This window comes from Contarinia nasturtii, unplaced genomic scaffold (assembly GCF_009176525.2).
Source record: "Contarinia nasturtii isolate CC-2019 unplaced genomic scaffold, AAFC_CNas_1.1 Cnas_scaffold_810, whole genome shotgun sequence".
Classification (NCBI taxonomy): domain Eukaryota; kingdom Metazoa; phylum Arthropoda; class Insecta; order Diptera; family Cecidomyiidae; genus Contarinia; species Contarinia nasturtii.
In genome coordinates this window covers 2888295-3029329 of record NW_022198157.1, presented here as the reverse complement: position 1 = coordinate 3029329, position 141035 = coordinate 2888295, and the positions used below count along the sequence as shown (strand labels likewise).

Here is a 141035-nt window from a genome sequence, read left to right as displayed (position 1 = left end):
CGATTATTTGAATTTAGTAAGGTTATTTTTTTTCTTCTGCATCGGAATCGCTTGACAAAGTTTCTAATGAAATTCACAAGAAGATACATTTGATTCCATTCATCGCTTCGCTTGACTTTTTTTTATCTATTGTTCTTTCTTGACGGAAGCTGAGCAACGATTTATTCAAATGTAATTGCAATTTCAACTTCATTGTAGTCATGCTCACTGGTACGCCCGCGCTCACATAAACTTTGTCCAGTTGTTTTCTAGCGTGAACGTGAAATTTGAATAAAACATTCATTTGCAAAAATGAAGCGTTTAACGAAAAACATGCAAATATTTCGTCAAAATGCACAATTCACTTGGTCGTCGTGATTTCTTTTTTCTTCGTTCGCCTTTGAAATGGAAACTTTGCCACATCCTGTGAACATATTTACATAGAAATTGATGCATTTTACTTGGTTCCGAGCTTTTTTATTCGCCAGCAAGTCAGCAAACAACACATAGAGCACGACTGAACAAGAGCAAATGGCAACGAAACAGAGAGAGCAAAGAAAAAGCAAGAAAAGCAAATCCAGCGAAGCAAGCAACAGAGTAACAATGGAAATCATCAAAAGTGATTCGTCGTGAATAAAAAGTGTCCCCATTGCACATCAATAAAAAAGAATAAACGGGTAAGAATCGAAAGAAAAGTTAAACTGAAATAAAAAGTTATAAAACGCAAGAGATTCGCTGCCAAAAAGTTTGTTGTTTTTGCTTGATGCGCTCGCACAAAGAAAACAAAAAAAAAAACACAAACACTAACGACAATATTTCGTTAAATGGCTATCAATAGTGGCATTGAGTATTCAAGCAACCATGGAAGAAAATTAAGGCGGTCGCTAGTTGCGTTCAAGGCAACTCGGCCATTTGTGATCACAACATTCAAGTATACGATTGCAGCTTCTTGAGAAATTATGCAAAGTTTTGATCGAATAAAAACGAACTACTATCGCCGAATGTACGATATCGCCTTGTGTGCACATCAAATGAAACTTTGTTCGTCCGTTGTGCCAATTTATGAGCTGTTTTCATTCTCCATTATGGAGAAAAATAGATAAAAAGAGGTTGTCTATTCGAAGAAAGTTAAATGCTTTCACAGCATGTGTTCGATGTTCGGCTAAGATATACATAGTTATGGAATCATAATATATATGTGTCCGTATTGTAAACATAAGCGCGAGAAATATTTTCCGGCATTTGAAAGTTTCTAAACGATGTGCGGCACTTCTTCGTATTTTATTTTCACCATTTTGCAGCGCAAAATTGAACTACATCGCCCGCACGATCCATTTAAAATACAAATCTATTTTTATTCGTTTCGTTCCACAATCCACAGAGATCTTTTTTTGTTCGTTGTCTGTTCCGCATCGATGATGTGCTGCCACGTTTTCAATTTTGACATCGTAATCGTTGCGTGTATGTGTTATGTCTTCTTAGATGTTCTTTTAGTTAATTTGTTTATTGCTTCGCTGGAAATGCGATCGTCCGTAGAAACGTTCATTCAATAAGACCATTGGGATAGATTTAAAATGTGTGTACGCGCCGATATTGATGTGTTCTCTCGCACAGATACAAAAACGACAGCGAAAACAACACCAGTCAACCGAGCAACACACTCATAGCAAACATGTTTTTTATGGCCACCGAATCGCATCATTTGCCGAATATATACTAACGATCTGACTAAAATGTAATGAAACGCCGATTAAATGTGTTTCCATGAGCAAATTGTGGCGATATTTTAATGAGAATGTGCCATCATAAAAATATGTATCACAGTTGTGTGCAATAAACATTTATAAAAACGTTTCTTTTTTCTCTCGCTCGCTTCTTTTCTTCTTGTGTTATCGCTAGAATCGGCACTAACAAGGACTTTTAAAATCAATTCAAGCGCAAATACAAACGAAACGAAGATAAAAAAAATACCACTTCATTTATAAAAATGTAGGACGCTTTTTTCTCCTTCTCTATGCGTCCGTCTGTGTTATTCTTATTACAGAAATTATAATGACTAATACAAAAGAGGACAAAAAGGAATTTGTTTGTGCGAATAAATATGGTATGAACACTACGTGTTCGAGTGCACGATTTGAATCTCAAAGAAAATTGTCCAGTCATAATAATCATCTTTGTGATCAAAGAATATATATATATAATATCTGTAAAACGTCGCTCACATTTACATGAATGTAATTTGTGAAATTGCGTTGCTCGGTCGCTTTTGCTTGTCATGTGTCGCACGTAAGGAATTATAATAAATCCATTCGTGGCTCTGAAAATAGAGAAAACCAAATGGACAGACTGCGAATGGCATTGTGATTGTGTGTGTATGTCGGGGACTCGGTGTTTAACATAAATAACAACACTGAAATGATTCGCATGTTACACACCCGTGATTTAAAGACGGCGAGAGACAAACAAAGAGACAATCCAGAGGTCGAGCCGGCCGTCATCAAAATAAAAACATCGCTCACACTCTCGTCGCGCTGTACTTTTCTTCTCTCATCGTGTCTGTATTTTTGACTGAATTCTATTGTTGGATTATTAAGCGCATTATATGAAATTATTATCATATTAAAAATGCATACACTGAAATGTGTACGCAGAATGGATGTGTATCCAAAATTAAGATTGAGAAGAGGATATCAAGCCCAGAGCAATACACAATTTTTTTTATCTTGATTCCATCGTCATTATTCGCATATCGTTTACAAATACACTGAACGAAAAAAACGAATGAGAAATACGTTCGGAATGAATGTGGAAAAGAGGTGGAAACGAAAAGGAAAGATCGAAAATGACTGTGACTATGATTATTGCTCACATCGATACAGACGACGATAGACAGAAGAGGAGAGAAAATGGAATTATTTCGGCACGCATGTGATATGGATTGACTTTATAGCTGTCGCTTTGCGACAACAAAGGTAAAGCAACATAATAAAATTAAATGAAATATCATTTCGACGAGACGGACAAACAAAGAGAAAAACCATGTTCGAATATTCAACGGTACAATAAAATGATATAAAATAATGATTATTGAGGTTATTTTCATCGAGTCTCCCATAATATAGACCGCAAAAAATACACACAAAATGTGTAAAATTACCGCAAATAAATAATAAACAACACACTTTCAACAGAAAATAAACAAATGACACAACAGTAAAACGAACTTTTCTGCATCGTGACCTCACATGGGTAATTCACATTTTCAGCCATTGAATTCCATTAGGACAACTCGAAAATACCGTTGCTCTCGAGTTTCTAGGCTGAAAACATATAGAAAATACATTTGCTCCGAGTATTTTTTTTTTGTTCATCGTAACCCCTGAATCGTGCCGAAACCAATACCTTTCCTGCTGAAAAGCAAAAGAAAAAACAACCAATTCTCAGATAATTACATTTTGAATTTTCAAGATATGAAAACGACCGACAATTTTTGTTCCCATTAAAACCTATTTTCTATGAAAAACTTTGAGTGGAGAACATTTGTCGGTCATTGAAAGGAAAAAAAATGAAAAAAAAAACAACCATGAATGTATATATGAAACGAAGAAATGCATTTACTAAATGGATTTGCATTTCGAGATTTGATCTTGATTTAATTTGATTGGATTTCTAATGGGAATCGTCATTATACATATAAATACAATGGCTGTCCAGATGTATTTTTGGCGAATGTCTCAAAAAGGTCACTCAAGCGAATATCAAGAGCATTTTTCGCTTGAGTACACCCTCTCTCTCCATCGAAATCATTTTGTCTACCAACAATGGAAGCATAGAACCGAAGAACAATGTCATTGAATCAATTAAAATAACTTTCCAATGGGGTGGAATGAGAAAGAGAAAGACAGATACAACGACCACAAGATTGCAGTGTCAAAATTATTCAAAGAATGCCAAATGTTCATTGCTTAATTGCATTTGCATGTGCATAATGCACAGCCATTCTGTGAATACGACGACAAAGGTACAGCATACACGTACACATGCTCGTGCAAATAAATGGCATTTATAATCACCAATTTATCCGTATAGTGAGGCTTAATAGCGTTTAGAATTTGCATGTTAGCAAAGGATTATTTATTATTTATTCTTATTTGTATGGCCGGCAATTTTCATAAGTTTCATATCAATTGCTGACATTGCAAAATGTTCACAACAACACCGAATGCTATATATACCTGTACTCAGTTTATTGCGCGATGACTGCGTCATAGAGATCGCTCGCTGTGTCAACATTATGAAATTGCTCATGCAGCAAACAAAACTTGGAAAATTATTTAACGGATTTTGAGTGGAAAATCGTAAACTTTCCAAATGTTCGAACTCACGCCATTCACACACACACAATAAATATGTGTATAAAAAGCTCTCCAAATCCAAATTATACGAAACCTGTGCCCTACCATTCCCTACCCCTTTCATCCTATTCTCTCAATGGTATCCATGGTTAAGATGAACCTCAAACAATTTCCTCAACTGAATGAACATGCACACCGAAATAATCCAAATAACAATTGCAAACTGCAAATAAAACTTGCATTTCTCTTTTAGATATTTATGTATGAAATGGATTTCTGCATTTTCGGCAACTGCACTATTTCCCACTTCAAACGTCATATTCCGCTACATTTAGGTTTATGTGTCAAAAATGTTCAGCAAACGTTTAATAACAATCGAAAACAAGCTCACTCACTTTGCTCGGCTCTCATTTGTTATGCACATTTCAAAAGTTTGTTCGCTTTGTTGATCTATTTTCTGGAAAATGTTTCTTCTCGGAGATTTTCACTTTTGAACTCTCTGACATTTTTCATTGGATTCGCTCTCAACCTCTCGCCCTCTGTCTCTCTCTCTCTCTCTTCGTACTGTTCAAACAAATAATTAAGAATTTCCCAAATCGCATTTGCTTCGAATGCAAGCTTCAAATAAATGCGTTTCTCCCCTGCTGTACAGCTTTTGCCATATTTATTTATCATTCGTCTTGAAAACTTTTTGATACAACTTTATTGCGTTTCTGTATAAATTTTGCGTTGAAGTTTATGACGCACATTCACTCCTGCTGATTTGTGCACCTATTTGTATAAATTTATTTTTGTAACTTGCCTGCCTAAATGCAAGTTATGAACGAATAAAAATAGCTGTCAATTTATTTCAACTCAAACAGAAGAAAATAAACTTATTTAAATTTTTATTTATAAAATTTTTCCATTTACCGTTAACCGCTAAAATTAGTCATATAAAATGTGCAACAAAAATTGATTTTATCTAAAGCTGAATAAAATACACAAAAAAAGGAAAACTCAAAGTCAAATAGTTTAAAATAAAAAAAGTGTCAACGATATCGATATCATGACGAGCATAACAGATTTGACTCTTTGATAGTTTTTCCATTGGATTTTTCTGGAAATATTTCTACATCAGAGCTGCTGCTACTGCTGCTGTTATCAATAACGATAATTTCCGGCGTAAGTGAATCGCAGAATGTTTTGAACGAATCGTTTTGGTGTGGATGTTCAACTGAACCGTTTTGTCTAATGGAGTTGTTGGTGGTTGAATTCAATGGAGTAGTGAATGCTTGCACCAGTATGACTGGTTCAATATTTCGGTGTACACTTTCAACTGATGTTTCCGAATTGGAAATTCTAATTGCTGTTGGGGTCGAGTTTACATTTGGAACATTCAATTGGTACAAAGGAATAATTTGGTTAGATCGGTTTTCGGCTACCAAACTAATTTTTACCATCATCCTATCCGTTTCGTTGTGCTGTTGGTTTAATTCAATATTAGCGCCATTCAAACCGTTATTTATTTGATTTCGTAAATGATAGTAGCTGGCATTGTGTGTACAATTGAATGCTGCTCTTTTATAGACAAAACCGCGCTGGCACAATTTGCAAAAATATCGATGTCGGTCAAAGGTATTTGGCGTTAGTCGTTTTTTATGCGAATTGTCGTTGTTTGGTTCTTTGTTTTGTCGATGGCACCGCATCATATGCGAATATAAATTGCGTTTGTGCACAAATTGATGGCTACAACTGTCACATTCATACGGATGCGTGTTGTTGTTGTCGCTACTGGTGTTGTTGTCGTGTTTGCCATTGTGAGTTTCCAAATTGTATTTGGTTCGAAAGGTTCGATTGCATTGTTTGCAGGCAAACGGTTTTGGTGCATCGTGAATTTCGTAAATATGCGAACGAAATTTGGTAGCTGTAGTAAAGGATTCCAAACAAAATTGGCATTGCCATGGGGCGATATTTTGATGTTTCAATCGAATGTGATAATTCACCTTGTATCGACTTGAAAAGATATTTTGACAATAGCGGCATTGGTTTTCTGCGCTCGAATGTTTTTGTTGATGCTTTTGTAAGCGATTCGCTGACATAAATATCTTTTGGCATATTTCACACACATAGTTTTGATGCTGATGCAATGCAAGATGTGCTTTGAAATTTGATTTCCATCGAAATTGTTTGCCACATAATGTGCATTCAAAATCAGGCATTTCATTTTTGTGCATACGTTTGTGTGCGCTCAAACTGCTTTTGCTTCGAAATCTTTTCGCACAAAGTCCACATTTAAACGATTTTTCCTCTTTTGCGTGCTGTTCGTCGGTGTGCTTTTTCAATGCGTATTTTGTAGCAAATAGTTTCGTACAAAATTCACAAAAAAATGATCTATTCTCAACGTGAGTTCTTTGATGATTGCGTAACGTCGATAATGCCGTATATGACTTTCCACACGGTACACATTGAAATTGATGATACGAATTCAACACAACTTGCTCGCTTTTATATTCACGAAACTTTTTCACTATACAATATTCACTGTTACAATCCTTGCACAAATCCCCAGTGCTTATCACACTCTCGACTGACGGTATTCGGGTTAAATTCAATGGTTCCATTTGCAACGAATCCATTTTTTTCTCGATATTTTCATTGTTTTTTCTTCCAACTCGTGCTATATCTCATTCGAACAGACGCTCACAACGAGCTAAACACGGCATCATTGACGACGCTACATTTATATAAAAATTCTTCCATCGAATTCATCAAATATTGCAATCGTTTCATCATGAGATAAACACACTTTGCAATTGTTGGCAATACGAATGGCATTGCATGCGCAATTCCGATCACAGAATAAAGAAAAATATATAAAGCCAGAGCTCATATTTATTTGAATGACAATTCTTTTAAAATAATATAACTTGAGTGAATTGTTTAAATGTTGCACAAGAAAACAAAATCGATTTTTTTACAAAATTTTCATATAATTCCATTTATATCTTTGTGTCTGTTTTTCTACTTTGTTTTACGTTATTTAAATTCGTCTGTAAATTGAGCGAAAAAACTGTAATTTTTTTGCTTGCTTCGGTAATGTTGATTCTTATGAAATGAGTCGTTAAGTTCGTTAACTGAGACATTTATTTCTTAAACTCAATGTTTACTGTATCTGCATCATTAAATCGCACCTGCAAAATTTTAATTAAGTTCATTGTATTGCCTTGGCTGCAAATTTCTGCCATTCATTCTGTCGCCCGTTCTCTGTTTCCAACTCAATAAAATTGCTTGATAAATATATTTTCTGGATATCACTTATTTCATTTTTGAAAAAAAAAATTGTTTTGAATTCGTTCAAACTTCGAACGGGGCCAGAGCATTCATTTGAGATTTTCAATTACGAAATATTTCTAACGGTTTAATTTTGAAATGCGATTCGTTTCACGACAGGGATTCAATTCAGCACGAAAGTGCAATACTCGGATGCGTGTGTAATGTGTATTGTTTGTTCTTATTCGGTCGCAATGTGATTTAATGTGTCAAGCTATGTAAACGGATGAAGTTAACTTATTTAATTTGTGCATTGCATAAGATCTCTGTCCCTCTCGCCCTCTCTTCATCCTTTTCTCTCGATCTAGTCGCATTTGTCAAAATAATTCCAGTTTCTTCGTTTTTAATCCAAATGCACACGAATTTCGCTTTGAATGGAGTATGTGTGTGTGCTTTTCGTGTGAATTCTTCAAGATTCTCGTCACATCGTTCAAGACATACGGCACAAGACCAAGCATGAACGTAGAAAGTATTAAATGAGCAATGCTCTGGAGCTACCATATTTTCTTTGAATCCACCACTTTCTCATCTTATTCTTTCCATTTGAATTAATCTGATTACAAAACATCGAGCTCAAAGTATTTTATCTAAATGCAATTTGTGCATATGGTTTTATGCACACACTCATATGTATACACACACTGAGCACTACGCAAACATACATCATATTTCACGCGTACGTTTTTTGTTCGTCTACATTGTAGCTGTGTTATCATTTCTGACATTTTGTTCACAATGTAAACACACATTTGAATCATTTCGTATGTAAATGCATTCATATCGTGTGCAAGATTCATTTTGAGCACTACAAACACAGCAGCACACACACAGAATATTTATGCGAATTCGAGTGGTTTTTATTGCCACAAAGTTTTTTTTATTAAAAAGTTGGTTTTTTATGTCAAATTTACCACGAATGACATTCCTAATTTCAAGTTTACAGTCAAGAATCTGTCAAAATATTCGAATAAGTTTGAAGTTCTCAGTGTATAATTTCAACAATGGAAACATCAACCAGAAAAAAAGTTTTGAGTATTATTTTCCTCACTGTGTGTAATTGAATTGTCAAAAGAATAGCTGCTTATTTGATATGCACTGGTATATAGGTTAACATATCCCCAATCTCTTCGTTCCATACACACAACATACACATAAAGAAACATAAAAGAGTTACACTCTTGCAGATTTCACTCATAGATTTGTGGTTAATTAAATGATTTCAATTTTCTACACAAAACTACTACTTCAACTACTTCGCAGTAGTAAAGTATTCATAATAATTCCATTATGTTTTTACTATTTAAAAGAGTATTCTTATTCTTTTTACTGTCGTCTATCTTTTACGTTTCACATCAAACATTTGCGTTTGTTTGTTTGTTGTTTAAGAGCTTTAAACCTTTGAACAGTATACGTCTTTTGGCTTTTGTATTTTAGAAATGCAAATAAGAGAGAGAAAAAAAACAGACAAAACATTTCCAGCTTGTTACATTTGTGCTCTTGTAAAAGGCGAATTAAAGGGAACGACATCTTTTCAGGTATTGAAATGATTTTATAGCGAAACAAGTGACTTAGAAACAAACACAAATAATCGAATAAAAGGGAAAAACAATTTGAAAACTCTTTTACCAACGAACATTTCAAATGCGTTTTTATTCAGTGCGATTGCTTTGCGGTGAAAGCGATTCTGGAGTGAAATTGGGGCAGCACATTTTCTATGTAAATCGAGTGTCTGTGCACAATTTAGGTATGTTTATTTAAAGGAATTGCTTGATTTAGGTTTATTTTCGTGATTGCTATACATTTTCAACGATGTAAAATTAAAGAGCGAAATTATACAATATTAAAATGAAATTTGATTCTTTTTATAGCAATCAATTTGGATTTTAAACGAGGGATTTTAAATGTTGCCAAAAAAATAATTACGAGAATTGTGTACTATTTATGGAAATTTGACAACATTTACCTCTTTAAATCGATAAATCCAAAATCAGCGACAAAGAAGCATCAACAGATAAATAAACTGCTATTCATTATGCAACCAGAAAAAGAAGAAAGAGTCACGCGTTTGCTGTTTTGAAGCACAGCAACAACAAACAGAAGACCCCTTCGTTCTTTGCTTCTATTGATTTGACGTTTGAACTTCGAAATCAAAATGACAATCAAGTAACACAAACAAAATTGGATATCGATTTCCATCATTCAAATGGAAATCAGAATTGAATGCAATCGCCCACGCATTTGGGCGATATTCCATTCGCAGAAACTCATTTTGATTGACATCATAAACATTACATTTCCGCACTTCGTGCCATTTTATCAAAGCAGAACATCAAATTGCTCAGAAGCCGTCTTCTTCTTTTTTCAAATTGCGACAAAAAGAGAGAAAGATACACCAAATTACAAACGAAGCCTTGTTACAAATGTACGCCGGTTGGTCGTTTTGAATGTGCGCATCGCAGCATAAGCATTTTACTCGGGCGAAATTCAACATGAATTGTGAACATAAGAATTGGAAAAGGCAATGTAAACATTTGACATGAATTTTTTTTCTGCTACGAAATGAATAAAATATTTGAGAATATAGCATGTCATTCAAGTTAATTCAGGCCAAATGCTCAAAAATAGCGAAATCACAATCCAATGACACTTTTCGGTTTGCCAATGGAACAGAAAGGAAGAGGTAGCTAGAGAGGCAGAAAGCTACATAGCCAATGGCATAAACGAACCGACGATTTTCGAATATATTTTTTTAAAGGATTCAAACGTCGACGAAAACGACGACAGTACTGACTGACATTAGCAGATGAATGAGGAGTAAGCATTATCGCAATTTGCCCCCGATTCTTCAGCATGGTCGTTTTTTCACTGTGATTTAGAACAAAAGCGCACGAATCAAATATAATGGTGGTCTTATTCAATGAACAAACAAACAAAGTAAGAGAGAAAAAATTATTGGGTCACAAATTTCTTCGATGTGCATTTTTTTGGGGTGTACGCGGCTGTGGTAACTTCGTGCCTTTCTATTGTTTTATTTGTACGTTGTCATTGTCATCACACAAATTTTCACTCCTTTTTCATTTTCGCCAAAATACCACACATTTTTTTCCCTTTATCTCCTTTTTCATTTAGTCCAAATCGTTCGGTAATTATTTTCCATTTCCGAAATACAATGACGATTAGTACGAATGAATGACTGAGAATGCATAAATCTTGGACCAAACAAAAGAATAAACTTAATGGAAAATAGGAGCAAATTCTATATTGAAAGCGCATATTAATTTTTCACGACAAACATATACATACACACACACGAAAATATGCACACAAGATGTGCACTCTATTTTCAATTTTAAATTGCTTTTTGGCACAGCACAACACAAAATGGAATATTTCATTTATATTGTATTCTATGGCGTTGCAATGCATTTTGCTAATGGTTTTATGCTTAAGTGAAAAAGAAGGAGAGCCGCATTTTCGAAGACTATTGTCGAACCGATTCCGCGACTAAATTATCCTGGAGCCACAAACACAGAGAGAGAGAAAGAGAGAGAAAGAACTAGGGAATGGAACTCTTAAATTGTTCATTTGTTCATAAGGATATTCCAGTTTTGTGTTGTGATATAAATGAAACGTGAACTTTTTCTTCGATGCCGAAATAGAGTTTTACTTCTTTTAAAATGGTAATTTGGTCCGGTAAATATTTGCACATCAGCATATCGAAATATATTTCATCTCAAAACACTAATGTTTTCTTTTCACTTTCGCGCGCTCTCCGTCTGTCTAGCCCTCGTTTCCTTTCTCCTTCATGGTCTCTCATTTTCCGTAAGAAATGTGGAAAAATTCTTTAAACACAACAATATGATATACATTTGAATGGTGTTTTTTTAGCGATTGTTATGGTCGATTCAAATTACGTTGAGAATGACAATCATAAATGTTCTGGATTTGTTTTGAGTGATTTTCTTCTTTAAAAAAAGTTTGATTGTATTTTCGTTTCGAATTTCATTCACTAAATCGTAAATAAAGTAAAAGAACGAAAAAAAGCATTCTTCTTCCAAATATATGCTGAAAAATCAATGATATAAAAAGAATCCACAATGAGCAAGTTTTTACGATTCAAAACCACGAAGTAGACAATTCAATTTATTTATATTCCTAAAGCAATTTGAAAACACCCGAAAAGAAAGACGAGAACAAATAAATGTACGTCATCAGCAAATTCGAAGGGAATTGCAATATTCGAAACAACAAAAAAAGAAGAAGAAGTTGAAAAATAAACGGCAGCAAAGAAAAAACTACGCAAAAGATTCGGAGAAGAATAAACGTAAACGAGGCTAAATTCGAGTTGGAAAAACATAGTACATACATATAGAATATCGTACAATATTCGTATGTAGTTTTCAAGCAAATCCCACTGTTGAAAATTGAAATAATCGAAATATGTGCATCGTATTTGAGAACTGACCTAATTTCCGACATTTTATTCGCCACATATATGCTGCTTTTTATAGTTTCTCTTCATAACGATAACTAATGTATTTACTCGGTCTCTCTTTTGCTTTTTTCCCCATCTTTGTCTCCATCCTCCTCCACTCTCTTTCATTCATTTATATTTCTCTCTCTCTCTCTCGTCGCCTCTCTTCCTTTTGTGCGACATCCGATTGTATATGCGAATAAAATAGTAAATGCCACAATGCACGAGTGCTACCGAAGTCTTTATGGGGGAGTAAATATGGAATAATAGCAGTGAGCATAAAAATGTTAGTAAAAACGCGTAATGAAAAAGCATCACAACCGGAACAAAAACAAAATATTGTAGTACTGCGAATTGTGAATGAGGATGAAGTGGGAGAATGAAAGCAAAAATGAAATTACACACAAATGAATGAAGAACAGTAAGATGAAAAACTGTGGATAAAATGCCATTTTGTAGTAAGATGTGGAAGAATTTTTCTCAATGTATGGCCGGAATCAGAATACTTGCAAGTGGAACGCTTATTTAACGAACGCTTAAACAGACCATAGCGAATTGGCAAGTGTATTGGTTCAGAGCTCTCTATTTTGAATCAACAATCAATTTTATGTATTTGATTGTAAGAGTTGAAATTTCCAGCCCAATTTATTTGATTTGAAATTTAACTTAAACATATTTCAGTTCAGACTAAGATTTCAAATCATTTTCTGGTCCTGAAATACAAAATTCAGAGATGCATTCAGTATTATGCCGAGAGTCTCGCTGCGAGATAAACATCCTATACATTGTGACGTCATAAATTTAGTACAGTACCGTCTCTGACAGTTGTTGAGTGAACTACGGGCCATAGTCTACCGGCAATATATGAGCACATGTAACGCCCAAAGTCTATTTAACGAGAAAATGAACTTTTCTGGTCAAAATGTCATTCCAATGCAAAATAGAAAGGTCAAATAAAATGGGCCATAGTTTATAATCAGAGGTCCGAGGGATCCGATTACCCATCAGAATCTTCAACTTCAGAAACTATTCCATTTTTCAGAGAGAGAATTTTCGTATTACACCAAAAAGAAGAATCTACAGAATCTCATCGAAATATACGAAAAAACTCAACACATTTCTAGGATTACGATGTATTATTGGTATGCGCTGGCGAGTATTTGGTATATGGTGTTAAAATTAAATAGCGCAGACGAGTTTGGAATTAACGGTAGAGACTATTGCAAAAGACTGGAGCTGAAAGCTTGAATTTTTGCCTGTGCCATAGCTGAATATAAGCACTACGGCTGCAATACGTTGCAGTGATGTGGGCAGCATGGTGAGGCAGCGTGCGTGCATTGAAAATTCAATCCACTGGCAAATTATATATAGCGTATGCATGTAGAAGTGAGAGAACACACAGGGAGAATAGCAGCACCAACTCTCCGTGTATGTTTACATAAATTTACCCTAGTTTTCATCAAACAAACACACGCTTGCAGGCCATATTGAATGCATCCCATCATAAATATATCGCGAACACTGTTTGTACATAAAACAGTCACATTAGATGTTGCGTTCGACGAAGTGCCTTTAAAATACTCTTATTTCACTACCAAACATACACACATTGCTTGCAAATATTTACCAACCGATATAAATGTTATAGAGAGAGAGAGAACGCGTGGGTGCAAGAGAGAAAAGATAATGAAGAGCAAGATAAGAAAGAGAGCATTCTGATGAGTAGAAGATAGTTCTAGTTTGTTCAGCGGTTTGGTTGAACAAAGTACTTACGGCATATCTTGTTAGCAACCATTTCATGTGAATGTGCAATTATTCACGAATTTTAGAACTTTCATGTAATTATTTGCCACGCATAATGATACACAGTGTGAGCACTTCATGCCATAAATACACGAAAAACATTACATTGTAATCATTTTGGATCTGTTGTGTTTGGGTTTTACATGTACGACGATTTCATTCCATATTTTCATCACCGTTGCCATCACCCCAACATTCCAGCACACACTTGATTTCTCCCACCCCTCTTTCATATCTCTATCTCCGTCCATATGCAATGCACGAAGAAATTTATGCAATTTTTTTTAGATATTTGCATATGAAGTGCCGAACATACATGTGGCAAAATGCTAACGATACTCCATTAAATGGGTAATGTAACGCAGAAATTACATTCAACTAATACTGAATGCATTGTATAATGGTGTGTAAAATATATTTTTTTCTCTTTCCTCAATTATCGAGCAGGATGTTTCATTTTTGCTTCCGTTTTTGTTTCGAAATCAAACGAAAACAAATTTATTGATTTTTTTTCGAATTTCGTTGAACTGAAAATTTATAACTTTTGACCGATTTCCCTACGAGTTGAAATGTTGTTGTTTTAAAAAAAGAGGCATTTTTTATTCTTCCGTTAATTTAGAACAGGAACAAAATTATTATTGAACTCTTTTGATCATCGAATCTGGAACTGTAATCACGGAAGGAAGTTTAAAGAAAGTCGATGATGGATGTGTTTCATTGGCAAAAAAAGCTGCGAAATATAATTATAACTGCAGTATTTCATTGTAAACTTTTCGCTGCATTTAATCAATTCTTTTGCCAACTCAAAGAATGGAAAAAAAAACTTTGACAACTTAAACAACACTTTGTTACATTTTTGTTTTTTTTTTTAGCATTTGCCACTCACTCGCACACACATTTCATTTTTACCAAGAGTTGGCAGACTAACGAGCTAAATGGTTGTAGTACTTTGCTATGAATCATAATAGCTCCCGGAAGTATGGTTATACGATCAAAGTTTTTCCCGACTAGAAATCAAATTAAATTAACATTTAATTCTGTGGATAAAACACTCGAGCGGCTGCGGGAAAATCTAAACTTCATTTAGGCGCATCACTATCATGGATTATCTATGGCTGAAATATCATTTTTGTTAACTAGTGGTACCAACAAAAACAACAACAACAACAATAGCAACAAATATTATTTTTAATTAGCAAATTAGGCGAAAGCGTATTTATGGTTGTTAGTTAATCTTGATTTTCGTCATGGGAATTGGCTAAAGTTCTACGTTCACGTCTAGGCGCATGTAAGTAATTATGTGTTAGAGAGAAAATAGCTGAAAGTAATTTGTAGGTCGGCCGAAAAGTGTACGGTTTTTAAAGAAGAAGACGTCGAAAAAAATGGGAAAACATTATGAGCAATTTTGAATTTAGGGTTTTGATTGGTGTATGATGATTATTACCTATTTTATCTATACTGCTAAATGTATCCGTTTTTACTTTTACGGTTACGGTCTATTTTTGTATCAAGTATATAATAATATTTTCAAGTAAAAAAAAACTGTATCAACTCTATTCGAGCAATGTGCCGACATTTTTGCTAATTATAAGAATGGTGTACACAGTTGTGCGTTATTATGAGTCCGGTGCTTATGGATAATGGTAGAAAAATACGCATAGATTTATGTGCCCGAAGCACCCAAACAATCCGCAATGTTGAACAATTAATGCTCCTTTGGGGTGGCTATTATAATCATTTGGCAAGCAATCAAAATGCTCAAATGTTTCACAATCAACTTGTCGACAAACGAAATCTAAATTCACAGACGTACTCATTCCATCACATCGTCAATTTTTCCCTTCCGTTTGCTTTCATTACCAGTTCTTTTTAATGTTTGTGAGAATTCGGGAAAAAGGCATGTGACAATGAGTAATTCAAATTTATTACCGACAGTCGCTCAAAACCAGGCACTAAAATGATTCATTTTAAAATGTTTTTTTCTTCTGCGGATACGGCAATCGTATTTGATTTAATTGTTTCTCGGGACGTGAATGGGAACGCAGGCAAATAAGAAGAGAGAGAGAAAACACACCCCACATCCATTCACTATGCAAATGATGATTATATTTGATAACGACGTCACGACTAAATTACAAGCACTGCTTAAAATGAGCTTCTATTTACAAACCGAGATGAATTACTAAGTGGTAAGCAAAGTTCGCATTTCTTTCGGCTACGATGAATGCATCAGAAAGTAGTAATTTGAGTATTTGTGTTTTAAATGTGCACGGAACATTGGAACATTTGCCATTTACAAGTGGAACATCTCATATACACAACCTATCGAAACGAAGAAGGAAAATGTAAGTAGCACAAGTTGAATAATGGGCAAAAACTGGATACAGGAAGAAAAATGACGAAAGAAGCACACATTTAAAGCATGTATGTGTAAGACATTCGATCGGATTCTTTAACAAGTTTCTTCATTCACTTCAGAGATGTATGCAAAACTTTAAAAAAGACGAGGAAATTTTTTCATAGCACAAACTTTTAACTGGGAACAATAATTGGTGTGTGTGTGAGTGTATGCTGGTTCAAAACTAACATAACATTTTCAATCAAACCGTTTTTAATATTAAAACTTGTTTCCCGAAGAAACCATTTTTTATGTGATCATTTCAGTTTTTTTTTTTTTAAACATCTTTTATTCGAATCTACTTTAACACTCTCAAACATCTCGAAGCGCTTCTTTTATTTGCAAATAAAAAAAAACTATTAAAAATATGAGTATATGTTGAACACATCACTAATATTTCCCTGCGGCATATGATTTTTCTCCCGATCCAAAAATTGTTCCGTGCATTTTGATTTATATGGGTTTCGAGGTGCTGTATATAGGATATAGGATATGTACGAATCGTTGGAAACGAGAAAGTTTTTTTTGTCGAATAATTTATCAGTTACCTTTCATCTCACTCTCGAGACGTAGACGTTTGACCTACTTATGTCTGACAAAGTTGGAGAATATTGCAAATTTTCGATTTGTTCCATCCCGTTCGATGAACGAGAGAGAATTAGGAAGAGAATATGAGATGAAAGAAGGAGCGTAACATACAATTGCGATAGAAACTATGTGCAAATTCGTAAATCTAGTCAATCACTTCAAGAATTTATCGATACATGAATGTTTTGGGATAAAAACTCGAGTTGTTTTTCAAGTCAACAACAAATGAGCATACTTTGTATGGAACTGTTCCGCTTTTATAGACTCAAAATACAAGTGAAGTTTTAAATCTAACCCATTCACATATCGAATTCGTGTTGGTTATTGCGATTACATTTTACTAGGTTATTGAACAATGCAACAAACAAGCCGTGGTATATCCATGACACTCAGCTCTCGAATGGTATGAAACACATTTATTAACTAAGGGTTATTATTTCAAAGCGTACGTGCATACCTTCATAAAAAAATGTTAATAGTGTTGAATGCAATTCGACAGCGAATCATCGGGGCTAGCGTGCGTTGCGAGAAGGAGTGTGTGACAGAGAGGAGGGGAGGTGGAACTGAGACTTGGTAAAATTGGGTCAGAGATTGGTGTGGATACATAATTCGATGCACGACCGATGCTGTAAAAGCACGTTCCACTATAATTTCGTTGAATGTTCTTTGGCACGCTGTTGATATTCGTACTTTTCCTCAATGCTCACTGTTGCACTTCGGACATTTATGTAAATTTTCATTCTTCATCGAGTTCAAAAGTGTGTGTGTGTGTGCACAGCATAAGCATGGATCCAATATTATTAGTAATTCAGGTACATTCATCGGAATGGGAAATTCTTGTTTGGTTTTTTATAGTTTCGATATTAAATTGAAACGTTATACAGATAATGGGATTGCATGGTAAGACATACACACGAAAAACTTTCATTACTCAATAAAATCTGCTGTAGATTGCATTGTTTTCATATTCATGCTGCACAATAGATTTGTGATCCAATGAGGACGCCCATCTCATGATGATGACAATATTGTTGTGCTTGATTTTGATTTGGTTTGCCATGCTGCACTGTAAACACACCATATTTTATGTATACAAATGTCTAAATATAGAGTTTTATGTCGCACACACACACACACACCTCGCTATCTACGGTCGCTCACCGTGTCACTGCAAAAGGGTGCAAATGAACATTTCTGTAAGAATTTTTGACATTATTTCGAGATTATGACACACAAGCTAAGTCTTTTTTTTCTGCTTATGTCATTGAGTTTCACCCAAAAACTGTCCAAATGATTAATTAGGATTAACTTCACCCATTTTTGGTACGTTCATGTTTATTCGGGAGATTTATTTTGATTAAATAAAGTTACTTAAAAGATTCGAAGCGGTAAAGTTGTGTTGTTTTAATTTCCCGTGAACGTGAGCCAAACGTGCGCTTCCTACTTCGATGTGTGTTGTATATTTTTAATTCGGGTTGTTCCAACTGGACGAAGCTCACATCACCGAGTGTCAATCAAAACAAACCGAGCATAATCCAGCATGATTATTAAAAATATAATAATTAACATTGTCGATTTGTTGTAAACGTTTGCTGCTACAAAAACCTTTGATTGACGACTAAAACTGTGCAACAAAATAACGTAAAAAACTGAATGTTGTTTGCCTTAAACTGACTTCTACATAAAATGATGTGGCAGCATGGGGTCAATCACGAAATTCTAGTGTATCTAGTTTTTAATGAGATTTCACTAGAAAACTAGAAAATTCTAGTGCGTGAAGTTGGCTCTCAGTAATTTTTCATAGAAATTATATGGCCTTTGGTGTGAAGTTGGCTTCATTTATGACGTCATTATTCGCACTAGATTTACTAGTTTTTCTAGTATTTACTAGCGTGATTCGCCCCATGTGTGGCAGAGTGCAGTAAGCGGTAACGAAAAATTGGTTATTTTTTGTCGACGCGCACAGTGCTTTTGAATAACAATTGCGGATGAGCACCTGATGTAAAAACTATCTAACACGTGTCAGATTAACATTTTATGCAAATGAAACCAAGCAAACGATCGCTTTGCTGGGAGAAAATCAAATGTCGCATTGCAATTGAGCCAATTTGACTCTATATACATTTTTTGTGCTCCCTTCAAATACATACGTGTATATGATTAAACTTTTTATGAATACCATTTTTAGTTCACCTGAGCGCACTCTCATTCAATGTATTCTCCATAGTTTTAAACTGAAAATGCAGGAAGTTAAGTTTACACGGTACATCATTTGTCTCTCATAGAAATGGAACACACATTTCGATTTTCCGCCAACACACATGCATATTCTATGGAAAAAAAACTATGGAATGCGTCATTGTCAATTTTTCTTGAAAATTGTGTTACTTTGTCACAACTGAAATCGAATGCAACAGAAGAATCCTTTCTTCCTGTGAAAACAATTCAATTGCTTACTATGCAATATTTTTCAAAACCTATTCGAAAGCACAAAAGTTTCAAATATAAATGTAATTCAATGTGGTTGTTGTTGCCATGTAGTTTGTTATAATGATAAAGAATGTCATATTTATAATAGTTAGTTTTTATGATGATGCGCACAATAACGTCAAAATAAATTTGGTATTTTGGTATGGTGGTAGATGTTTTACCACGGAAATTATAATAGCAACGATATTCCACTGTCAAATTGTTGAATCGCTGCCATTTGCTGTTGTTGTTGCCGTTATACTTGATAAAAGTGTATATTTGCACTGTGAGAGCTTTTCAAACTGAATTATCGAGCATGCTGTCGCACAGCATAAGTCTTTTAATGATTTGACTTTGTATTTAAGTCAACGAAAATTATCGAAATCGAAAGTGGCCGAGCTCAAAAATGAGAAAAAAAAAACACCAATACGAATTCATTTGGCAGCATTATTAAGAAAGAAAAAATTTGAAGTATTCATCATATTTTTTTTTGCTTGATTCACTCAAACCGAAATGGAATTTTTATTCTTTTTTTTCGTCCTCCCCACCACCCAGGGGGGGGGGGACAACAAACACTCATATTGACATCGAATTCTGGTTAGCATAAAATTTATTTGATCATCATCGATTTCGACATCTAATAAATTCTCATTCGTTTAATATTTTTGTTGGCAACTGCGGGGACTATTCTCTCTCTCTCTTGCGTTAATATAAATAGATTCAAATTTATGTACCTCAATCATAATGCCAAAGCATGCTTTTCATCATCATTAGAACATACGGTAACTTTGACATTAGCTGCTTGCATCTAGTATCTAGCACAAAATCGATATTCATTTCTCTGGGATTTTCTCCATATTCAAGATCTTTGCAATCTGAAAGCACTTTATTTTCCATATGTACGGGCCACGGAAAAAAAAAAAAGAAAAAGTAAAATTTGCTCGAAGTATAGCCGTGGATGAAATTGATGTAATTTACATCATTTCATCATCATCAAAAGTTGAAATGAAACAAATTACTTCATTTGTGTATATTTGGCGCATCCATCACAAATCGGCTTCAAGCATCAACGACTTTCGCGCACGTAATTTGATGACCATCAACATTTTAATTTCATTCATCGCCCGAAAACTTTTAAACGAGTTTCATGTCAGTTTTACACAATAACATCCAATGTTTAATTCGATTCTCGAGCACCAATCTATCTTTATCTGGTTTCTTTCGAATGAAAATTAAATGTTGAATGAAATTCTCCTATTATTTTCATCATTTAAAGTTCATATTGTTTTAAAATAATGAATTAGAGAAAGAAACCACATAAATGTTTATCCAATTTTGAATATTCAAGCTTACCATTTTCGCCGAATCCAAATGTCGTTTTGATGTCTAATAATAGATGAACATTTCAAGTTTTAATCAAATTCAATGTTGGTCGGAAGACATATACAACATTCTGGTCTGACATATGTATTCGAATACAATTCCCTGCTCAATTGTACTCCCCATTGAATTTCAACTTATGGCTTGGTGTAAATAAGTATGTTACTTTCTTAATTTCACAAAAAAACACCATTTTAGAAGTCTATTGAATACGAAAAGAATAACAAAAAAAATCTTCATTTGCCACACGAAGTGTAACAAATCCGCTTTAAGTTTTAAATGCTGAAAAGCATATTTCAATACGGTTGACCTCATGTGTTTCGTTCGTTTCTTTTCCCTCCCCTAAATGAAAATAATTTTAGACACATTTTTTACGGAAAGAAGACCTACACGAAAATCGAATTATTCTCCATTTTCCAAATGTGAGAAAAACCGTTTTAACGAAACGGATATTACGTTCACATGTATTTATCTTGATGCTGTAAAATACCAAGCGTTTCGATTAATTTCGCGGTTCTCAAAGAATTTGACCCAATTCCTATTCGGATGCCACAAACATTCTCTCTGAAAACAAAAAAAAAACAATCGAAATAAAGATCACACCGCAAAACAAAAGAAAACATTTTCACGCTACTTTGTCATTGTCTTTCGACGGTTTTTGTAGCAACACAATTAAAATCGGTGCGCATGTACGTGTGTGTGCGTGTTTCAAATGTTTGTTGATAATGAGAAAAGGAAAAACAAACAGGTCCGCCGAATTTGGGGGATGTATTTTCATGAAAATCAAACATATTTGTTTCAAAGTCGATAACAATTCAAATGCAAATCTGGCCAAATTTAAAGTCATTTGAATGTTTTGGCGCTTTGTATTTGGGGGAGTGACTGGCTACATGTGATTTGTGTGGGAGAGAGAGCGAGAGAGATAGAGAAAGAGGAAAAAACAACAACGATCCCATCTCGCATTGTGACAGTCATTTAATTCGGTACACAACCGCATGCTTGATTCGCATCCAGTGAGAGACTGTATTTCTCTCGACATTTAAAGAGAACACATATTTCCGCTGAATAAATTCGAGCAAACGAAGTGTGAGACAGAAAAGGACGCAAAAAATGAGAGTGAGACAGACAACAAACGAGAGGAATAACTACACATGGAGTGAGAGATATAGAATTTGTTGAATATATTCATGCGTTGAATGTCGCAATTTGTTGTTTGTGAAAAATGTTATATGCTTCGAATTGTTTTTATAAATGATGCATCGCACATTTTTTGGTGCTGTTGTTGTGGTTGTTTTTATTGTCATTGTTGCTTGGTGAATATATCGCGAATTTGCCACAAACAATTTCAAGCATTGTAATTCCAATCATGCCGTGGCTGTTGCTATCAAAAAACCACCAATGCCAATGCTGCTCGAATTGAAATTCCGTTGCATAATATTTGACGTTTCGAATGGAATCATCGTTTTTCTATGAGACACTAGATGTATTTTAAAGAAAATCATTTTCGGAATGTTGCACAATAGATAAAAAATTAAATTTGTCAAAATCAAATTTTTGTTGTACATTCTTTTTTTAAGAACTTTTTGGTTGTTTCACATCTATAGCTTATTGGCATTTCTCCTAAGAATTGGTACTCTTTTATATTGGTACTTATATGCTTACTCAAAAATCTGTAAAATAAAGAAACAGTTTTTGTCTAGATTGTGACGCTTCACATAAAATCATGTGATAAGTATTGCTAATTTTTCTTAGTTTTTTTAGTTTTCTAGTTTGTGTCTACCACATGTTTGTTCATTTACTTATCACTTTTTTTATTGTATTTTCTTGTTATGTTTATTCGAATGTGAGTTTTTCATGATGATATTTTCTGTGCTATTCGTATTAAATTCAGCTCTCATTTAATGCTTAATTCTTGTTGTATTTTTTCTGTTCATATTTTCTGAGTTTCTCGAGAGTATCTTCTTTATATAACGGATAACTCTGTAATCCCTAATAATATCCTGGTGATCCATATGTTGAAATTCCTCAATTTAAATATTATGGTTGGCATTGGTTGATTTATTTTTCCAATTTTCACAACTGAATAAAGACCGTCTGTTTACTGTTCCAACGCCGTCATCTTTCGTCATGAATGGGTTGAAATTAAATTTCTTGCCAAACCTCAAACTTAAAAAAAGATACATGCAAAATCATCATTGGGCAAAAAAGTAAAATTTTATGTACCTCCCTGCCATTATATGAGGCTGAATCTTTTCTAATTTCTACATTGTTTGAATCTCCTATGGCATAGAAAAATTGATCAATATTTGCAACTGTATAGTTTTTGCCATTCATGCTCGCTAAAACTTCATGTGATTTCCAAAACATTTCGGTTGGTATCAGCCACACAATTGACGGATGAAATGCCAAGATTATATCCAATTGATAATGCTTGAATTGCGCGAATTGAATTGTCAAAATATTATTTGAGCTGAGATTCTGAATGTTTTTGAATTTTTTTATTTATTCTAAATAATTGCTCATTTAAAATGATTTTTTGTTCAAATCATGTAAATCTAATAAATATTTATAAATAAGATTGGCACCGTTTTTATCGCCGATATAGTTGGAATGCCACAACATGTGAAATCAAACAAAATGAATGTCGTTTCTAAATTCGAATTCCAAATCAACTAACTTTGCCACAAATAATTCCCAGCATTGTTATTTCAATCATGTTGTTGCTATCAAAAAACCACCAATACCAATGTTTTTCGAATCGAAATTCCATTGCATAATACTTGACATTTCGAACGGAATCAGTGCCTCACGATTCGATTGTCGTTTTACTTTTGTTTTGTATTCCATTCACTCTCCGTCTCTCTTTATCTCGTCCTCCTCTTTCTCTCTCCCTCTCACTCTATCTGTGTGAGAGAATCTTCTATACATATAACATGTATAAAGTATAAATATTCAAGTATATAATATAGATGAATAGTTAGCTCACGATGACAAAAGTGCTCTGCACATAATTCTAATAAAATTAATTGGAATTGGAACAAAAGGCAATGCGACGGTCCAAACGCATAAATACCATATTGTGGTTTGGATTTGCAAATAGCATACATTAAGAATGATTGTCAGAAGCTACCGAGCATTCATTTTCATTTCGTCCCATAAGAGAATGGTGGTCGGTTCGATGGAGTGAGTGAATGTGTGAGAGGAGTTGGGTTTGAGTGTGGGTGTTTGGCAAATATTTCGCGTTCCAATTGTTTCGTTCGGTCGCCATCAGACGATCATCGTATCAACATGAGTCGAGTATGTTTGTCGATCCTGTTTGGCAATACAAAGCACAAAGACATGTGAGAACGCAATGGGATAAATAACAAGTGAAGTAACATTCCGAAAACGCATTCCTAGCCTCGAGCACAATTGCTGGATTGTGCAAAAGGACTTGCCAGAAATTGCTGTTTATGTTGTTTCACTCAATGGTTTATGTATGTGTGTTTGCGCTTCTGTTTGTGTTTATGCATGTCTCATTCATTTCACGCTATCACTATAACATACCAATAGTCATTTTTACGAAAAATGGCACACAATGTTCATTGCTTACACATGTCGAACAACAGCGACAGATAGTGTTAAGAGATTTGCACCATACGATTGTGCGTCCGCCTGCTCTCTCTCTCTATCTCTGCCTCATTCAATCTCTCAGCAAAAGCACACTAGATATGAGGATGATTATGAAAGTGCGGTCGAGCTCAGCAGGAGCTCAATGATGATGGCATACTGTTCTGTCACTTGTGTAATAATTGTTTGGGAAATTCCGCGAGCAATGACATTGTATTCACGTATTTTACGGAATCGCAATGAATTGTATCAACATTTTATTGTCGTTAAAATATTATTATTTCTAAACCAGTACCTTTCTGTTTCGTTCATTTGCGCTCAATCCCTGTGTATCAAGATTGGATGCAAAAAACGCGCTCAAAATATCTATTGGTGGTGTCATCATCATGCATGATGTCGGTTGGTATCGGTGCTGGCACTTCAAATTAAATTTTCGATGGCTTTGTGAATTGCGACCGTTTTTTTCTCTTCCTCATCTCCCTTTCTCTTTCGCTCTTGTTTGTCGTTCGTTTTAATGATGGGTGAAGTTAAATGGATAAATTTCAAGTAGATATAGCAGCATAATTGACACAATTTTCTCATGCACATTCACATACATACAAACATGACGAAAATGTGTGCATTGAAAAACAACCGTTCAATTTATGTTCTAATGCTGCCCCCGACTTGTGAGCGTTGCAATTCATTTGAACGTTGCCTGACCTATTTAACATTGGCTATACTGCCAGGCAGAACAGAACAGAGCAACGCAGTTCTGTGCATGGTGCATGCTATTTAAATTTATGTGTAATTAAATATGCGCACATACGGGAACCATACAACTTCGACCGTGCACCTCACGCAGAGAGGGAGACGAAGGATGAGAAAGATGAGAGCAACGAAATGGACAGCCGAGGACAGAGAGTCGCGAGACTGAAACACACGAACGATCGAAAAATGGATCTATACTAACAAAGCAACCCTAAATCGTTTTCTGTTTTCACTGAGCAATTTAATATAAGTCATTAATAATAACATGACTCGCTACTGTATCATAATAATAGTTACATGCAAGCACACAGATTTACTCACTCACTCACTCATACACTTACATACTCACTTACTCACTCTCTCGCTCACTTGTTTGCTCACACACTTGATGTGAGAGAACGAAACAACAATAAATAAGCATAAACGGTGTTAAGAACCGTTATAACAAAATCAACGTACTTTGTGCTTCGTATATTCCCATTTTCATTCTCACCAGCTCAAATGTCAATTGAAACTACCGAAATGATATTTAAGGGCTTTATTCAATTGAAGAAAATAAATTAAAACATTGGTGCAATTAGTTTTGAATAGATTTGGTGACCATACATACTACAAATGCACCGTAGAAATGTCTCCTTTTGTTTCAAAATTTTACAAAAACAATTGAAAATGCAAAAAAAAAATTCGAGAGCAAACAGAAAACTCTAATTCAATGTAAAGACAAATGATAAGGAGTATGGCAGAAAGCAAAAAAAAAAAAAAAATTGGCGCGCATCGCAAGAAATCGATAATGTATAAATATTTTTGATTTGCAATGTGATGAATATTAATAAATGAATACAATAAAAGAATATGAAAAATTTTGAAAAAAATTTGTAGAATACAAACAGAAAAATAAAATTTTATGTTAAAACAAATGATATAAGTACGAAACACTTCTTGATGGCAAAACACGCCAGAACCGGCATATCTATACTACTCAAACCATTCTAAATTGTTCGATATAAATTTTGATTATTTGCATATTTATGGCATTTAGTTATGAGCAACACACAGCACACAACCTCTTCATTTTTTTACCATTATGCGCCCCCAATAAAATGCACATAACCAACATAATGAGCAACTCGTTCAGCATACGGAATGGTAAGTGTTATTATATGCTCTTTTTCTCCCCTCTTCTCGCACATTGAATATCATTGATTTTACTGATTTTTAATTTAATTTTTGGCCGAGTACTTAGTATTGTAATGGGTTAACAACTGGTATTCACTTTAAAAATCAAACTAACATTTATCATTTTCACGAGAAAAGAATGTTATTTGGCAACCAAAGACATCATCATGGCTCTCTATTCAACGTCCCGTTCCATTTTTCGGTACGGAAAATTGATTGTGAAAATAGATTGGTTTTTAAGGAATCAGGGACTTATGAGTGGTAATATCCTTCCAATAAAAAAAGGGAAACTCCACATTTTAATGTCATTCTTGTTTGTAAATTCAATGGCACAAAGTCGATTTGTTATGGAAAAGGCGAAAGCAGCCGACAAAAAGGCACAACCAATCGACAAAAAAATGGGGCTGTTAAAAACATGGATATGGCATTTTGTTAATATTACTACAATTGATGGAATCCGATTGTGTGACAATAAATAAAATTGATAGCTATTCCACACTTTGTTATGCCAAACTCGATGCCATCAATTTTATTTTTGTTTATCTTATGGAATTTCAATTCCAAACATATTTGTATACTGATTGGCATCTGGCTACTGACACGCATGCACACTCTTTCTCGTTCGCTTCACTCATACCACCAATCACAATAATTCGCACATTCATTTTAATGGTGAATTATGTATTCAGACATTTGTTTGTTTTTGTTCTCGCTGGTTCTCGCATAGTAAATAGTATGACACGAGACACGGGAAGACACTATCGCCGGAGATAAATGGGATGTTGACAAAAACACTGCACGACGTTTCTACGCGTGGCTCAAGCAAATTGAGGTGAAATCTTACACTGATACTTCGACCCGAGGCAACAAATCCCCAAATATATTCAGGATTTTCCCGAAACCATTTTTTTTCTTTGTCTTCTTCGTTTTATCGTAACACACATGGGGTGTAGTGATTTAAAAAAAAAACACTATACATTGCTGATTCAGTAGAAAATTGATTTTTTTTTGCTTTTACCAAATGCTAATTACAGCACATTTAAAATGCCATAAATTGGTGGACATTTTTGATTCTAATGGTGTTGGTATGTGTTTCCTAATTGCATAACATAAACAAAAAAAAAGATATGAATTTAATGTGTTATTCATTCGAATGGAAAAGTAATGGAATGTGTTTTTTGTGTGCAGGTATTTTTGTTTGTTAGTTTATGGGAAGCCATTTGGTTATCAGAGCAAAATTCTACCATACATTGGTATGAGAATGACCTCAATAAATTATTTTTTTTTGCGTTTAACAACGGCCCAGAAAAACATAGAAAATAAAAACAAAAACAAACTTCCAAATAAAAAGTAAGCAAATTGCAATTGATCAAAGGGCCTTTGTTTGCATTTTATCGGCTGTTGACACATGTTTTTGGCTTTGTTTCACATTGTCACTTGTTTTGTTGTTAACAAGCATTTGGCAAACAAATTTATAAATCACACCTGAGCATATTGGATTGATAATCAAGGGGAGCACAGCAACTAAAACTAATTCTATTTTATTAGACGCACGCAAACACACACACACATTTTCTAAAAATGAAAATTTATTATTATGGTAAAAGTTATTTTATTTCATTTGGCAATTAATTTTCATTATGACAATTTAGCTCGCATTGAAACAATGAGGGGTTTGCATGTAATAAATCATATTTGTTCCGCCACAAAAATCTCATGTTAACACATTGTTTTGTGGTTAATTTTATCCATGATTCGCCCCTTGTTTGACATTTTCAAGGTAATCATATTCCATACCGTCACTTTTTACGCCGTTCTCTCTCTCTCTCGATGTCGTGTGAAGCACAAATTTTTAGTCGAACATGTAATGATTTATTCAACACATGCTTTTTTCATTGATGAACAAATCATGAGATATATTTGTGCATTGTTTATTGTGAGCATTGTTCATATTGTAAGTGATTGAGAAAGAGAGAGGGAGAGGGAGGGAGATAGAAAAAGATTTGTGCATGCAAGTGAAATTGAACGTTAAAGTGAGCGCTTTTTCTTTTTTAGGTGCAACATGTTGCGAAATCAGAAAGTCAACCTGAATCAAATGCAAATGAATTGATCGACACAATGCCAGACGCACATCCAATGGCATTACGTCGAATACGCAGTGTTGTGCGAATTAATAGCAAACGAAAACGGTCAACAAGTCGCTCAAGAAGTTCCACTAATCGTCGTACCTATATAACAAAAAGAACATCAAGCGCGTTGAAAAAACGCTCGAAAAAATGCTGCTCGAAACGGAAACACTTAAGACAAAAGAAAAAACGACGACGGAGAAGGAGAAGAAAATGTACAACAACAATCGCTTCAACTTTGTCGACATTATTGAGTACGGTAGTAGCTTCATCGAGTGCCTTAGTAACAAGCAGCAGCGGTAGTACATCCGGTAAAGGTTTAATGTTCTATTACTCGAATGCTTGAAGTAAATGCATGCTTTTAAAGGATAAGATGTTGACGTATCGATTGGCAAAAATATCAAGAATGTAGATGATTGTTTGTGTTTTTTTCTCTATTCAACCTCGATGCAATCTTTCGTATGGTTTGAGTTAATGGACAGATTTGCTTAAAATAACCATTTCCAAAGAATCGATTTTTTATTTAATTCGTTGGTTTATTTTTAGTTACTGTTTCGGGCTCTACGGGTTCGGGCTCTACGGGTTCGGGCTCTTCGAACAGTTCTATCAGTGCAGGAGCGAATGGAACGAATAATATTGTTATAAACATTAATAACGATATTTCTATCATAAATAACAACACAAATATTAATATAAATACAGCACCGAGTTCAGGCAGTACAGGCAGTACAGGCAGTACAGGCAGTACAAGCACTACAGGCACAACAGGCAGTACAAGCACTACAGGCACAACAGGCAGTACAAGTGGTACAGAAAGTACAAATGGTGGCGGTGGCGGTGGCGGTGGTAGTGCTACAGCAGAAGGAAATGCGGAAGCTAGCGGTGATAATGCGTCGGCGAATGCTAGTGCAAATGCAACAGTTACTGGGTGATCCACATAAAAGCAACATGATCCCATCGAAAATGGAAAAAAAATATTAACATTTCAAAACGTTAAAAATGCAACCGAAACGAGAAAAAAACAAACAAACATACATTTTACATAACAAGATTTTCACAAAAATAACGCTATCATACTAATGTCATAAAATGTTTACTTCATTTCGCGCGTCCATACACACACACACACATCATACCGTACCATCGTCCAAAAATAAAATACATTCGAAAATTGGCTAATTTGTTTTTTTCTTTATCTCCTGAATCGTCAAATGCCATGAGCAATACGAAAACTTTGTCCGACCTTTTGTGAAACGATCCTTTTTTACGTTTTATCATTAAAAACAGATTTTGTCGGTTTGTTACTGCACACAGTATTTATGCAAGAGAGGGAAGGACAGTTGTAGTAAGCCAGGGCCACTGAATGTAACAGGCGAAATGGGAAATGTTTAAATTTATGCCATTTTTTTGTATGTGTGTGTGTGTGTGTGTTCCGTTTGATATTGTCTTTCTTTTTTTGCCAGCGGAAATTGTGTAATTTGTGTGCCCTAAGTGAAAAGTAAAAAGAGTAGAAAAAACACAAGAGAAAGAGAGACAATTTTATTTAGCATCCACATCACACGCCAAAGATTATCTCCGGTCACAAGTTTTCCTCTTCCGTATATTGTGCATTACGAAAAATGTGTCCTCTTACGAGCGGCACAGGAAAAAAAAACGGCATACAAAAAAGTGTCCAAAATCGCAAATGGATTTTGTTTGCTTTACGGTTGCTTCCCTCTTCATTAAATCCAACACTCTTTCATAGGGTAGAAAGGGTACTTAGGCACAGCAAAAGAGTTTGTACATATTCATAATTAAATATATATTTTTTTTCACCGTCAAAAACAAATGCTTCCGTTGAGTACTTTGTATCAAAGTAAAGGCGAAAAAGAGATGATCATGAATTGCATCAAAGTATAATTGATATCAGCTGATTAAAAAATCATATCAACTTAATGATTGAGAATGTCCTCATTTTTCTCGTTGTCGTGTAAACAACGACACGAAATATCAAAACTGGAAATGTGTTTTTCATTGTCGAAATATAAATTCCGTGTTCGAGCGACCGAGCGTTAATGTTTATTTCGTTTTTGTGTACATATTTATGTTCCCATTGATTCATTTCACGCTATAGAGCAAGAGCATGCTCTAAATTCCGGGCATCGTCTTTAGTTTAATTACGTAGCTTTTGTTTAATATGACTGATATTTATGTATGTTGTTAATGTTGTTGTTTATATTTCGATTTGCCCCGAACTGAATTATTTGATGTTCAAATACACATAAATTACATTTATTTGAATGGAATTAGGTCAAATTATTTTTACGATTTACCCTATTTATCTAATTTTACTACTGGCTCAGTTCCCTCGTTCACACTGACAATGTCTTTATATGCCTTTATTCCAGCGATTCTCATCGAGTCACTCTCTCTCTCTATTTCTCGCTCATACAATTCAACCATTGTTTATTTCATTAAGCAAATAAAGTACCCGTTAGTTGTCGCTGTGTCTGTATTGAATTCGCCTTTTCGCATTCCTAGTGTCATCTAATCTTGATTTATTCACTAGCTACCTGATCTATTTGCAAGTTCATACATTTTAAACTCATTGTTTGAATGAAATGCGCACTAAGTGATAGATAGAGAGAGAGGCACGCAGCGAGTGGCAAACATTTAAACGTCTAATTACATTAACGCCATTTACAATTTATCGAAATAATATATGAGACGCGCGTTGCCGAGACGTTTTCCAAATCAAACGTTTCAATTCGGTAAACGCATTTCGAATCGAAAATTCCAATCCATTTTATTATCATTTTGATTTGAATCTAAATATTACGCCAAAATACACACCATTAAAATAATTTATTAATGAATTTTCTCTTCCGGTCAATCGCATGATAACAATCAAATTATTTCAACGTGATCTATTTAATTTTAGGTAAATAATGACATAGTAAATGAACTTCTTATCAATTTACTGCCACCAAGACTGGCAATAATAGATGTGTATTTGTGTTTTATAGGTACTGTTATATGTTACGGTGTGTGGCATATGATCAAAGTTTTATGCACAAGTTCGACAACTGGCCCCACAAGCAAAAGATAAGACCAACATGTTTTTACTTCCGTATACCATTATAATTATAAATCAATAAAATGCCAAAGTTTTCAATGAAAACATAAAACGCGTAGTGCTCCGGGCCAAACGAAACGCAGAACATAATAAATTATTTCGTCCAAAAGTTCATAATAAATAATTCATTGTGTATATTTATCGTCGGGCTTAAATGGAAAACGCTTATTAAGAATTAGACGCGTAAATACCGCGTGACATGGCTAATCAACGTAAATTCTGAAAAAGAAAATATTATTGTTTTTCACTGTCCACACTTTTATTGTCAAAAAAAATGTCATAAGTGATAAGCTGTAAGTTAGTTTGAGAGAACGTGTTCTCCAACCAAACAGTGATGATAAATGAAGAGGGGATGATTTAACGCGGTGTAGCGTATGGTATGCCCAAGAGACACATGAAACATATTTAGATACTTTGGTGCAGTCATAAAGTAAACAAAAACCACAATGAAATGGCCACATTTTCATTAAAATTTCAAAAATTATTTTCAAAGAGTAATGATTACGACTTTTGAATCTGTTCGCCTTTGAAAAGTCGTCATGCCAAAAATACCACCACCACCACACCACAACGCCAACGACGAATGAGAAACTTTTGCATAAACAACAACAAATGAACAAAGAAATGATATAGCAACAGAAGAAACAAAACTGTTCAACTCAAAGAAGTATTTAGAAACAATTTTGCCATTATGTTGAAAATTTTCAACGTTAAATGCTGTTCGATGTCTTCATTTCGTGGCGCGTGAAATAAAGTCGAAGCCGTATCTGATATTGATTATGCGTACCCTTTCAAAACTCATTTGTTGGTTCATTGAATGAACGCTCAGCTCAACTAACGGAAAATCATTTGATATTACCAAACCATCGGACTCGATATGCTCTTGTCCTATTCGTATATCGAATTTGTTCGCTGGATGAGAAGTTTTAACGCAAACAAAGCCTCAATACACAACAATAATATAATACAGCTGTATATCGACAAAGTGTTAGCAATCAAGGCAGAGGAAGCATCTAATCGAATCAACAAAACATTTCACCATTAGCGTAAGGTTCGATTACAATTTGCTCATAAAATCATCGGCATTCGTTCATTCATACATTTGATTTGATATACGATTCGAAAGCACACCAACTTTCATGTGTGTTCTTTATTACTACTATTACTGCGATGTATCGAAATGGTTTAAGGAACACTTTTGGTGCAAAGCAAGTATTTATATTCGGATTGTGTGCGCTTAAAATAAGCACTAAGCGGCCTGTTTACAAAAGCGTTTAATGTTTCAATGTGAAATGCTGCGTGGGATAATGTTTGTCTACTGTGGTCGACATGAGGAATATCTGGATGAAATCTGACACCCATTCATTTCGGACGTGTATATGTGGGTTGAGTATTGCAGTCGTGTGGTAAACGATTTTACAATTTTCCCATTTGGTCAAGGTGTAAAATCCCTTCAAAATGTCACATTAAACTAATTATACTTTTTATTCAATTGAAGAAGCATTTGAAAAAAAGAACGAATCATAAATTATGTCACATTGTTTTTTCTTTGACTTTTTCTTTGTTGAACAGAATCCCAATACATTTTCGGTGGAAAGTTTAAAAAGTCACCGGCTTTTATCTGGAAGGAAGGAAATGAAACTGGTCGATGCAATGGTAAAACATGCACTCAGCGGGACGAAATGGAAACGAAAACGACTAACTTTTTTGGCACTCTTAAAACTTTTCGAATGAGAAAAAGTAAAAATGTAAAACGTAAAAATAGGTCAACGACTACAATGATGATGATGATGATGATGATTATGGTGTGAATGCTACTCCTGCTTACGATTGCTGCTGCTGTTGCTCCAATTTTATTCGACATGACATTGTGGAGCTTATAGTGGTCAGAGCCTGGCAATGTTTGAAATAAGAATAAAACTGTATCGTTTGAAGTGAAGAACAATGTTTCGGGGATAAAGAACGGAATTTAAGTTTGTTTTTAAATTCAAATTTTTTTTTATTTTCCATCAATTTATCAGATTACTACAGACCCAACACAATTGTTTCCTTCATTCTATAGTGAATAATATAGTTGTTTTTATTATCTATCTCATATTGAAACATGCCTTCCTTTTTGTTTTCCTCTAATAATAATAATAATAACGATGATGCGCATATCTGGTGACCACCTTGAATAAATGGGAGCATTTTATCGCAACTTTGAAATGATTAATTAAAAGTGTACAATTAAAAGTTTGTGCCACATCATGGCTGACAATTTAAACCTAGTTTTGTGTTTGCATTTGGACATTTCTTGTAGTTCTAACTGATGTACGGCTTTCTCTCTCTATACCTCTCATGGCCGTTGAAACAAAGATGAAATAATTACACTTGGATATTGATTCGAATTATTGAGCAACTTCCCTCTTCTCTCTTTCAATTCAGAAAATTGATGAAAACTTGTTTGGCACAAGAGTCTTGCGTTACGAACGAGCAAAGAAATTCTCTCTCATTTCCACAGCTTATTGTGATCTATTATTTACAGACAATATATTGAACTAACTGGTCAGTTGAGCTGACAGTACGTTAGCCAGCTAAATGGACTCAAACAATAGAAGTTATTATTATAATGAACAATCACTTAAACAAGAAAAGTGATTCATCATTAAAACAATGACGTAAAAAGTTAATTCAATATATTGTCTGATTATTTATGACTATGATTATGAATGAAAAAAGACGGTAGTTTTATGAAGTTTTGTTTGAATACATCTAACTGAAATATTGACATTTTTCATATATACTCAACACACGCATCGTAAAACTTTATAGTTCGATATATTTTACGTGTTTGTGTACAATGTATTCAGCTCACAAAACTGTGAATGAAACATACATAAATAATTGCAAAGAATTGGTTTCGTTTACTTTGCCGTTTGAAATGTTCACAACGATGGCAACACCATGGATGGAAAAAGCTGCGCGAAAGATTTCTTAGGTGGAGGAATTTGCATTTCGTTTTGAATGGAGTCACCCGTTGAAAGAACGCTTAACTCAGTAAAGCTTTGGAAAACTGGAAAATGTTAACGTTCAATTTACCATGAAAAAAAAGAAGAAGAAAACATAAGAGAATCCAATAAGTTGTTAGCACTTCGTCTCACTTGTCATTTTGCCGAATGAATAATTTAACAGTGAATCGAATAAGCAAATTTAATTATGAGACCTTTGCCAGATCATCATATCGCTTGGGACTTTACCGAAAAAAACTCTTACCGTCTTCTTCATGGAAACGGCATTCACTTTTGTCGTCTCATTTGCTTTCTTCGCGCGCAAATTAAATGAATGTTGTTGTTATTTCAGGGTAAGTAATAAATAAGGTTGTTTATTTCTAACATTAATTCACATTGTTTAATTTTTCATCTTCATTTACACATTGATTTTTCTTGGACATTCAACATAGTACATGCTATTCTTGTTATTTTTTTTTTTGTATTTTTTTGTCGTAGATTTCTTTTTCTTCATTGTGTTTTTTCTTGAAAATAGTCATATTGACATAACAACAGGCAAAATAAAAATTCATCAACTACACCTAGTCGCTAAAATGTGTGTGTTTTTTGTCACTTTTTATACTTTTTTTTGTGATGGTTCATTTCATCATTTCCATCGATATAATATATACTATTTTGTGTTTGTATTTCGTTCTGGTAAATGCAATTTCTTCATTTCGTTTATAATATCCGCTAGTAAACAAAAAAAAAACTGTTTTATTGTTGAAAAGAGTCCCAGAAACGAGCAGACAGTTGCCGATTTGGCTGCTGCTACAAAATGGCAATGTTAATAAGTTTTACTTTTTTTAATTTCAGGGTTACATCTAATATTGTGATATAATGGCATAATAATTTAGCAACACCGTGTCAACAAAATGTTCAATGGCTCCCATTTCTGAGATAATTTTCTCAAAAACGTTACTAAGGTTGCTAGACAATGTATCTGCGCTTCGGAAAAGCTTTCTAATAAAAACCTTCGCTATAATCAATTATTTTTGTTGTGTGTGTTCTTCATAAATACATTTCTACCGATATTTCGCAAGAAAATGGCGTTATGGCATTTGGGCTGCTATAAATAGTTAATTGTTTTTTTTTTTTATTTCATTTTTTGTTCATCAAATTTCTTTCTTCCATAACTGTTTGTAATAAAACATGTATCTCCTAAGCCGTGCGACGAAACGTTCACACGAACATATCAAAAATCACAGAAGAATTAACAAGTTATATAGATGTAGTTGATGCTTGCAAACATGTAGTTTTACGTTTTCACTCTACGTATTGTGTGTGTGTTTTGTGTTAGTGTTTGTGTGTGTTTATAGATGATAGGCATTAGAAAAAGTTGGTTCTAGTGTGTTTCTTCAGTTTTTTTTTTGGTAACAGTTGTCTATCTCAGGTGGAGTGGATTTTTGTTTCACTATGATATAAGCTCATTGTTCAAAGTGTGTGTTTGTGTTGGGACTTTGTAAATGTTTTTCTTTTGTAGTTTTCTCTGCTGTTTTTACTCTCTATGTGGTACTGTGGCAGCTGCTGCTACTTCGGCTGCTACTACTATAATGATTCCCTTTCAATGGCATTCTCATACTAATATTTGTTTTACTATTTGATTTGTGCAATATGGGCGTTTCGTCGACAACGGCACGATAATGTAGATTCAATGGTTCCGATAGAAATTGAGTTTTATCAAGTTTATTTGATGTTGTTTCTTGTGCCATGTTGCCGGTTGATTTGCTGTATTTGTTATTATTTTCGCTGCTTGTGCTGCTCGATTGAAATAGCTTATTATGTGTTACCGTATCGACCGTCGATCGATTATTATTCTGAGCTTGAGGTCCAATTTCATCAATTTCACAAATTGTTTCCGCATTCAAATCACTGTTATTCAAACCAATAAAACTTGTTTGCATCGCAATCGATATGTTATTTGTGCTAGTCGATGCATCGATTTCGGTGCGTTCAACGCGTGCAACAGTTTTTGCATTCATTTTCCGTGAGCGTATTTTCGTTTCTTTCAATGGTAAAATTTCAGCATTTTGTAGTTCAACATCGGTATCCGTGCTAAATTGATCCATATCATCATCGGTATCAGCGTATGTCTCTTCGAACACCGAATCGGAGACGGGACTACGCAAATCGGAATCCTGATAATCAATCGATGACATTTTCAGCGAACTGATTGAGGCCAATGGAGCGCGACGATTCGATAACAAATTTGTTTGAAATGTATTGTTCAACGTGTACTTAAGCATAGTGTCGTCTAAACATCGAGTTTCTAAGCCTAACTTATTGATTTGCTGTGCTAATACTGTCGTTTCGGCCAATTCTTCTTCCTCGATTTCATCGTAGTAAAATCGACGGCTACGTGAATCCGGATACGTACTTGTCGAATCAAATGATTCCTGATCCATTGAGCGTCTTCTTTGTGCTTTCTTCCAACGGCGTGCACTGCCACTTCCGCCACTGCAACCGCCACCGCCATCGTAGTAGTAATGCTTTTGATCATGGCGTTCACTCGAACACGGTGATACGCGTGGCGTTGGCTGTGTTAATTGAATATCTGGCGGCTGATGAACATAATCCCAAATATTTGTTGTGCTTGGACATCGTGATGATATTGCCGGTAGTGGGCTTAGACCTAAAGTTATTGACGAGCATCTTCGTTCCAAATACGAGCTTTCTGTACTACAGCAAGTTATATTACTGCAGCGACGCGATTCACAGGTCTATAAATAACCGAAAAATTAAAACCAAAATCATTAAATATTTACGATCTCATTAATTTTGTGTTTCAATGATTGAATGACGTCAAAGAACCGAATCAAAAATTACCCCTTGTGGTGTTGAGAGATTGTGTCGTTGCACACGATCGTCCACATCATTGCTGCTTGTTATTTGATCGAATTCGTCATCGGCCTCGTCTCCGTCACTTTCCATATAATAATCAAAGCTTTCATTTATCGGATAGGCACAAAATACACGAGATGATTCAACAGAATTGCTTTTACGATAAGATCCGGCATAAGAAAAACGTCGCTGAGTCGGTGTTAATAAACTGCTGTAACCGCCTGCGAAATGAAATGGCAAAAAACAGCACACAAAATGAGATTGATTTCATGAATATGCCAGACATTATATTGAGATATTTTTAGTCAGCTGAATCAGGAAGCTAACGCCAGGCGCTGAAATGGAGTGAAAACAATAGAAGTGATAGCGATTTCTATAACCATAACAATCACTTCTATTGTTTTTCACTCCGTTTCAGCGCCTGACCTTAGCTTCCTGAGCTGAATATAATGTTTGTCAATAAATTGAAAATTGATACATCTTCGTCATTCATTTGAATGTGAATGAAGACAAGTGGGATGAATACATAAAAAAAATTAATTTACCAATCGATGACAATCGTCCCGTCTGATTTAATGTGGGTGGTGCGCTCACATTTCCAAGTGACATCATTCGATTTCGTGAACGATATTGAAACGAATCCACATAATCATCTGGGTAAATAGACAATCCAGTTGCTTCCATCGCTTCGGCCAGCTCACGATCCTCCTCTTCTTGCATAACAGCTGCTGCAACTGCAGCAATTTTGGGGTCCTTAAAAAACACAATCAATATTATAATACCGTTTTTAAAATGATATGAAATATGATACCTTTAATGCATTCATTGTTTCGATTCGTTCGCCGCGGCTCTTATAAATTACTAAAAACACCATTAAGCCAAAAAATCCACCGAGAGTGGTGGCGATTCGCACGCCAGTCATTGCATCATACGTTGAAAAAAATTCGGTACGAATTCGTTCTCGTTCGGCAGCCATTTGCTCAAGACTTGGTGGTTCAGTTGCATTGACTATGTAGTAATGTTCGGGTGGGATGAATGGAAGGGGCGGAGGGGATCGATGATGCGGATATGTTTGATTTTTGGTTTTCGCATGGTGGCCTTCGTTCCGCGGATTTCTATGGTTTTGTTTTTGTTTGCAGACGGAAAAAAGTGTCATCAAAAAAAGGTTGACGTTTCAGATTTAATGGGTGTTTAATTGTTTGAGTACCTGTTCTTCCGTGATTCGTTTTTAATTGGATTTTTCGCGTAGCGTAAATTCGGTTTTGTCACCAATTTCGATTTCTGGTGATTGGATTGTCGATGCATTTCATCTTGATATGATTGTGGCGAATTATCTTTAGCAAACGACCGACGCTGGTGTTTGGCCATTGCTAACACAACGTCTGAAAATTGTAGAAAAAAAAAGACATTTAACATAAAAGCTTAATCAATCTTCATTTCGAATCTTATGAGGTTAACAGAAGTTTTCGCTGCTATCGTTGTTGTCGAGTTGTAATACATCACTTTAGGCGATGGTTGCAATATGCAGTTAAAATGAAATATCTTTCTTTTTTCGTTGAAATCTAACCTGAATAACAGGCTAGGTCATGTCAAATTCTATCAAACGATTCGCAAATATAGTATTTCTTTCACCATAATTTCACTATACACACACAGACTCTGGCATATTTGGACTATCAGTTCAATATATATACGGGCATAATAATTCTTGTTCACTTTTCATTGGATGGTGATTTTCTCGCTCGCTCTCTTACCATCTCCCATCTATTCAATGCAAAAAAAATATTCTTTTGTTTACGCATACTTTGTGTGCCACGTTCATTTTGCAACATGTACATGGAGAATGAAAATTCATCGACTAGCCCAATTTACTTGAGATGCACAAAGTGGACAGCACGAGCAAGAGTAAATGTATGTATGTATACTAATACACACACCAAACCTATGCTAGTGGAAAAGAAATTAAAATAAAACGGTATTGTTTTCAACATGGCCATTCTATTCATTCTCTATTCGTCGCAGGTAATTTTCAACTATTTTATTTTGCACATGTTAAAACTCCCAAACGACCATACAAAATAATAACGCAAATTTTCTCCTCGATAAAAATACAGATAGAGAGAGAGCGATAGAGACGGAGAGTGAGAGAAATATAGAGAGAGAAAGTAAATCAAATCATTTTCAAGCGTCGCGTGCTGGAAAAGTCACTTTCGATTTCAATCGTATCTCTAATCGAGATCACACACTGTGCACAGACAACACATTTATTTGTATTGATTTTCACGCAAACTAAAGAGCAAAAAAGAGTGACACTTTCAAACATCCAAAGCAATACGTGGTAGATATCTCAACTGGCGTTCATTTTTCACATACTTGTTCTCATTCTCACTCAAGCAACTCAGCTTTTCAAGGCAAACTCACGACACACAATATTCATAACCTTTTTTTCTTTGTTCACTTGATTTTATTCAACCTTCATAGATTTTTCACATAAAATTTATTTGTAAATGATTTACCATTTTTCTTGGACTTAAAAGTTGAATGCAGCAGCACAAAATATATGACCAGAAAAAATATCGAATGTTAATTTTTCCGTCACACTTGGTCGACCAGACACTTTGCAAAACACAAAAAAACTGGAATACAATCGCACACCAGTTGAAGGAAAACTGATGAGTGGAGAGCGTGAGTGAATCCGTTTACACTGAGTACATGTATTACAGTAAATGCGAAAAGCACACACAAAAATGAATGCTTTCATGAGCACACACAATTGGAAAATATACTCGCACACTTGAGAGAGCAAATGATAGAGAAGGCAAATGTCTCGCCAAACGGCACAATGGTAAGAATGAAAAAGATGCACTGTATTTGGCCAAATTGCATGTGTTGTGATTCAATGTAATGTGTACTTGTTCGTCGCAGACGATACCATACATTCCATGTGATTTATTGAACTTTGATGAGTAAAAATTTTTAAATTGTCGCGCAAGCGCCCAATACAATCGATTTCCATGGCAAAGATTGACTGAATTTTGGTTTGATTACTAGATACGGAAATTGATTGACATCAAAAGCCGTCAAATTATTTAAATGGCATTTTTTCTATTCTATTCCATTTAACACATACCCGTTTCAACGACATATTTCAAAAGATATAAGAAAAAAAATCAAAAACGAAAATGATTAAATAAACTCCATGTCTCTATTCAATTCAAATAAATTGTGATACTCTCGCTAGATGTCGTCCTTCACAATTCATTTAACTTGCCAAGGTAAAACCTACCAACGTTCTCTTAAAATCCGAAACGTCAAATGAACACATGTCATGTGCGTTGTGACATTCATTACAACAAAATATAAGACAGCGTGCTTTTTTCTTGTGTTTCTTTTGAATTAAAACTGTAAAATTTAATTAAGTGCCGCACAAAAACTTCCTCACAATGCAAGTGGACGAAAAGCCAAAAGTTTATCTAACCGAATATAAAGTGAAACAAGATGCTCACGATTACGGAATGGCTGACGATCTGTGGAGTTTTGAGAATTTCAAGAAAAAATTCCGTATTGTTGTTGTACGACAAGCATACAATGAACCAGAAACCGAACCATTGATTGAATTCGATTTGATTGGCTGTTTGCCGAGCATTGCGAATGCATTTCGTCGTCTGATGTTGAGTGAAGTGCCCAGCATGGCAATTGAAAAAGTGTACATGTACAACAACACATCAATCATTCAAGACGAGGTGTTGGCCCATCGACTGGGTTTGATTCCATTGAAAGCCGATCCACGACTATTCGAGTATAAATCAGAAGAGGGAAACGATGAGGGCACCGACCAAGATACACTAGAATACAAATTAAAAATCAAATGTACACGACGCAAAGATGCAAAAGACACCGCACTGTCGGACGGCTTGTACGAGAATCAAAATGTCTATTCCAATCACATCAAATGGATACCGAAAGGAAAACAAGGTTCACTGTTTCGTGAGAGTGATGTGGGTCCAGTACATGAGAAGATTTTGATTAGCAAAATGCGACCGGGACACGAGTTTGACATTAAACTATTGGCTGTTAAGGGAGTGGGCAAAGACCACGCCAAATTTTCACCAGTGTCAACGGCCACATATCGTTTATTGCCCGAAATAACAATCAAACGACCGGTTATGGGTGATGATGCCAAAATATTACAGTCATGTTTCAGCCCCGGTGTTATTGACATTGATGGAAATGGAAAGGCATATGTGAAAGATGCGCGGTACGATTCATGCAGTCGCAATGTTTATCGTTATCCACATTTGGCTGATGCTGTTGATATTGCACGCATTCGTGATCATTTCATTTTTTCCGTTGAATCAGTTGGCGCATATCCACCGCACGATATTTTCATCGAAGCTGTTAAAATTCTGAAGAAAAAGTGCCGGCAATTTATCCACGAATTGGATGGAGGCAATCAATAATAAATTTATTTTTAAGTACAAGTTTTTTTATCAAAATCATTTGAATTCAAATAAAATTAAATAAAGACAATTGAAATGATTATTTCGAAGAGAAAATATTTGAAAATAAAATAAAAATTTTTTGTTTGTTTATTTCATTCCTTACAAAAGCCAATGTCTGTGTAGTGAGCTGTCAAAAACGCACATGACATGACAGATGGCGAGCGCATGGTGAACTTAACCTCACAATTGTATACATTGTTTTGAATCGTTCAACGTGATACGAATGCTCCCGTACAAAATAAGCAGAGAATTTTTAGTATTTTTTACGAAATTTTAATAGAATTAAGATATGGGAAAGCGAAAGGTTAACGTCAAAAGTGACGAAGATGATGAAGTAATAGCCAAATTACCGAAAACTACATCAAAAGAAGTTGATAAGCAATTGGGTAAGTGAAAAAAACCGAATTGTTCAATGTGCTTGACATTTCACCAGAGTAAAGTGAAAATAATTTTTTAAAAAATGTTATACCATGTGTGAGACGACATAAATAAATGGTGTAAATTAAAATACTAATGAATTTTACGGAAATTGTGTAAAATTGTAAAAATTTTAATATTTTATTTTTATTTTTCTAATGTTAAACATGTTTTTAGGTTTGGCCGACGATAGTGATCACGAAGAAAGCAACAATATTGAAGAAGAACCAAAAGAAACACCACTTCCCGTCTCCACTAAACCGTTTGTAGTAAAGAAATTCCGTGATGCACTTCGGAAAAGCGATTGCGTCACAGGTAAACATCGGCACATATTCTTTTCTTATACTGTCAAATATCAACAAATCTTTCTTTTCCACCCGCACAGACATTCGAATTTTCCTGCAAAAGGCGGAATCTGATGATACGATAGTTTCGCAATTTCTAAAAGGTGGTGGCAAACCACTGGAAATAGCTCAGGTGTTGAACAAAATTGATAAAAATGAATTATTCCACATTTCATACATATTTAAAGCGTTGCACTTGATTTTAATGGAAAAGATGAATCAGCAAAGTAGATCGAATACAGATGCGGTCGAAACGTGTGCATACGTTTTGAATAATCATCGTGCCAGCATTGAAAAAATGCTCTCATCAAATTATGCCACACATAAAAAGTCCGTGTTGAAATTGCTCACTGATGCTGTGTACTTGGCACCACATTTAGGCCGAGAATTGTTAACCACATTCAATGTTGCATTCAATTCAGAAACACTCAAACGATTCACAGCCCACGATCGAAATGAAAGCAACTTGCCAGACGACGAACGGGTGCGTTCATGTTATATTTACTTCGTTCTATCGTTCATCATCGAAGGGAATGAGGTGCTAATCAAGAACCTGTTAGACCGTAATGAATTATTGCTGGCACTAATATCGGGCATGATTTACGACAGCAAAGACATAGTACTGCTGGTACTTAACTCCTTTTTAAAGTTTGTCTTGGAGTCGGGTATTGTGACAAAAACCAAAAAAATCCAAGTATTTGGAGTGAATGTTGTCAACGAATTGCTTCGACTGTTCGATTGGAAGGGGCCCGGATATTTTGCAGCAATTTCCAATAAAAAGACCAAAGACAAAGCAGCCCAATTCATTAATATCGACGATAGAAACACTGTATGCGAAACGGTGTATTGGTTTTTGTGCGAATTGTTGGCATCGCGTAAAAATGGAATTGCATTCAAGAGCCTGGGACAACGTCATTTGAAATTTAATCGCATTCAAAAGGAGGTATTGGTTAAAATGGACAATTATTTTATGGGCGATAAGCACAAAACCGATTTGGTCATTGAAATATTGAAGGCATGCCCGGAGCTAACGAAAAGATTCATTCAAAAGCACGCCTCATGCTTGGACACGGCCAAAAAGTACAACAATTGGTTGAATGCGGTTGATTTTTTCGCAAAATTAATTAACTCACTCACACCCAACATCATTCAATATCAAATTAAAAAAATGAATTCAAAAGAAACAATTGAATTGATCAAAGACATTTGTATGGCACCCGAAATACTGCAACAACTACGGAACAAAAACACATTGCGCAGCGACAATTTGATGGTCCGTCAGAAATCAACAAATTTACTGTATTTAATGTTCAAACAATGCAATCAGTATTTGTTTAAAATATCCCAATGGAATGTGCACCGAGCCAACGAATTGAAAAAGATAAAATTCGATTTGATAAATCATATTTTGACGTTGTGTCCAACGGTTGAAAATATTTTGTTGTCGCTGCACATGACGCAAGTGGATGGAACGGCTGACAGCGAGAAAATGTTTGAGCATTTGGAGAGTATTTTGGATTTGCTGTTGATAATCACAAAATCGATTCCATCATTCATTGACACAACATCGTCGGTGATCAACTATATCAAAATTTTGGGACCAATTTATGAACTGAATCGTGAGCTTGAAAGCAGTACTCGCATCGAATTCAAAGCGGTCAAACTGATGTTGGCATTAGAACCAAAGGCACTTTCACCGAAAACCAAACTTTTCGGTCAAATCATTCAGTCGTTTTTCAATGTTTATCGATTTGGTACGCCAAACGAACGAAACGAAGCGAAACATTTGTTGCGAACGGTTTTCCTCAATACTGGCTTATTTGAGAATGGTGCACTTGAGATTGACTTATGGTTGGCCGCCATCGATCACATTGACGAAGATTCATTAACATCAATCAGAGAATTTCTTGTGAATCAAATCAATTCGTTTGATGCAAATAATTCTCAAATCACAAAAATCCATGCCAAACTACCATCAACCATGGATAAAAATCTGATCGAAACATTTGAGAATATTGAAAAAGGTACGACATTGAAAGGATTATTGGATGTGGCCACATTGCGACCATTTTTTTCGTATGTTATTCAATCGTATGATGCGCTACCCGATACGAACGACAATGGCGACGAAAATGAAGAGAAAGCGGAAATTTTGGCGTACATTGAAATGGTGGGTTTTTATTTATTCCATTATTTGCCGGTGCCAGAGTCAGTTTATTACGCAACTGAGACGATTTCACATAAATATTCATCGTACATGAAAAAATGGATTGTACAATCAAAATGTGGAAAATTCCCAACGGAATTCCCATCGAGTGCGTTGTGCAAATTCTACGATTCTTTAGTGGAAAATTCGCACGATACAATAGTGAAGATATTCGACGAACAATTGACGGTTGTCATGGAAACATCGGAATCGACGGAAAAGACTAACGATTTGATAGTGCACTTGAATGGAGTTGATTATAAATTGAACGCAACACTGTCAAATGAAACCGAAATTATGGTTTTGATTTACACTTTGATGTTTGTTACAAACCAACGTCACAAAATCAATTCGTTAACTAATGAACAATGCACACAAGCCATTCGATTTTTTGGTGAATTGATGAAAATATTGGATGTGATTGCGACAACAGCTCGTGAATGCGGTGAACATGGTTTTGAGCTTAATGAATCGGACGTAAATCCAACGGTGAAAGCATTAAAGTATGTATTTTCCAATTGTTATTATTTGCTGCAATCGTTTGATATTTGGTCGAAGGACAGTCAAATGACGCGTCTCGTATATGAAATGGTGAAAAATGTCGAGTACACTGAGTCAATGAACGATATTTTGGTGCACTATCGCAAAAAGATTAGTAATCAAATCGTCACCTCAGTTGAGATGGAAAAAACTTCACCGCCACCACAATCCAACGAAAATCTCATTGATTTGCTAATCACGTTTCACTTGGATGCGGATAATTGCTGTGAAATTCTCACAAGTTTATCTCAATTGAAATACGAACACTTTGTGACACCGCAAAATGAAATTTCAACATTTGCCAGCATTCTATCGTATGCATTGCGACGCCTGGCTGAACTGAAGGAACGTGCTGCGGATTCATCAATCATTGCCAGCATCAGTGCGTTGTATGTAAATCTCATTTCGCATGTAAATGTCGAAATTAATTATCAAGTAATTGAAGAAGCTTTGGTCGCTTATCTATCCATTTACTATCATCATTTAAGCGATGTACATGATGATTTGTTCAATGCCATCTTCGATGCAAAGCGATTGAATAAAGTTGCCATCAAATTAGCATGCTTATTGCTTGAACGGAAATCCAATCTTATCGTTCGTTTGCCCAAATTAATCGAGGATAATATGTCGAAGAAGGAATTAATCTATCCACTTTTGAATGTTGTTGCCGTCAAGCACATCGATTTGAGTGGCAAGCTATTGACGCACCTGTACGCAGAATACAAAAATGGTATTATGAAAGCAATTGAGAAACCAGCAAAAGCGGCCGTTATTTACAAAGAGAATGTATTGAGTTCGGTGTTTTTGATTGAAAAATGTATGCCGATCAATGAGTGCACCGATTTCCTGAAGAAAGTGGTTAACTTTGAAGGTGCTGAAATATTCCAGTTACAAATTATCAAATCAATTCATTTGAAAGTGCTCATGCACAGCGACAAAGTCGAAGCCATTCAACAATCGTACGAAAACTTTTTGGCAATTTTTGTTCGTTTATTTGGCACACTGTTGAAACACGAATCGCTCGATGTGAAAAAAGTTGAGAGCTTCATTTATGTAGCGTACGATTGGACAAAGTTAAAACAAAAGCTATTACCAATGGCATTGTCAACAAAGTTGCAATACGACCAAATATGCGGAACACAACTTTGGATACAATTAGGTAAATCATGTTTGAAGCATGGACTCCGCTTACAAAAGAACGAAGCGAACAAAATCAAAGAAGAGGCGGCCACATTGTTGAAAATATTCGCTTATCTGTGCGACGAATTTTATGCGAACGATGGGAAAAGTGATGATGTAAAGTTATTTTTCGAAATGGTCGTGCAACACCCAAGTTTCTTCGACATAATAACAATGCAACATAAAACTCAACTCAAATCAAATTTAGCCTATTTATTGTATGTTTTGGTGCGAAAAGATGCTGAAGTCATGGAATCGAATCACATACCAATTTTGTTGTCCGCTTACCAAGGCAAAATGTCATTCAGCGATCAATACTTGTTGGCCATCTTACAAATGTACGAACGGCACGGGTGTGAAATGCGTAAATATCGTCCGTTCATTTTTGGTGAAAGTGCCTTAAGCTATTATTCATTGAATTCAAATGTGAAACCGACATTATTACAAGAGCCACAAGATCAAGTGATGGCTCTTTTTGATGCTGACATTTCCGAAAATACACTGGTCAATTTTCCGGTTTGGCGTAAATTGAATGTCATCGAGCAAGTGCCAAGCGTTGAATTCATTTGCAATGGAATCATCGGTCAAGAGTATTCAAATCATGTGAGCATTGCAAAGAGTACGGTTGAAAAGTTGGTCGAACGTGGTGATGGTAACATTGATACAACGCTATTGAATGAATCGGCCCGAAGAGATGAAACATTCGAAAATGTATACGATCCAGCATTTTTGATACCATTAATGCAAATGTCATTTGCACCTGAATCATTTACAAAACCATTGCGTCCGGCACAAAATGGTATGTTGGCGATTACATTTGCCAGTCTATCAAGTTCCGATCAGGATATGCGATTGGCAGCCGCAACTGCATTTCAACGTTATCGCAACCATATGGAGAGTGCACGATTTGTCGATAATAAACTGTGGATTCATATTTTCAATGGCATTCGCAATGGCGTACAAAATCTAACGGTCGAAGCACAAAAACGTAATAAAAAGTCACGTCGCATACCACGCATTCCATACGTGGCCGGTGTATTCTTTGCACGAACAATCAACACATTGATGAATCCGTTGAGTGAACTTTATCGTCCGTTGAGTACATTTTTGCTGATAAAAAATGCGTTTGATTTCATGACCGTGCCCGAGTTTAATGTTCTCTTCCATAGTCCCGATGTAAACCATAGTATTCATCGCAGTTTTATTTTAGATGTGCTACGCGATGGTCTAAAAACAAGCAACGATTTTAAAGTGCTCATATCAAATCACATTTTTAAAGCGCTGCTCGGTTATTATGGATGTCCAACAACGACACGCGAACGTAATATACAAATTTTAACGGTCATCAATGCAACCGCAAAAATTCCAAAATCAGCAAAACTCTTAATTGACATTGTTGGCATTTTACCGTGGTTGAGCAACGTTGTCGATAACATTGAATTCTTTCAATTTGACTTTTTGGATATTTTATGCACAATTCTAAATAATTTGTACAATTCGGTTATCATAAACCGTATTGAATACGGAAGTAATACAGTGAATAGCATTGAAATTCAAATGATGAATATTTTGGTGAAAATTTGCCCAAATTTATCGCAACGAATCGCTGAAATTTCATTTGTGCGCTATTTGAACGTATTAAAATCAATCGCATTGAAAGATAATCGATGTAGATTCTTAAGCGAAGAGAATATTACACATTTGATCAAATGTATGGGCGGTTATGTGAGCGCTGATCTGGTGTGGGATTGTAATTTTGTGATGGAAAACACACAGGCGTATCTGCATGCTGAACGCAAACTGGAATACAATCGAAAACTCCGGGAATTTGGCAACCTAAACGAACAATCGATTTTTATTCTGTCGAGCCTTCGTGAAATCATCGTTTGCTGGCAAAACGCTAAACATTTCTAGGGAAAAGAAACCCTAATTAATCATTCGAACTGAATTACAAACGATTACATTTTATTGTACAACTGCAACATTTCCCATTTAAAATAAATGATATGATTTATGTATTTTATACAACGCAAACAAAGCGAAACACATATAAACTCGAGAAAGTAAATAAAAGGAAATAAAATGTTGTGAAATCTTTTCAATCGAAAACAAAAATTGGGTGCATTTTTTTTCTCTTTTGTTGAATACTTTTTATTTACAATGATGGCGAAGAAGAATGAAATTTAATTTAAAAGGGGAGAAATATGAAAGTTCCAGGAAATGTAAGTATCTTATTACCTTTTACCTTTGCTAGACATGTGGTCGCGATACAAATACACTGAGATAGAACTTTTTCTCAAAACAAACAAACGACAGGCAATTTTCAACATTTCTTGCATTTTTTTAAGTTTTCTGAAAAGAGTTCTTCATTTATCTTGAGTTCTTTTTTATTTTAACGATGGAGATTAAGCTTGAATCGAAAGGTCTATTGAACTAATAGATTTTCTAGCTTACCAACACCATCGAAATCATTTATAAGTTTTGAAGGTGAACAATGTAGATTTACGAGCAATAATCTTAAGAGTGTGCTGTACATTTGAAACTTATATATTTCATGTGAAATGATGCAATCAAAATTGGAGCACATGCCATCGATTGCGTAAATTGAAACTCAATATTTCAGAGTGGTGAGAAAAAAAAAGAGAATTCCAACGGGGAAATGCCTCATATTTAGCAAAAGAATTTCCGATTCAATGTGTAATTTCTGGTTCGTACGTAGGTGGATTGTTTGAGGTTTATTTCAATTATAATTAAAATTAAATATTTACGTCACGGTAACTGTCCAAGGCAGACTCGTATTGCTTCTATATTTCTTTTAGTCGGCGTGTAAACATTCGAAAGAAAAATCCATGTCAGAGTAAAAAAAGGTGAGCCGATCTCTTTCTATTTATTTTAATGTTGTTGTCTGTGGTAAGGTTATTGCGTATGGAGAATTAAACATTGATACAATTTGGTTACAAGGTTACATGGCCACGCAAGAAAAAAATGGTGAATGAGTTGGAAAATGTTAGTTTTCGGAGCGGTCCAATATAGCCGCGAAAATTGTTCAAATAAATGCGAAAATGAAAAAACAACAAAACTCCATCAAAGTGAATAAAAAATGAAGATCGTGTATCCAGCTGTCTCGTTCCCATTAAATCCGGAAGACGAAACGAGTTTCGCCGCTCAAAAATGATTACTGTGAACTTTTGAAGCAAGAAGAGTGAATATGCACATTTATTTGGCTTGCCATCATCATTAGAACGACAATAACTTTGTTGAATGCTTGTGTGCTCATCGTCTTCCGAATATTATACACATTTTACAAGCTTTGCGACTTAGTAGCCATTGCAACTGTCATTCGCAACGCCGAATGACACAAATTATATAAAATTCATTTATTTAAACCATTATTCGTTGCCTTGCTCTTTATCCACACAGTTTTTGGCAAATCATTGTGTTCAGCGGTTTCATGCCGCTATTTCGTATATACACCAGATATTCCACATAATTGAATGTAACCATACCAAAACCCCAACCGTGAAATATGTGCCACTCAAATGCTGATGGTTGTTATTCTTACATCGGTATGTCGGCGATAGTACGTGTGTACAATGTAAATAAACAAAATTGAATACATTCCATGAACATCTTCTTCAATGTTCAACCATTCATTCGTGTACTTTGGTGTGTATGTTAAAGATTACACCAGCACATACCACAACAAATTATATTTTGTCGTCCACAATTTTGTGTGATTTAAAGTTGATTTTCTTTGCATCAAATTAAGGGAAAGATTTGTTGTTCTGTAAACAGTAAATTGTCTGTCATCATCGTTAAAGAATATATACGGCTTTTAAATATTTGTGCGTACAAGAGATGCCTTATGGCATCTATATAAATATCTTTTTTGGATTTACGAGATAACATTTCTACAATAAAATGAGAAATTTATTGTACTGCCGCTTTCGGCACAACTGTGTGTATCTCAAAGTAAGTAAGTTTGCGCTTGTTTGTCAGTTTGTGTGTGTGTGTTTTGGGAAAACTTGTTTCGCGGTTTGTTACCTCCAAGGGGGTTTTGAATAGTGTTTGCTATAGTTTGGATAGCATAAAAGACACATGACATACAACTATTTAAATAAAAACGAAAGGATTTTTTTTGCAATATAAAATTGAAAATATGCAATGTTGTGTTTGTGTCATCCTAACTCTGACATTCAGATGGAAATTAAATTGCTTTTGCATGACCACAGAGAAGAAACATATTAAAATGATATACAACTGAAATTGGAGATATTATTACCATACTAAAATGCATATGCTGCTGTTTTGAATAATAAATGAGTACATCATCACAAAATACAAATACGAATTTTCAACTTTTGAAACATATTTTTATTTCGTCGCTACAAAATAAAAGCTCCTGAATCAATGATGTCTTCAATAGACATGAACAACTGAAAATTGATTGCCCCATTGAATCTATATGATAATGTTGAACACATCAAATAAATCAATCTAAGTCCTTTTTTTCAAAATCGTAACATTCACTTTAAAATCACCGCATCTCTTTCGTCTACGTGTAAATCATCTTTGTTCCCCATGTGCCCATAAAAAAGCATCTATTTTAATTAAGTCACATAAAAATTCAAGAGCCCTCCAGAGAGAGTGCACGTTTCGCAATCGAACCAATTTTGCAATTAAGAAATGGGCAAAACGAATACAACATTGAAAGCCGAGATGATGTTCCGGCTGTATATAACTTTGATGGATGTTGTACCGTACAATTTGTACGAGAGATAGAGAGAGAGAGATTGCGAAACAGTGAGGATAAAAAAATACCTGTAAATAAAAATGGCCAGGAAAAGTTGAGCATCGACTGTGAAAGGTGTGTCGTTAAAATGGTTTTATGTGAGAGAGGTTTCCTCCTAAGCCGGGAAAATAAGTATCGCTGACCAAACCGACGCAACGATGCAAATTCTATTCGATGCTAAAGATATTCAATCAATTTTAATATCTTGGTGTCTTTATTGTTTTTTTGATCTTTTCCTTCATCCACAATAATAATGGTTCGAATGGATGCTTCGCAAAAATTACGATTATAAAGAAAGCGTACGGTTCAAATTGAACGTGTTCCGGCAGAGTAAATATTTTTTTCTCTCCGTTCATTTCATCGTCATTGCTGATATTAAAGTTGATTGTATGAGATACGCAAAAAATGTATTTTACCTCATCTCTCTTGCTCGTCGCCCTTTTTTGATATTGGAGTGCTTTCTACCGCTTTCAGCGGTTATTTCGTGTATTTATGAACATTTTACCACACATCTTTGTTGTGCTCTCGTTTTGAGAGTGCCTCACGAAAAAAATGTGACTTACTTCGATGTTTTTCGTGTTAAAAAAAAAGCAAGTTAAAGCTTTTCTCTCGTTCACATTAAAGATCTAACTAAATGGCGGAAAATAAAGTGAACTTTAAAGTTGTTGCTCTTCCTGCTCACATTTTACAACTAAAAATAATATTCCTGACGGATTGCATTAAATTTAGCGTGGCTAATTCGTGATTCAGATAAAGCAAAAAAAAAAAAATAAGAAAAAGAAGCGTCATCGTCATCATGCAATGTTTTGTGTTTGGAATTTAAGTTGACGATAAAAACTGCGATGGGCCATAATATACAAACCATTTGATGTTCACCATGAAACCGGATGATTGCAGCAATTTTTGTTCGTCATTTATTCGTTCGCGGAATTTTGAGGGCGCATCCACAAAAGCAAATTTTTACTGCGTTAAAACTTGATTAAATTCATTGAATTGTGGAATATGTTTTAACAGAGATTGACGATGGTATATGGCACAAAAAGGGAAAAAGGGTCCAAATTTCATTGCACAACGCTAACAATATGTTCATTTTCCAACAAAGAACCTGAAAGGAAATTCAAGGCCATACACAGTGTTTTTTTTTGTTCACAGAGATATCTTCCACTAAATGGATTTGCATTTTATTAATCAACTCACATTTTACAACAATATTAACATTTGTTAAATGGATATTCCTCTATTATATTCTGTGCTATTTGTCGCGTGCTTTGCACACTATATACCATATACATTCCATATTGTGTAATGCAAATATATCTATTGATTTTTCAATTTTCGAAGTGATTTCAGCTTCAATTATTGAATTTAATAGCTAATTTATGATTAAATTCCATTCTACAATAGAGATTTGACACTGTATGCAATGGCTGAAAATAGTTTTCCGTCCAATTATTGTGAAATTATTTGATGGTTATTCCTATATAATGTGTGTCAATTTGATTTGTAATTGAGTTTAGCCATTCGATATTGGCAGATTTACGTTTATATTTCATTAATGCTCAGTTTGTGCAATTCATTGAAAAGGTCGGTGTTGTTTCTTCGAAATGTTTATTCGACTGAGTATATTTTATCTCTCTCGATATCTTTTAAGCGAATTTGGTGGAGAATGTTGCCGTCTTGCTGGTGTGATGGATGTGAAGTTATTTCTCAATTTGATTTGAATCATAATTTGGACCGACGTTAAGTGCTGAAGAAAAGCGTTCGGGCGAACAAAGTGCGCAAATGAGCAGCAACTTGCTACATTTCAACCCGAAAATATGTATGTTTAATATAACATCTTAATTTTTGTTTTTCATTTCTCCAGTTGGCAATTTTCTCCGGTGTATGTGTGCAATTAAATTAAGTTATATCTCTCGACACTTTGCTTACTAGTAAACCTGTTCGGAGGACAGTCGAAAATAGAAATTGGTCTGATTCCATATGAAAAAAAAATAGTTCACTTTTTTATAACCGACTTTTCTGGTCATTGAAATTGGAACATTTTGAAAAAAATTCACAAAAAAAATCTGGACCTGAAAACTGGTGAATTTTTAAATTTTTCACGCATTCAGGTGAAATAAGGTTCATCACAAAATGTAATGAGATAAAAACCGTTTCAGTGTAGACAAATTTCTATTCAATATGTTCCAATTTTAGTGACATTCGCCACTAAAAACTGAGGACACTTCTTAATTTTTCGCGCACTATCAGATGGAATCAGTCTCTTTTCAAAATGCGACTTTCCTCTGAATAGGTTTCCCAGTTGGTGTTTACATTGTTCACTCGGCTATGTAATACATATGTATTTGCAATTTTGTTTTAAATTTCACTTTTATGACCTTTTTCCGCTGAAGCCATACATATAGAGAGGAAGAGAGAAGAGTGAAGAGAAAATCGAGTGGAACTAGAGAGTGAGGGAAGTGCAGATTAAAGGATACACCAAAAATAAAATTGAAACAAACGTACTGGAAATGATTATAGTTATGCTGGCCAAGCGATTAACATTGTGAAAAGCGAAGAACATTAAACAGAAATGCTTAGTAGAAAAACGCAAAAGAAAGCTTAAAATGTGCCACAGACGCTGAGCTCGCCACACAAAAGGGATCATGGGCTAACTTTCTTTTTTTCTGTTTATTTTGGTTTGTCAGGCGCTCATTCAATAACATGATTAATTTTCTTGTGATTGCCGCTGCAAACGTTTCAAGAGATACGCACACAAAATAAAATGAAAAAACAAAAAACAATTTCGTTTTATTTTTATGTCTCTTCGTTTCTCTTGTGGCCTTTACATGGTCTCGTCGCTAAGGCATCCTTTGCGTTTGTTATTTCAGGACATATTGTAGTTCACAAGCGGCCTATAAAATCGCCGCTCGGGTGTAAATTAACGTCAAGTGAATTATTATGAATGGGCAACAATCAATAAAGATCATTATCAAAGCGACCAAAACCATTGTTGGATCATTTAATTTTCTGTACTTGTAAAATAAATACACTCTTATGGCTATTCCCCACACAAATGCATTACAAATTTCATTTATATTATGATCCAATAATGTGTATGTGTGTGTCTTTTCCATCTTAAACAGAGCGTAAAATGTTTGCAAATAAAAATAACGCCAATACTTCATCTTCGCATATACTCATAGACAATATTGTAATTTATGGTGTTCTATTTTTGTCTTTTTTCTTGTCAAAGCTAATAAATCAAATTAAAAACAGACAGCTGTGATATAATGAAGATTTTACCAATTACAATGCTACACATCACATAGAAAATCATAATTAATTGCCATACAAAGCTCATAGTAGACAATTTTGCGACATTCACATCACCTAAGTGTATTTTCTAAATATAAAAGTCCATAGAGGGTTTCATTTGAAGAAAAATATATTGCCATTTTTAGTAGAAAAGTAAATATTCATTCGAACATAATATTTGTCAAAATGTCTTTTATCGAGGGAATTAAATTCTATTAAATTCCATTAAAAAAAACCGTTCATTTTTTATTCGTATTTTCTATCTCTCCCTTTTCATTTGTAAAATGTCCTTTTGTTTATGGAATTAATTCTACACATTGACATCACACTGCTAAATGATAAAAGCTTATACAGATTATTTTTTATTCAGTTTTTTGTTTTTTGGAATGATTGGTATCACTTCACGCACACAAACAGATGGCATTTAGTCGCGTACAAATACAAATTCATTATAGTGGCTCCAGCGTGACTCCTCTGCATCAATGCCTGGTTTTAATTCGGCTGCTGGTGCTGAAGTGCCGCTTCCACAGCAGCCTGCAAGTCTGAATCCCTGTTCATGAAGCATATCGAACGCTTGTTCGATGAAACAATGCTTCAAAAAGAAGCGTGAAGTGTATCTCGATGTATTTCCACCATGGTCGGAATGTGGGTCTCTTGATTCGTTCAATGTATCACCAAAAACATCGCGACACAAACTAACGCGACCACAAATCAAAATACGTGACAATTTACGAAATTTAACATCTGCCAAACCGTCTTTTCCAAAACCAAAAGAGCCACGGTAACCGATTGTGATACAACCGTTATGCGAATCGCTTATGGTTTGCATTGATTTAATCATGTTATCAAGCTTGAAGTGCTCCGCTTCTTTGATGAGACGTCGTTTTCCCCGAAATCCATCTGGAAATTGGATGACATCGTCACGCAAATAATCCAAAATGAAACGAAAAGTGTCGCCATCACGATCTATGAAATACCGACCTTTGGCATCTTTCATGAACGACGATGATGATTGATTGTTCTCGTCGAACAATTCGGCAAGTCGTGAATTCTTATCACTTGTTAATGTTTTTCGTGTTGTTGTATAGTGTACACCACCGACATTCAACTCAATTATTTCATCGTTATCGGCGCTCATATTGCAATTATGTTGTGGTGTTATTGTTGTTGTCGTCGTCGTCGTTGTAATTGTGATCCAAGCGTGAAAATATAATAAAAGCTCGTCAATTTGATGCTCGGGATTTTCGTTTTTATTTACTCTCTATAGTAATCCAAATTGCACTAACGAAATGTAGACATCACACGATTACGATGGCAGTAAACTAGACGCAGTGTGCATGTACCAATGTTTGTCAATAAGCCAGTAAGTATATGTGCAATGTTTATTCGGAAATCAATAGTACACTAGTTTGATGTGAAAGAAGAAAAAATATATATTATGTATATATAAATCCTCTTTATGATAATGGAAAATGTAGTAGTGATGTGTCAGCCAAAGGGAACTTCTAACAGAGCACGAAATCGGTTAAACGAATAAACGGATTTTAACTGCACACACGAATAAAAAAAACCATCAATATTGTAGCGTATTCTTTTACACAATTTACATTCCGGATTAATAGCAATATGAAACTGAAAATGATGCCAGCAGCCACCACTACTTTTTATGGTTCAACTTTTCTTTCTGAGCTCAATTAGAGAGTACAAGTGAAAGACAGCGAGAGAGACCAGTTGCTGGTTTCCTTTTTCTTTTTTATTCCTCAACAATGTTCACTCGATTTGCCTTTTCGTTGCCGTCGATTTGGGGATAATAGAATTCACTATGTATGCATATATATATATCTGACGGAACACTCTTGTTCATTTATTCAACACCTGATTTTTCGTGCTTAAAACACAAATTATTCCGCGTGCTCACTTAAAAATTCATGTATTCAAATGTAAAAGATTGTTTTTCGGTGTTCCACCAGATGGAAATCAATATTCATTGAGAAAAACGAATGTTTCAGCCTGATGGTACTTTTTCGTTTGGCTTCAAATATCGTTAAAATTCGGTTGCGAAAGGTCAGCTGATGTAGTTCGTTCACAAAAATTGTTGCTCTCTCACAAAAACGCGTGCTATCAACGGAGCTGCCACAATGCGAATGAATTGAGTAGGCTCGCCGACAAGTCTGCACAGTGGATGCTGTTGCTCATGCTGATGACGATGGCGATGATGATGATGGTTGGCAAAAGCTTCAAGCCATGTTGTACAAGGAACATTAAATTTGCCCCTATTCACACGCACACGTCCGAATCTCAATCAAAATTATTTCCATTTGCTTCCGTTCGTTGCATGAATTTATGTGCATGTATATGCGAAAAAGCTTCAAACTCTTTGTATGTATGCCAGAAATGGTGTGAGTGAAAGCGTTTTGCACTCTGTTGCTCCGTCACATTCAACGGCAGTTGCTATACTTATTTGCACCGTTAAGCATCTTTTATTTTCGCTCGGCTGCTGATATCGAGTAGATTTGAATCAGTGTGTTTCGATTTGATTCCATCGGGAATTTGTATGTGGTCGTATAATATACACCGCATACTTCTTTCATAACTTCAAGCTGTGAAAAACAATTACCGGTGTATGTATACAATATATGGAGTCAAAATGATGATTCCGAATGATTTCTTATCTACATTTTTTCGATGGCAGTATGGATTTTTCTTCGTTTTTCGTTTTTGATTTCAGATAACACAGCATGATTTCGCTTATATATATGCAAAGCACATCAAGTGCGTATATCATACACTTTGCATGGATTACGTCGTGCTTTTGCGACGTGAGAAAAAGCATTCTCAATAATAATAATGATAGGGAATGATATGGAACACAAGGAATTTCTATAAAATGACAATTGTTCTAAACTTTGATCCAAACAATGATATATACCCATTCCCTTTATCATGTAAAATACATCTTGACCCAGAATATTTCATTTGAAATTAAAAGAAAAGAAAGCGAATACATCTATTTGAAGACGGTGCAGGATGAGCATCTTGAATACATGTTCGTTGTGTACGCGTGTGTGTCAAGTTTAATTTAATATTCTTCTTTATATCCCGGCCATTTGCTTTGACTGTATTACACACTCATTATTCTTAATACAATTCTGACCTATGCAGCACGGGCTCTGCCTATATCCAATTTACATTAGGTTACACACATTTTTTCAGTATTTCTTTTCTATCTCATTTACTTTACATGAAGCGAATGGTTTCGCTTAATTCTCTCGCCAGTCAATGCACAGCAGTCTACAAAGGAATAATCCTAGCTCAATAATAATTGGGAATTACATCATAATATAATCGCTTTGATGGCTGATAAGAGAAATAATGTAGCACAAACGTTTTACTTGAAAAAAAAAAAAAAAATCTTACAACGACAAACTTTTTTTTAAATTGATGAAAATATATTTTGCTATAAAACCAGCCAAAATCACGCAATATTTCTCATGAAATCGATTCAAAACTTTCAAACAAAGAAAAAAAAATTTGCAGACAAATTCATCTCAGAGGAAATGACTGCGTTGATTTATGTTCAACATTGCTCTTTCCATTTTGAATGTGCCACTCAAATGAGCTCAGCATTCAAATTCACACTTTGAGGCAGACATTCGGTATTTGGAGACTTATTCCCACGCAATTTCTTACATAATAGCTCTTGGTTGAAGATAATCTTCGGATATATGTATAATATTTTTTTATTTGTGGCTGTCGATACAATTCTTTTTGGTTGATGTCAAAACTGATGCCCAAATTTATGGACTCACTATGGATATGCGATTGATTTAGAATGAATGCAGTACTCAACAAAGACCGCTGTTCACCAGCAAAAAAAGTAACTCGCTCAAAGTTGAAAAATAAGCCACAACTCCCATATAAAATTGATGGTGTACTTTTTTAAGAGAGTTTCTTCCTTGAAAATTATACATTGTCAGCTTTTTGTTCTCTTCATTTTAAACCTGTACTTATTAGCCTCGCAAGTCTACATTTTTTTGAAATCTGAATACGATTCAGTAAATATAAATAGCCTCGCAAGCCTTAAATACCGTTCTCAGCACATTTTCTTCGGTCAATTCAAATGTTTCTCGACTCAAGCGCGTAGTAGTAACTTTATCAAAAATCAAATTAAACATGTTTTACTATCAATAAAAAACAGCTTTGGAAATTATAAGTTAATATCAGTGTGTCCATAACATATAGAAATAGCACTAAATAGTGTCGATATCTATACTATATTGGTCCACTATATATGTAAGATATTCCGCAAGACACCGTAGCTCACGATAGAAGTGAGTGCGGACGGCAAACATGTTGACGCATACACACAGTTCTTTCTACTGCCGCATGGCAATTTGTGATTTTTTCCGTCTACACTGGCTTCGATCGTGCGATACGGTGCCGTGCGGCAATATCTTTCATATATAGTGGACCGATATAGTATAGATATCGACACTATTTAGTGATATTTCTATATATTATGGACACACTGGTTAATATAATAATGGGGTCAAACATTCAATAAAAATTCTTTGAGTTAAAGATTTTGTTTGTTTGTTTCGATTTTTGTTGTTTACTTTCAAATGAATGATCGATGTGTTCCCAAATGTGCAAAAAAAGCACTATATCTGTTTTTGCATCTCTAATGCATTCAAAAATAAAACTATTAAGAGCGATGCTTTGTTTGAATTATCGAACTTTAATTAACAATCGAACATAAAATTCGTAATGCTCGTAACGATGCACTATTCCTTATCAATTTAATTTGAATAAATAGTTTAAAATAAACATTAACTCTGATGACCGCGCAACGCAATTTAAACAAATTCATTGATTGCATGTTTATTATAAATGATTAAAATATCGCAAAAACAATCTAGAAATATATAAGAAAACGTGATTTAATATCAGTTCAGTTTTAAATCGAACGCGGAACGTAGCACAGATTGACCGAAAACACATAAGTATTTTAAACGCGATTGGATTTGATTTTCATTATCAGTGCGTTGTATTATTTTAATTGAAAATTGTTCTGAATATTTCGAAAAAGATGAATCACGAAATAAATGTTCAAAGCGAAAGTGTTCAAGACTATTCTGATCTCAGTACGTGTTTTCATTAAAAAAAAAAAAAAAAAAAAACAATTCTTTTTGTATTAAAACAAAAGACGTTGAAAATTAAAAAATATTTTTCTTCTTCTTAATTTCATTGTAAATTAGATGAAGAAGCACAGGAATTAATAAAAGCGGCGATAGAAGCTCGAGAGTTTGCTTACGTGTAAGAGGCATTTGCATTCTGTTTTTCACAGACATTATATTTAGCTGCCGTCAACTGGATATTACAGCTCATCTGGATATCGTCAGCAGATGATACGAAGTGAAAACAATAGAAGTGATTGTTATAGGTATATAAGCTTGTTATATACTGGTATTACTATAACAATCACTTCTATTGTTTTCAATTCGTATCATCTGCTGACGGCATCCAGATGAGCTGAAATATCCAGATGACGGCAGCTAAATATATTGTCTGGTTTTTCATGCATTTGAAATTAATTTCCGTTCTTTCTTCTCCCGAAGTCCATATTCAAACTTTAAGGTCGGTTCAGCCATTCGAGTGGCGGACGGATCAATTATCGGCGGGTGTAATATCGAAAATTCTGCCTATAGTCCAACAATTTGTGCGGAAAGAACTGCAGCGTGCAAAGCAATAAGTACGGGTAATAATGAATTTAAAGCCGTCGCTGTAATTGGTCTACAGGAAAAATCATTCACCACGCCATGCGGCGTGTGTCGTCAATTTTTGAGCGAGTTTGCGAAGGAAGACATTCCGGTTTATGTAACGAAACCCGAACCAGAGCGAGTGCTTGTTACTTCACTTAGCCGCTTACTTCCACATTCCTTTAACTTAAATTAATTGTGTCATTATCATTGAATCAATAAGGTTCATTCCTTAAACTACCGATTAAACTCAATAGGGCCGGATTAAAGGGTAATAACAGTAATCGTACGAAAATTACCATAACATTTAAATATACGATTTTTTTTTCTCATTTTTAGACTGCCAAGACTGTATGTATACTTTCCACCGGTTTTTCTTTGTTCAATTATTGATAATGTTATCATAATAATCAGTCGTTAGCATTTCTTTACTGAATAAAATTGACGTATTTGTTAAAAAAAGCAAACATTCGCACTTCTCTTCAAATAGGTTATCGTGTTTCTATCCCCCTTTCGCAATGTAAATATTTGGTCTCCTGCGTTGTACGTGATGCTGTGTGGAAAATTGTTGTTGCAATTGGAAGAAATTTATATTTATTGGTTTTTCCACCCGTCGATTTTGCCGATTTTTCCCTCCACACCGTCTCCAATCCATTTTTTTCGTTTCACGATTTTGAATTTCTTTCACATACTGTGAAGTGCCTTCAGTCAAGATAAATCATGTACGCTGTTTCGCTTTGAATTCAAATTATTGGAATGTAGCATGAAAAAACTTCGACCAAAAATCGTTCAACTTTCTGAAGAGTATACGGTATCTCTGGTAGATACAAGTGGATGGTTTATCTTTTCGTTTATGTAATTTTGTGTACACAAAATTGTAGTCCCTTTTTCATGTGTTATGTTAACCCATTAAGACCTGATCCGAAAATAACGATGATATCGACCGGATACACAACCAATTCTTAGTAAAAATGAGAAAAATACAAAGTGATAAGCTAAATAAGAACTTTCTTTTCAATTTGTGTTTTTAATTCCTGTTTTCAGACATTTCCTCCCCAAATTTCTGAACTCCAACTAATATATGCAAAAAAATACTTATAAAATACCTCTCATGCTTTCTCTTCGCGTCACAAATTAACACCTTCTTTCATATAGAATATGCTTACGACGCTGAGAGATAGTCAAATCTAAGATTTAGGCGAGTAATGGGAATGATTTTGCTGAAAAGTCGGAACATATTCAGTCTAACGTTTCGCATTTCTTTTAAATGTTTTTTGCACAGTGGATCGATAGTAACATTGTTGTAAGCGGCTTCTTATTGGGAAGCATTTATTTTAGTTTTTATCCGGTTCTTGTAGTCGTTTTTGCTACGGAATTGATATTGCTGATGTGTTGTTGCCAACATGGCCATTTACTTGGATAGCCGGATATTCTTCAAGGAATATTGCACCAATTATCAAACCGGTCTTTAGTTTTTATCCGACATCAAATCCATAAAAATTCAAAACAGATAACTCGTAGAAATATATGACTTGTTTTACAATCTTTTTAACGAGGTAAAACGTTTCGCGAAAACCTTATATTACTTTACTCACGGCATATCATAGTCGAAACCATCAAATCTGCTAAACATACATCATTTGGGACAAATTGTTCATATTTTCATGGGTCTTCAGAGGTTCAGAAATTGATGCAAAATATGTCATAACTGTGTTCTCTACCATGAATATATGACAAAACGACTATTCTGGGATTATCAACGAAATTTCAAATTGAATCAACCAAAAGATTGTATCCAAGTTTTCATTTCCTGCTTTTATATTTCTGGTCAGTTCAAATGAGGAAATGGCTGTCAAGCATTAGAAAATATAAAATTGAAGTAAAAATGGAAAATTTCTTACCTTTGTTATAATATTAATAATAATTAAAAAAAAAAATCACCAAAACATAAACAAAAGAAAACTCGATTAATTTCATTTTATTGATCGTTTTTATTTAAAAAAATGTCTTAATGATGGTCGTTCAGCAACATTAGATTTATTACGCCCAACTGTTGTATGGTGATATTTTTTCTATAATTTCGAACCCAAATCAACTGTGGTTCCCTAAAAATTGTTTCTAATCGCTTATAAAATCACCTTGATTTCTGAAATACAATATATTTGCTTTACTGGTGTTGTGAATGGTATTTTTTTTAATTTGGAGTACGTTTACCTTATAAGTCATGGGGAGTAAACATTCTATTTATCGGAATAGTTATTTTTTAGATGAATTTCTCTATTGGAAACAGTGCGATCACTTCAAAATATTATTATGTTTTTTATTTGTTATTTTTATTGTTTTGTTTGGGTGTGTGTGTGTGTGTGATGGAAATCAAGATAATTTAATTAAATACAAATTTATGAGAATTTTTTTGAGCCAATAAGAAGAACTTTGTTCATTTTTCGATTCAAAACATTCAAAGGTCAATGGTCAACAAATGAAATAAAAAACTTGGAGAATCAAGCCAAATTGTAAATCAGTTGAATAACTTTAAAATCGAAAAATGCAACCGAATTTCACGAAACAATTGAATTATTGGTTTTCACATTTTACATTTTTTTTGCATCAAATATTAGTGCTCTTGCAATATGGTTCTTTGTGTGGCGTAAATAGACTCGATGATAGAGAAGTTTTTCTTAAATTTAGCTTTCTACCAATTGAGTATGTATACAATAACAAGTCTTTCAATTTTATTACGTGATCAGTGTGATCGACTATTTTTGGGTTTCCTATGAAGGTTTTTTTTTGTTTATAGTTTATTTTGAAAGTTCATGTTTGAAATATTGTCAATTGAAAATAATCGTCGAACCGTTGAGAAGTTCATGCAAATATCAGATGAGAATCAGTGACTTTATTTAAAGGAAAATTTAATCTTTGCTTAAATTTGGCAATGGTTCGACGATAGTTCAAGATTGAAAATAAAATGTGTGTTTACTTATCAAAAAACAGTTGAATTATGATCTGATTTTCGACCCGGTTTGGTTTAGTTTGGTTTAAATTGCATATTTTTGAACCACCTTAGTAGCGCCTACGCTTATCTCGGTCATCTCTGGGCGCAACTCGATCTCGTCTTTCGCGCGAATCATCTCGACGTTTCTCTCTGTCGCGAGATTCACGACGCTTTTCTCGGTCCCGTGACTCTTCTCGGCGCTTTTCACGCGACCCTTCTCGACGCTTTTCACGCGATTCTTCTCGACGCTTCTCCCGGCGTCTTTCACGCTCTTCAGCATCTTCACGTTCTCGCTCTTTTCTCAATGCCTCACGCCGTTCAAATGCCTTCTTACGCTCTTCAATACGAACTGCAATCTGTTACGAAGATTTCATTTAGTTTCTTTTCTTTTTTGCTTGAAAAAGTATTTAACAATAATTACCTGTTCAGATGTCAATGGCAACCAATAGATGCAAGGCGTTGTTTTTGTCTTACGGAAAAGATCGTCCAATAAACGTAACGGTGGTTCATTATCCTTCTTTGTATATCTACGACCTGCGATTTTAATCGTTATTATTATACAGAAAAAATACAAGCAATTTTTGATAAGCCAATAGTAGTAGACTTACTCGGTGAAATCGATGCTGATCGTCTTCGTCGTTCACCTCGGTCTCTGTCACCACGATGGTCACGATCTCTCTCGCGGTCTCTGTCTCGTTCACGTTCTCTTTCATTGTCACGGCCGATTTCACGCGTTTGCTTCTGTTCGCGTTCCTTTTCCCTGTCAACACGTTCCACTTCTCGCGGTCTGTGTGAATCTTTTTTACCTAAATCCCATTCACGTACCGGTCGTTCAGCTACCGCAACCTTTTTGAAAAGAAACAATTTGTATTTTCTTTTACAAACTTGGTTTTTTAATGAAAAAACTACCTTATCGCGAGTGGATTCATGTAGATCAACTGAGCTAGCGATACGATCGTCTCGAGATAAAATATTCGGTTTGATTTCATCAGCTGTAGATGCAATAGCCTTTTCCATCAGACTTTCGGTGCCAAAATCGACATTTAAATTTTTCGGATTTGATGTTGGCCAACGTATTCCGTGTAGTGCATGTCGTGTTTCAATCGCTTCACTAAAATTTGAAGAAGAAAAAACCAAATATACATAAGAAATGTAGAAAGAAAATAAAATCAAATATATGCTTACTCTTCGGTTTCATATTTAACAAAGCACTTGGACTTAATTTTATCTATCCAAAATCCATCTTCGGCAATTTTGCCAGTTCTTTGTAGCAAACTTTTAAGTTGAAGAACCGTGAACGGTCGAACTAAATTGGTAATATAGAGAATATTACATGGACTGTGCTTTGCTGGGCTCAATGGTTCGCCCTCCGATTCATTGACAATGGATATTTTTCGTGATGTTGTGATATTAACGGCGTTAGCATCTTCGGTTGATTCAACTAAATGCTCTTCGCTACGACGATTATAATCTATCGATGTGGAGCTTACAATAACATCCGATTCACGATCGATTTCGGGCGACGAATCCAATTTAACATCGCTCAATGGTACCGGCTTTACATCCGATATTAGCCCCTTCAATGAATCTGTTGATATTGCAATCTCTTGTACTTTTGGGGCGGCAGTTTTATTTGTCAACCATTTCCGCTTCCGTACGATTGGTTTTTTCTTATTTAATTTCGTTCTCGAGTCCGTCTCACTGGCTGTTGTATCCTTAGCAGTTGTATCAGCAGCATCGCTGTTCACCACATTACCATTTTGTAGTTCCACCTCGGATTGGTCAACCAATTTGGAATCATCTGAACTTTTAATCTGGTCGTTTGATAGTTTTTTCGGTGATTTCTCATGACAATCTACCTCATTTTCATTTTGTTCGTTTGTCGTTTTTTCTTCAGCCACCTGCGGCGTACCCTCGTTACTAATTTCTCGTTCCAGTCGTTTTAATGTACGCCGACGCGTTTTGGTAGACTCAACCGGTTCACTGATATCCGGCTTTATTTCAATTGTAGTTGCATTTTCATCATTTTCTTCCGGCTCTTGATTATTTTCGGTTTCTTTTGATGGTGTTATTTCTTTTTCATTATCATCTGGTGCACTATTGTTGCTATCTTCGATTGGAGTTTGGTTAATGGGTGCCGGTTCGGTTGAACTGTCAACACCACTGCTATTGGTTGTTTCGACTTTTTCGATGTTTGTCTCTTCAACGATTTCACTCAATGTTGGCTCGGCATCGGTGACGGCATTTTGTTCCCCATCGACGACATTTTCTTCTTCTGGAATATCTGCATCTTTTTTGGCAGTACCGCGCGCACGCCGGGTTCGTGTTGTTGTTGTTGCCCTGACCTCTTCGGCTGACGATGATTTTTCAATGGTGCGACTTGTGCGTCGTGTTCGTTTCAGTGGTGGTACCTCTTCTGGTTCATTCTCCGAACTGGATGCTTGATCACTTGAATGTTCACTTTCTTCTTCATTCACCGATTTTTCCGGTGATTTACGACCACGACGCGTTGATCGTCGACTGGTTGGCTCTGATTTTTTTATCGGCGAACTTTTCACAGTTCGCTCACTTTTTCGACGCATACTTGCCCGTACAAAAACCAAACACAATTTTTTTTACACAAAATTATTCACACAATTTTATTAATTTGTAATTGACAATCAAGTGCTTTATGTTCACAAATGAATTTTTTATTGATGTGATTACGTGAAAATTGATATTAATTGGCTAAAATAATGTAAAATGTGTGTGTAAATCGAATGTACAGCATCAAACTAAGGACGCCATTTTGCATTTACACAAATAGAAAAACCGCATATAAGAGTTAATGTCAAAAAATGATGTTTAACATCGACATTCCACCGGTTCCATCCATTGAATCGGCTCGAAAAACGGTTTTCACCCGTTTCAACCGCATCATTGGCATTGAAATTCAATGATAAAATGACCGTAAATAAAAACAAAAATAAATTTGTTGTTTATCGTAATTGGCCACAATAAATATAAAAATAGAATAAACGTTTCAATCGAATCAAAGTGGTCTGCCCACAATTCTTTTTTTAATTCTGAACCGAACTGAACCGTCGCATGGAACGAACTCCAAATACGTGACGTAAGCCGAGAAATAAACTGGAAAATGAATTAGAGAGAAAAAAAAGAGAGAATAAAACGAAGACGAAGAAAGAAGAAGAAGAATCAGTGGGAATAAGTAAATGTATTTCTAGCGGCTTGGTTTGTGTGTGTCATTTTTTAGTATCAGCAGCAGCAGCAGCAATACTGCATTGCATTGAGAAATCGGTTTTTGGGTTTGGCCGGATTTTTAAGTTTGTTTTTTCATCTTTATTTTCTGTTCGAAAATACATTTTATCTCACACAAAAAAGCGTATTTCGACGAATAAATCATCGTTAATTTTGTAAGAGTGAAATAGAATTGTTGTGTGTGTGAGAAATATTGATATACATCGACAAATACAATTAATTTAAAGCCAATTTACTGGTTCGGTGTTTTCTATCGCAGAGGAGAAACTTTTTTTTCCTGCAAACGCACAATCATGATCTTGTTAGAAATAAACAATCGAATTGTCGAAGAGACATTGCTAGTGAAATTCAAAAATGCACTGGCCAAGTGAGTACAACTTTTTTTTCTTGATGAAAATGTGTATATTTTGGGCCGTACGAAAATTGTTTCATTGTGTACGATTCCATACATGTGTATGTATGTGTATATGCGAGCAAATAACCATGACTTTCGGACACAACGATGATTGTGATGACACAAAATAAAAATGATTCATAACTTTTTTCACACTAAACAAGCATAAATTCTTGAAAACTGTGCGTTACTATTTATCGGCTAATCGTATGCGTTTCCGCATCTGTCTCTTTCTTTCCTTCTTCGGTTCGTTTTTTTTACAGAAACAAGCCCGACTCTATTGATATCACAATCGCCGATTTTGATGGTGTTCTATTCCATATTTCAAATGTAAATAATGATAAAACAAAAGTTCGGGTAAGTGCCATTATCTTTATTAATCTATTGATTTTGATTGGAAGTGAGAAAAAAATAACATGTTCGCTTACAATTTTTTTTTTTATTGTGATTGTATTGAATATATAGGTTAGCATATCGCTGCAATTTTACAAAGAACTTCAGCAGCACGGTGCCGACGAACTGCTACGACGAGAGTATGGAAATCTATTGACAGATGTCGAAGATGGTACGAATTTAAAGACAAATTATTTGTGTGATTTTGTGAATTGTATTCATCATGTGTTGTTCAACGCCTACTTTTTTTCATTTGTGAATTTTAATGTGGTTTTTTTGTTGTATGTCGGCAGGTTACAATGTTTCAGTGTTGGTTGATTTAGAGAACATCCCATCGGATTGGGAGCAGGTTGCTCACAAAGTAGGTCTTTTGAAGCGCAATTGCTTTGCGTCGGTTTTTGAAAAATACTTTGACTTCCAAGAGAAAGGCGAAAGTGGTAACAAACGGGCTGTCATCAACTATCGAAAGGATGAAACACTGTAAGTTTTGGTCAGAATTCGACTCACGTGCAATCTTAAATCTTAATTTTTTTTGATCATCCCGATAATTGTAGGTATGTTGAAGCGCAAGCTGATCGAGTGACTGTTGTATTCAGTACAATTTTCCGTGATGAAGATGATGTGGTGCTGGGCAAAGTATTTATGCAAGAGTTGAAAGAGGGTCGAAGAGCCTCACACACAGCGCCACAAGTTTTGTTTTCACATCGAGAACCGCCCTTGGAATTGGCCAATACGGATGCACGCGTCGGTGACAACATTGGCTATGTAACTTTTGGTAAATCATTAATTTGCCTTCAAATCATGCCCAACAATAATTCAATGATCTGATTTCTTTTTCTCTGTCGATTTTAGTACTTTTTCCACGACATACGAATAAGAACACACGTGACAACACAATTAATTTGATTCATATGTTCCGTGATTATCTTCATTATCACATTAAGGTGAGTTTTTTTTCCAGTTTTTCATGTACTAACTCATGATAAGAATGGAAAGACACCGCTGCCGTACGAAGTTCAGTTGTGATTAATGTGATTTATGTGTAAATTTCAGTGTTCGAAAGCCTATATGCATTCGCGAATGCGCGCCAAAACGAATGAGTTCTTAAAAGTATTGAATCGAGCCCGGCCTGAAACCAAACAACAAGAAAAGAAGACAATAACGTAAGTTGAAAAATACGAAAACCGATTGTTGCCTATGCATGAATTTCATTCTGAAAATTATTTCATACAAAATTTTCCATCATTACAGCGGCAGAACATTCATTCGGAAGGAGTGATTCCGGCGCGTTGCAATTGTAAAATGTTGATTTATTTTTTACTTTATTTCAAACTCAAGTTTGTTTTGATTTTTCTATGTTCAATAACTAGTGTCAAGTTTATAAACAAGTAACTAAAAAAAAGAGAGAAAAAAACTACCTAGAGAAATGATTGGCAAAATTGCATAGGATGAACGGCAAATGCCTCGTATATTATCATTAAAATGAAAGTCACAGCGATTGGAGTAAGATATCTACAAACAAAATTTCAATTCGATTCGAATAAAATTCTTTTTTTTCTAATTTAAAATAAATGCTTTGATTCGCCACAAACAAAAAACCATTGAAAAAAAAAATCTACAAAAAAATACGGTTCAATTTAAGATGTATTAATAAAAGAAAAAAAAAAAACAACACGTAATAAGTTAACTGGTTTTTTGTATATATTTTGTGCTGAAAAAGGTAAGAAATATGCTGAAGCGAGCGTTAAATCTACTGGTGAGCTCATTTCCATTTGATTACACATCTGTTCAATTAATATGCATTTCTGATGCGAATATGGTATGTGCAATTCATTCACTTGCTGCAGCCGACCACAAAAGCAAGCACTTCCTCTGAAACGAAATGATTATTATGGTGATGGGTTCATTTAACGCTTCAATTTGCACGATGAACTCCCACACGTACATCGAATTATTATTGTTATAGCTCTATCATCTCTTCATATAGCCACACACATACACACACACACACTCACGTACCCAGATCATTCGGCATGATTTATTTCTAACTGGACCAAAATTCATTCGAAACACTATTCCAAACTACATGCACATTCCAACCGGTGCAGTTGACGGCTATGACAGCAATCGGTTAACTTTTCAAATGTCATACACTACACGATACTACACACGTTTTGTTCAGTTCAAATCGAAAATTGAGAACCGACGGTTTAACCACAGAGCTGCATTCTTGTTAGTTTTAATTGAAATTTGTGTGCACATTGCGGTATATTTTAAAAAAATTGAAGCAAAAAAAAACACATAGACACATAGACATGTCGACAAATAAAGAAAAAAGATTTGATCGTAAGGATGCCGAAAAAATTCTGGGTAAGAGATTGAATTATTTGTTCATAAAATATTCTTTCTTTCACATTTTGTAAACTTCGTCTATTTTGAATTGTCATGCGTATATATAATAATATGAATTATCCTTTTTTGTCTGTCTCGCAGGCGCAACACACAAAGATGGTGAATTGGTGTTCCTTATAAAATGGAAAAAATCTGAGAAAGCTGATTTGGTACCATCGAAATTGGCCCGTGTAAAATGGCCGCAAGTTGTCATCGATTTCTATGAAGAACGACTACACTTTGGACCTCCAGACGCCAAAGGCAATGCCAAAGGCGATGACAAACGCGCTAACGATATGGATGTTGATGACAATTCTGAAAGTGGTGAAGCTGGTGAAGCTGATGACGCCAATGATGATTCTGATTGATGACAATGCCTGAAAACGCATAAATAAAACATCGTCGTCCCATCGTTAAATTTTTTTTCATACTCAAAAAAGCAAAATTTGCTTAAAAATTACTAAAACAATTTCCAAATAATATTTCATAAAACGTTTTCCATCGCATATTTAATATCGTTAAATGTTAATTTAAGTTGAAAATTTGAGAATTTAGGACTTGAAGTTCCTTTTTCCTGTATCATGTACAAATTTAGAAGGGAAAGTAAGATTAGATTGGAAATATTGCAGTTTCCAGTAGAATGTGCTGTGAGGGAATTGCATAAAATAAAGGTGTTTTGAATAATGAATATTTTGAATTTTTCCACACCAGTACCAAAACTCATCAAATCAAATGCATTTGAAATTGGTTCACATCAGTTTTTGTATGACATTTCTCGGATCACTTTCTAATTGTCATGTAATTTGGATATTTCTTTGTTTCACATTGAATTGGATACTTTTGATGAATTTTTACATAGAATATACTCGTAAAAATAATTCAAATTAAAAAAAAACTTTTAATTTTAACCATTTAATTTTCAACGAATAATTCAATTTCAATGGACACATTAAAAACGGGTAAAATTACATATTACTTTCTATGAAAAAGATTTGTTGTGATGACTCATTTTGCAAGTGTCGAGCTATTACAATTGACATTGATGAAATTACAGGTATAAATTTAGTTGTAAAGAAAACGCTTCAGATCATGTCACCAGAGCCCAGAGTCGAATTCAGCGAAGATAGTGACAATGGCATGGTTTTCAATGATATTCCAGTTCCAGAAGAATTGATCTCACGCATATTTTGTTATTACGTCGATGCCAAAAGTCTATTAAATTGCCAATTAGTTTGCAAGCGCTGGAACATGCTAATGACCGACTATGTTTGGCGTAAAAAGGCCATCATTCGTACTGGACATCACTTTACATTAGAAGAGCCGTACGATTGGAAAGATTATTATAGTATTATTACTGTTAATTTTGGGAAAAATCTATTGACGAATCATTCGGGGGCAGAAGGAATAAGAAAAGGTTGGAATAATTTGAGAAATGGTGGCGATGGCTGGAAAATTGAACGTTCTCCATTGGGAGTACCACCACTACCCGAAGAACCCGATTTCGGAAACAGTCAATATTGCTTTGTCACTTCATATAGCGATTGCATAAAGGAACAAACTATATATCTTTCCAAAGTAGGATTTTCGGCCAATGTTTTAGACTCTATGCAACCGGTTATAGAGGTATTTTGCACTCAAAAATTGTTATCAAAACTGGATTTTAATCTTGATTTTCTTCTTCGATGTAGATTAGTGAATGGTATGGCTGTCGTTGGGATTGTCCAGCGAATTACAAACTGACTGTGCAACTCATTGGTTCGCAAGATCAAATTATGGACTCATTCATATTTAAAGATTCTTTGGAGAATGAGCGACAAAATGTGTGGCATAAGGTAAAATATATCAAAGCTACATAATATCAAATGTATCTAAATCTATTGTTTGTGTTTTGTTTCTCATTTCATCACAGGTTGAACACAAGTTTACAAACTATGGACGAGGCTTGAGAATAATTCGTTTCAAACACGGTGGCAGCGATAGATACTTTTGGGCTGGACATTATGGTTCAAAAATGGCAAGAGCAACTGTTAAAGTCATAATACCTTAAGTATAAAATGTCCAGAGCAACTGTTGAAGTCATTAAATGCTTCAATAAAAAATGTGTATTTTTTTTTCTTTCGTTGTTTCATAAAAGAAAAATGCAAAGGTCTCAAATCAATGTAATTGCAATTATTTTTTTATTAATGCGAATATAATTCTTGTATTTAATTCAATAAAATGGCGCATTCTGTGTTTTTACAAAAAAATAATAATAATTCATTATATTTGTATTTATTTATTTGAAGCGATCCAAAATTTTCAAAGTGGGACCACTTCGAATCGGTTAATTTCCAATCGGTTCGGATCAGTTTATATCTGACATCTCTGGGACCACTTTCCAACTGTCATATCATTACACTGCATTTTTGATGTATCTTTCTCGTTCTCGTCAAATCGTATATTGTCAGCGTCATTTTAGCCGAAGCACACAGTATTCATTCAATTATACTGCCTATAAATTGCTGCTTCAAATAAATCAGAAACGCAACGTTTTCTTTTCGATTATTCCGTTTTAAAGTGCAACATTTAAGCTAAACATTTGAAATAATGGATCGTTTATTGAGATTAGGTGGAAATGTTCCAGGTTTATCGCAACCAACATTGTCAGATGCTCCAGTCGTCGATACAGCCGAACAAGTGTAAGTGTGGAATTTTCAAAGAAACAAAACAACTCATAAAATCCTCATTTTGTGGCACAATTTTAACCTTGAATGAATACAATTTTAGATACATTTCATCATTGGCATTGCTGAAAATGTTGAAACACGGTCGTGCTGGAGTGCCAATGGAGGTTATGGGTCTCATGCTTGGTAAGTTCAACCATTTGTACAATTTCGCCGTTTTATTAACACTCCGATCTGTGTTATTTTGAATTAGGTGAGTTTGTGGACGATTACACGGTGCAAGTGATTGATGTATTTGCCATGCCTCAAACTGGTACTGGTGTATCAGTCGAAGCAGTTGATCCCGTTTTCCAAGCAAAAATGTTGGACATGCTTAAACAAACGGGCCGACCCGAAATGGTCGTTGGATGGTATCACTCACATCCTGGCTTTGGATGCTGGTTGTCCGGTGTTGATATAAATACACAACAATCATTTGAAGCGTTGAGCGAACGAGCTGTTGCTGTTGTCGTTGATCCCATTCAATCTGTGAAGGGAAAAGTTGTAATTGATGCTTTCCGCCTTATCAATCCAAATATGTTGGTGCTTGGCCAAGAGCCACGGCAAACCACTTCGAATTTAGGTCATTTACAAAAACCATCCGTTCAAGCATTGATTCATGGCCTGAATCGGCACTATTATTCAATCAGCATTAACTACCGTAAAAATGAATTGGAACAAAAAATGCTGTTGAATTTACATAAGAAATCATGGATGGACGGTCTCACACTTGCTGATTACAATGAACATTCGTGTGTCAACGAAAATACTGTCGCTGAAATGTTGGAATTGGCCAAGAATTATAATAAGGTACAGAAGAATTAACGTAATTTAACAAAGACGTCGAATTTCATACTAAAATTTATATAATTTGCTATTTTAGGCTCTCGAAGAAGAAGAAAAAATGACACCCGAACAATTGGCCATTAAGAATGTGGGTAAACAAGATCCAAAACGGCATTTGGAAGAGAAGGTTGACGCTCTCATGCAAAACAACATTGTGCAGTGCTTGGGCGCTATGCTCGATACGGTCGTATTCAAATAAACATCTCTCAATGAATTCAACCGGAGACGACATAAATATTCATATGGTTTAATCACCTTTTTTCTATTAATTTAACAAAATGAAAATAAATGTTTGATTTTGCGATAAAATAAACGGAAAGATTTATTCTCACAAATTATGTTTTTTTTTTGTGTGTGGATTTGACAATTGGATATGAATGATTTTTTTTATTTTCAAATTATAGGTTATTTCAATACGAATACGAATTCCAATCGAACAGCAAAGTACCGGAGTCTTGACATTGGCAATTAGAATGAGTCTACACTATATACGTAGTCAAATTGAACACATATATCGGTCTCTTTCTCACACTCTCCGGTTTTAGTTGTTTACTCAAGCATTCACATAGCGAACGACAGTAATATTGTTTGTCATCAACGTCAATGCGCTACTTTCACCAGTCAAACACAAACGGGGCAATGTCATCAACGAAAACAAGACAACTGTGATCTTATCCCGTCCTGAATGTACAATTATTCCAGACATTTCCTCATAAATTAGAATATAACTTTAGTGCTTTGCAAAACTATCTCAATCATAAAATGATTTCGTTTTTGATGCATTTTCTTCGTCAACATTTTTTCATCATTCTTTGTTGTGTGATAACGGCTTCGCTATGGCCAGAATTGCGAAAACATTTTGTCAATGAATATGAACAGTATCAATCGTCACAGAGTGAATCAGAAGTGAGACTTCTTACCGTTGAAGAGTTATCGCAGTTTGACGGCATACACAATAGAGATTTATATCTGTCGATATTGGGCAGCGTTTATGATGTGTCCAAGGGCAAAAAACATTATGGACCTGATGGAAGCTATAATTATTTCGTGGGTATGTTTTTCTCATTCAATGGAACGGTTGTTCTGAAATATTTCAATAATTTATGTGAATACAAACAGGCAAAGATGCATCTGTGGCATTCATTACGGGCGACTTTGAAAAAGAGCCAAACAGCAACACCGGAGATGATGATGTGTTAAAATATCTCACAGCCAGAGACATTCACAGTCTTTATCAATGGAAACAGTTTTACGATAAAGATTACACTTTTGTCGGTTTGTTAGCCGGTCGTTTTTACGGATATAATGGTCAAAAGACAGAGTATATGAAAAAAGTCGAAGAACAAATTGAGATTGCCATAGCTGAAAATGCGAAGAACGAACAATTACGTGTTAAGTATCCACCTTGTAATATTGAATGGAAAGCGGAGACTGGAACTCGTGTTTGGTGTACCAGTCAAAGTGGAGGGATTGATCGAAACTTCGTGGGTCTTCCTCGAAAATTTTTCGAAGTTGGCAAATCTGAATATCGTTGCGTCTGTGTTCCCGATGACCGACTGGATGATCCGCAGCTAAAAGAATATGACAATTGTGATTCGAATTCAATTGATTGCTTCTACACCGTAGATTAAGACAAACTCAAAAATATACCGAGAAAATGTAATTTTCTTTTTCAATTGAGATTTTTTTAGAGTAAACTTTTTGTTATGGAAAGGATGAATCGAACAATCGCGCTTGACGATTTATTTGTGTATCAGTGTGCCTTGGAAATACTTGTTATAAAATAAAGAGAATCAAACAAATCTATACACCTAACTGTTGCCTTCAAAGGCCCGTTTATTTATTTTTATTGTGTGTTTTCATGTGTGTCTTAAGTGCAATTTGCTGAATAAATCTCTTATCACAAATGGAACATGCGTGTGGTTTTTCGCCAGTATGGGTCATGATGTGGTGCTTAAGAGTTTCTGCCTTTCCAAATGACTGGTCACAATGCGTACAAGAGTATGCTTTGATGCCACAATGAACCACTCGCATGTGCCGCTTCATATTCGCCATTCTCGTAAATACTACAGAGCATATTCCGCACGGGAATTGCATATCGCTCGAATGATGAGTCATATGGACGCGTAATTCATGACCTATCGTACAAAATAAATCTGAAAAATTATTTGTCGCTTTAGAGAATGACGGAGTTTCTTGGGAAAATACTCGCCTGTCGTCTTACGCAAGCCGCAAATTGTGCAAATGTAATTTTTGATACCCTCATGTCGCATGACATGCTCCTTTAGCTTGTACTTTGTTGCGAACATTTTTGAACATCTATCACATTTATACGGAGACACTTTGGTGTGGGTGTACGTATGTTTTATGAGCGATGCATTACCTACAGAAATCAAATGGCGAACAATATAATTAACAATATTTAACTTTTTTTGTAATCAAAATAAAGTAAGAGAACTTGCTTTTGAACGATTTTCCGCAAACTTCGCAGATTTTTTCGGTCATATTCGGTTTTCGGCCCATGTGAATTTGCTTGATGTGAACACGAAGCGATTCCTTTAAAAAAAAACAGGTTGAACGTTATATTAGATGATTTTGTTGAATGTCAGTATTCAAAGCTTCAAAGAAATTTTTACCTTCAGTGAGTATGATTTTCCACAGCCATCAAAATCACATACAAATGTTGGTTTCACTTCTGAATCTACATGCTTCGATGTAATATGTGACTTTAGCGATGAGTATTTTTCGAATTCTTTTTCACAATGATCGCATTTCCATTGCTATCGGTAGTCAATTAATTAACAATGTTGTAAGTAAAAACTTGTTGTTCTTATGATTGCAATTACCTTCAGGCCTTGATGCTTTCGCATATGTGCATCGTACCGATGCTTTTTAAAGAATTTCGTGGAACAAACACCACAAACATAGATTGGTTCGTTTGAATTTGAATCCGATTTTTTAGCTTTAACTGATTTCTTGGTCTTTTTACTTTTATTCGGCTTCGGCACGATTGGCAGATTCTTTCAGTTGAAAAAAAAATTAACATGAAAAAACCACGAAAGATTAAAAAAGTTGCATAAATTATGTCAGGCATTAAAAAGTGTGAGATTTTTTATGCATTTACCTCTACTTTCACTGCACTTAGTGGTAAGTCATCGTCGCTACTGGTATCATCAAGCTCTTCATCTTCTTCGAATGATTTACTATTTGTTTTCATCACTTCTTGGATATTTTCTGCCTCTTCCTTTTGTATGTTTTCTGTATCGAGTTCCATTTCATTATTGGAACCGAATGATGTGAAACTCTCTTCGTCACCAAAATCATCGTCATTGTCGGGAATGGTATCATCAGTTGGTTCCAAAATATTTGCAACATCCACAACTTCAACTTTAACTATTTGTATTTCAGTGCTTGAGGACCTTTGTGACTCGATGTCTTTAAGTTTGCCATATGATTCGATGCACATTTGACGAAATTTATAAAATTCCAATAGTTTTCCAGAACAAACGTGACAAACCCATTCCCAATTGGGATGCATTTCTTCATACACTAACTGCGTACATTCATTGTACAATTCAGCCAGATTCACTATTTCTCTATGTGTCTGATTTGTACCTTCGATCGAAACACTTTTTGAAGACAGCGAATGCATCTGACTTTGAGGCTGCCGCAAACAAGCTCGACAATGTTTTTCCGCCGATAAATTTATCGAATCCATTGCGGTTGAAAGCCGTATGCTTGAAAGAAAAATGTCGATGTTTTGTTAGTTTATGTTGAAAAATTTGTTTTCAAACGGGTTGACATTTGCGTTAATAACAAATTTGACAGTTCGAGGGTATGTTCAATCAATCGAAATGAGAACGCTTCCAAACAAATTATTTTGAATTTTCAAAACATTTTCTATACAAAACACAACGAAGATGTTTTTGAAAAACTAATTCATTGTTTATTACAGTCTGTAATTTGCAGATAGTATTTGATTGATGTGGGTAAAATAACACAATAAATCGAGAAAGAAAAATGTCTCCACATCAAAATGTAAGTTTATTTCCTTTTATTGTGTGTTTGCATGTGTTTGTTCAGTGCGACGGCCTGAATAAATCTCTTATCACAAATGGAACAGCAGTGTGGTTTTTCGCCAGTATGGGTCATGATGTGGTGTTTGAGAGTTTCTGCCTTTCCAAATGATTGATTGCAATGTGTGCACAGATATGCTTTAATACCTAAATGAACAACTCTCATGTGCCGCTTCAAATTCTGCTTACATTTAAACACCGATGAACAGAGCTCGCATGGATATTGAACGTCTGGATTGTGAAGTTTCATATGGTTTTGCAATTCTTTGTTAGTTATCCGCCGTTGACCACAAACGGTGCATACAAAGTTCTTGATTCCTTCATGACGCATAAGATGCTCCTTTAGCCGGAGCTTTTTTGAAAACATTTTATCGCAAATATGACATTTATGAGGAGATATTTTGCTATGTGTGTACGAATGTTCGAGGAGTCTGGATATAGTTGAGAAGGATTTTCCGCAGATTTCGCAGATCTTTCTGGTTAAATTCAGCTTCATGCCCAAATGAACTTTTTTGATGTGCACATTCAGTGTTTGCTTTGAGAAAGGGGGGAAATGAAAACAGATGCAAGCGTAAATGCAATACGTAGTATTTTTAAAACTATAATATGAAATCGAAACATTTCCAAAGTACCTTTAATGTATACGATTTGTCGCAACCTTCGACATCGCAAGCAAATATTGGTTTCGCTTCTGAATCGACATGCTTCGATGCGATATGCCGACTTAAATTTGCATATTTTTGGAAATCTCTTTCACAGTGATCACATTTCCAGGGCTTTAGGTAATCAATTAATTTATCACAAAGTTTTTGATTATCGAACACTTTAATTTCGAGCAAATGGTCATAGCTTTAATTACCTTTAGGCCTTGATGCGTTCGCAAATGAGCAGTGTATCGATGTTTCTTGAAGAATTTCGATGGACAAAGATCACATGTATAAATTATTTCAACTGGAGTTGATGTTTTCGTTGATGATTTTCTGATTCTTTTTGGATTTGGCTTCTTTGGCAGATGCAGCTGAAAAGAAATATAATTCGAAACACTGTAAATAACGTTTTGATTAAATTACCACTGAACTTACCTCTTCTACCACTGCACTCAGTGGCAAGTCGTCATCGCTACTGCTATCATCAAGCACTTCGTCTTCTTCGAATGTTTTACTATTTGTTTTCATCACTTCTTCTTGGATATTTTCTGCCTCTTCCTTTTGTATGTTTTCTGTATCGAGTTCCATTTCATCATTGGAACTGAATGATGTGAAACTCTCTTCGTCAAAATGTTCGTCACCAAAATCATCGTCATTGTCGGGAATGGTATCATCAGTTGGTTCCAAAATATTTGCAACATCTACAACTTCAACTTTAACTATTTGTATTTCAGTGTTTGAGGATATTTGTGACTCGATGTCTTTGAGTTTGCCATATGATTCGATGCACATTTGACGAAATTTATAAAATTCCAATAGTTTTCCAGAACAAACGGGACAAACCCATTCCCAATTGGGATGCATTTCTTCATAGACTAACTGCGTACATTCATTGTACAATTCAGCCAGATTCACTATTTCTCTGTGTGTCTGATTTGTACCTTCGATCGAAACACTTTTCGAAGACAACGAATGCATCTGACTTTGAGGCTGCCGCAAACAAGCTCGACAATGTTTTTCCGCCGATAAATTTATCGAATCCATTGCAGCTGGAAGCCGTATGCGAGAAGAAAGTCAATATGTCGATGGTTTGTTAGTTTATGTTGATCAATTTGTTTGTTTTTCAAATGAATTGTCAATTCAGTAAATATTTAGCGTGACAGTTGAAGAGTACGTTCACTCAATAAGTCGTTAGCAATCGAGCCTATTCTACCACTTCTATCGAGCCGAGAGCGCTGCTTTTATCATTAGAATCGACTAACGGGAATATTATTCGATTGCGAGTTCTAAAGGGGGTCAATATACTTACAATCAATGAATATGAATTTAAATTCTGATAAAACTCATTTTTTGTTTTTTTTTTCTCTCTTTGCATTATTTTCTCTTTTTTTTAATATAGAACGATTCATACAATCGTTAAATTGGCCGGAATCAAAAATGTCATATTAACCAATTAAAAGTGATTAGATTTGATATAAATACCCGGCTTTTATCTGTACAAGTCATGTTGAACCATATCGCACCGAATACTAAATATATTCTTATCTTATGTCGTGCACTGGTATTGCGCAGAATCGAGAACAATGTGTTTTGTAAACGCACACATTTACACTCGAATAAAACTACGATACAAAGCAGTTAGAAAATAAGGGACCCATGCATACATATGACACATGTGTTGATGAGTTCGCGTTGTTAAGCGCGTGTTGAACGAAAAAAAATCGTTCAATTCCATAGTTATGATAGATATACTTGAATATTCAGTACACATGAAACCGAGTCCATATTCAAATCGTGCCTCATTGACGCGTTCAACTGTGTGTATGTGTATTGGTGCAAGTAATGCTTGCGATGCGAATACTTCGATTTCCTTTGAATAATTTCATTTTGTGAACACCAAGCAATATAATACGATTCACGAATATTAATTGTATTCCAAATGAAACACATATCGAGTGCATAGAATAAAAGAAATTAAATACGAGCCGACTATTGACATCGTTTGTTAATCGACAGTCGCGCGCGTCAACCAAAAATCATAACTTTGTTAACACATCGTCGATTCCGTTTTCTCATTCAGTCGATACTCTAAAGGGTGAACGAAAGTGTGTGCGTTCTGGAACAGCAGTGAAATTAGTCATTTAGTTTTCATTGGAAATTTTTGTCGAAAAGTCAAAAAATGGCTTGTATTTTTGGTTGTTTGAGTTCAATTCCGGCTGTTATTCTTGCCATTCAATTTATCGCCAAAGCATTACCATGGCTCTATGAGACTGTCATCGGACCGTATATTTTGGGACCAAAACTAAAATTACGTGACTATGGCGAATGGGCATGTAAGTAAACGAAAGCAATTCTCTATCGAGTTATAGACTTATGATGTCACCGTACTGTCACTGATCCTTTACTGTGCTAGTTGTAAAGTACAGTTATACACTTTTTTTGCATTTTAAGTAAAAATAAAATTAGATACATATTTTGGTGATGTCTCCTTATCGGTAGACACAAAGTTATCAATTTGATCCCAAATCGATTGGCACTCAAACCGATTTCGATTTCTTCACCTTTAATCAATTAATAACTCCGATCGAAAATGAAAAGAACGAAAACTATTTCCAGACTTGAAAAAATCCACATTAACCCGATTAGAATATGGCCTTTGCTCTATTTTTCACAGTGTGTTCAATGTTCACACTCACATTGCATTCGTTAAAAACATCTTCGATTTTAATTATTTGCAATTTGTATGTGTGTCGATTGATTTGTTTATTAGACATGATATCAATCGGTCTTTAGCCTTTCAAATGGATCTTTTTTGTAAAAGAATACACATACACATGTAGTTCTTGAAATTGGTGTATGATATGTCATACTAACACAGTTCTATTGTACACCAACTACATAATTTATAACCCGTGTAAAGATAAACAATCGATTGTCATGGCCGTTTTTAGGCAGTAAAAATACAACACAAAAAGCAATTGATAATTGCTTATGGATGAAATTTGAGGGCAAAAATCAACATTCGTGTTAATTGAATATTGTTGAAAAGTGTTGCTTATTAGTCGACGCATCAAAATTACTCGTAATGCATAATCGACAACAAAAGTGTCTATTTTCCATCATACTCTCATTCACATTTCGACAAAAACATATTATGATGAAATTGCTTTTTTGTGATTTATGTGAAATGTGATTCGTCACAGGTCACCATTCATTTGCGACTATTGTTTATGTATCGTTTAACGAGAATAATTATGTTTTAACATCAATGACATTGACCACAGGCAGCTGCAATTGTTCTATCGTTCATTTTTTTATTGATTCTTTTTTTTAGTGGTTACTGGAGCTACAGACGGAATCGGAAAATCATACGCCAAACAATTGGCTAAACAGGGATTCAAAATTATTTTGATCAGCCGAACTCAAGCTAAATTGGAAAGCGTCGCAAAAGAAATAGGTAGAGAATTTAATAAAAATCTTATCTGTGATATTTACGGCGTTAAATCTGTGATAGTAATTTTTATCTTTGGTCTTATCATATTTTACTGTATTTTTTTCAAATTCAGAAAATGAATTCAAAGTCGAGACAAAAACGATTGCCATCAATTTTGCTGGTGACGCTGAAATCTATGATAAAATTGCTGCCGAAATTAAAGGTTACAACATTGGTGTTTTGGTGAATAATGTTGGTGTGAGCTACTCTTATCCGGAATTTTTCTTGGACGTGGCTGATCGTGATGTCATTTTCGATCATATTATTCGGTGTAATATTACATCAGTTGTTAATATGACGAAGATTGTATTGCCACACATGCTCTCCAATCAAAAAGGAATCGTTCTCAATATATCTTCGATGAGCGGTACCATTCCACAACCACTCCTTGCCGTTTACAGCGCATCAAAGGTAGATTTTTTTAAACTATTTTTTTCTACGAATTTTAGGGAACACTAATTTATTTTAAATTACTTTAACAGGCTTTCGTTGATAAACTGTCAGAAGACTTGAACACCGAATATGGATCACAGGGCATCATTGTTCAATCGGTTTTGCCTGGATTTGTTGTTACAAATATGACAAAATTACGACGTGCCAGCTTATTCGCACCCAGCTCTGACAAATATGTATCGCACGCCCTTCAAACCATTGGATATGCTAAACACACTACTGGCTATTGGCCACATGCTATTATGCAACTTTTATTGACTACAGCTCATGCTTATTTGCCAGATCTCACGAATTCCTTCACCTTGAGTGCAATGCAGAAAATCAAACGCAAGTCGATAAAACTCAATCAGAAATTCGAAGAGAAAAAGAAATTAGAAGAAAAAAGCCAATAAGCGATGACCAATTTGTTTGCATAGAAAAGAAGCACAAAACCAATGTTTATACAAATATTTTATTTTTAATTTTTTTAAATATTTAAATGAATTATGTTTGAAATTTGATCGGCTTCAATAAATAAAAGGATTTAAAATAAATTACTTTTATTCAAATGGATGATTTTTAGGGCTTGAGTTTAATTTCAGTAATTGGATCGAAAACATCCGTATCGATTTGAGGCACTTCGGTTGGACCGCTTGGACCGCTCGGTGGTCGAGTTGGTCGGTTGCCAAAAAGACCACCGTTGAATAATCCTGTTCCAAATAATCCTGTTCCAAATAATAAAAATCACAATAATAATAATAATCCAAATAATAATCCAAATAACCCACCGCCACCGCCTCCACCGCCGCCACCGCCGCCACCCGTTCCCACCTCTCCTCCGTTTTGCTCTGGCTTTAATAGCATGAATCCATCTTGTCCCATTCGCATACAGTCGAAATGTAGAACCTTTAATTCGTAGATTTTATTAGGAATTTTTGCACATCATATTCAAATAAAAGAAAAATCATTTCGATTGTCAACAGTAGAAAAAATAATAAACATACTAAATATGGTTTATCTTGTATTTTGATCTCAATGTCCATACACATATGCAAATTTCGTCCCGGCGTGAAAATATTAAATAGCTTTATGCACATTTGAGCGGGAGTGTATGGCACTGGCACGCACATCGGTGGTGGATTCTTTGCGGAGAACATATTTTGATAGATAACTTCGTCATTATTCATCACATCCAACTGCACTTGAAACTCATTTGGGTCATATGTGAAATTGGTACAAACTGTGAAAAAATACACAATTTCTCTTTTTCAATAAGAATCAAGAAAAAATGGAATGAAATATTGAATACAAAAACAACTGTAAAAAATTCTCATAACGGACACTCTACACGGAATATATTAAAACGTACATTTTCGTTTGAAATTTTGGATTTCCATGCCGGCACAGCAGCCGCAATTTAGACTAAGACACGCACAAGGACCACGTCGCTGTCGAAGTGAAATCCGTTTTTCGAGCGAATCACTTACATTAAGATGGTAAAATTCAATTTGTAAGTTTTCAGCATTTACAAATGTTGAATTTGGTAAAAGAGCCGTTACATTTTGATTTGAACGAATTGGCTTCTTCTTCAGCGTGTTCTTTGTTACTAAAATATTTGATTGGTTATTAAAATAAAATTTGAAATGAATCTTTAGAAAAATTGAAAAAAAAGGAAAAAAACGTTCAATGTTTACTTAATCCTTACATGCAAAAGCACAACCAAATACCACAAATATAAATAAGAAATGTGTTGTTTTCATTTTAGAAAATCGACCCAAACTACTCAAATCAATCGAAATTCAACAAATGAATGGCTTCAAATCTCTGCATGGCATTTTATTTATAAAGAATTGCTGGCGAACCAACTTAAATTAAGTATTCTCCGCGTTTGTCCATTTCTTTAAAATAAACTTTCATTTTTTTCTGTTTTTTTTTTCTTCTTCTATTTGTTTGTCACGCATCTATTCAAATAAAAAAAAACGAAAGCGTTTTTGGCTTGAGTGCGTCATTGGCTCCCTTACAGAACGCACTCTTAAATTTCATAGATGTCAAATTGGCAACTGTCATCCACGACGAAATACAGCAAAACAACACTCTAACCTTGTATTATTCTATACGTTGTGTAGTCGTTTGATGCAAATTATTGAATTATAAAAGTGTGAGATAAGTGCATTTGATTTGATTTAATTTTGTTTGGTTCTTGTGAACGAAAAACGATGATTGAAGAAGATGATCCGTCTGTACATCGTTTAGAGGCGTCCAGCCCGGTAACTGGTGGTTTGGTGGTGAAAAAGAAAGATTCCGATTCAACATTTAAGGTACCACAACCGTCTTTACTTGGTTTGGATCGTTTGGCTGCGCAAAAACGAAAAGAACGCGAAGATCAAAATCGTTTAATTTCGTTCAAAGACAGTGAATACGATGATGATGCATCGGCCACACCAGAACACAGAACGTTCACTACACCGGATCATGCGAATGTGCATAGATTAAGCCGAAACTATCGTGAACCGAACGATGAAACTCCATCGCATGGTGGCGGTGTGTCAGATAAATTTCGTGATCGATTAGCAGAACGAAGCGAAAAGGACAAAAGAGGCGTATATGTATCAACGAAGGATGAAAAAAAAAGTCGACGCAAAGATGATTCCGATCGAAACTATGACAAAAGAGATAAAGACAGGTATAGGGATAGAGATCGTGACAGAGGCAGGGACAATGACTATTCGGAGAGGCGCAGAGAAAAGGACAGAGACTACGAACGACGACGTGATCGAAGCTCAAGAGATTCTGGATACTCGGAGCGACGAAAACCATCTGATTCGGAGAGAAGTTTACACACACCTCGATTTAGAGACGAACCGAGAACACCGTATACAGCAACGGCCTCGTCATCTTGGGACGACGATGATGAAAGATCAACATCAAAACGCTCTTCATGGGATTTTCCGACGCCAAGAGAAGGCGACCAACAACGTCGCTCGGAATGGTCGACACGCAGCAACATGAACAGCTTGAGAAAATCGATAATGGAAGATGATACACCAAGACCGACGCCGGCACACAAATTCAATGCATGGGCAAATGATAGAAAGCGTACTGGAGCCACACCACGTACAAGTAAGATTCGATTTTTTTTGTTCCTATTATCGACCAATTTTTTTCTTTCGTACATTAAATAATTGAATTCATTCAATTTTCAGGTCAACGTGACAAACAACCATGGGCTGATGCTGAAGAGCGTGACATTTGGGAAGAAGAACAACGTCGATTGGATCGTGAATGGTACAATATGGATGAAGGTTTCGATGATGATACAAATCCATTTGGAAATACAAATGCCGAATATTTCCGAAAACGTGAAGAACAATTGGAGCAAAGAACGAAAAAGCGTATTTCAGCCCAACAGCGTCAAAATAACAAAGACAATGAACTGTGGGAACGAAATCGTATGTTGACTTCGGGTGTTGTTCAATCGATCAATGTAAACGATGATTTCGACGAAGAAGCAATTGAACGTGTACATTTGTTGGTGCATCACATAGTACCGCCATTTTTGGATGGTCGAATTGTTTTCACCAAACAACCGGAACCTGTAAGATTCGAAATTTTGTCCACGTCTTATTTCTTCTTGAAAGTTATTTAACCGTTTCGATTCAATAAATTTTCAGGTTGTACCTGTCAGAGATCCAACAAGTGACATGGCATTACTTGCTCGCAAAGGTTCGCCATTGGTGCGTGTATATCGTGAGCAAAAAGAACGTCGCAAAGCACAAAAGAAACATTGGGAACTGGGCGGAACGAAAATGGGCAACATCATGGGCGTTGAAAAGCAAAAGGACGACGAAGATGATAAATACGATGCAGAGAACGACAAAACCGATTACCGTGAAGGTCAAAAATTTGCTCAACATTTGGGTGAAGGTGTTAAAAAGGGTGACTATGCCAAGCGCAAAAAAATTTTAGAACAACGTCGATTTTTGCCGGTATATGCTGTACGCCAAGAGTTGTTGAATGTAATTCGAGAGAATTCCGTCGTGATTATCATAGGAGGTTAGAAGCAAAGATTTCTAAGCAAAAACTGTGAAATAAAATAAAAATTACTTCTTTCTTTAGAAACGGGGTCGGGAAAGACGACACAATTAACTCAATATTTACATGAAGATGGTTACAGTAATTTTGGCATGATTGGATGTACTCAACCGAGAAGAGTGGCTGCGATGTCGGTGGCCAAACGTGTATCAGACGAATTAAGCACCAAATTAGGTAAATCAAAACTTCATTTCGTTGCAAGATATAAGCATTTAGTTAAAAAATAAGAACAACCACTAATCTAATGAATTGCTTTGTGTGTGCGTGATGCTTTAGGTGAGGAAGTTGGATACGCCATTCGTTTCGAAGACTGTACATCGGATAAAACTGTGATCAAATACATGACGGACGGTATATTGTTGCGCGAAAGTCTTCGCGAACCAGATCTCGACAATTATTCAGCCATCATCATGGACGAAGCGCACGAACGTTCCCTTTCTACAGACGTTTTGTTTGGTTTACTGCGTGATGTGAGTATAATTGATTATTTTATTCAACCTTCTTCTACTTTATTCAAAAATAAAAACATCGCTTTCGAGGTGGTTGCTTTTTCCACTTCATTTATTATTCGACACACGTTTTGTGCCACTTTTAAGTCAATAGTTTACAAATTAATTTACGTCAACCTGAATCTATACATTATCCATTCCACCGTAAGTGGTATAGCACTCGTTTGTTAGGTGAGCGTCACCGTTTTGAGCACAGTGGTTGGACTAAAAATAGCACATCATCTATAAAATGTCTATTATTGGGTCAATTGGGTAGTATTTGGTGCTTGTATACGAAATCAATACACAGTGTGTACATGATTTTTTTCCAAATGAATATATTTATTCAACTCAAGTTTGTTGTTGATACAACCATCTATATCGCTTAATGTTTGAATAGATTTACGATGGATGCCTTCGCATCATAAATTATATCCCGGGGCATTGTTTACTTACGCTTGCAGTTTCACTCCACCACCCACATTCGCAATAACAATGTGTTCTCACCACGTATTTTTGCACAATTCGCTGAAAACAGTGGAAGGACCCTCTCAAAGAAGAAAAATCAGAATAAAAAGCCAAAAAAAGTAAAGAACACATTTCGAACTCTGCATTTTCTAATAATAATACCAATAAAATTTATTTTTATTCAAAAAATGTCATTTATAATTTCAAAACATTACAACAGCTCGCAACAACAATTATCCCAAGCATATTTTAACGTATGTGTTTGTTGTCGTTTATGCGTTGCGCGTTTCATTTTTTTTTTTGTTTTTTTTTTCGATACCAAATTTTTTTCATACACAATAGCCATCGGCAAAGCACTTTTCACAGACATTGAATACTTTTATTATGCGAACTAACGCTTTATTGATAATAATTACAATCGTTTTGATTTTCTCTCGTCCTCTTCTGCATGGACTGCTACCACAAATGCTTCGCAACGAGCGTCATTCTTATAAGATTGAGTTTTACTATAAACAGCAATTAATAAATATCAGGTTCTTTGATAGAATTTCTGTGGTGTATTTATTCTGTGTGCTGCGATAAAAGCCACAACAAGTGTGCAATATATCTACAGTTAGTTTTTCTGTTTTGTATGTTTCTGATCTTTGATTATTGACTGCAGCTTTCTTAAGTACAATCCAAAAAAAAATTTCAATTAAATCTTGCATCTTTGCAACATTTTCTCAGCCTTACCTCCCTTTCATTGCCAATAACTCCAAACTCCATTAAATTGTGGCATAAATAAACACTTAAATGATTACATTTTCTCTCAATGTATATAAGGTGTATAGAGAGATGTATAGTATAATTTATGGTGGTTAAATAAAAAAAAAGAATTTCTTTTCTTCTCAAAAAGTTGTTGTTATCCGAGAAGAATGATGAGATGAAAGGATTTCTGTGGATTTTGGCACCCACATTGTTATATATGTATTCTTTTTTTTGCGTTCTTTCAAAAAGTTTCCTCGCAGTGTTCATTCACTTCCGAATTGGTTCAGATATTTTTATATAACAATCCCACGCAAAAATGATGTTCTCCGACAAATTCAATAGTAGTATCGATTTTTCATATTCCTTCTGTGCTAACGCTACAGTTCATTCATCATATCTTTTTTTTTTGTGCTGAAACTGTGTGTATCCAAGTGGAAATATTTTTTTTGATTTTTTTTATCGAAAATTGTTCTAACAGAATTGTCTGATAATCTCATTGGTACACGCAAGCAATTTCGTTATATGAGTATGTGAAAAAATAAATAACCAAAATCAAATCTCATGAAATCGGTTTTTGCAGTGAAAAAGTTTTTCTCTTTTTTGTTGGTTGTGATTCTTGTTCCATTGAAAATGTTGAAAGTGTAGCAGTTTTTCATCGTTTTGAGTCATTATAAACTTAACTAGTAAAAAATATAAACGTTTAACAAAAATGTGTTTTGTACAATAAAAAAATGTCCAGAAAGTTCACTCTGTATCACAAATGTCAATGTTTTTTTGTCTCAGGTTTTCTTTTTGGTTTCGATTTGCATATTTTGAAGATTCAGTTTCGGAAATGATAAATTTAACATTCGTCATGTGTTCGGTTGTGGGTTGAAAACTCCTGTGTATTTCACGAAGAAGATTTTTTTTTTTTCGTTTAATAATTTTTCCTCACACACATTTACACGTCATAAATAGCAATTCGTTGAACAGTAAACAGTATATTCACGGTAAACATGTTTGTTTTTCTTCGTCGACGCAGACTTAATGCGTTGCCGAAGCCGAATGGGATTGGCGACGATTCATCATCATTATTAGTCCGGCATTCATTCCAACACTGCCCCATTTTACACAGTCCGATATCTGAAATTCATAAAAAAACCAATTGAAATAAAATTATTTCGCCTACCACTTGTGCTACAATAGACGGAAGACGGAAAACAGAGTCAACAAAAGGATCTTATAAAAAAACAACTTGCGGTATTTGCAATTGTAATTTATATCACAAACCGCCCATGTTTACTTTCGCTCTAAATACTGTACAAAAAAAGCGTTAACATTCAAAGATGATATCATTCATGCGATGATAAAATCAATAGCAATTACAACGGCCATGCATTTTCATGAAAATTTCTGTTTGTTTTTCCCTCTATAATGGTGCGCACGTTTTTGATATCAAAATACAGTCGCCCGATAAAGGATGAAGTGTTTCAATCTGTCACGAAGCAGTCAACATTTATTGAATTATTTGATTGAACGTTAAATAGAATTGAAATTACAAAGAAACAAGAATGAAATTTGGGCCAAAATCGAAATAAAATAAAAAAACACACAATAAATCGTTGTATCGGGGCCATCATGGCATTGAATGAAATTTAATTAATGAATGGATCTTACTCATGTAACAAATCCCGACATTTTCTTGGCAACACATCAGCCATGATGCACCAATTAACACTGATCAATTAGAGACTATAGCGTGATTCCGGCGATATCGTACGATTTTTCTCTCTCATTTCTTTCAAAAATAAACCATTTTGCTTAATTACCAAGAAGCTATTAAGGGCGGAATTATGTCAGAAACTTGGGGAAAAAATGATGTGAAAAATCGTAACATTAAACTCAAAGGTCGAAATTTATTGAATTGCGATAAAGATAAAAATATTTTTATGGCATATTGAACTCGACCGCTTAGTTTGTACAATTATTTAATTTTTCTGTATGAATTATAATCAAATACTGGTTTTGAATCTCTGCTATTTCATGCTTATACGGCAGATAGTAAATTCAATTGGCGCTTCAGCTTATAACGCTCATTAATCATGCGCCCAGAAATGCAATCGTGTGAACATAAAATGCTATGACTGGGTAAACAGACAGCCATAAAAACGTAAAAATGACGACCCGAAACAGCTTAAAATTCAAAGACGACGTCAATGTGTTGTGTACATATTGGAGGTTGCAATTCACGCAAAACATTTAAATGTGCACCGAATAAGATAATCGAAGCTAACAATGACTTGTTGTAGATAAATTCTTTAATAATAGATTTCACACATGAGTGATAGTGGTTTGGACGTGAGACATTTTATTACAAAAAACAAAGTTTCTTTAACAATTTGTCAGGATAGTTCCGAACCTACATCAATTTCTTAGGAGTTCCACTTTACAAACAAGTCAAAAATCAAATTGTTACCAAATTTCAATTGGTTCAGTTTTCTTATCAACGTTACGATGAACTTTAAATCAGCGGTTACGCAAAATCTATTGAAGTGGTAAATAGCAAAAATTACCGATGACTGTTTCGTACATTTCTTAGATTTGTGGTCGGCCTTCACTTCTATGTAAAGATCATTTTAAGAACAATGCTTCTTATCTTGTTTTATGATAAAAAAAAAAACAAGTAAACATTTAAATGCACGATAACACCGTCGAGAATAGCTTTATTTCTATTCTGTTGAATATTACAGATTTATCAATAAACATACTTTCCGTAGGAAACAGTGCACGTGCTGTATGTGTCCAGCGTATAAATATACAGCCATGTCAAGTGACAAAGAGAAAAAAATTATGTTTATCTACAGCGTGATATTGTTTAACTTGGGATTGCTTTCATTTTAAGTAGCATTCGAGTAATCTGGTCGGTGATGTTAGTGGATGTGACACATTGGTTTGTCAGCACTGAAAATCAAGCTGTTGTTATCAAACATTTAAATGTTATCGTTATCAAACGTAGCTTCACATGTGACCTGGAAGTGATAACTAAGAAGTGACGAAATAGAAAATCAAGACGCGCTCAATACTTGGCCGAAAAGCTTGCCGAAAAGTAAATATAAAAATGGAGATGGTTTAATTAAAATTGAAAAGTGAAAGAAAACTGTATTCTATTTAAGTTGTTGATTGTGTGCAATCATTTTGTAATATACTTATCGCAATTACTCTTAATCTATAAAGTCGACGCCAAAAAAGGCATAAAATTTAAATTTTATTTTCTTTGCATCGTATCGCACTTAATGGCCCTTCAAATACTATTATATGATGGTGATAAAAGAAAACTAGGTTGACAGACACCCTTTTCGTGCTCATAAAATCACGAAATAAGCATTCCAACAAATCTGCTCTTTTGTGTCTGCCACCATTGATTGGCAATTGTACGATTTTATTTCATATGTTGCTGCCATTACGTTTTGGTGTCGAACAGATGAAAATGGATAATTGAATGAGAGAAAGTGTCAGAAAAATAATGAGTTGAACGCGGTTACTTGGTCAGTGTGCTGTTATTTGTTATGAGCTTAATATTGTGTATGTGTTTTGTGGTTGTTGCTGGTTTTAATTGGCTTCTCTCGTTAGCACAGTCATTTCATGACAATTGATCGATTAGATGCATGCAATCCCAATACGAATACTTACTACAAAACAAAACAAACGCATTAAATTATTATCACACTTGGTGCAGAGAAATCACTAAAAGAAAGAAAAAAAAGCATTGGCAAAAATTGAGAAAAAAAACAAACAAAGTCTTTGAAATTTACGAAAAAAACACACATTAATTTTATTGTTGCAAATAAAAATCCAGTGGTAAATTGCATTAATCATAAATTAAAAATTAAAGTCAGTTGCTGCTTTTTACTTAATTTCTACACCTTTTTTCATGTCGATTAAATCAATGGTTACATATTGTATTGTGTTTCTTTTTTGCGCTAGAGATTTCGTTGAAATCGAATAAAACAAAACTTGTGAGAAACCAAACAAAAGAAATAAAATGCTTAATAACTAAGTGCAAAACAAAAAATAGACATATTATGCTGGGGTGTGTTTTGTGACTATTAAAATATAGTCGAGAGAACAATTTTGCTTTGTCGTATAAAGTTTCAAAAAGATAAACACTTCTTGGGTACATTCGAAGCCCACAAAATTGATTAGCACATCTTTTTCTTATATATTCAACTCGTACATCGAGTTCATTAGTCTCTCTGATTTTTTTTCTTCTCAAGTATAAAACTTCATTCTCTTTTTGTTTCAATTTTCTCTTTTTTTCTCTACTTCTTGACTAATACGCATTCACAACCGACTTGATTTTATATGCAATGGAAATAAAAAAAAATTTACATTTGATATGATATAACATCAATTGAGATTAAATATTACACAAATCTTTCAGAAAAAAAAATCCTTTGCACAGAAAAAATACTACAATACAAAGAGAAATCGAGTAATTGAGCGAAAAACTTTGTGGGCGGTATGCGAGAGTGAAATCACGTTTAAAAGCAAATCGAAAAGAGAGGAATTGTGACATGAGAGTGTAATTGAACTTTTTTCCCTTCTCTTTCTCCTCTCGTTTAAAAATTTGTGCTTAAAGACGATTAATTCATCAACTGTGAAGCTCTGCTTATTTTTTTCTCTTCACATCAGTTTTCAAAAAAACATACACAATTACCCGCATTTTACTAGAAATGTGTGTATTTACTTAAAGAAAAAACACAATGGTAAAATGCAACAAGTTTAAAATGAAAATAATAAAAAAATGTTTATGAAAAAGAAATGGATTCAAGTCGAAGAATGCGACGGACGTCAAAACGTAACCGAATCACATGCAAATTTTTATAACACTATTTTTTTTACTGTTCACAATAACACACTTTCTTCCCATATATGTTATGCAAAACGACGACGTGTACGCACACTTTTCGACCCAAACCCCATACATCTGTTTCAATATTTTATTTGTCTGGTTTTGATAAATAACAAAAAAATTTCAATCGTATGATGCATCTAATATTACATTTGAATTATGAAACTAAGAAATAAATGAAAATTTTCCGACTTTTTTAACAAACAATAGATTCATGCGGTCTTACAAATTAAAATTACATTACAGCTAAATTATATTGCGATGTTTATGTATTTTGAGCGAGTGAATAGAACAGGAGCAAAAGTGCCCGAAACGTATTAGTAGCTAAAGAAATAGTTTTGCGTTTCAACTACCTGCCGTCGTCGAATGTCCTGTTGACGGTCACCGTATCGGCACCAGGTTGCAAAGTGCTGCGAATTATGCCAAAGCGGCTGTTTGGCTTTCATACCGAATGATAACTAAAGACAAACGACAAGACGGAGAAGAAAAGATAAAAGAAAACATAAATAAAAGTGTTTATAAAGATGACGGAAAACCATACACGGTCGGATTTGTCAAGCGACTATGCGCTGTATATGTTTGGTAGAAGAGAGAATGGCGGAAATGAATGATGCATACCTGGTTTTTGATATCTTTCTCCGAATGTGGTGTTTTTTCCTTATCGCCAAAATTATTGATGCGAATGATACAGCCTTGTTTCCAAACATCAGCCAATGTTAATTTCGTCACCTTGAGCCGCCGATCCGATGCAGTTTTCAACGTATAAATATCAATATTTTCTGGTTTCGGTTTCTTATCTGTGAGCGAGGAAGAAAAGCAAACATATAAATATTTCAAAAAAAAAAACGAAAAGTTCAATGCGATGAATTCCAAATGTCATTTCAATTTTGGGAAAATTTAAAGATTTTTTTTTGTATATACGAAATACCAAACGAAACTGAATGAAAAACAACCAACTTTCTACGCCATTCTGAACGGAGTTTAAAAAATTATTCCATTTGTTATAAAAATAGACCCAATTTATCATTGTACAAATCACTTTTAATAGATGATTCAATTTATCACAACTTTTACAGTTAAACGGCAACGGCTGCTTCAAGTAGATAGTTGTGTTTTGAGCACAAAACACTGATATTGTGTGGCATTTACTCGGCAAATAATGCAATTTACAAATTGGATACAATCATTATCGAAAACCAGTATCTGCCAGAAATATTTCTGCATTTATTCATTCCCAGGTACTTGCGATATCGTATGGAATGCAAGTTGTTATTTCATCCATTTTGCGCTTCACTAAATAAATAAAAATCGTTGTGTTTCTTCTTTTTCAATTCACATGCTCATCGTAATTTATCAACGAACCGAACAAAAAACACAAAATGGTTTTTATCGCCAAATAAATGCGAACAACGTAGTTGGAAATGTGACATCATTGCACGATACAATAATTCTCATTACACATCGATTTGTGTCTCTCTTTGTGTGTTAGTGTACATCTGTGCATTAAGACAGTCAATTTCTCGCACGAACAACTGATGACTTTTATTTGATTTATACTGAGAATATATGTGTTTTTTTTTGCTGTAGCATGAATATGTGAAAATGATTTAATTTTGATATGATTTGCCAACTTCGTGTTGACTTGTTTATGCATATGATTCAATTACATTATTCCACCTGCTTACAAATGCACATCGATTGCAAATGTATTTTTTTTCTCCGATTTTCCCATGCTCGGTGCAATCGAAACCTAGTTGAATTGAACGTTCCAAATAAGTTTAGCGCGCTGCAATTGCAGCAGCAGCAAGCCAAAATCACATTTAATGCTTCAATACATTGTACAAATTACAGTTGGGTTTTTTTGCGTGCATTTCCAATCGTTGCTTCAATCAACGGCTTGTCATTTTTGTATTGAGGTTGGTCTGGTTTCGCTAAACCAGAGAGCTTTCGACACAAAAGCGTTGTGACATTGACGGAATCGAGATAAACATTTATCTCGGCAATGCAATCTTTAAAATAATTAGATTCGCTTTTCGTTCCGTTATCATCCGATGACATTGTGCAGCGTGTTTATTACTTTTCTTCCTCTGTTGAGCGCATCTCTTTTTCAAATGCAACCGGTTGCGGGTTTGGAAAACTTCCCAGAACATGTATGTATACAATGAAATTGACCGTTTGATTTTTTATGAAGAAAAAAAAAAGAAGAAAAAAACTTTCACGTTATTGTTTTGTGTCACATTCATTTCATGTTTTTCCAACTTCGAATATGATTGGTGGTTTGTACAGTAACTGCCGTTTCCGTTGCCAATTGCCACCGACAACAGACCTGCACAATGAGAATGTCCACGTACAAACATACATCGACACAGGCACAGCCGAATGACCGGTAATAACCGAATAAGTACAAACTTGATTCGTAGCAATGCGGAATGTGAATGTAACAGTCATTTTCAATTGCATTTGATCAATTGGCCATTTGTTGAACAGGCATTTGCTATGAAGTAAATACAGCGTTGAGCTGAGTTAGAGAGAAGCCACACAGTTCATCGAACCTTAGTGCTTAATAAAGTTTTTTTTTTATATAAGTGTTTTGTAAATAAATGCCGGTAACGTGCACCGTCAATTGAAACTTGTTGTTAGCAATTAGCAAATGAAACAGCACACAGCCGGAATGAAAAGCACGAGACATAAAAGCAATACATCGATCTAACGAGAAAAAAAAAGGTACAAACACACATCGCTTATAAACTGCCAATTGGCCAATGGACTGGTTTCGACTTGATTTTCTATTTATATATACGGTGAGAAAATGTATTGAAATGCCTATGCACCCACCAAGTAGCGCAATTTACGTAGAACATGTGACATTCCTTGCTTAAATAAATGCTTTTTAATCGAGACGAGAAACAAAAATTGGCAACAAGCTTCGGTGAAAAAAGGTCACAAACCGCTTTTAATTTAATTTACAGCTTAAATAAATTTGAAATTATTAAATTGCATGGAGAAAAGGTCAATGAAAGATACGTGCTTAACATTTTAAATATGAATGAATGAAATACGATAATTTTCATAAAAGTTCTAAGTAGCAATATTGCCGTTTACAGCAGCACATTATATAGATCCTTAGTCAGTCATGATTAAATAAATTGGAACAAGTTGTTGTCGTAAATTGGAATAAAAATTATTACGCTTAATAAAAGCGAAAGGACGAGCTTATTAGCGAAACCTTTCGCAGCGAAAGGTACTACATGGTGCTATAACACCGTCAGGCGCCAGCTTCTATTTTCAATATTATATATAGATTTGTATCTATTGCGTTGTACGCTCGCTGCATTTCGATAGAACGGAATTTATTTTTAAATCGGCGAGAGCAAGACCTCATTTTCGAGCATGTTCATGTTTCAGTCATAACAACGCCGATGCACGTATTTTATAATTACGTACATGCCGTTTTATTGAAACCACTTTGCACATTCCGTTTGAAAACAGTAAAGCTTAAATCAATGGTTCACGGTGGTTATGAGAAGCTAAGCATGTGCTTGCGAAGCAAGAAACAATAGAAAATTTCGAAAGAAGAAGAAAAATAATAAATAAATTTGAATATTTATAAGACGACCTGTCATAGCGCAATCGCCAGCCACCAATCCACGACAAATAATGAAGCAAGGATTGATAATCGACATCAAGGCGATTCAGGCTACACATATATATATACAGAATACAGAATACATTTTATATAACTATCGGAACTCGGATCTAACACCAATGTACATTGCTATACGTCAGTGTCGCGTGATAAAATGTAATCTGAATAGCGACTTGGCGATCATATCGTTTGCTTTCGGTCTGCGTTTGCACTTACGCTAACGACTCCCTATGTCCGACGAATGTATGTGATGCCTATGTGGCAAAACACGCACACACATACATATATTTATCTATTTTTAGCCATCCATTTAAATAGTATAGCACACTCGATTGTGTTGTTTACAAATTCATATTGGTCATATACTCGTTTTAATAGCGGCGTCTTTGTTTTTGTTTATATTTATTTTCTTCTTCATTAATCTTGCTGAACGCAGTGCATTTTAAAGTCCTCTAATAATTTCGTTTCATGTTGTTTACATTCGAAATCGAATTGAATTTTGTTTCTCTTTCGTTTAATTTCATCGAATAATTGATTCGGTGCGTTGGATTATTTATATAATAGTCGCATGGAGCCATGTATAAATTGTAGTTAATTGCAAGTTATTGGCATCGATGCATTTTTAGAATGCAAAAAAAAAACCACTAAGCTAAAAATAGAAATGCGTTTTATTAACGAATCACGATTCGAATAGAGCGACTAAATAAATCAAAAATCATGACTTCACGATTGGAATCTACGTATAAAACTCATTTTATTCGACGACGACGACGACGACGGTGAATAAAAATGCGCCAAGTTTTTTGTTTGCTCATGTTGTATGTGCAGTTAAAAGGCTCTCAACGCATTAATATCGTAGATCTTTTTTCGTTATCCACATTGCACGATTGAGTTGAATAGAGAGGCTGCCTTTTTGGTGATATTGATTTTTTTCTTCGTTGTCGTATGGTCGTCCATTGTATTTTCGTAACGCGCAATAATACCGGGTTATTTTGAATAACACTGAGTCGCACCACGACGTATTTGGTGCGAATCCAATTCAGACACGCGATGTGTGTGTGTGTGCGCACACCATCTCTATACAATGGGAAATGCAAAATGCGGAAAAAGAAAGGTGACTTTCATCTCGGAAGGAGTAGAAGTGTGGATATTGTGACGTCGTTCGATTTGTAATTTGGCATTCAAAAAGTTCAAGGATAAAAGAAATTCGAAAACATAATCACAGAGCAGACCCAGACCAATTTCGAACGGGATTAAAATACATCCAGTTCTTTTTTGTTTAATGAAAAGAGAGCATGTTAAGTGGATAATCGTCATACATAGACGTTGTGTCTATCATTTTTCTTCTCTGCTGGTTCACATCACTTTTGCCATACATGGAAAACCGTCGTTGTCCTACACACACACACATGAATGAGATGGAAAAAAGTTTTGTGGAAAAAAATAAAAAAGAGGTTGAATGTAGTTTGGAGGCTCGTCGCTTGTAATATCAATTGATATGATATTATCAAGTAAGAGAAAAAGGAAATGCCACCGTAAAGAGTCTCTTGACTTAATCTATTAATAAACCGTAGTATATAGTGAAATTGCTAAACAATTTTTGCCGCAGGCAAATGGGTCAAGATGTTATTTGAAGGAGATGGAGATTAGATACCATATTGTGTAAATCATCTTATATGAAACGCGATAAACACCAAATCGATGCAATGTGATGACCTTACTTGTGATAGAATATTGTAGAAAGGACATTTTCTCCGCGCGCCAATACAGTTGGAATTCATTAATCATTTGTATTTAATCGTTTAAACCTACACAGAAATCTTGTTTTCTCCATCGAATGAAGGTGAATCTAATGATTTACTAAATGAAAATTATTCAATTGACGGAGAAAATGTTTTAAATCGATTGATTTAATGGTCGAGCTGACCTCATTTCTAATCATTGTACGCCGCAATCATTTAATTTCCACAAAACAACCAATTCCATTTTAAAAACAAACACACACACATGCATTCACTTTCAACACACGAACGGATAAAAATTGATATTTGTTGTGGAAGCTTCTAGGTTTGTCATGTGTTAAATTTCACATATAGTACATACATCGATTCGATATATGTTTTTTCTTGCTTTCGTGTCGCATGAAGCGAACACTCAAAAAACAAATGTGTATGTGAAAAATGTTCCGAAGAAAAAACAAATAGATAGTATATTTCTTACCTTTGGATGTTTTGCAATTAACAACTCCAAACCATCCACCATTTTCTTTGCCTTCGCGCGTCTCCACAATGAAACCGCATTCGATGACAGCACAAAATATACGCGATTCATCTGGTCCAAACCATTTCGATTCGCGCAATTTTTGCACCGCAATGGAACTGCCAAACGATTTGCAATTGTTGTTGTTATTGTTATTGGTAAGATGATGATTTGATGTCCACCATTTGATTTGTCCAATAACAGTGTTGGCACGCGAACGTGGTTTTTGTTCCATTTTTCTTTTCCTCTTTTCCAAAACTATTTATATAATTACGTTAATTGATTGTGTGCAAAAAAAGCGTCTTTTTGCTTATAAAATTTTCAAAATAATACAATTGAATTCAGTCAGCAGTTTTCTGTTTCACATGCACAGCGCACCAAGTATATTGTTTTATTAACCCAGTTTCTTTTTTGTTGGTTATGCCTTCTTGTCGCACGATTTCTATGAATTGAGTGCAGTGGCAAGTATTTGCTTCGGCTCAGCTAAAAATAAAACGTTCAAACGTAGCAGCGACCATAAACAAGAAGCCAATATTTCGTTTTTCTTCACTTTTCTATCCCTTTTTATTTAATGAAAACCAAAACAAAATGTTGTCGAATTTTGAATTTTCTTGTCTCTCTTTTAATGAGTTGTGTCTCGTTAAAATTCTTTTTAAGCACAGCTAAACATCAACAATTTAAAACAAAAAAATGACTTTTGATTGGATTTAATTGAATTGTGTTGTCGTGATACGTATCGTTTAATTATATTCAATCAAGTTGCTCGTAATAATCGATGGCGCCCAAATGCGAATATTTCATAATAGCACCGTGATTAGTATGTCTCTCGTTCTCTCGGGCGATTTTAATTCGATAATCGAAAAAAGCATCAACACGAATGCGAAGAAGACCAACAAAGTTGTATCTTGGAATGCAATTTATCTCTCATAGAGCTGTGAATTACGCGGGCTCTCTCTCACTCTTTTTCCCGCTTTCTGGTTACGCTCAGTTCAATTCAGTTCAGTTGAGTTTGCCTTCAACTATTTCACGTACTACATTGAAAAGTTTATGCGATTTATACACACAGGCACACACGATATCAAACAAACAAAAAAGAAAAAATTCGCACTGTATTTCACGCGTCCGTTGATTCTATGCATCAATTCCAGTCGATTTTTGCCAGATTCAAAGGCGAAGCGACCGTGCTCTCAACCACGTCTTCGTTTAAAATTGCAATGTCTATGCTATTTTTAAATTGAAATAAAATGTCTTTTTCGCGCTTTCGTTGCTCTTTTGTTTTTACAACAATAATGTTAATAAATAAATCTTCAGAATTACGGTTCAGTTCAATTCGACAGAAAAAAAACTTTTCACACTTTCAATTGGTGGCGCAGTCAATGTTAAGTCCAAAATCAAAACACTCGAATTTTAACACAATTAAGAGATTCCACACACAGAGACACACTGCTTCGTTTCTTTTCTTTAATTAAAATCGACAATTTTGGCAGTTGCTTTTGTGCACAAAGGAATTGGCATTGTTCACTTTCTGAATACCCGTTTTCTTTTAATTTTATTCATTCAACGTACGATAAATTAAATGTATATACAACGAAATACATATATTTATTCAACCGTTTATTCGTGCGAGTGCCTTTTTTGCTTTACTCTTTTTTAATATATGTATATTTGCTCAAGCTGTTCCATGCACATAGTGTGTTTCTTAGCTGTGGTGTGGCTTTTAACATTTAGAACATTCGAGAAATGTTAGTTTTCTTTGTTTTAATTGAAAATCCAGTTGCAATTTTGCGATTAAAGACGTTGATTTTTTGCTTCTTTGATTATGGATTGTTGATAAAAAATGTGATTGATTTAAAAGTTGCCAAAACTCTCTAGAAAATTCATAAGGTCTTTACCCAACGTTTACCCAACGAATAAAACAGGTTACGAGTTAAGAAAAAAATTGTTGTTTCGCAAATATATTCGATTTAAAATTGAATTGTTGATCGATGTGATTGTAGACTTTCTTTCAAAATTTCAAACGTGGTGGTGATTGCTAAAAAATTGTTATCAATTGTTTCCCAATAACAAAACTTTCTTTTGACTCTTTTTTTTCTGTATGGTATAATAAAATTTATTCAAACTGAAAATCAGCGTTACGAAGTTATCTCTGACAAGACTCACTAGCGAATGCGATTCAATGACGAAGCGGTGGCAGTTTTGTTTCGGTTTCCACTTCGGCATCCAACGAATAACGTTTAGAAACTCATTGCGGTGGCTACGGAACGCAATGAATATATATAAAAACGGTTGCGTTTCTTCTCAGGCGCACACCTATACACATTCTGTACTGTACACAATTATGTGATGATGTGCGTACTCTGCCTATAAACAGACATTTCATGTTTTATTTACTGGCAGAAAGTGTGAGAAGAAGAAGAAAAAAAATGCGGTGTTTCCAACGACATAGATGCCTAAGCGTACTATGTACGAAACAAAAAATATACACCGAAGGGCACATAATTCGCGCGACTCATATACGCGCTGACTGTAAATTTATGAACAATAAAGCATCTTCGGTGCGAACACCGTACCGTGGCTCGAGTGCTGTCGCATTCTCTTCTATATGCATTTCATACAATTGACAAAATAATACAATTCACTGCTGACTAAAATTATTTACGTGCCAATTTTCGCATCGTATTTTGCTGTCTTCAGCATTCAAGCGTTTAATTTTTGTAAATCTTTTATTTTTCGTGTTATTGTTGGTTGCATCGTCGCACCAAGACAACAACAACAAAAAAAGGCACACAAAATTTATTCGCCAAAATACGGAAATACATCGCGATCGAATCTAACGATCGGAATTTAAGATTCGTTTAGAAATTAGGAAGTTATAAGTCAAAATTTGAAATGACGCATTATGGATTGAAACTGATTTATGTGCGGTGTCGTGCTCTGTGACCAATATGTTTGAATGTGAGTCGTTGCAAGCGTCAGACACTCAATACTCAAATTAATGTATTATTAAATTTGAATTTTCGTTCTGTTTCTTTTGACCTTGAGCTTCGATATAAATGTGACATAAACGCACACCAAAACAGTGAAAAATTTGTCAGAATATTTTGAAACCGGCATCAATATACCTTCATAAATTAAACATGAGAGACATGCGAATTTTACACATTCTACATTTCAGTTTGCGCCCATGGTGCGTTACACCATGAAAAACCGCATCAACCAACGGATAAGTGTTCATGTTAAACCCAAACATGTTGAATATTTAAGCTTTCACAATTTCAAATGCCACAGTATTTATTAGCTAGATAATGAGATGGTGGTTATTAGCAACTGTCAGCTAGAGAGATGAATTTTATTGAAAATTCCAAATGAAATTCGCTGCCAAAATAAATGCATCAAAATCAGTTTCATTTCGTCATATACAAAATGCTTTGTTTCTGTTTTATCTTCGTACCAAGTAAATCATTGCCATATTTTATTTGCATACACAAGTTTTACAAATAATTTTTTTCTCTCATCTCTTATTGAATTGTTTATAAATGTGTGTGTGTATTGAACACAGGAAAACCGGAATTGTTTTGTTTTGATTGTGAAATTCGCGTACTTTTGCAAAAATGCAAAAGTTAAAAATAGATTTAGTTGACGAATTTATTGCATATTTATCATATGGTGACACATATATGCAGACAAGTGGCTAATTCGTCGTATCATTGTCGATAAGATAAAATAATACACATTTGTTCTACCGATTACAGTTCATTTGTGAATGTAATGATTAGCTTGCCAAAATCTGCTTTCCCCCAGTCAGAACTATGAAGCACTGAAAGCAAAAGAACGAGACAGAGAGGTAGAGATTTGGTCTGAGCGCAATATTTTTTTTAAATATCATCATAATATTCGCGATGTTTGCCAAGTACCCTTGATCACTTGTTGTGCGAATCGTGTCTTTTGTACTTTGGCATTTGCATGCGTCACACATTAAAATGCTTGTAACTTTTGTTTGTTTATAATTATATGAAATACCCGCGGCTATGGTCAAAGTGCCGCCAATTTTGTTTACAATTAAAAACACTGTCCACCAGCGTAGTTAATGACTGTCGGTCGACAAAAAAGTGACCACAAAACTCATAAAAAAATGTCAAAATAAGCAGCAGGTATTTTGTTGTCTAGATTTATTCTTACAGAATCTAAATTGGTATTTCCTTTGTAAATGAATCAAAATTACTTAACATCATTTTTATCTAATCTTGAGTCTTGATATGTGCTCATGTATTTTCATTGCTCAATAGAACACCTTTATTTATCATTATCATTATCAACTTCCCGAGAATGAAGTCTGCTGTGAATTTGGTTATTTCTTGCTTTTTATTGATATTAATAACATTTTGGATTGAGAATCTTCTGGAATTTTTTTTAACAATGATTTATTACGGTCTGATTCGTTTATTGCAATTTATTTGCGTCATCTGGATTTTTTTTGTTGTCACAGCTATCCTTGGCTACATAATCGATAGCGAAAATGTTGCGAACAATGCACAAGCAGAAAAAAATGTATTGAACTCGATTTGTCAATTTTTCACATGAGTTGCATCGATTGGAATTTTTTCAGCGAATAATTGAATTAATTGGCATTCTGTGAGAGGATTACGTGCAAGCTTATAATGAGATTGAAGACCTTTTTTCCAAAGAGTAGTTATAATAGCGTGGCGAAGCTGTGCAAATACGTAAATTGAATGGTTGAAGCTGATTGAATATTACTAACACGCGAGGAATTGCAAATAGATCCAGATCAAAATTGATGGTTTTATATGTCTTCGATCTTATTTGATAACCTTTTTTGCTATAGCGAAGCTATTTATTATCCGCACAAAAATCAACTGAATCCATGACGCCTCGACACGAGCGTGCTTATTAAATCTATTTTCTCCTATTTTTTCCATTGAAAAATGTCTTTATTAACAATAGGAATCGGTTATTGATTTTCACGTGTGATTGATCGCACAAAAGATTTGTCGAAAATAATAACACAACGCACACATGACGACAGAGTCTGAAATTAACCCCAAGCGAATGTACGGTAATTGACTGGAACTTTCAATGGCGTCATAAATTCATCGAGTGTGAATTGTCTAATATTACAAAAATGAACGATTCAAAATCAAATTATAGTTCATTGAGGTTCAAATGAAACTAAAAGTGAAAACAGCAAAAACAAAATTATCTATTAGAGAGCACCGGTCTATCTGGAAAACCGTTATTTAGTCATTGACCAGCGCAATGAGCGCCTGAATTCCAGAAATCGATAAATGAAATGTTGTGCGTGTCATTGCTTAAAAACAACAAATAACTGAAAACAATTGATAACCCATTTGGAATGAGCGCAAATACAAAATACGCCGCATTCGAATGACCGTAAAACACAACAGAATAATAAATAAATAAGTATTTCATATGGCCACTAACGATAGTAACTCACGTTGAACGCTATTATTCACTTGTTCCATAAATATACATTGTATTGACTGCTTTGGACGGCGATATCGCTCACGAATTTGATAAAATGTTGCGATTTCTCATGTGAATTCTATTCCGCTTCAAAAAAATGCATATTTTTGTTTATTATTTATGCGGCTTTGCATGCGACATCCAAATTTAACGCATTGGGATTTCGGGAGTGCGTTCACGTACATTTGCGTCCATGTCATGTGGCACCAATGGCAAATGTAAAATAGAGCAAGAGAAACAAGAGACACAAGACCTGAATCACGTATACCAAGCGTTCGTTGACTAACGTTTGGTGGCGCTAAACGATTGCATGCTCTATTTACTCTCTCAAATTTGAATTTTAAGAAAAATCAAGCCTCCTGTAGTATATTCCATCGTCTATGATTAGCATAGACCAGTACATAACTGGGAATATGTTGAGGTAGGATTTAGGTTTTTCTAATTTGCTCTTTTTTCTACCGTTGTTTATACAAACTATTACGAATTGCGTTGCATTATGCATAACAACAAATTCTATTTTTGTTTACACACAGTCGCCGGGCAAACAGACACCACAGCGTATTGGAGGATCATAAAATGATACGCAATAACGTTGAAAAGGAAATTAACGCGAAAATGTAAACAGAAATATTATTTTTGATCAAACCAACCCGGCGCGCATTCTATTATTATTAATATTACAACCACTTTACATTGCGAATATGTGCTGACCGCATGGTTTTCCATTTATCTTTTATTTAGACACAGGAATGAAATTTGATTGTCATTAAAAGTTTGGTGTAAACACAGTTCGTGTGGGAAATCAAACAAAATGACCCTTTCCTGTGACTTTCTCATCATTCTCGAAAGGAATATGCGAACACTTCCATAAGTTGTGTAAGATTATTATCGTTGGAATAAATCAATTGAGCACAAACATTAATAAATCAAATTGCACGGTTAAAACGAAACAGAGAGCAGAAAAACAAAACAACAACGTTGTTAATGATATAAGCACAGTTGTAGTACAAGTGAATTGCACGTCCATTCATGTATAAATTTGAATTGAAAATTACAAATTACGGTGAAACATCATCAAAGTATGGCGACGTGCGATTGCTTCCGTCACATTGAGTCCATACAAATCACATCTAATCTTTGTTAAACTTATCGAAAATGCTCCACTTTTAAGTGAACAAAATAAACTTACTACTCGCTACGAAAATATTTGAATAAACCGAACAAATGTCGTTCAATTCGAGTACAATTGGTTGGAATTTTGCACATATTTTTCGTTTGATAAAATTTACCTTGAGTTGATTGTTATCGTTCGGCATTCATAGAAATAAAAGTGGGTCTTGATGTTTATATATTTAGTGGAAAAGTTATCGGTGTGATGCTAATTTTAAAATTCTAAACATCAACAATTAAACGACATTTTGATAACAATTTTTATATTTATTGCTTTATTTTTAATCGATTTTGCAAGTAAAAGGGCACGTGCCCAAACCACGTGACTTGTGATAAAAATGTCGTTCTGTTGAGCAAAATATATCAAGATATTTAATTTTCGATTATATAATTAAATTAATAGCCTATTTCTTACATTATTCTATTTGCAGATTGTCGCCAGACGTCGAGACTTAAAATTGATTGTTACATCAGCCACCATGGATGCTTCGAAATTCTCTTCGTTCTTTGGGAATGTACCAACATTCACAATACCCGGTCGAACATATCCAGTTGATGTACTGTTCTCGAAGAATCCAGTCGAAGATTATGTGGATTCAGCTGTAAAACAAGCATTGCAAATTCACCTGCAACCAACAGTGGGTGATTTATTAATTTTCATGCCCGGACAAGAAGACATTGAAGTCACGTGTGAAGTGCTTGCAGAACGATTAGCTGAAATCGATGACGCACCCGCTTTATCCATTTTGCCAATTTACTCACAGTTACCATCTGATTTGCAAGCGAAAATTTTCCAAAAATCGGAGGACGGCGTGAGAAAATGCATCGTAGCTACAAATATTGCTGAGACATCGCTAACCGTTGATGGTATTATTTATGTCGTTGATTCGGGCTATTGTAAATTAAAAGTCTACAATCCTCGAATTGGTATGGATGCACTGCAAATCTATCCAATTTCACAAGCAAATGCTAATCAACGATCGGGTCGTGCCGGACGTACGGGACCTGGACAAGCGTTTCGTTTGTACACTGAACGACAGTATAAAGATGAATTGCTCGCATTAACTGTGCCCGAAATTCAGCGAACAAACTTAGCAAACACGGTGTTATTATTGAAATCACTTGGTGTTGTTGATTTACTGCAATTCCATTTTATGGATCCACCACCACAAGATAATATTCTAAATTCACTGTATCAATTGTGGATATTGGGCGCTTTGGATCATACGGGCGGCCTGACATCATTGGGTCGGCAAATGGCTGAGTTTCCATTAGATCCACCGCAGTGTCAAATGCTTATTGTTTCATGTAAAATGGGTTGCAGCGCTGAAGTTCTTATCATTGGTATGTAAATAAAAATTACGATTACTTTTGTGTATTTGCAATAACAATTCATATGCAAATATTTTACTGTTCAATGACAATTGTGCTTTGCTGTTTTGTTTTCGTTCTCGTTCTGTTAAACACTACCTGAATAATGCAATGATACATTCATATCATAGACACAAACCATCTCCACTGAAAATGCGGAACGCCATATGAAAATTAATTGCGCGTTTTTAATTCTTTTTGTTATTGTTGTTTTTTTTTTGTTCTTCTTTAGTTTCAATGCTTTCGGTACCATCGATATTTTACCGTCCGAAGGGCCGCGAAGAAGAGGCAGATGGTGTTCGTGAGAAATTTCAAGTGCCCGAATCTGATCATCTTACATATTTAAATGTTTACATGCAATGGAAGCAGAACAAGTGAGTAATCAAAATTTCTTTGTTGTGTAAACAGCATTTTTATTCTATGAAGTCACGTCTTGTGTACGCGTGACATTCACTTAATGTCAGACAAATAATAATAATATTTTTATGAGCGTATTAACTAAAATCTGACATATTTTCAATTGCTGATGTTGTCTGTTGTTGTTTCAATTTTTTTTACAGCTACTCATCGACGTGGGCGAACGAGCACTTCATTCATATCAAAGCGATGCGAAAGGTGCGTGAAGTACGACAACAATTGAAGGACATTCTGGTTCAACAAAAATTGCCAGTCACCTCTTGTGGCACCGATTGGGATATCATACGAAAGTGTATTTGTTCGGCTTATTTCTATCAAGCGGCTCGTCTAAAAGGTATTGGCGAATATGTGAACTTGCGTACCGGAATGCCTTGCCATTTGCATCCAACATCGGCTCTATATGGACTTGGTACAACACCCGATTACGTTGTTTACCACGAATTAATTATGACAGCTAAAGAATATATGCAGTGTGCAACGTCGGTTGATGGTTATTGGTTGGCTGAATTGGGTCCAATGTTCTTTTCCGTCAAAGAGTCTGGCCGAAGTGGCAAAGAAAAGAAAAAACAAGCGGCCGAACACCTACAAGAAATGGAAGATCAAATGTTACAAGCACAAAAACAGATGGAAGAAGATAAAATTCAAGCCGAACAACGTCAACAAGCACTTCAAACGAAACAAGAGATCTTAACGCCGGGTGCCACACCCAGACACCGTGGTTCGACACCAGCTCGCATCGGTCTGTAAATCGAGACAAAAAGAAAGTTGATAAACCGCACACCGATAAAATCACTTGTTTTATGGACATATTTAATGAAGTTATAGCTTTCATTTTATTTGCCATTTGCATAGTTTTTCGTGTACATGCATGTTTAGAGAGAGAATTTAACAAATAAAGTTTTTTTTGTATCTTTCCGTTTCAACTATATGCTAAAAATAACAAAATACATATATTATTTCGATGGAGTAAAATAGTAAACATTGATAATAATCATATTAAACATTGAGCAAAAAAAAAAAAATATAAATGAATGTAAAATATTCCGCCTCAAAACCATTCAAAAAAAAAAATATTATGCTAAAAAATAAATATCATATTGTCATGAACAACGTAAAAAAATAATAAAAAATATTTTGTGTAATCGATAACTTAATGCATATTCTCTATTTCATCATATTTGTTTTTGTTTTACATTTTAAATGCATACGTTTCTTCTATTGTACTTCGTCTACTTGTTCTTTTTTGCGCTCAAACATCTTGATTATTCGGATTTTCTTCGAGTTTTCGCCATACAACATTACACATTTCACGGAGCAACGCCTTTTCACCGTCGTCCATGTGTTCGGGTGACATCGACGACACGTTGCCACCGGCTCGGTCACGTTCCAACTGTTCTCTTACTTCTAATATTTGAAGTGCACGAACCACTGCTTCCGGACGACCTGATAGCACATCGAGATTCGAATTAATCGTTTCCGTTGCACTTTTGCTGTTATTGCTGCTTCCATTTCCGTTGGCGGTTGAGTTTTTATTGGCATTTGATGCGGCAAGATTGGCACTATTTTCAACATTATTATTTCCATTGGCAAGTTCATGCTCCAAAAGACGCCGTTCCAGCGAACGCACGTACTGAAGCGTTTGATCGCTCAGCGCTGAACGAGACTGTTGTTCCTATTTGAATTAAAGCATACAATAATAATGATGAATATTTGAATATTGTTTTCAAAACAACATAATATTGGTATTTATTTGAAACAGTGTGTAAACGATATTGAAATTAGTGTGTGGGAGGAAGAATGATTATATTACCGGAACAGAAAATTGGCGCACAGATGGCATCGGTTCGTCATTTGTACTTGAGCTGCTACCATCGCCATCGTCTCGCATAGCATTTGACGAATTCGTCGATGTGGATCTGATTGCTGTTCCACAATTCGAACAACTCGATGGAATCGATGCACTGACATTGGCACGCTCTTCATCCAAATACAAACATAATTCTTTGAGTTCTAAATTATCGCGAATTAACTCTTGTTGTTTATCATCCAATTGACGGAGTTTGTTCTTTAAAAAAATGTAAATGTAAAAGGTGAGTTTTTTTAAATGGACTTAAAATTTGTGTGGGCTCATTATTACCTGATATGCCGAGACTTCTTGTCGCATTACACTTGCTGTATACCGTCCGAATCGTTGCCATTCGCGCGCTAACTTACGTCCCTTCTGACGATCGTCATCTAAAAAGCAACACAAATCTCGTAATTCTTGATTGTCATCACTCAACCGTTGATTGGCGTCTTTCAATTGACGTAATTCGGCAAGCAGCGACTGAAAGAAAAAACAATTATATTTTCATTAAAATCTACTCAATTTCGAGATGTCAGATGTTTTTTAATGTTATCTATATTTTGAACAGAAGACTCTTCAATGTCACTCACTTGAAAATGTCGACTTTGTTCGGTTGTATTCATGCGAATAACATTATTGGCCGATGGTATGGCATTTGGATTTGGTGAATGTGCAGAAACGGAATCGGTATCACTTTTACGAACAAATTTCAGCATTTCTTGTTGATGATTTCTGCTGGATGTGGATTGTTCGTCGTCTGTGGTAGATAAATGTGGCGATGGTTGTGATTGTAAACCGTTAATTGTTTGACGTTGTTGCTGCAACGATCTGGCGGTGGCAGTGGCGGTGGCGATGCGAGATGATGTACCTGGATTTCTGTCTGGTATATAGACGGTCGTTAGTTTAGGCACTTCTTGTGGGAATTTCAGGTTTAAATGCGCATTTGTCTCAGTCGCATGTGACGATTGATGAAATTGTGGTGTTGGAATGCCGGATCGTTGTGGCGATATGTTCTTTAAAATGCCGCCGGGTGCAGGCGGTGGCGGTTGATACCGAGGCGGTTGTAAATGTTTTTGTGGTTGTGGTATTATCGATGGAATACCGTGTGATTTTTGAACGTTTTGGTGCAATGACAAATGGCTTGGAATTTGTGATGGATTTGCCTGATGATGATTATTACTTTTGGACTGTGAACTGATTGGCTGTGGAATTGATTGTTTGCTAACTGATGTGGATGGGACATTCTCTATTTTTGGGATGGCTGAACTTTTACTGGTCGAAGTGGACATGACGATTGATAACAACAAAATGTTCAACAAATGAAATATTAAAATATTGGTTACACAACTGGTTTTACGTGCACGATATAAGCTCTCTTCTGTCTATGTTCATTTAATGCTTTTCTCACTATGGTTTCGATAATACGAAACGAACACCAATTAATTCGGTCACAATTAACTCTCTCTCGTATAAATTATCGTTTAAACAACACTCTTTTATATTGGAATCTAAATATGTCCGGGAACACACTACTTCAGTTTGAATTTTGTTTATAAACAGTAAAATCGTTCTTCATTACACCAAAACACGATGAAAATAGCACGAAAATTATCCAATTTAAATGCACTAAAAATTGAGTTTGTAGCACTTTTACCACGGTTCGATGATTTAAATTGAATTGAGTATTATTCCCACGTTTCACGTGTACAACAACGGCACACAATAAATGAACTGACTGATTTGTAAGAAGCACACTCACTCATACAAACGCGCGTGCGAAACACGTCTATACAAATTTTCAATTTTTAATTATAAATGGTTTTATTTTAGTGAGTGCGTATTCACGCAGTTTCGTTCAACGACAGCACTTTATTTTTCAATTCTTTTTGCGTACGTTTTTATGTTTTTTGTTGGTGGTTTTCTTTTGTGTGTATGTTGTTTTCTTTCGTTTTTATTATTCACTTCTTTGTGCGTCTGTTTCATGAGGCAGCAACCGAGATAATCCAACTGAACAGACATTTACGGCACTGATTCAGTGCTTCTTCGTTCTCTGCGTGTTGTTCTCTCTTTCACGGAATTCATTTTGTAGCTGCCAAGCGACGCGACCGATTGAGCGCTATGTGTGTGTGTGTTAAAAGAGCCCAGACACTGATGTCGACCGTCGACAACGACGATGAGAACGAAAAAGAAGAAGATGCTGCTGATGCTGATGGTTTCGAATGACGACAATAAGTAAGCCAAGAAAACGATGCCGCAAACTGTCTTATTGATCTTCAACTATTGTACAGTTGACTTATTCATTCATTCGCAATGTGCATGTGTTGGTGTGAGAAATTGTATATATGGTGAAGTGAACGAGCTGGACCCAAGACGAAGAAGAATCGACAACAACGAAATGAGAAAAAAATAAATGTCATATCTCTCATCAAATTCTGTGTCTTTCTCTTTTTGCTTTCGGAGTTCAATCCAATTTTAGAGACGTTCTTCTACATGATGACGATATGGCGCAACGCAGACACATTTGATCTGTTTAGAATAGAAAACGGCATTCATTATATGATTATGAGGTGATCTGTTGACTAAGAGCATTTAAAAAACTTAATAAATTAACATTCAAACTGTTGTTGCTTGCTGCTGGTGGTCACATTATAACTTTTTTTTAATGCAGCCGCAGCAAGTCATGAAATGAACGGTTTGAAATGATCCCGTGTCTTTAAGACCCTGTCTTATATGCGTTCGATGAACGCAAATTGTTTTTTTTATGTATATACAATATACTTCCAATGTGAGCCAATATTCTTCTTAATGGAATGGCGTGCGCTTACTCACTATCTCTCTCTCACACAGAAAATGTTCAAGAAAACGAAAGAAGCAGAGAGGAAAAAAACCCATCATGCTAAATATAAACGGCACGCTCATTTTTTTATTGCTGAAAAATTGTTGGTGCCTTAGTTTTTGGTCAGTCTTTCGCTTTTCGTTTTATTTATTTTTTTTCTTCTTTGCTTTTCAATAGCGAACACCTCACAGACACACAATACACTTTCAGCTAAAATGGCCGTTTGCAAAATCATGCTACTCTCAGTACATACGGTGTGTACACAGATGCCATGTATGCACGGAGTATATTTCACTTTATGTTATGGTATGTGACCTAAATTTATATTACGCAAAGTTTACTGTCGTACAGCAATTCAATTTGTTTTCCTCTGTTGTATTTCGTTGTGAGTCGCATTTCATGCAGTTTTTACGAATATTTACGGAAAACTGAAATTGGCCAAACTCTTTCTCCAATTGGCATAATTTGATTTGAACCAGTTCTGCATTCGGAACAGCGACTCGTTTTCAGCTTTCCGTCAATGGTTTGTTGTTTACTCATATGATATATTTACATGAAACATTCCTTAATCAATTTATTTATGTTTAACTTAATAATATTTACTGTTTTATGTTTCTCATTATCAGATTTAGTTTGCATAATACAGTTTTGTTTTGAAACACATAGAAATTCAATATTTTTTTGAAGTAGTTTCTTTGGTTTGTTCATCGACTATATATGAATATTCGAACCGAACACAAAACTCCACTTTACCTTAATCAAAATGCAAACGAACTATTCTTGGTTGTTTTTATTTTGCATAATTTTTTTTATTTTGATCTCAGCTAACCGATCAATAAACACACTACTTCATCGATCAAATGTTGACGATCAACTAATCGGAATCGCACAATGCACAATGTGAGCCGTGTCAAAAATCCAGCAACATTGGAAGTGGGCTGGAAACCATCACTGGAACTCCATTCATAACCTGTTAACATCGTTTTGGAAGAATGATCACTATTCAAATACTTTTTTACACCATTTTTCCCGGTTTTGTTTTGTCAAATTAATATTTGAATAAAAGTATTTATCTATTTTGATAGTTTATTCATGTCATTATTTTAAAAATTACATTTTGAACGCATTTTTTCCATTTGAAAACGATCGAGCCGGTTGGCAAACAAAAATGCTCCTTAATGCTATGACACTTTCGGTTGATTTTTGCGTACTAGCTCCACACCTTTCGCATTGCTCAGTGGAAACCTTTCAATTGCACTGTTCCAATGTATGACCGTGATCGAAAAATGCTGTTAAATTTTGTTCTGTCTTTGGGTTTGAGATAGTAATGCACCTGTACGAGTATGACTCACCTGATTAAGAACCAGTTTATCAATATTCTCGTTAAATTGTTTTTGTCATAATTTTCATTTGGTTCTTTTAATGAATGAGAATAGTTTTTGAATGAATTCCGGTATCAATGAAATCGGACCAAAAAAAAAATGCTGGTGCAGGATATTAAACAACTGGTTTCGAAAAGATAAGATAAGAAAAATACATGTGATTTATAATTTTTTATTGATTCCTTTCATTTTATTTTTTGTTCGATGTTTTACATAAATCTCTAATTACAATAGAAAGAACAAAATAGAATAGACTTTGTATTTACAAAAAGATCATAATGCGAAATTAAATTATAAGATTGGATGATCGAATGTCTCTTCTCTTTTTCTGGTTTCCGTTTTTAAATATTTGCGCAGCAACTTTAGATTTCTAATTTTTTTTTTAAGTTTCCTTCTCTTTTTCTAATGGTTATTTTTTAATAAAAATGTTGTCGGTGTGAATTGTGAAAATTTCGTATGATTATGTTTTGTGTATTGTATTGGCGAATCGATTGAAAAAAAAAGCAAACCGAACTCTAATCACAACAAAAAAAATTTCAGCATTCATTTTGTTTTGCTGATAAAAGTAAAACATTTTCCATTTATACAGAATAAAAAAAAAAAACTTAAAATGAGTTTATCGATACAATTTACATTGCTTTTCCTCTTCATTCTCGCCTTGCAATTCGATGGATGGCAAAACATGTTTGTTTTTCGCAAATTGTGTCTCAATCAGCCAACCGAAATGACGATACCTAATTGGATACAGTGATTGGACCATTCTTTTTCTGTTTATATAATTGAAATGTTAAAATGCGCCTTCAACGCCATATTCAAAACACATCATCACATTATTTCATTGATGAAGTGTTTGGTGCGCTGAAAGCAAATCCGAGGTAATTCTTATTTTTTTTTTTTTTTTTGAATGAAATATGTTTCACTACCCAAACCACAAATCTAACTATCTAAAATTACGGTCTTTTTATATCGAAAGAAAGTGTATGTTTCCAACTAAAAAAAAAATACAATATCATCTCAATCCAATGGTTCTCTCTAACTACAAAACTTACAAAACACAGTCAAATGATAGGTATTTATTTAGAGCTAATGTTAATAAAGAACACAAATTTTGTTTTTTCTATTGATGGGTATTCGTTCAAATCTATTGTGTTTTTGTCTGCCTTCAAAATTTTACTCCAAACTACAGAAAATCTGCAGAAATACTTGTTTGTTACAGAGGATAGCGTCATTAGTCACCAAAAAAGGGAAAGAAATATGAAAAGAAAGATGGGTATATTAAAAAAATTGTAGCCAGTGTTGCTGTTGGGTGTTGATAGAAAATGCGACCGCTCCGTGTAAATTTTGTTGCTTTCGAATTTTTGCATCGATATTTGTTTTTTTTTTTTTTTTTTTTTTTGTTCGCCGAAATCAGAATGAGCCGGGGGTCACATTTTATGCATTTGTTGTATTAAAGCATACAAAGCGAAGAGCAAAGCATGACAATTGAAATAAATTAATTGAAGAATTTAGAGATAGCAAGCGAAACGTTCGACTCGATAGAACAGGTATAAAAGAAGTTTTTTTTTTTTCAATTTTTTTTAACTTTAAATATTCAATAAATTATGAAATGTCTTAACAAATTCTTCGCACAGATGGTTTTTTTTCTCCTTTTGTGTTTATGGTATTTTTGTTTGTCTCCGTTCCAAAATATGATTGTAATGGTCATGCACATCCGTGGATGGCAATGATTTTTTGTGTGGCTTATGTTGTTTCTCTAGATTTCTGTTCTCATTGGTTGAATTTCGCTATGGTGATCCATGAAAATAAATTCGTCATGTGTATGTCGATGTAACGGCGTCGTGGTTTTCTGTTGTGTTTTTTTTTGGCAATTTTCTTAGATCAACGATGTTATTAATCGAGCTTTGAAGTTCACAACTCGTTCACTTGTTTGAGCAATTCGCTGAAAATGTGAGAAATGGATTTTCATTATTAGCATTAATTTTATTGAAATTTTGCTTCATTGAAAAAGACATAAATTGAGGCAGAATTTACCAGAATCAAATCTTGAATAAGATTAGCAAGTCCTCGATTGGCCAATACAAAGAGACGTGTTACTGGGCCGGGAATACCTTCTGTATAACCATCGGCATTCTTGGCAATGGTAGCTTCACCTTCTGGTGCATTCTCTCTTTCGTCTGTTTGTTCCGTGCCGGCCGAACCCCCTACTAGCTACAGTTAGAAAAAATGAAAGAAACGCTTAATTTTGTGTGCTGTGCGATAAAGAGTGTGTCATTGAAAACCGTCTAATAGGAATGCAAAAGTGCTAATAAGCTAAGAAGAAAGAATAAAAACCAACTCTTGCAATAGGGTGATCCAGTTACCGTTCTAAAACGTCTGATAATATCTATGGTTAAATCAGTTTTTTGCCATACATCTAATGGCCCCCTCCAATAATTTGGTTAATCACATGCTATGCTTAAATTATATTAGATCAAACCCAATTGATACTATAGTGAACAATTTGTATGTGCAATGTGCATGCAAGCAAATGAACAAAAGTAACGGCACACTAACATTTCAATCCAATTATTATTATCTATTTGAAATTGAAAACAGTTAATATGGAGATTAATCGGGTTTTTTATTTTTTTTTTTTTAAATGGTAATACGAACAATTATCATGGTTGGAACAGCAAGCAATTCAAACCGTTGAAATCAATACACACAGGCGCTTATATATATGAAAAGTGTGTCACGAAACTCAACAGGAAAAATATACACAGAAACAAAAAAGAATGTACTTTCTGAAGTGAACGGAAAGAACAGAGTGAGAGAGAGAGAGGAAGAAAATAAAGAAAATGGTCAGTAGAAGGATGCTATAGAACAATAATGGGGGGGAATGGACCACGTTTTCCAATGAGAGGAATTGTAGAAATTAATACACGTAATTGTACGAGAATTAAAGGTTTTCTTTTGTCAAAACATGGTTAATATAAATGAGCAAATGGAAAAAAACCAGAACGAAAAAAATATATAAACATGTAGTCACAAACACAAAATTGTTTAAACTAATGCAATTAAAAACAAAACAAAAATGAAAACAACTAATAACAAAACAAAACAAAAATAGAATGAGGGGGAATTGCATTACCCCGTTATCATTTCCAGCGCTTAATTTGCGTGACGTGGAGTCGTTGTCGTCATTGTTGTTATGGTCAAAGTCCGTGTCATCACCTGTTGAACGTGTCGCCTGTTTGTTGTTATCTAGGTCAAACGATTCGGTACCAGCGGCAACGCGGTAAATTGTCCCTGCAGCTCGAGCTGCCCGATCAGCTGTACGCTGTTTTATTTTATATGATTTTTGTTTTTGTTTCATTTAATCAAGTGGATTTATTTTGCGAGAGGTATGCGTGAAAAATCGAATGACATTTTCGAAAAGAAGTTTCACAAGCGACCGAACAAAATTGAGATTGAAGAGCCGTACTTTTTTCTAATTTTTGTTTGTGCTTGTGCAAATGCTCCATTTGATTTTTATATCTCGTAATAAATGGATTGAAATCATTTAGTAGTGGGTAAATTGTATTAAAAGCATGTAAATAAAAAAATGTTCCATAATCTTGGATCGAAATTGGTGTAACTTTTGCATTACAACGATTTGTATTTTCATTTTGGAATTTATTTATTTTGTGTATGTGTGGTTATTCTCTTAATTCCAATGTGAATTACAATCATTCGATTGCATTGTTAATTCCATTGTTCAACTTATATATCCAAAACGAATAAGAGACAGAGAGAGAAAGAGAAAATAAAAACATCCAGAGTGGGGTTTTAGTAAGCTACTAAACGGTAAATTTGCCTTAAAAAAGTAATATAAGATGCGTGATGTGTCTTTGCTTTTGATTTTTTTTTGCATATATTATAGTAATAAAAAAAATATGGTGATCTCTTGTAATGTCTGAATGCAAGATATGTGAAACATTTGTTTTCGATAAATAATAACATAAATGCAATTGAACTATTGTGTGTAAACGGAAACGGTTTCGAGAATCCGTTGGATACAGTGACAAACCAACAACAAATTAAATAACATGTCTAATGAAATGGATCAAGTCAACACGTCAACTGTACTTACACGGATGATATCGAAGAGGAAATTGCCAGAACCACCGGAACCATTTGAACCAGATCCACCAAATCCAAAGCTTAAGAATCTGTCAATTTTCATGGGAAAAACGAATTAATTTTAAGATCGTAAACATGTATTATAAAAGAATCATGAAAACACATGAAAAATACAAAATGAAAAAAAAAATTCTATCGAAAAAAGGATAAGAAAAATTCTTGTTCGTCCATTCACACGTTTACACGTATGTGAAATATGTGAATAGACAAAAGTTTTTTCTATCTTTTTTCCAGACATTTTTGTTTTACCGTTTATTGCGATCGTCGTCTTTTGTGCCATTCTCCTCGTCATCAAGTGAGAGTTCATCAAGTGCTGGTGATTTGGATTCAGACTTGTCCGATGCTGCTGGGCTTGAGTCTTCTTTCTCAATGGCCGTTGCTATGGCATTTGGAACGTCTCCTTTATCCGACTTGCTTTCGGCAATCGGTTGATCTTTTTGCTGAGACGCCGTATTACGAACCACACGATTAAATGAGTCCAAACGTTCCGATAAAGCGGCTAAATCAACATCACCATTAGCATTGCTTGTCATCTGAGCACGCGGTGCATTTGTTATTCATGGTGGTTTTGTTTTTTGTTCATTTGATTTGCAAATGGATGACATATTCGATGCGTGGTGTGTGATGCATTTTTGGATGGTCAAGAGGAAATGACGTGATGTTTGTTTTAGATAGATAATGTTCGAACGGTGTTCAATGTGGTGTAATTCAATGAGTGAACACAATTTTTTTTTTGTGAATAAAGAAAATAAATCGTTAAATTATTGTTGCTTCTTTTGTAAAGAATAGAAAATGATTGTTTTTTGTTTATTTTCAAACTACTGAAAGAATAGCTACAAGAATTATATGATTAAAAACACTGTTAAAAACAGAATTCAGATAGAAAAACCAATGAAAACTCGAAAAGCAACATCGTTGAGCTTTTAAACGCTCTGAAGATGTTTATTCCTTTCGAAGAGTTGATTTGTTACCACTCACAATTGTAGAATTATGTTTCTACGTAAATGATTCTCTAAAACACTGATCATGAATTCAATCGTTTGATATACATGTGTGTGTATGTGTTTTGTGGAAATTTATCACCAAATCACAGATCAGGTGATCGATTACCATTTTAACTACGTCTACAGAAACACAAAATTACGAAAAATGAATGCAAAAGCTACGAAAAAGAGAAAAACAAAAATGTAATATCAAATAGTAAGTCGTTTGGCAGACAAAGAGACAAAATTCTAGGCGCAATGTTTAGCGATCTAAGTTAATAATAGTTTGTACGACCAACGCAATGGTTTTGACAATGGAGCGTTACATGATGTTGAGCAAATAGTAGTCGCGAATTCCCCACAGACCAAATAGATAAGAAAAACTAAATAGTACCAGAATGGATTTTGATATATTTGATTGCTTGATTGATGTGATATGCTCTAAACTACACGATTTGTATTACTGATCGATATAATTGGAAGGAGAAGTAGAAAATAATTAGCTAATTAGATAGAGAGATGTTCATGACGTTAGAATTTTTGTTGTTTTGATTGTTTGTGAAAGAATACCAAAGTCTGAAGTATACTTGTTTGTTTTTTTTTATTTGTGATGATGAGATGATGACATTGGCTGATTTTACTTGCATTTGCGATTTCGGCGAGGCGATTTAAGCGGTTTCAAAACATGCGAATTGCGAATGTAGAAGAGCGAAAGAGAGGAAATATAGAGCGATAGCGATATAAAGATGGCGACAAACACATTTAATAAAAAATTATGGAAAATAGATGAATTTTTTGTTTCTACAACATAAAAAGTAATAGTTGAAAAACGGTTAAAACTAACTACTTGTTGTTGATTGTGTAATGGAACGAATTGAGCTGAAGAGTTGGTGTTTTACAGCAAATGATCTGATGTGAATAATAACATTGTCGCTGTACCATCTTCAAGTTGAAGAGGAATCTATTTCAGGAGGCGAATGATGCTGTTATTGAAGGATGTGATGTGAATTTTGATAGAGTACGGAATGCTTGCAGCCAATTTATATTGAGTATGTGTGCTGAATGTATCTAATAAATGTGTTGGCGTTCTAAAACAGCTGATTTACGTCGTCGCACAAAATTTTCCGAAATTGGTAGGTATTTCTTTTCCAAAATAGATTGGCCAGTGCTTGTAATATCAGCTATTGAGTCAACTGTTGTGCTTGCATTGTTTTCGGGCAAAATACTGTTTGTTGTTTCATAATTCGTCGAATCAGGTTTTGATTCGTCTTTGTTTAGGCTTCGAATGTCAATGAGTCGGGCAAAATCAATGTCGCTTAATCCTTGTGTCGTTTCATCTGAATAGTCGCTCTCTGTGCTTGAATCTTGAAACGTAAGGATTCTGTTTTCATTTAACATTCGATCGATGGTGTTTGTTGTTGTATCAACACTATCATATTCGTTCGTATTTTGCATAGTTGTTTCATCAATGCTGTCAGCTGTATCGTTTGTGCCAAACACATTTTCAGTCGTTTCATCGTCTTGCGATGTCGACGACATCACATTCGATGACGAAGGAATCGTTGTTGGTTTATCATAATTATAACTATTACTAATGGATGATTCTGTTGTATCAATTGATATTCTTATTAAAGTCGGTGCAGTTGATGAGAATTGAGACGGTTGCGTCGTTGTTTCTAGCTCGATCATTGTTGTTGTTGTCTCGGTGATGATTGTTGTTACTGTTGGTTTTGTACTCGTTTGAATTGGGTTTGTGGTCACAATTGGTTTTTCTGTGATACTTACTTGTGTTGTGTCCGTACTCTTGGCCGTTGTGCTACCCTCGTCTTTGCTTTGAACATCATTGTCTTCGTCTTTGTTATCAGTATTTATGGTGCTTTGGGTGTCATCTTCTTCTTCATCGTCTGTATCTGGTGGGAATGTTGGCAATGAAATTGATACTTTACGTCCACCCGAACCAGTGCGAGAGCTTGTGGTACCGCCTTCACTGTTTGATACACTCGTATCACCATCATCATCATCAAAATCATCGCCATCATCATTTGTGTTTGTTGCACCACCGCCACCACTCAACCCGCCCAACCCGCCGCGCAGTAAAAGTGGTCCCACGTTACGGAATATGATGGGCAAAATTAATTGAATTTTTTCTTCAATTACTTGTTCCACTTTCTATATAAAATATTGGAAAATTTTCATTATAGTTTTTGATTTATTGTATTGAGTGTGAGTTTTTGTTGTCGACTGAGAGGTGGATATGGGTGTTTGTGTGTATATGTTGTTTTGTGTGATCTGAGGATGGCATGAGTGAGACCGCTTTGAGCGAACTCAAAATGACAATGAAAATATGTCTCATATAGGGTCCGTTGTATCGTGTTGCCATTCGAAGTGGATGAGAAAAAAGTGAGCGTCAGATAAAACGCCTGCATTTAGACTACTCGTCGAATAGATCTCGCCGAAAAGCGCACGTGCGCACATTCATATCCATAATAATAATAAAAAAAAAGAAAGAAAAAAAGAAACGGTATGCAAAAATCAATTTCGTAATGATTTTCTTTCTCTTTTTTTTTTGTTGTTCATATTCGTTAACCATATTAAGTCGCTATTAGTCTAATTTCTGCAACAATATCGCAAATTAAAATTGGATTACCTAATCAATTGTTGTTGTTTTTGTAGCAGTAAAAGAAAGAAAAATAGTTGAAATTGAGCCACACATTTGTCAGCGAATCAACGTTATTCGATACAATCAATCTCAACGTGTGTGCTATGTCTTAATATTTAACAGTCTTGTTTTGTTTAAAATCAGTGAATTGCAATGAAATAAATTCATCTTACGGGATTACATAGAAAATGCCATGTTCAAATGGTAAAACATGGCCCCAATCGATCCTGGACAAACGATCATCTTCACGCGAATCATCATCATCATCATCATCACTAATACAAATGATTAAAAAACAATCTTGATTTTGACCCTGATTTTTCCTTGCATTTCTTCTTCTACATATTTACACGGACAACGCTGATGCGTCTCTGAAGTCACCACTTATATGCTTTTTCTCACGCAATAGCTACCATCGTCATGTCTATGCTCATGTGTCGTGTTTATTTTCTTTCTTTTTTTTCCTATTTTCGATCTGCTCTCCCTTTCCTTCGTGCTTTTGTTGCTATTTTTTTTTAAAGCGAACGTGCATATAATAATTTTATGTTCCGTTGTTCTGTTTTTGTCTCGTATGCATATGATTTGGTCGGAAACCAGCCGTTTTTGGTGCCAGTTGTAAAATGAAATTGAAAGTAAAAGCCGGTTTTCAGCAAATTTGTCGATCAGTTATGTGAATCTGGTTGCAGTGGTGAGCGTATATACGTTAACTTAAAAAAAAATGAAATACACACATGGTTTTTTTGTTTGCCGATGCCCACGTAATATTACTGCATAGCGGTAATAAAATGACGGTGTCGATTGCTCAGATGCCTGCTATTTGCTTGAAATTTCTTTGATGAAATTCGTTAACACCGTCAAAACACAACAAAAACATATGAATTTATTTTCAAAGGCATTTTACGTACGCCAACCGCTGACAGTGATACCATTACCATTGTTTCAGGTGGCAAATTTAACACGATCGTTCAAAAAGCATTGTGTGAGTGTGACGCTTTACAAATGTGTTAAATAAAGCTGTTGAAGGTAACTTAATCATCATGTTTGCTTCATTTCAAATGATATAATCATAAATTGGCAACTTAAGACTTTTACCAAAATTCTCTGGTAATTCTTTGGAATCTACTTTGGTTGCTCAACCAATAGATTCCAAAATGAAAAGAAAGCAAACGCCAATTTGTTCACATTAGCTAATTAGAAATCGGTTCAGCTGATTTTCGTTGGAAAATAATCAGACAAATTAATTCAATGTAATACGATTTTTGACTGGTTTCATTGATGACATTTTAAAATTGGCGTAGGTTTGATTTCGTCTACATGGTTTTTGTTACGGCTTGACTATATTGAATGCGGCAGATTCGTGGGTATCATCGCATTTGCATTCGCAGGTCATGGTTTTTTTTTGGTGTATATGATTCGAAACTGTGCTCATCAACAAGTGTTGTGAACGTGCACACGTCTCTATTTCATTTTATCAAGGTAATTCGGAATTTATTCCATTCAGAATTTCAATTTTTGTGATTCAAGACTGAACAAACCACATTCCACGAATTTGTGACATGAAAAAAATCTCACAATTTTCGCAATATTTTACGTTCTACGGCATGCAAATTTCGTAAATAAATTTTTGGCGAAATAGAAAGTAATCTGTTTGCTCAAATACTTAGATGTGCAGTAGGAATAGGTAGCACATGTGAAATGTATGAAATATTATTTGAACTTCGAGCCTTACACTTGATGTGTGCGACGCTGTGAAATGAACGTTTGTGAGATTTCCAATGTGTATTTGTCAAATAGTGAAGTTTCGTATATTCGTTTTGGCAAATGTCAACAGTCATTAAAATTGTCATTGTAACAAACAAATAATTTTTATCTCAATCTTTTTCACGTACGTGTATCGTTGACAGCAGAAGATAAAAAATTGTCGTAGGTTATCACATTTCGATTTCCGCGAAGTTCAAGTAAGACATGTTAATTAAAAGTCTCAATTTTTCGAGAAGGATCGACACGGATTCGCGTATCTGATAAAGTGGATGGTAATGAAGTCCCTACTCTATTCAAATATCATCATGATAGTAATGAATGACTAGAAGCATGTGAACGATTGTTGTACATCATAATCATCATCAACGGCAGCAGCGGCGGCGGCACGGAATATTGAGTAATTGAGCCGGGTCAAAATTCAAAATTGCCATAAAGTAATTACTATGAGATCACGTTTTTATGTTTGCATGTGTGTGTGTGTGTTTGTGTGTTTTTCCGCAATTTTTTTGATTTCTTCTTAACATGAATTGTCATTAAAATGCGGCGTCGTTGCTGAGACGATCATAAATTTTGAGTTAATGGAATGAAAAACAAAAAAAGCATGCCATAAAATGATTCACACACATTTTAATTGCGATCGCAAGTGAACTGCGTGCTTTGGCACTTAACATTAACGCCGTAGATAATCGAATTTATAAACGGGACCGCTTATACAATCGTCGCAATAAATTTATCTTACAACAGATGTGTGTGTGTGCGTTGAGTGGTTTTATTGCGGATCTTTTTAGATCAAAAGTCGAAAAGTTTTTGAATAATGATAAATTTCAATGCACATAAAATGCATCATCATCATATTAAAGAATAAAATGAAGACGACTTTGCAATAGCATCGTAAACGCATTTGCGTTAAATAATAATTGGCTCGTGTAATGTTTTTCATTATTCCCATTGACGCCACTTGCCAATTGAAATCGATGGTAAAATATTTGTTTATTATGTTCAAGCATAGAAAAAAGTGCAACATAAAATAAAAATATAAAAATTCGTCTTCATTGGGCTAGGTGTGTGTGGCGTGCATTCGACTGCACATTATTTGTAATTAAATCACATTATACAAGTTTTCAAACTGTGAACAATTTTTCATCCACAATGGTAATTACACAGGTGCTGCATGAAGCGGTGCCATCATCATCGTCGTCGTCACAACAGCCAACATATGGGCTGATGTGGTTGTTCACGCATTCGGGCCTCCGTTCTCTCACTTGCCTAATAACAGCCGTTAGTTGTGATTGTTCTTTTGTTGAATGTGCCAATATCGTGTGGATTTTTACACACAAACATTGTACGTTGTGTGTATGTACAGTACAACAAAACATAATCATAATTATTGTTTACAGTAAAAATGACGACCAAACAATAACAGCAGCGAAGAAAAAAAAATATGAAAACAAACAAAGGCTCATTTTTTTGGAAGGTTGAATGCGGTACGTGTATGATCGGTTGGACAATTTAATGTTGAAGCCCATTCAATCAGCTACTGTTCATACGAACTGTGACTGACAATGAAAAAATAAATAATATTTTACCAACATCGATGATCTGATTTCAGTGTGCACTTTGTGCCATGCAAACAAACGCAATTGAGAATCATTTGCAAATTGCTAACCTTTGAATTCGATGATTTACCCGGCCATCACTGACCAACAGAAATAGAAATACAAATAGATTATTCAAACCATTCAAGCAGCTAATGCATTTAAATTGCTCAAATGCGCCAATGCAATCATCGTTCAGAATTTCAAAACATCTTGTTGTTAAACATATCGATATATGTGGGGCGAGCACGATGCATTCTTATTGCCACGAAAATGAAGCGCTAATTAAAATTTAATTGTATGACAAGGTATTGAAGTTGTATAGTTTTTCGTCTCGTTTTGTACAATCATTAATTGAATAACACACTATCATGCAATCAATACTTATAGTGTTATTGTTTTTTTTTATCAAAGGGCAATAAAAATTATTATAGTTCGACAATTGAATTTTCAATTCAATCGCTACCGTATCGCTGTTGGCTTTGTTTTTTTTAATGAGAATCTAACGAAGATTCCCATAAAATGATAAACGGAATGTGAACGAGTGTGAGAGAGAAATTGAGCACAGTTTACGGTTCAATGCGAACTGCTAAAACTGTGATGCTGTAATAATTTCATGTAGTTAAATCTGTATTTTTTTTTTCTCTGAACACATACGATACTGAAATCGTCTGTAACACACACAATATTGCTCTGATTCTGATTAATATTGCGCGACGTGTACTAAATCATAAAATCTTGATTAACTCGTATTTCAGTTTGCAAACAATCTTGGCTGAATCTTGTTAACGCATTGCATGTTGTCTAACTAACAATTTGTATGAATGCGTACATTTTTACATAATAATAATTGCAGAGTTAACGCACTTCTGGTGACAAAATGGTCGTTATGGGTGTCTGTTTAACGATGACATGATTTTTCGGTTCATTTCTCGATAGTGTTCTAACAAATGTAAATCTTTTTTTTTTTTTTTGTTGAAAATGAATAATATAGTTACAACTGTCGTTGCTTGTTTTTATATTAAGAATGCGTTTTTATGTCTTTGCTATGCTGAATTTTAAAACGGTTGGCCAAGGAGATATCGGCTACATACCTTTGATAGTTCGGGAAATAGTTGACGGAGCACTCCAATTGTTCGCTTATTTCGGTCCGTCAGCTGTCCTTCATTCTCGGGCAGTGATAAAATATCTAATTCCTATCGAATCGAAAATGGAAAAATACAAAAATCAATAACATTGTTTTAAAAATAAATTAATTATTTCTTCGTCTTCTATTTCTCTTTTTTTCTCTAATTTATTTTTATGCACGATGTGATGTTTTTCAAATCGTAATCGTGATCGATTTCCAACTTCTTCGTGTTTGTATGTCGAATGTGTGTTTTTTTTCTGTTATGTGTCTGATTACAATGCGGTCGATATAAGTTGAAAATAGGTCAATTGGTTTTTATCGATGAATAAATGTGTTTGCAATTTACGTGAGTATTGTGCACAATCAAAGTTCATCCGATTTCAAATTCCAATGATAGATGTGCATTTCTTTAATGAAAATCAATCAATTATTGAACTTGATCAATTTTACAGGTGCAACGAGAGAAAAAAATCAGTCAATTAAGTTGCTGGTTTTTTTGTTAAACACTAATTGGCTAATCACTCAAAATCATTTATAATTGTACACTTTGGGTTTGAGAGCCATGTGGCATTGCATCAAGAGAGAGGGTGCGAAATGGATCCATGACATTATTCAAATGAAGCGTTTTTTTGCGAGATTATTTCCACCAAAAATGTCACTTTTTGTTCGACGTAAATAATCGCATATCAAGCGCGAGAGACACGCATAGACAGAACTGCACCGTAAGTGGGTAATCGTCCTTCACTTGACCATTCGCTTAAAATTATTACGCGCATGCAATAAATATACACACGTTTTCGATCACATTGCAATATAATCTACCCAATTCACTCTACTCTTTGCAAGATAGAAAATAAATGCAGTCAATTTTCATTTATAAACGTTTCGATGCCAATTCACAATTTTTCTCTTATTTGCAGAACGAAATTAACTCTTTTGAAATCGGAGAGACGAATCTGTGTCGCCTTCAATTTTAGTAGCATGTTGTGACATTTTCAAGCATTTATTTTTCTCTTTGATTGGAAACAAAAAAATTGTTGTCTATTAATTGTGATTTAAAAAAATTAGGTTTATTGCTTTATGAATATTTGTTTTGCTGTTTGATAGCACACTCTCATTTGCATAAAAATGATTCGAACATTCGGATGCTCCAGTTAAAATTGAACCTGAAGTTGTTAAAATGTTTTTTTTCTCTAGATTTTGTATTTGACAACTTCCTCTCAAGCTGAAGGTAATGGGAAAATGTGTGAGTTTTTCGGCACGATATTTGCGTCGTTCAGCGTTTTTCTCATTCCAGACAACTTTTCATGCTCTTGAACATGGAATGAAGAAAAAAGGTTTATCTCATGAAGACAGATATTCGCCTTGAAACAGTGTGACAACAAACATGTCATGATAAAAATCGAATACGAATTGTCATGACGAAAAGCGTTAAATCTACATATGTGTTACATAATTCGTGCCGAAATCAAGGATGCTGAAAAACAAGATTTCGTTCAACATCTGTTGTAGTGTGTGATAACATGCCATTAAATGTATTTATTTATATGTATTTAACCTGTACGATTCTAATCGAGTCGCATGATTCATTGATCTCGAGAAGTCAACCTTGCAATCGAACACAGTGTCGATGTACTCTCGCCGAAATGAAGACGTAAAATGATGATTTAGTAATAATAAGATGTTAAACGATTGTTGTGTGTGTGTGTTTATATCTATGACAATGAATAAATCGAAAACATTTCGAAAATGTTTTGTTGCCTCGAGACGATACGACGAATGACCAAAATTAATGCAATTAGAGTAGAAAAGATTAAAGTGTCGAATATAAAATCAAATGGAAGGTCATCAACTTTAGTTAATCACCATGTGGTATCACAACGAAATTGCACTTCAAATTAAATGATTTCAATTGAAGCAGAAAACATAATTTTTTCCGCACACAAAAACATAAACCGTCGTTTTGTATAATAATAACATTTGCGGTAATTGCACATTCAAAACGATTGTGTTGTGAATAAAAATCGACGTCATTTATAAAAGTGGCATCAAGGAAATTGAACATTACAAAGTCAACTCTTATTCGGTAATTTTCTAGTCAAAACTCATTTTCATTTCACATTGAACAAATAAATAAAAAAAAACGGTTGATTTCAATCGAATGATCGACGTCATCTTTACTTTCATTCTTAATTGATTTTCTGTTACAAAGAGAATCGAGAGAGCGAAGATCGAAAGAAAAAAGCCAATAATAATAATTGACGAGCCAATAATAATAATTGAATTGGTGTGGGCCATTTAACGTGGAATATTTGCTAAAAACAACAACTCACACAGAGAAAAATAAACCTCGACATTTAGTTTTTCGTACGATCCATTCCAATTTATGTTGTTCACGCGTCGTGTTTTTTTCTTCTGTGTTTCTCTTTCAAGTCACGTAACTCGAACAATCTGTATGCACAATGTTTCCGCTGGTGTTTTACGGACTTGCAAAAAGAAACATATCGTTCGAACGAAAACAAAACGAAAGAAAGACAAATGTGAACAAGACAAACGGTGCGAGCATCGATGAAAAGACAAAAGTTTGTGGTGCATTTTGTTGACGCAATACCTTGACTCTTGAATAAAATGGAAAGTTGTGCGCATTTTGAGTATTTAACTTTTCACTCTCACTTTTGTTTTCGTATGATTTTGAATATGAATCTGAAATGAAATCGATGTGGTTTGAATTTTTTTTTTGAGCAAATTTTTACCGCATAACTTGTCGGTCTTAAAATTGACGGGCGATAAATCATATGACGTGGTGTATTTTCTGTCTCTTCAAAACATTGCTCTCGTTTTCGATCGCACATCGATTTGTTCTCTTACAATACATTTTGTTAGCGCATAAGCCAAGGCCTTGATCTACATCATCTGTTAATGTTGGCATTTCTCTCGGTTCTCGCTGTGATAATGGCATTTTCGGTTCGATGCAATCTCTCTTGAATGCGTTTATTACTCTTGCGCGTGCAGTAACCAGATTTTTGGTCGATTGCATAAGACGAATCGGCAGACATTCGAAAAACCTTCGTGTATGGGAAAGAAAGACACTTTTCTTCCGTATTACGAAGGAAAACATGAAACCGTCGCGTCGTGCGCTTTTTTTACGATTAACTCGCCGTTTCGAAATCTATGAAAAATAGCCAACGGAACCTCAGATGTAAAGGCCACAAGTAGAAATCAGTTAGCAAAAAATAATTGAACGCAAAACTGGCTTTATCTGAATGTATCACGTGGCTAACCATTCTCAAGTGTACAAAACAAAATAATCATCGACATTAAGATAATAGTAATTTCGAATACATACAACATTGCCTTCATTATCAATGTTTGATCATTTCGATTCGATGCTATACGATGCGGAGCGCACACATGTTTTTGTGGTCACTGTCGTCCGACACCATCGGATTCGGTTTGTTATTTAGACTAATGAAATGGCAACTCGCTCCGTCAGCTTATCGCAAATTAACTGGCACGTAATCATTAACAATCAGCTATGGAATGAGCGCCAGCCGCGTGCGCACACCAACACATGCACATCGCAAACGCGAAAGCACATTTTCAAGTGAAAGTACATTGTGTGCGCTGACAATTTTCATATATGACATTCGGTCTCTCCACACCTAATCATACCATGCTATTCCACACACTTCAACTGCTCGACGGTCTGATTTGAGATCTTTGTTGTTTGTTTATTTTTATTTTTAGTTGGAATTTGTTCAAGCTTCGCCAACTTAAACACAAACAATAAATTGAATCGGATAATTGTTTGCAACGATAAAGAAAAGTATGCAACTCATTGCGATGACATTCATAGAAAGAGAAGAAATGACATGAAATTAAACAATATTTGTGAACACGTGACGCATACAGTACGCGGATGCTATATGACAGCACCGACCATGCTGTAATTTAGCGACATAATGCCAGAAGAGGAAATTTGTTTTTTTTTGTTTTTTCAATTTCCACCAAACATGATCACGATTACGCGACAAACATACACTAAAATGGTGAGTTGTTTACCACAAACGAAAAAAAGACATTCAATATCTACAAAAAGACTCTGTTAACTTACCTTATCGCCTTCTAGAGGAATCTGTACAATTTGAACATCTTGCTCGGGCAGCGGAACTGCGACTGCTAATAATACACACAGCGCACTTGTTGCTACTATTAGTAAATTCTTCATATTTGCTATATTTGTATGTACTTTTTATAATTGTTTATGTTTGTTTGTTGCTTATTTCGGTTGCGAATTCAGCTGGCTTTTGTGGGTCGTTGAGTTTTTGTTTTTGGTCTAAATCCTTTTACGGCTTCGATTTCTACACCTAAGACTTAGAGGTTAAATCTGAAATGGGAAGAAAACAGCACAATAATTACACCATAATTCGTATCTTTTTTATAATTCATTTTGTGGACAATTGACAATTTGTGTTTGCGTTTTGATGTCGACGAGAGATAAAAATGTATAAAGTTTATTTGTTCGTCTATCGACGACTTATGATATATTTGTCATCCAATTTGCGATTATTTGTTTGTACAGACGCATTTTCATAAATCCATACACTGCTCACTAAAGTATCACGTCTCAATGACGAACGCTTCTATAGGCAGGCACTCGTTGACTCTATGCAATTTGTTGTGCAAATACGTTGAATAAAAGACTGAATCGAAACAACAAACCCGTTGTATAGAACAGTCGCGCACACAGATTTGCATCACTGGCGCACAATGAAGTCGAACACATTGTTTGCACATCCAAATATAGCTGCTGGGGTATTGATATTTGACTTCACAATGTTCTTTACACAGAATTCAGACAGTTTCGAAGCTTATTAAATTAGTCACATCAAATTTAACGAGAATATGACGGGTGTCAAGGCGTATTCATTATTGGTCACACCAAACAATATGTTATGGTTTATGTGATTGCCTTGTTCAGTGAAAATGTTGCGAGCGAGAGAAAAAACCACGACACCAAACAGTCCCAATTCAGTGCTATTGGAGATGAATCACAAGGTTTATGGGCCAATATGATTGCAAATAATTAGGAAAAAAAATATCAATAAAATAAACCATTTGCAGGCATAGCAGAAAGTTGCCAATTAGTTCTTTTTCGAGTAAATCATATTTAAATTCGATTGACATTGAACAAATTATGTGAGTTTTTCTTTTCACATTTTTTTCTGGTCATTGTGGTCAAAACGTAAATGTGTCGACATCGAAAAGATGATTCGCTTTAAAGTTCATACGCATTACAAATGTATTTTGATTGATTTTACGCAAAACAATAAATTAGAATTCATATTGTGATGTCTGGGCAACCTCAAATTAATTCAATAACCTTTAAATTGTTCGACAAAATACGTATTCATTTGAATCAACTGAATTCGTGTAGGAGCTCACTCGTAGTGCGACTGAATTAATTGAACAATGCGCTTATTCGATGCATTTTGTGTGTTGTAATTTGAAAACTTGAAAATTTCAAGTGCACAAGTTCGAAACCAGCTGTTTTTTAAAAATAAATCCATATTTTATCTTCTCAACACGATTTCTAGCTAAATCATGATGATAAATGAGTGTAAGATAATTCATCGTTAAAATTACGATTTTAAATCGAAATTCTTCGTTTGTCAAATGGAACGCTTCTAAAAATGAACAAGGAAATCTCCGATCGAATTCAAGTTCTTTCACTTTGTGCAGTCATATGGCCTTTTATCCACAATTTTATAAACCACAAACAATCACCAAATTGTGCGTATGCAAGTAGATCCAGTGGCTGTACAACGAAATTAAATTATTGACACCGACGACAATTTTAAATTCACCTTATCTCGCGACAGTCAAACTGGTCTATCATGTTGCTGCAACTGGTTAATTTATGTTTTGTGTTCGTTAAACAATTTTTTTTTTGGGTTGTTTTCAATCTATGCCATTTCGAGCGTATGTTTCAACTTAATTAGGAATTGTACAGAGCAAAAAAAAGAGACACTGTCAGACTCGCTTTTACGGCAATTTTCTGTGTATGATATTTTTCCATATCTAAAGCATGTTTTATTTTCTGAACGAAATGCTTTATGTCGGCCAATTCTTTGGACTACTTTATATTTATTTTGAACAAAAAAAAACGACGTAAATGATATGAGAGCTGCGATAATGTATAATTTCTGTTCTCCACCTTCGAAGCTGAAACTTGTTTTGTGCCACACACACAAAAAACAACAACAACTAAACAAACAAATACAATACTTCTGGCATAGATCAGATAGCCGCTAAGTAATTTCAAGCGAATGGTCAACAGAGAAGAAAAAAAATGTATATGAAACTGTACTAATATGAGTTGCAAACAATTTTTCGGCCGAAAGGCGACACCGATTTCACAGTATTTCATTAGCTATGAAAATCGACATAAAATGAATAAATTTATTGTTAAGAAGGATGACCTTTGGTGAAACCTTCTTCCCACTGAGAATGCGTAAATATTTATGTGAATTGATAATTTGTAGTCAAGATATCAGCATATTGCCGCCTTCATTTCGTAATCGCTTGAACTTTGAACGATAAAGTTCGCAAATATTTCGAAATCGATCAAAATCGAGTGCGTATTCTGGCCACAATCGAATGTAATCAACCTTCAGATTAACAAATGAGTTTCTTCACTCACCTTGTGGTCAACGCGTTTTTTTCGTTCGCTAAATATCAAGCGAAACTGCACCGCAAAGGATGCAAATGAGTAATGTCCTTCATTATCTAGTGCAGTTCAATATCGAATTTGAATGTAAAGCATACACGTGTACAACACGGAAACATACATTTGATACCGTTGGCACTTCAAAGAGAAATGATAGAAATTGCACATGTACAATTACTGTATTTAACTATAACCTACTGGATAACAGTGAGGTAATTCAGTGGACCATTTGAGCGCAATACTCTTTAAAAAGCCATAAAAAGCAAAACAAGCGCCGATATTCACCGTATATAAGCCTAATTAACCATCGTTTATTTCGTAAGAATATGAAATTTCATATATATATTTATATATTTTTCTCTCTCTCTCCACAGACGGCGAAAGAAATGGCGAAAGGGCAATTGAGATTAGCGGTAAAGTAAAATTGGCGGAAAATCCGAAGAGTTTTGGTGTTTGTGATATGATCTGATCTCCTTTCCATTTGCTCCATTTTTTTATGTGTGCGCATTTAAATGCCATGCAAAAGACACAACGCATTTTAATGTCTTCGCCTATATGTGTGTTTTATGAAAAAAAAAAAAAAAAAAAAAAAAAATCGAGCGCGCGCTAGGTTGTGATCAACAGAAAACAACTTATACGTACAATAATTACACTTTTATTATTATTATTATGTAAAAAACACCGAGTGCTGCACACACACATATCACATGCAAGTTAGCTCCAACGCCACGGCATTAAGCGCGCTGAACGGCGCGCGTAATATATCTACGTGGATTTTAGTCGTAATTCAAGTGAATGGACATAAAATGGCAACGCCAATAGCAGCAGCTGTAGCAATAAGCCAAGCAGAAAAAACGAAGGAAAAAAGAGCATAACACGTCTCTCTATCACCGATTATTTCTTTTTTTTTATCGACCGTCGACTCACATCTGAAGTGACAGTTTTATGCAAGAAAATATAAATAAATATTGAATCACAAATTTTTCAAGATTGCGGCGCCGTGTATGTGATAGTAGCGTGTTATCAACACCACCACAAAATACCAGCACTTCTGCAAAATTCGTTAAAAAATGCGTGTATTTGTGTGTTCGATTCGAACAACTCACACAATCAAACACTTTCTTAATCACATTTATATGCTGCGTGATATGTGCATTTGAATTTGGTCTGAAAAATATACACGCACATCAACACATTATGCAATCTCGTCGTTCAACCAAATAACCAGCCGATTCATGCGATCAGAAAGAAAGACAAAGAAAGAAGTAGAAAAAATCAACGAATTTCAACAACGAAAAAAAGAAAAAGTTCATAATATTTCGTTGATTGTCGATTCTTTCGCTTTTAAAATGAGCCAAAAATTGCTAACGAAATTCCACAACCGCATTCCACACTCTTAATACAATTTTTTTTCATAATTTTGAAATTATTCAGACAATGAGATGTTGAAGGTTTCTTCAAATTCTGTAATGACGGTTAAAAAAATGCAAACCCCTACTTTTTGAAAATTGTTCTCATTGATAGTAGATTTGGCCGGGATACTAGAATACAAGTGATAGGCTACAATTAGATGCAAAAAAATGTGTGTAAATATATTTTTTTGGCCACCTGAATAAGAATTCCTTGAAAAGATTGATAAAAAATCTGTTGGCACATTCCAATTCGGTGACATGTCGTTTTTCGGGGTATTTGCATAAATCACGGTTTGAAGTTGATTAAATATTGACACTTTGATGTCTGATCGAATTCAATGAATTTATTAAACATAAGACTTGAACATTTTATCGAAGCCACCCATTTGAATGGAAAAATTTCTTGATTCAGCACGAACAAATACTGAACCAAAAAAAAATTGAAATGCCTATCGCGTACAAACGACGAAAAAAGCAAAGTTTCTAAAAAAGTGTCAGCATGAATAACTAGTCAAAATCGCGTGTGCGTTTCTGTCAAATAATTTGAATGAATATGAATATTAGTGGTCATACGTGTACAGCAACGAAAAAAAAAAACAATTAACCGAATGTAAAATATCCGCGGCGTAGTAAAATTAAAACCGTTTTACAATTCGATCGTTCAAAATAGGAGTTGTTCATTAACGATTTCCGTATTACTTTGCGTTTTCGTTTCTTTGCTTATCGCATGTTTTTTTCTCTTCTATATATTACACAGCTATAGATATGTATACTTTCTTTGCATTGTTTCTATCATTCACTGGTTGCAATTTTCAACATATTTTCCGTTGCAGCTTGTTTGGATTTTTTTTTTTTGCTATTGGATTTATTGGCGGTGCTTTTTGTCGAAGAGAGTAAGTGAGCGAGCGTGATGCATTTATGGAAATGGTTTTGTACGCGGCACTTGAAAATTTTCACTTTTGCTTATAAACAAAAATACAAATAGAGCCAGAGACAGAGAGAAAGAGTGAGAAAGAGAGAGAAAGAGAGAGAAAGAGAGAGAAAAATCCTGCTGTATGTTCATTTTTATCATCTTTGGTTGTCTGGGCAAACGAGCGCGACACTTTGCTTAACTTTTAAAATGCACACTTATGTAGTTATGATCACATAGACACATAAGATATAAATGCAATCGGAAATATCATTCAATGTATTTTTTTCTGCTGTGACTTTTTCGTTCGCATTTTAACGAACCGTTTTGTTTATTTTTTTACATTTGTCATCTTGCATTGCATTTGACATTCCATTTATTTCGAAATAATGATAATTTTTTTTTTACTTCTTCTTCATCTCTGTTTAGTTTCCCTTTTTTTTATGCACAAACACACAATTTTTCAAAGCACTTGCCACTCAATTTTCCCATCGTCGGACATTCAAAACGCATAACGATTGTAGAAAAAAAAAGAAAGCTATGTGGAAATATTTTGTTTTTTATTCATTTGCAAAATCTAATTAGAACACACACCACAAATTCTATTGTATCCTCAACGTTCAACGGTCGCAGATCTTTTAGAAGCCAAACGATAAATCACATGAAATAAATACAAAAATCAAACTCTGCATGAAGTGTTGTATCCTCAATTGATGTTTCGAATTACGGATTCGCAAGCGCCGTCGTTATTATTATTATTCGAACTGATGAAGAGTAGAAAATTGTTCAGAAACAAATAAAAAATATATTGTATATATAAATGAAACGGTAATTGAACGTTTCGTCAGAGAAACGCGTTCACGCTACAACACCAGAATTTAAAATGGTAATGTTAATTTGTGTTAACAACGAGTAAACCTCGACGATTATTAAATATATGCGGTCGATTATACACTTTGGCTGGCTGCCTGCAGACGTTCGTGTTTGTTTCTTTTTAATAAAAGTCCATTGGTGTGTGAGTTACACGTTTGTGCTTCTACGAAAAAAATTGCGGTGCGACTGTTGTGCTGTTGCACTGCACTATTTTGCGTTGTGTGTTTGTGTGTTTCGATATTTTTTTTTCAACAATGTATTACATTGGTGGTTTGATAGACGACGACCAACACCATGCAACCGATGACGACTACTTGGTGCTTGTAAAAAAGTATGAGCATGTCGCACGTGAGAGTTTGCTCAGTGTTTCGATTTATTAAATAAACAGAGGAAGTGAACAACAGCAAAGCTCATATTTCGGACAAATAATCTCTCTCTACACTGTTTCGCTCTCCGTTTTCTCCTCATTTGGCGGTGCATAGACCAACACATGAAACCGTATTGCTTCAGCATCAATCTCTCAACTCTCACACACTTCAACATCAAATGACGCTTGAGTGGGAAAATAAGCGAGCGAGAGAGAGCCTGAGTCAAAAGCGCAACATGCGCACAAACGCAACCGAAAAACGAAAAAAAACACATCGAAAATTTATGATTCGATTACTTGGGCAATTCGGTAATGAATTAGCTTTCGTTTGGCGCTGACGTAACCGATCGATACCGACAATCTTTGATCTTAATTTTTACATCATTGATTACATTATGTAGCGCTCATTTAAACTACTTATCAATCGAATCAGATTTTTTTTGTTTAAATCATCATTATGTCTTTGCAATGAAAAAAATTAATCATGGATCCAATTCGAATTTAGTTTACTATCATTTCACTCAATAAAATGGAACTGTTTTTGTCCAAAAAAATCAAGCGAAAAAAATTCTGCTTTATTTTAACGAGATAAAAGTTAATAAATTAATAAAATTCAATTCAGGGCTGTGATGTGACAGAAAATGTTAAATGAACACAACAACAACAAAAACAAAACGAATAAAAATGAAAGACACGTGATTGATGTTTATTTTCGATATTCGATCTTTTTATTCAACATCAAATCGATGTATAGAAAATAGAGAGCCGTGGAAAATGAATCTGATACCTTGAATATTAATGTATTGGCAAGGGCGAAATCATGTAGAAGCGTTGACCATATCGTTTAATCTTGAACAACCAACAAACCGATTTTAATGGACTTTCCATTCGATGCCTTTTCAGTTTCCGGAACTATTCAAAATGAAACAAGTTTTTATTTCTTTTGATTCAGCATTCAATTCAATTGCGATGGAACGAAACGAATCATTCACAATTTTCAACTTACTAGCATTCTTCAAATACATAATATTGAATCAGTGTCTATCCGCAGTAAATCATGCAATTTATATTTATTGTGTGTGAGAGAAAAAATCGATGGGGCGGAATATTTATAGACTCAAACGCATCGACATAATGGAATTCCATTAGACTGTTTTAGGATTATCAAAAAGAGAAGAAAAAAACTGTTATGCAAAATAACGATGACCATCAAGCAACAGCTGTATAATTACATTTTTTTTCATTCTGTAATGATTTACATTTTTGGCCTACGATCCAAACAAAATTGCCATCAGCAATAACAATAGACCGCGAAATATAACATAAATTTACGAAATAATAAACATAATCTACACGCAATTACAAGAAATTGACATTCCCAAAAAACGAGTAAATATCAATGTAATATAGACAACCGCTTAATTGAAACGAAATAGAAATATAAATGGAAATGACTCACTTCTCATACACACGGAACTTGGGCCAAGTGCCGGATCCAGCGTTTTATCACTTGAATTTCTGTGTTTTTTTTGGTGAACTCATTCAACTTTTATTACTTCATTGGAATGACTGCGCGTGAAATTTCCATTTTTATTTCTTGTGGGCCAGAGAGAAGACGATACTCGTGTATGTCTTTTGGTCAATGCCGACGACTAGATGGTCTATTACAATGATGTAATTATCATAGTGATTTTGCGCGAAAAACCACCGCGCACATTATCACCATTATAAATGAGCTGTGGGCATTTGACCCTCTGGTTTATAAATTGGCTTGTTTTATGTTATTTCCAACTTTACTCCGACTAGTTTCATTCAGTCATTTCTAATTCAAAACCAAACCAAAAACTGATTTCAATGAAAGCGAAAAAAAATATATGTATCGAAAAAATAAAAAGACATCAGTTTTGAGCTCATAAGCCAAAATGTTGATATCTCGAGACAACAACAAAAAATACATTACAAAATAGCCTTTTAGCAAATATTTTAATTGGCTTTTTTATACTCCATCTGTTGCTGTTGTTGGCTCGTTTTTTTGCTCCGAAATCTATATTTCATAATTCAATAGGTTTTTGGCTTAAAGTAAACGAGAGAAAAAAAATGTGTTCATCATTAAAACGATTGATTTCCAAATACAAGATTTAGAGGCTATTTCGTTTTTGGTTTAGTTTAGGGTTTCTTTTCATTTCAGGAAAAAAAACCGAACTCCATGATAAATTTGAAATCGAAGCAGATTTCAATGTATCAATAATTCCTACTATAGGTTCAAGGGTACATTTCGAATGGAGAAGGCATTTTTTATCGATTCATTTACAACGAGAGATATTTTTATTATAATACCGAACAATTAATGCCGACCATTTAAATAGAAAACCAAATCTATTAAATGTATCGAATCGACATTACTTACAATAATCGACACTGTTGATTTATACATCGTGTTTTTCCATTTTATTTATTATTATTATATTTAAACCAGAAAAAAAATTACCAAGTATCATTTGATTACCGTGCGATTTGATTTAATCGCATCTCAAATGCCTTTCTCGATCAGCTGCAATTTTAGTGGACATTAAATCAAAGCCGCACGTTTTGCAATTCATTCAGATTTGTCGTGGACCCTATTTGATTAAAATTAGAATTTGTTTGATTTAAATCACAAACAGAAGCATTATACAATTAAATTCATTGTTTATAGACGTACATACTAAGTCAATAAAACTGTCTATAGACGTCGATAAAAAAATGGATGTTCGTGCACTATGCTGATGTTTGGTGTTAATTCAAGTCTGTGAATAATTACGTTGGATTTGAATATGAACGTGAAAGAAATGAGACTGTAATTTTCTATATTTGTTGTAACAACAATAATTATGATGTGGTTTTAAGGGGAAAACACCTGAAATTGTCGATCAAAGTTGGCAGAAAGATGCAACGAATAAAAATCGTCATCATATTTCCGGATCATATCTGAAGGATGTTGTCTAACATGCTTTCCAATTAAAATTTTAAAAATTTCCAATGCGGTTAAGTGGTTTTTAATTTGCCAAGGTGAAAGATTGCAACTGATCGCATATTTGCAAAGTGAAACATTTACGTTGTTGTCGCACCATATCTAATACCATAGCCCTTGTGAATAGAGCTCATCTCTCGCACAAATCTAAGTGAGTTACTAATTTCCTCGTTCATCATTTAAAATGAAAATTTATGTAAATTATCCGTAGAAAATTCGCTCACTGCTTCAAACAACAAAAACAAAAACGAAATAATGAGATGAGATCTATGCCGCTAAATGTTATTTCCTATAATTTATTTGTGCGTGTCGTGCACAAAACTTTTCCCCTGTTTAAACATTTGCTTCCATTTGTTTATTACGGCAAAAAATTCGTAAAATTAAAATGATGTTTTGGAATTTATCTCGGGCTGTTATCGCAACGCACAAAAAAGCTTGCAATGACAAATGCTCATGACTTCGAGTGGTAATAAAAAGCAAGACAAAAAGGTGTTAATAATTGTGCTCGCTTTTTTTGAAATCAACACACCCATGAAGACTCCAATTCCGAAGACGAAACCCGATACGATCAAAATGAAACGAAATACGACAATATTGAGCGCTCATTTGGCATTAAGTGAATGGATTCAAATTTATGGATAGAAATAAAATTGAAAGAAGATTTTTTTCCATCAAAAAACAGTTTCAATTATTCATGTTGAATAATTGCACAATAATACCAAATTTTACCGGGGCGAGAAAGTTGTGACATAACTCGAATTGTGTACTAACGATCATAAATTGTGTACGTCTTTACAAAGGGTAAAGATTATGTTGTGCGCCATATTTTCTGCTAGTTCATCTTTATCGTGTTCATTGTTTTCCACTGAATAACTCTTTGCAATGATTTTTTTTCGTATTTTGTTTCGGAATCATTGGCATTTGTCGATGAGGGAGAAAAAATTGCAATTTCTTTTGAAAACTGGCAATCCGCGGTTGAATTCTGAGCACATGTCGTTAATCAACTTATAAAAAAGAGATAAAACATTGTAGCCTCGATTGACGGCTTTGATTTATTTCATTAATGCCAATTTGCATTTGAAATGCGATTTACTTGCTCAACCGACTTTGAATGCTTTAACTGATTTTCTGTCATTATCTTTACTATTTTTTTTACTTCAAATAAGCAGCATTATTATCAATTGCAACGCATACCGTATGCAATTTATACTTGAACCAGCCATCATGTGTGTGTGTCTATGTTGGCCATTGTGCAATTTTACAAATTGGTTATTTTCGAATCCACCGTTAAATCAACAAACAGAGATCGAGTTTGAAGCATTACAATTGATTACCAGAATCATTTATTTAGCCTTTTTTTCATTTCATTCCAATGAGCATTTCAATGAAATTCTACGCATAGTCAATGTAATTATGTTAATTGCAAAAAAAAAAAAACGAAACGAGCTATGCCATGCAGACCTTAGTGCCAAAAACACAGAATTCAATACCTTATTTCTCGTGAATATGTTCGAAATCTAATTAGCGCCATAGACAGATCCATAGATTAAATAATCAGTGTGCATAGAATCGAACCGATATTTCGTTCGTTCAGGGAAATAATTTGAGCAATGCTACAATTACTGTCAATCAATTGTGTCCTCAATAATCATCGCGCTGGAGAAATATGACAGGTCTTTACCTGAAATTGCGTCGATGCTCATCTATAAGTCAATTAAAAATTGATATTTTGTTTTCCGTACAAAATAAGTTGCCATTTTAATTACATGCAATTGGAATGACTCGCGGAATTCTAGCGATTGGAAACTTTTTTTACGATAAGTAAAGCCATTGTCAATATATCATGTTATCATTGATGTTTTTGTCGACCTTAATTTATCGAAGCCGACTTTTTTTGGATTACCTTCTTATTGCATATTGTTATTCAACGTTTAAATTACTTCATCGATCGTTTTGCATCTCTTCTTTTCCAATTAGTCTTTTAACAAAAATGCATGAAAATGAAATGGAAAACAAATTCATGAACAAAACAGAAAACGATGAAAATGAAAATAAAAAAATACAACTTTCGTTCCACTTCGGCAACTTCTATTGAGCACTAATGGTATTGATTGCCCACTTCAAATGCTGTATGGAAGGTAATTTTGAAATGAATGAAAATAAAAATGTTAACAGATTTTTTATGGGATGTATATAATGCGATTTACCACGGTCTTACGTGTATTTATGCCGGCATATAGACATAAACGGGGAAGTCGGCTTTTCC

The 141035-nt window shown here is 34.7% G+C and overlaps 20 protein-coding genes across 22 annotated transcripts; 11 read left to right on the top strand and 9 right to left on the bottom strand.

Moving 5' to 3' along the window:
* Positions 1-5252: 5252 nt before the first annotated feature.
* On the bottom strand, positions 5253-7024 carry LOC116342150 (zinc finger protein 782-like). The gene has a single exon (XM_031769651.1). It carries the CDS (start codon positions 6950-6952, stop codon positions 5381-5383), a length of 1572 nt encoding a protein of 523 aa, XP_031625511.1. The 5' UTR covers positions 6953-7024; the 3' UTR covers positions 5253-5380.
* A 21138-nt stretch (positions 7025-28162) lies between these two features.
* LOC116342156 (putative lysozyme-like protein) lies at positions 28163-29526 on the top strand. The gene is made up of 3 exons (XM_031769658.1): positions 28163-28247; positions 28349-28730; positions 28966-29526. Exons 1-3 carry the CDS (start codon positions 28203-28205, stop codon positions 29349-29351), a joined length of 813 nt encoding a protein of 270 aa, XP_031625518.1. The 5' UTR covers positions 28163-28202; the 3' UTR covers positions 29352-29526.
* A 5344-nt stretch (positions 29527-34870) lies between these two features.
* LOC116342149 lies at positions 34871-40138 on the bottom strand. The gene is made up of 6 exons (XM_031769650.1): positions 39921-40138; positions 38612-38786; positions 38216-38519; positions 37950-38157; positions 37390-37625; positions 34871-37283 (listed from the first exon to the last, which is right to left on the bottom strand). The coding sequence occupies exons 2-6, from the start codon at positions 38770-38772 to the stop codon at positions 36069-36071; spliced, it is 2124 nt and encodes a 707-aa protein (XP_031625510.1). The 5' UTR covers positions 38773-38786; positions 39921-40138; the 3' UTR covers positions 34871-36068.
* Positions 40139-40746: 608 nt separating this feature from the next.
* Positions 40747-41947, top strand: LOC116342152 (DNA-directed RNA polymerases I and III subunit RPAC1). Its single transcript, XM_031769652.1, has one exon. The coding sequence runs from the start codon at positions 40848-40850 to the stop codon at positions 41862-41864; it is 1017 nt and encodes a 338-aa protein (XP_031625512.1). The 5' UTR covers positions 40747-40847; the 3' UTR covers positions 41865-41947.
* Positions 41948-42101: 154 nt separating this feature from the next.
* Positions 42102-48701, top strand: LOC116342147. Its single transcript, XM_031769648.1, has 3 exons — positions 42102-42292; positions 42501-42638; positions 42709-48701. The coding sequence occupies exons 1-3, from the start codon at positions 42196-42198 to the stop codon at positions 48504-48506; spliced, it is 6033 nt and encodes a 2010-aa protein (XP_031625508.1). The 5' UTR covers positions 42102-42195; the 3' UTR covers positions 48507-48701.
* A 3920-nt stretch (positions 48702-52621) lies between these two features.
* LOC116342158 (BTB/POZ domain-containing protein KCTD12-like) lies at positions 52622-56808 on the bottom strand. Its single transcript, XM_031769660.1, has one exon. It carries the CDS (start codon positions 55817-55819, stop codon positions 55106-55108), a length of 714 nt encoding a protein of 237 aa, XP_031625520.1. The 5' UTR covers positions 55820-56808; the 3' UTR covers positions 52622-55105.
* A 2842-nt stretch (positions 56809-59650) lies between these two features.
* On the top strand, positions 59651-60907 carry LOC116342159 (cytidine deaminase-like). Its single transcript, XM_031769661.1, has 4 exons — positions 59651-59825; positions 59940-59997; positions 60300-60711; positions 60780-60907. Exons 1-3 carry the CDS (start codon positions 59771-59773, stop codon positions 60634-60636), a joined length of 450 nt encoding a protein of 149 aa, XP_031625521.1. The 5' UTR covers positions 59651-59770; the 3' UTR covers positions 60637-60711; positions 60780-60907.
* A 2089-nt stretch (positions 60908-62996) lies between these two features.
* Positions 62997-66235, bottom strand: LOC116342148 (apoptotic chromatin condensation inducer in the nucleus). The gene is made up of 5 exons (XM_031769649.1): positions 64618-66235; positions 64342-64543; positions 64041-64278; positions 63854-63966; positions 62997-63788 (listed from the first exon to the last, which is right to left on the bottom strand). The coding sequence occupies exons 1-5, from the start codon at positions 66012-66014 to the stop codon at positions 63501-63503; spliced, it is 2238 nt and encodes a 745-aa protein (XP_031625509.1). The 5' UTR covers positions 66015-66235; the 3' UTR covers positions 62997-63500.
* Positions 66236-66658: 423 nt separating this feature from the next.
* Positions 66659-69089, top strand: LOC116342154 (actin-related protein 2/3 complex subunit 2). 2 transcript variants are annotated; one of them, XM_031769656.1, is made up of 9 exons: positions 66659-67057; positions 67348-67441; positions 67550-67649; positions 67771-67957; positions 68032-68252; positions 68330-68421; positions 68531-68640; positions 68729-68774; positions 68848-69089. In XM_031769656.1, the coding sequence occupies exons 1-8, from the start codon at positions 66984-66986 to the stop codon at positions 68754-68756; spliced, it is 906 nt and encodes a 301-aa protein (XP_031625516.1). In that variant the 5' UTR covers positions 66659-66983; the 3' UTR covers positions 68757-68774; positions 68848-69089. The 2 variants fall into 2 exon arrangements, with proteins under 2 accessions (XP_031625516.1, XP_031625514.1); XM_031769654.1 differs by having other exon boundaries at positions 68729-69089.
* A 485-nt stretch (positions 69090-69574) lies between these two features.
* LOC116342160 (chromobox protein homolog 1-like) lies at positions 69575-70556 on the top strand. The gene is made up of 2 exons (XM_031769662.1): positions 69575-69847; positions 69971-70556. The coding sequence occupies exons 1-2, from the start codon at positions 69793-69795 to the stop codon at positions 70234-70236; spliced, it is 321 nt and encodes a 106-aa protein (XP_031625522.1). The 5' UTR covers positions 69575-69792; the 3' UTR covers positions 70237-70556.
* A 149-nt stretch (positions 70557-70705) lies between these two features.
* Positions 70706-71980, top strand: LOC116342155 (F-box only protein 44-like). Its single transcript, XM_031769657.1, has 4 exons — positions 70706-70827; positions 70923-71491; positions 71557-71700; positions 71778-71980. The coding sequence occupies exons 1-4, from the start codon at positions 70809-70811 to the stop codon at positions 71913-71915; spliced, it is 870 nt and encodes a 289-aa protein (XP_031625517.1). The 5' UTR covers positions 70706-70808; the 3' UTR covers positions 71916-71980.
* Positions 71981-72284: 304 nt separating this feature from the next.
* LOC116342153 (26S proteasome non-ATPase regulatory subunit 14) lies at positions 72285-73751 on the top strand. Its single transcript, XM_031769653.1, has 4 exons — positions 72285-72546; positions 72635-72717; positions 72785-73380; positions 73454-73751. The coding sequence occupies exons 1-4, from the start codon at positions 72455-72457 to the stop codon at positions 73613-73615; spliced, it is 933 nt and encodes a 310-aa protein (XP_031625513.1). The 5' UTR covers positions 72285-72454; the 3' UTR covers positions 73616-73751.
* Positions 73752-73974: 223 nt separating this feature from the next.
* LOC116342157 (neuferricin homolog) lies at positions 73975-75231 on the top strand. Its single transcript, XM_031769659.1, has 2 exons — positions 73975-74467; positions 74536-75231. The coding sequence occupies exons 1-2, from the start codon at positions 74179-74181 to the stop codon at positions 75045-75047; spliced, it is 801 nt and encodes a 266-aa protein (XP_031625519.1). The 5' UTR covers positions 73975-74178; the 3' UTR covers positions 75048-75231.
* Positions 75221-79295, bottom strand: LOC116342213 (zinc finger protein 845-like). Its single transcript, XM_031769733.1, has 10 exons — positions 78575-79295; positions 78352-78510; positions 78125-78268; positions 77470-78027; positions 76541-77176; positions 76263-76436; positions 76053-76196; positions 75879-75972; positions 75629-75799; positions 75221-75554 (listed from the first exon to the last, which is right to left on the bottom strand). The coding sequence occupies exons 1-10, from the start codon at positions 79181-79183 to the stop codon at positions 75253-75255; spliced, it is 2991 nt and encodes a 996-aa protein (XP_031625593.1). The 5' UTR covers positions 79184-79295; the 3' UTR covers positions 75221-75252.
* Positions 79296-79907: 612 nt separating this feature from the next.
* LOC116341934 (very-long-chain 3-oxoacyl-CoA reductase-B) lies at positions 79908-82618 on the top strand. Its single transcript, XM_031769362.1, has 4 exons — positions 79908-80472; positions 81474-81596; positions 81706-82043; positions 82115-82618. Exons 1-4 carry the CDS (start codon positions 80319-80321, stop codon positions 82475-82477), a joined length of 978 nt encoding a protein of 325 aa, XP_031625222.1. The 5' UTR covers positions 79908-80318; the 3' UTR covers positions 82478-82618.
* A 25-nt stretch (positions 82619-82643) lies between these two features.
* Positions 82644-83863, bottom strand: LOC116342212. Its single transcript, XM_031769732.1, has 5 exons — positions 83770-83863; positions 83434-83670; positions 83069-83304; positions 82853-82970; positions 82644-82789 (listed from the first exon to the last, which is right to left on the bottom strand). The coding sequence occupies exons 1-5, from the start codon at positions 83822-83824 to the stop codon at positions 82644-82646; spliced, it is 792 nt and encodes a 263-aa protein (XP_031625592.1). The 5' UTR covers positions 83825-83863.
* Positions 83864-84149: 286 nt separating this feature from the next.
* Positions 84150-108137, top strand: LOC116342100 (pre-mRNA-splicing factor ATP-dependent RNA helicase PRP16). Its single transcript, XM_031769597.1, has 8 exons — positions 84150-85184; positions 85268-85659; positions 85736-86117; positions 86181-86330; positions 86433-86626; positions 105759-106671; positions 106931-107072; positions 107259-108137. The coding sequence occupies exons 1-8, from the start codon at positions 84281-84283 to the stop codon at positions 107860-107862; spliced, it is 3681 nt and encodes a 1226-aa protein (XP_031625457.1). The 5' UTR covers positions 84150-84280; the 3' UTR covers positions 107863-108137.
* LOC116342102 lies at positions 87258-100858 on the bottom strand. Its single transcript, XM_031769600.1, has 4 exons — positions 98617-100858; positions 93369-93547; positions 93104-93208; positions 87258-88981 (listed from the first exon to the last, which is right to left on the bottom strand). Exons 1-4 carry the CDS (start codon positions 98888-98890, stop codon positions 88883-88885), a joined length of 657 nt encoding a protein of 218 aa, XP_031625460.1. The 5' UTR covers positions 98891-100858; the 3' UTR covers positions 87258-88882.
* Positions 108138-108140: 3 nt separating the features above from the next.
* On the bottom strand, positions 108141-112664 carry LOC116342101 (coiled-coil domain-containing protein 85C). The gene is made up of 5 exons (XM_031769598.1): positions 112551-112664; positions 109552-111487; positions 109253-109441; positions 108926-109180; positions 108141-108787 (listed from the first exon to the last, which is right to left on the bottom strand). Exons 2-5 carry the CDS (start codon positions 110248-110250, stop codon positions 108365-108367), a joined length of 1566 nt encoding a protein of 521 aa, XP_031625458.1. The 5' UTR covers positions 110251-111487; positions 112551-112664; the 3' UTR covers positions 108141-108364.
* Positions 112665-114064: 1400 nt separating this feature from the next.
* On the bottom strand, positions 114065-135694 carry LOC116341855 (mucin-5AC). 2 transcript variants are annotated; one of them, XM_031769174.1, is made up of 8 exons: positions 135114-135408; positions 129582-129854; positions 125433-125534; positions 117590-117873; positions 117291-117369; positions 116310-116498; positions 115211-115387; positions 114065-115118 (listed from the first exon to the last, which is right to left on the bottom strand). In XM_031769174.1, the coding sequence occupies exons 2-8, from the start codon at positions 129693-129695 to the stop codon at positions 115053-115055; spliced, it is 1011 nt and encodes a 336-aa protein (XP_031625034.1). In that variant the 5' UTR covers positions 129696-129854; positions 135114-135408; the 3' UTR covers positions 114065-115052. The 2 variants fall into 2 exon arrangements, with proteins under 2 accessions (XP_031625034.1, XP_031625033.1); XM_031769173.1 differs by lacking the exons at positions 114065-115118; positions 115211-115387; positions 116310-116498; positions 117291-117369; positions 117590-117873 and adding an exon at positions 119168-120492 and having other exon boundaries at positions 135114-135694.
* Between the last annotated feature and the right edge of the window lie 5341 nt (positions 135695-141035).

Coding starts and splice junctions, on each gene's coding strand:
- LOC116342150 (XM_031769651.1), bottom strand. CDS start 6,952: ATGGATTCGTTGCAAATGGAACCATTGAATTTAACCCGAATACCGTCA.
- LOC116342156 (XM_031769658.1), top strand. CDS start 28,203: ATGAGATATATTTGTGCATTGTTTATTGTGAGCATTGTTCATATT. Junction 28,248..28,348: donor TTGTGAGCATTGTTCATATT/GTAAGTGATTGA, acceptor TTTCTTTTTTAG/GTGCAACATGTTGCGAAATC. Junction 28,731..28,965: donor CAGCAGCGGTAGTACATCCG/GTAAAGGTTTAA, acceptor GTTTATTTTTAG/TTACTGTTTCGGGCTCTACG.
- LOC116342149 (XM_031769650.1), bottom strand. CDS start 38,772: ATGGCCAAACACCAGCGTCGGTCGTTTGCTAAAGATAATTCGCCACAA. Junction 37,626..37,949: donor GGGACGATTGTCATCGATTG/GTAAATTAATTT, acceptor TTCATTTCGCAG/GCGGTTACAGCAGTTTATTA. Junction 37,284..37,389: donor ATCTCTCAACACCACAAGGG/GTAATTTTTGAT, acceptor GGTTATTTATAG/ACCTGTGAATCGCGTCGCTG.
- LOC116342152 (XM_031769652.1), top strand. CDS start 40,848: ATGCAAGTGGACGAAAAGCCAAAAGTTTATCTAACCGAATATAAAGTG.
- LOC116342147 (XM_031769648.1), top strand. CDS start 42,196: ATGGGAAAGCGAAAGGTTAACGTCAAAAGTGACGAAGATGATGAAGTA. Junction 42,293..42,500: donor AGAAGTTGATAAGCAATTGG/GTAAGTGAAAAA, acceptor ACATGTTTTTAG/GTTTGGCCGACGATAGTGAT. Junction 42,639..42,708: donor GAAAAGCGATTGCGTCACAG/GTAAACATCGGC, acceptor CCACCCGCACAG/ACATTCGAATTTTCCTGCAA.
- LOC116342158 (XM_031769660.1), bottom strand. CDS start 55,819: ATGAGCGCCGATAACGATGAAATAATTGAGTTGAATGTCGGTGGTGTA.
- LOC116342159 (XM_031769661.1), top strand. CDS start 59,771: ATGAATCACGAAATAAATGTTCAAAGCGAAAGTGTTCAAGACTATTCT. Junction 59,826..59,939: donor TCAAGACTATTCTGATCTCA/GTACGTGTTTTC, acceptor ATTGTAAATTAG/ATGAAGAAGCACAGGAATTA. Junction 59,998..60,299: donor GCTCGAGAGTTTGCTTACGT/GTAAGAGGCATT, acceptor CTTCTCCCGAAG/TCCATATTCAAACTTTAAGG.
- LOC116342148 (XM_031769649.1), bottom strand. CDS start 66,014: ATGCGTCGAAAAAGTGAGCGAACTGTGAAAAGTTCGCCGATAAAAAAA. Junction 64,544..64,617: donor GTTAAATATGAAACCGAAGA/GTAAGCATATAT, acceptor TTCAAATTTTAG/TGAAGCGATTGAAACACGAC. Junction 63,967..64,040: donor ATCAGCATCGATTTCACCGA/GTAAGTCTACTA, acceptor TTAAAATCGCAG/GTCGTAGATATACAAAGAAG.
- LOC116342154 (XM_031769656.1), top strand. CDS start 66,984: ATGATCTTGTTAGAAATAAACAATCGAATTGTCGAAGAGACATTGCTA. Junction 67,058..67,347: donor TTCAAAAATGCACTGGCCAA/GTGAGTACAACT, acceptor TTTTTTTTACAG/AAACAAGCCCGACTCTATTG. Junction 67,958..68,031: donor TATCGAAAGGATGAAACACT/GTAAGTTTTGGT, acceptor CGATAATTGTAG/GTATGTTGAAGCGCAAGCTG.
- LOC116342160 (XM_031769662.1), top strand. CDS start 69,793: ATGTCGACAAATAAAGAAAAAAGATTTGATCGTAAGGATGCCGAAAAA. Junction 69,848..69,970: donor GGATGCCGAAAAAATTCTGG/GTAAGAGATTGA, acceptor TCTGTCTCGCAG/GCGCAACACACAAAGATGGT.
- LOC116342155 (XM_031769657.1), top strand. Junction 71,492..71,556: donor CTATGCAACCGGTTATAGAG/GTATTTTGCACT, acceptor TCTTCGATGTAG/ATTAGTGAATGGTATGGCTG. Junction 71,701..71,777: donor GACAAAATGTGTGGCATAAG/GTAAAATATATC, acceptor ATTTCATCACAG/GTTGAACACAAGTTTACAAA.
- LOC116342153 (XM_031769653.1), top strand. CDS start 72,455: ATGGATCGTTTATTGAGATTAGGTGGAAATGTTCCAGGTTTATCGCAA. Junction 72,547..72,634: donor GTCGATACAGCCGAACAAGT/GTAAGTGTGGAA, acceptor ATACAATTTTAG/ATACATTTCATCATTGGCAT. Junction 73,381..73,453: donor TGGCCAAGAATTATAATAAG/GTACAGAAGAAT, acceptor TTGCTATTTTAG/GCTCTCGAAGAAGAAGAAAA.
- LOC116342157 (XM_031769659.1), top strand. CDS start 74,179: ATGATTTCGTTTTTGATGCATTTTCTTCGTCAACATTTTTTCATCATT. Junction 74,468..74,535: donor AAGCTATAATTATTTCGTGG/GTATGTTTTTCT, acceptor GAATACAAACAG/GCAAAGATGCATCTGTGGCA.
- LOC116342213 (XM_031769733.1), bottom strand. CDS start 79,183: ATGGATTCGATAAATTTATCGGCGGAAAAACATTGTCGAGCTTGTTTG. Junction 76,197..76,262: donor GAAAGCATCAAGGCCTGAAG/GTAATTGCAATC, acceptor GACTACCGATAG/CAATGGAAATGCGATCATTG. Junction 75,800..75,878: donor TTGCGGAAAATCGTTCAAAA/GCAAGTTCTCTT, acceptor TGATTTCTGTAG/GTAATGCATCGCTCATAAAA.
- LOC116341934 (XM_031769362.1), top strand. CDS start 80,319: ATGGCTTGTATTTTTGGTTGTTTGAGTTCAATTCCGGCTGTTATTCTT. Junction 81,597..81,705: donor AAGCGTCGCAAAAGAAATAG/GTAGAGAATTTA, acceptor TTTCAAATTCAG/AAAATGAATTCAAAGTCGAG. Junction 82,044..82,114: donor CCGTTTACAGCGCATCAAAG/GTAGATTTTTTT, acceptor TTACTTTAACAG/GCTTTCGTTGATAAACTGTC.
- LOC116342212 (XM_031769732.1), bottom strand. CDS start 83,824: ATGAAAACAACACATTTCTTATTTATATTTGTGGTATTTGGTTGTGCT. Junction 82,971..83,068: donor TACAAGATAAACCATATTTA/GTATGTTTATTA, acceptor TACGAATTAAAG/GTTCTACATTTCGACTGTAT. Junction 82,790..82,852: donor CGGCGGTGGAGGCGGTGGCG/GTGGGTTATTTG, acceptor TATTTGGAACAG/GATTATTTGGAACAGGATTA.
- LOC116342100 (XM_031769597.1), top strand. CDS start 84,281: ATGATTGAAGAAGATGATCCGTCTGTACATCGTTTAGAGGCGTCCAGC. Junction 85,185..85,267: donor TGGAGCCACACCACGTACAA/GTAAGATTCGAT, acceptor TTCAATTTTCAG/GTCAACGTGACAAACAACCA. Junction 86,331..86,432: donor CGAATTAAGCACCAAATTAG/GTAAATCAAAAC, acceptor GTGATGCTTTAG/GTGAGGAAGTTGGATACGCC.
- LOC116342102 (XM_031769600.1), bottom strand. CDS start 98,890: ATGGAACAAAAACCACGTTCGCGTGCCAACACTGTTATTGGACAAATC. Junction 93,209..93,368: donor AGAAAGATATCAAAAACCAG/GTATGCATCATT, acceptor GTTTGTCTTTAG/TTATCATTCGGTATGAAAGC. Junction 88,982..93,103: donor AGGACATTCGACGACGGCAG/GTAGTTGAAACG, acceptor TATGAATTTCAG/ATATCGGACTGTGTAAAATG.
- LOC116342101 (XM_031769598.1), bottom strand. CDS start 110,250: ATGTCCACTTCGACCAGTAAAAGTTCAGCCATCCCAAAAATAGAGAAT. Junction 109,442..109,551: donor AACAAAGTCGACATTTTCAA/GTGAGTGACATT, acceptor TTTTTCTTTCAG/TCGCTGCTTGCCGAATTACG. Junction 109,181..109,252: donor AAGAAGTCTCGGCATATCAG/GTAATAATGAGC, acceptor ATTTTTTTAAAG/AACAAACTCCGTCAATTGGA.
- LOC116341855 (XM_031769173.1), bottom strand. CDS start 129,695: ATGAAGAATTTACTAATAGTAGCAACAAGTGCGCTGTGTGTATTATTA. Junction 125,535..129,581: donor TTCCTCTAGAAGGCGATAAG/GTAAGTTAACAG, acceptor TCGATTCGATAG/GAATTAGATATTTTATCACT. Junction 120,493..125,432: donor TATTTCCCGAACTATCAAAG/GTATGTAGCCGA, acceptor TATTTTATATAG/AAAGTGGAACAAGTAATTGA.